The sequence below is a fragment of the Eschrichtius robustus genome, chromosome 19 (genome assembly GCF_028021215.1).
Source record: "Eschrichtius robustus isolate mEscRob2 chromosome 19, mEscRob2.pri, whole genome shotgun sequence".
Taxonomy (NCBI): domain Eukaryota; kingdom Metazoa; phylum Chordata; class Mammalia; order Artiodactyla; family Eschrichtiidae; genus Eschrichtius; species Eschrichtius robustus.
Window position 1 is genome coordinate 66588587 of NC_090842.1, and position 144179 is coordinate 66732765.

General features: G+C 44.1%; 7 protein-coding genes and 1 non-coding gene across 10 annotated transcripts in view; 5 read left to right on the plus strand and 3 right to left on the minus strand.

Moving 5' to 3' along the window:
- The first annotated feature begins 12200 nt into the window (after positions 1-12200).
- Positions 12201-15382, plus strand: LOC137753023 (leukocyte immunoglobulin-like receptor subfamily A member 6). 2 transcript variants are annotated; one of them, XM_068527980.1, is made up of 8 exons: positions 12201-12234; positions 12402-12437; positions 12622-12906; positions 13053-13355; positions 13581-13877; positions 14137-14439; positions 15054-15104; positions 15246-15382. In XM_068527980.1, exons 1-8 carry the CDS (start codon positions 12201-12203, stop codon positions 15380-15382), a joined length of 1446 nt encoding a protein of 481 aa, XP_068384081.1. The 2 variants fall into 2 exon arrangements, with proteins under 2 accessions (XP_068384081.1, XP_068384082.1); XM_068527981.1 differs by lacking the exon at positions 15054-15104.
- Positions 15383-27270: 11888 nt separating this feature from the next.
- On the plus strand, positions 27271-37769 carry FCAR (Fc alpha receptor). The gene is made up of 5 exons (XM_068527187.1): positions 27271-27304; positions 27906-27941; positions 32050-32334; positions 34532-34819; positions 37540-37769. The coding sequence occupies exons 1-5, from the start codon at positions 27271-27273 to the stop codon at positions 37767-37769; spliced, it is 873 nt and encodes a 290-aa protein (XP_068383288.1).
- A 2957-nt stretch (positions 37770-40726) lies between these two features.
- Positions 40727-91113, minus strand: NLRP7 (NLR family pyrin domain containing 7). The gene is made up of 7 exons (XM_068527885.1): positions 89669-91113; positions 88231-88401; positions 72149-72319; positions 68939-69109; positions 68462-68632; positions 66721-66888; positions 40727-40823 (listed from the first exon to the last, which is right to left on the minus strand). Exons 1-7 carry the CDS (start codon positions 91111-91113, stop codon positions 40727-40729), a joined length of 2394 nt encoding a protein of 797 aa, XP_068383986.1.
- Positions 44120-49309, plus strand: NCR1 (natural cytotoxicity triggering receptor 1). Its single transcript, XM_068528003.1, has 7 exons — positions 44120-44153; positions 44236-44271; positions 44448-44732; positions 46828-47106; positions 47372-47419; positions 48944-48991; positions 49119-49309. The coding sequence occupies exons 1-7, from the start codon at positions 44120-44122 to the stop codon at positions 49307-49309; spliced, it is 921 nt and encodes a 306-aa protein (XP_068384104.1).
- On the plus strand, positions 81105-81211 carry LOC137754015 (U6 spliceosomal RNA). Its single transcript, XR_011071695.1, has one exon. It is a non-coding gene; the product is annotated as a U6 spliceosomal RNA (small nuclear RNA).
- A 15309-nt stretch (positions 91114-106422) lies between the features above and the next one.
- On the plus strand, positions 106423-114054 carry LOC137752504 (NACHT, LRR and PYD domains-containing protein 2-like). Its single transcript, XM_068527188.1, is given in 6 exon segments — positions 106423-106564; positions 106567-106615; positions 106960-107130; positions 110421-110591; positions 110916-111086; positions 113946-114054. Coding segments are annotated over 6 exon segments (813 nt in total).
- A 1699-nt stretch (positions 114055-115753) lies between these two features.
- On the minus strand, positions 115754-136449 carry GP6 (glycoprotein VI platelet). The gene is made up of 9 exons (XM_068528042.1): positions 136273-136449; positions 129548-129633; positions 125956-125991; positions 125583-125840; positions 121505-121789; positions 119334-119387; positions 118081-118140; positions 116867-116917; positions 115754-115988 (listed from the first exon to the last, which is right to left on the minus strand). Exons 1-9 carry the CDS (start codon positions 136386-136388, stop codon positions 115768-115770), a joined length of 1167 nt encoding a protein of 388 aa, XP_068384143.1. The 5' UTR covers positions 136389-136449; the 3' UTR covers positions 115754-115767.
- The window catches only part of RDH13 (retinol dehydrogenase 13), a 28514-nt gene continuing 20458 nt past the window's right edge, over positions 136124-144179 (minus strand). The window contains exons 7-12 of one of the 2 annotated variants that reach the window (XR_011071361.1): positions 142258-142425; positions 141975-142010; positions 136795-136932; positions 136658-136700; positions 136531-136568; positions 136124-136236 (exon numbers count right to left, since the gene is read on the minus strand). The gene's annotated coding sequence lies outside the window, so the exon portion shown is untranslated. Of the gene's footprint in view, positions 136237-136262; positions 136326-136530; positions 136569-136657; positions 136701-136794; positions 136933-141974; positions 142011-142257; positions 142426-144179 lie in introns of those variants that run through there. The other variant, XR_011071360.1, reaches the window with a different exon arrangement.

Consider the following 144179-nt stretch of genomic DNA (forward strand, 5'->3'; position numbering starts at 1 on the left):
TTGAAGGTTCTGGGGGAGAATCCTTCCTGCCTCTTCCTAGTGACTGCTGGCCAAGGTACCTCCTCGTTTGTGGCAGTACAACTCCACGCTCTCCCCCAGCTCCACAGGGCTGACATCTCCTTGTGTATCTCTGTCGTCACCTGGCATTCCTCTCCATGTGCCTCTTCTCTTCATCAGATCAGAATGCCAAAATCACTGGGTGAGAAACCCCCACCCCCCATCTCAGTACGATCTTCTCTTCACTTGATGACTCGGCAAAGACCATTTCCAGAAAGTCACATTCACAGGATCTGGGGCTGATGATTTCAACACAGCAACTGAGGTGAAAAATAACAGCATCCGAAAGAAAAATATAGATAGGAATGAATTTATCAAAGGAGGCGCAATAGTTATACACTGTAGTTGTTTTTAATCTGATGAGGAAAATTTGAAAAGACCTAAATTAATGGCAAGACATCCCAGGATCACGGCTTGGAAGATTTATGTTGTAAAGATGACAGTACTCTCAAGGCAACCCCTATCAGAATCCCAAAGTCTATTTCTGCAGGAAAAAAGCCATTTCTCTGAACTCAAGGTAATTGCAAAAGACCCACAATAGCCAAGAAATCTTGAAAAACAAGAACAAGGTTGGACACCACACACTTCCTGATTTCAACACTTACTACAAAGTTCCAGTCATCAAAACTGTGGTGCTGGCATGAGAACAGATATATCGATGCTTGGAATAAAGGTGAAGGCCAACATATAAACCCATATATAGGATCAGCTGATGTCTCACAAGGGTGCCACGACTATTCAATGGGGAAGGAACAGTCTCTTCAACAAATGGACTTGGGAAAGCTGGATATCCACATGCAGAAGAATGAAGCTGGACCCTTACACACACCATATACAAAAATTAGCTCAAAATGGATCAGTTTAAGAGTTAAAATTATAAATCCCTTAGAGAAAAACATGAAGCAAATCATCATAATTTCGAACAATAGTTCCTTTGATATGACACTAAATGGACCCGAACAAAAGAAAAAAATAGATGAATAGAATTTCATCAAAATTTAAAGTGTGTGCCTCAAAAACCACTATCAAGAGTGTAAAAGACAACCTACAAAATTTGAAGAAATATTTGCACATCATCTATCTAATCAGAGGATAGTCTCCTGATCTGTAAAGATACCTTTAACTCGACAACAAGAAATGACCATATTTTTAAAAAATTGTCAAAGGCGTGCATAGACGTTTCTACACAAAGAAGAGATACAAATAGACAGCTAGCACATGAAAAGATGTTCAATTCATTAGTCATTAGGAAAATGAAAACAAAACCACAATGAGATACCACTCGATACCATCTAGATTGGCCAAAATTTGAAAAAAAATCAAGTGGTGTTGAGGATGTGGAGAAATCTGAACAAACATACATTGCTGATGGGAATGTGAAATGGTTCTGCCACTGTGGAAAGCAACTGGAAGTTCCTTAAAAAGTCAAACCAGAAATTCTACTTCTAGGTGGAGTTTCAATTATTCAAGGTTAATAAATTCTGAAGATCTGCTGTACCACTATGCACCTATCACTTACAATATCGTACTTTGCAGGGAAATGGGTAAGGAGTGTATATCTCGTGTTAAGTGCTCTTACCACGATGAAAACAAGAAAAGAAAAATAATTGCAAAAAAAAGGTATGCAAAGAAACTTCTACGCAAGCGTGTTCACAGAATTATTCAGAGTAGACACAAAGTGACAACAATCCAAAAGTCCATCACTGATAAACGGATAAACAACAACAACAACAAACTGTTTATTGTCTCCAAATGGGGTTTTACCCAAAGCACAGAGACACCGTCCACAGCATCAGATGAGGCTTACTGTCTGGGGGACAAGAGGTGGGGAGGAGCGGAAACGACTCAGAGGTCTGGATGCAGAGGAATGACCAGAGGTGCTGCTGTGGATAGAAGCAAGGAAGTCAGAGAGAGGAAGGGTTTGGGAGAAACAAAACCGCGTTCCCAGTGCAGGAGGGAGGTGGTGGTTCCTCTGTGTGTCACTGGACAGGATGAGAAGCATCTCCCCGAGCCTCCTTCTCCCCTGGCGTCATCGTTCTGTGACAGCCCCACCGGCTCCGCTAGACAAGCAAGGCAGACGGTGGAGGAGCCCTCAGTGCTTCACCCGCTTCCACCTCACGTACAATGAACCCATCCCACAGCCCTGGCCCCGAGCCCCGCGAATCCAGGACCCTGGTCCAGCACCACCGTCAAGCTCGGCGGCAGACTCAGGAGGACTGGCTAGTGCAACCCAGCACCTCCTTCCCGGCTCTTCCACCCCAGGGCCTCACTCCCAGCTGAGGAATTCGATTCTCATGGCCCCAACCTGATCTACTGCAGGACCCTCCCCTAAAAATAATTCTTCCGGGGCCTCCACCTGCCTTCAAGTAAATTCCAAGCATCTCCAGCTGACACTCCCTGAGGCTGATGCAGAAGGAGCTGACCTCTCAGGACCAGCAAAGCTAACTCCTACCTCAAAGCAAGCTCAGCCCACTTAACCACCGCCCCTCCCCAGACACACACACCTGCGTTATCACCACACCTGCGTCTCCTCAAGGGGTCATCTTTGAGCCGATTATGAAAACCAGAGACCCCTTTCCAAACCACCTGGAAGTCTTCCTGATTCATCCCACTCAACTGCGAAGGTATTCTGTTGTAGCATTTGTGGAAGGGTTACATGAGGAAACCTCATAAACCACGGAGGTACTGATCCACTCCTCACCTAGTGGTCACGCTGGTGCTGGGGCTGCATCACTATCACCGTCACAGCCCTGCTACAGCCCAGTCCCTGCAGAGTGGCGACCATCTCAGCACGGCTGTGTGTTCATACCTTCCTTTCCTGAAAGTCACCCTCCTGTCTTAAGGATAAAACCCAGGCACGCTTGCAGGGTGCACTGGACCCCGTGTGAGCAGGGCCCAGCACCCCCTGAACTCCAGTGCTCGGAATAGCTCCCCCTCTTCCCGGCCCAGGGTGCCGGCCCCTCACCACTCCTGCGCTAACCTCTATCAGCCCGGGTCTCTCCTTCTCCAGAAGGTCCCCACGCTCCCATCACAAGGCCGCTGGGCTTCCACCTGTCACTGTGCCTCACTGTTTTTCTCCTTCTGTACAACTGAACGAAACTAGACCCAAATTATTTATTGTCTAAATATGCGTATTGTCTGCTGTCATCATCAGAGCTCCATGAGTCCAGGGCAAGAATCGGCCACCTTCACCAATGAATCTCATGTCCGGATATAGTAACTGCTCAATACACATTGGAAGGAAGGAACACATTTTGCATTTTCAGCGTCTCGGGAAAGGGAACGGGCTTCTCCAAGGTCACACAGGTTCTATGAAAGGCAGAATCAGAAATGCAACCAAGCAGTGCGCTGGGCGGTGCCACGCATGTGTCTCTCGCTTCCACGGCGCTTGGACGGAACAGACGCAGGGGCGCCCCTTCCTCCAGACTCTGACCACCCTCCAAGCTCTTCTCCAGTCACAACCTTGAACCACCCACTCAGCTCTCCTCGGCCTCCGGGACCAGCCCACACCATTTTCTGAGCTTAGCTCCGTACTGCCGACCAACCATGAGCTCCCACATTCGTCACCATTACTCCGCCGGGTGCAGGCCGCCGTCACCCGCCTGGTAACGCGCATCTGCCGCTCTCCCACACCTACCCGTCTCTGCGCTTCTCTTTCCACCCGACGCAGCGGCTCGCGAGGGCGTGAGACATCGTTCCGCGAACTGGCCGAGGAGAAGCCGGAGGGCCCGAGCTCACCGGAGAAGGCAGAAGCAGCGCTGTGGCCGCGCCCGCTTCCAAGACGTGCCCAAGCCGTCCCAGCAGCAGTGGGTGAAGCCCAGGCCGCCACGGAAGCCGCCCGGCTGACGGAGAAGAACCCGCACCAGGCCCTGTGGCTCCGCAGGCCCGGGGTTCTCCCCGCGCAGACCCCACCTCTGGACTTCCTGGAGCCACTTCCTGGATGAGCAGGTGAAACTCATCCAGGAGATGGGCGACCACCTGACCAACCTCCGCAGGCTGCCCGGCCCCCAGGCTGCGCTGGGCGAGCGTCTCTCCCAAAGGCTCAGCCTCAAGCACCACTAGGAGCCCCCGGAGCCCAGCGGCCTGTGAGGAGCCCCTCTGGGGTCAGGGCTCCTCCCTGAAGCCTCTCTCTGCAGCCACTGGGCAGCTTGTTAACCACCCTGGAGCCCTCTCCAAGCCTTGGGCCAAAGGGAAACAGGAAAGCTTCCTGCAGCCAAAAAAAAAAAAAAAAAAGAATCGGAGCCCAAACTGGGCTGTTCCTAGGCCCCGCCCTGCAGCCTCAACTTTCTGTCCTGGCACGAGTGTCACTCTCTGTCCTTGGGTTTGGCCCGAGGCGAGGCAGAGTGCGTGGGGTCTGCTGAGACCCAGATGTGGTCTGGAAGGTCCCAGAGCCTGCTGTCTCCTGGGCCCCATCCTGCAGGGAGAGCAGCGTGAGGCCCTGGGGGGCTGTTCCTCTTTCTGAGCGGCTGCTATGAAGGGACCGGTAACGTGCAACACAGAGCCTGCACCTTGTCACCCCCCGTGCATCTGTCTGTCCTGCTGCCTCTGTGGACTCTGTAAGCCACCAGCACGGCTGGGGACCATGGGAGGCACAGCCACGACCCCGACCCTCACTGCCCTTCTCTGCCTCGGTGGGCTTTGGGGAAGGGAGGGGGAAGGGGCCCCTCTCCTCCCAGGTCTGAAGCTGAGAGACCCCAGGTCTAAGAAGGCTCAGGGGGGGTTAGAACTTGGTAGGGGAGGGGGGAAGTGCTCAGCCCCAGATCTGACCCCAGCGCTCAGGGCCCAGACCAGGCCTGGAGCATGTGTGTGTGCTGGGGGATGGGCGCTCACAGGGAACTCTCTCCCAGGGCTGTGCCCGGACCCATGGGAGCAGGTCCCGGCAGGTGAGCCCCCGCAAGACCTGCTTCAATCCCACAAGCCCCTGGTCATCTGGGGGGAGCACAGCAGGTCTGGGATGATGGTGGCCAGTCTGGAAGGGGTCTGGGGGTGACAGCTGGGGAAACTGAGGGGAGAAAGGCACCCCTGACACTTCGGGTCTGATTCCTTTCCAGGAATCCACCTGACACCCTCCATCTGGGCTGACCTAGGCCCCATGGTCACCAAGGGAAGCCCTGTGACCATCTGGTGTCCGGGGTCTCCGAGGGCAGATGTCTACAGTCTGTATAGAGAGAGGCCCTCTGGACTCTGGGAGGCTAAGGCCCCACGGGACTCCAGTAACAAGGCCAGTTTCCCCTTTGAATCCTCGAGCTCAAGCCCTGCAGGGCGGTATCAGTGTGTCTCTCGCAGCAGGAAAGACAGGTAGAGCGGAGTGACCCCCTGCCCCTGGTGGAGACAGGCGGGAGGGAGGACCCGGGTCCCCTCCCACTGCGGCGGCGTCCTCACAGGCAGAGGGAGCAGAGTGTGGGCGCAGGGGGCCGGACGTCTCCCCTCGCAGCCCACACCTGCGGTGAGCGGGGTGACGCTCCCCCTTTAACCCAGCCCCTCCCCCTCCCTCAGGGGTGCACAGAGCCCCCCCTCTCAGCCCAGCCACGCCCTGTGGTGGCCTCAGGAGGGAGCGTGTCCCTGGCACGCAGCTCACAGTCTGCAGCGGGCACTTTGCACCTGCTGAAGGAGGGAGGTGCTCACCCCCCCGACACAGGACATCGAGGACCCATGGGAGGGGACAGGCCGTGTGCCCTGTGGGGCCCGTGAACTCCTCCCGTGGGGGGACCTGCGGATGCTATGATTCTCCCAGCTCCCTCCGCATGTGTGGTCACACCCCAGTGACCCTCTGCATCGCCAGGTCACAGGTGAGGGCCCCCAGCCCCATCGTTTCCTGGACCCCTGACCTGAGCCTTGTGCCCAGTGAGCCCTGAGGTGATGGGGGTCAGTGATACTGCCCTCCTGGGGCAGAACCACTAGCGAGAGGCTTGGGAGGACCAGGGAGAGCTCTCACTGCAGCCCCAGTGAGCAGTGTGGGGTGAGCGTCCCCCTCGGTGCCACTGCCCCTCTCTGCAGGCGTGTACAGGGAGCCCTCCCTCTCAGCCCAGCCGGGACCTTCAGTGCCCTGGGGAGAGAACACGACCCTGCAGCGTGGCTCTGAGATCTGGTCCGATCCCCTCCATCTGTCCAAGGAGGGGTCACTCACTCCTCCCCAGAACCTTCGTCTGCAGGACACGGCTCCACCCTTTCAGGCCAGCTTCACCTTGAGTGCTGTGACCTCAGCCCACAGTGAGACCTACACGTGCTACAGCTCACTCAGCACCTCTCCCTCCCTGATGTCACAGCCCAGCGACCCCTGGAGCTCCTGCTCTCAGGTGAGGAGCCCCCTCCCCATATCCATTGAGGAGCCAGACCCTCGGCTCACAGCCCTGTCCCAGGAGGGCTCTGAGCTGGAGGAGGAGAAGAGAGACACAGGGACGCCAGCCACAGGTGGCCCCACCCCACGGAGGGACGGACAGTACAGGGGGAGCCCCTGTCCCTCTACTCCACTCACCCCACCCCAGGGTCCAGGCCGTGCTAGGTGTGTGCAGAAGGGAGGCGGGAGGGCGGAAGGTCGGAACTTTGAGGGAAGACACGGAGCTGAGAACAACATGAAGATGCAGACACGCCACACCCTCCCTCTGTCCGTGTTCCAGGCAGCACTGGGGCTGCAGACTCTCACCCACAGGCACGAGCGCCACGTCTGCTGGGTAACAGCGTCCTCTTAGCCTAGAGGAGACACCGTCTCCCCAGTCCTGGGCTGAGCTTCTGTTAGCCCTTCCCCACTAAACCTTTACAGAAGGGTCGCTTCCCACCGGACCTGGGGGTGGGAGTGGAGATGAAGGAAGGGGGCTTCATGTCTCAAGTATAACTGAGGTCACTGGTGCCTACTGGGTGGTCATAGTGAGGAGAAATGCATGAAGGGAAGATGCCCAGCTCAGAGAGGGGGAAAGAGCAGGTGCCCTCCTCGCCTCTGTCTGGGTGCTGATTTCTAGGAGCCCTTAGAGTCACCACGGCACCTATGGAATCAGCCCCACGATATGAAGGGCAGAGTGAAGGTGGCCTCTCATTTTCACGTCAAGGAGGTGGTGGGATTCACTGGAGAGCTACATGTAAGTCATCAAATTAGAACACTCCCTCACACCATATACAAAAAAGACTCAAAATGGTTTAAAGACCTAAATGTAAGACATGACACTATAGGGCTTCCCTGGTGGTGCAGTGGTTAAGAATCCACCTGCCAACGCAGGGGACATGGGTTCGAGCCCTGGTCCAGGAAGATCCCACATGCCACGGAGCAAGTAAGCCTGTGTGTCACAACTACTGAGCCTGCGCTCTAGAGCCCGCGAGCCACAACTACTGAGCCCGTGTGCCACAACTACTGAAGCCCACGCGCCTAGAGCCTGTGCTCCACAACAAGAGAAGCCACTGCAATGAGAAGCCCGCGCACCGCAACGAAGAGTAGCCCCCGCTCGCCGCAACTAGAGAAAGCCCGTGCACAGCAATGAAGACCCAGCATAGCCAAAAATAAATAAATTAAATAAGTTAATTTAAAAAAAAGATAACAGGTGTTGGCAAAACTGTGGAGAAAAGAGAACCCTATGCATTGTTGGTGGGAATGCAAATTGGTGCAGCCACTGTGGAAAACAGTATGCAGTTTCCTCAAAAAATTAAAAATAGAACTACCTACCATAACATCCAGCAATTCCACTTCCGGGTATATATCCAAAGCAGATGAAACCAGGACCTCAGAGAGATATCTGCACTCCTGTGTTCACTGCAGCATTATTCACATTAGCCAGGATATGGATACAACCTCAATGCCTATCGAAAGATGAAGAGATGAAGAAAATGTGAGATACGCGCACGTGCGCACACACACACACACACTGCAATATTATTCAGCCTTTAAAAAGAAGGGAATCCTTCCATTTGGGAAACGTGGATGAAGCTGGAGGACATTATGTGAAGTAAAATAAGCCAGACACAGAAAGACAAATACAGCCCGAGCGCACTTCCCTGGGGGATCTAAAATAGTCAGACTCATAGAAACACAGGAGAATGGTAGTTGCCAGAGGCTGGGAAAGGGGTCAGTGGGGAGATGCTGGTCACGGGGAACAACGTTACGCAGTCGAGTAACTTCTGGAGATGTGATGTACAGTGATGCGACTAGAGTTCACAATATTCCATTGTAGACTTGAAATTTGCTTACAGGATAGACCTTAAGTGTTCTCACCACACACACACTCACACACAAATGTTCAGTATGTGAGGTCATGGATATGTTAATTAGCTTAATTGTGGTGATTATTTCACAAGGTAAGTGTATATAAAAACATCAAGTGGGACTTCTCTGGTGGTCCGGTGGTTAAGAATCCACCTTCCAATGCTTGGGACGCAGGTTGGATCCCTGGTCAGGGAACTAAGATCCCACATGCCACGGGGCAACTAAGCCCACGAGCTGCAACTACCGAGACCGTGCACTCTGGAGCCTGCACACGCAACGAAAGATCCCGCCTGCCACAGCAAAGATCCTGCGTGCCACAACTAAGACCCAACACAGCCAAATAAATAAATGAATGAATGAATGAATGAATAAATGTTTTTAAAAAAAATAAAAACATTAAGTTGTACATCTTAAATATATACAATTTTTGTTACTTATATCTCAATAAAGCCGAAAATTTTTTCTTTCATTTAATTACACCAAGCACATTGGTAGTTATTCCATTTCTAATTTTAGGCAGTTACTCCCATGTTAACATATGTATTTACATTTTTATTTCTAAACAACTATGCATTCTCCTCCTCCATTAGAGAAGACAATGTTCTCATTGTACTTTACCTGAAATATGAGTGTATGTGCATGTGCACATCTGTATGTCTGTGTGCACACGTGTGGGTGCATCTGTGCGTGTGTGTACAAGTTGTGTTTGTTAATTTTTCGGTGCTTTTTTTCTCATATTACAGCTCACTTTCTCCATTACATCTCTTAGTATTCCTTTCACTGAGTGTGAAAATAGTAAAATATCTAAGAACTTGCGTCTCTGGAAATGCCTTCTTTCACTCTCATTCTCTCTTTATCAAGTTACTTGAAAACATTTCTTATTTCAAACTAAGTGTGTGATTCAGCTACGAGGAGAGGAACATACATGTGATGGGTAAGGGATCCATTCCCCGCAGAACCCTCCTTATCTCTCAGGAAGACGCAGCCTGACGTGGTGGGCTTAGCGGAATGGACACAGCTCCCACAGGTCAGACGTGGTGCCTGGAATCTCCTCGTATTTAGGGATTTACCCTCTGATGAGCCTTTCACTTTTGTCCCTTAAAAATAATTTGGGGCTTCCCTGGTGGCGCAGTGGTTGAGAGTCTGCCTGCCAATGCAGGGGACACGGGTTCGAGCCCTGGTCTGGGAAGATCCCACATGCCGCGGAGCAACTGGGCCCATGAGCCACAACTGCTGAGCCTGCGCGTCTGGAGGCTGTGCTCCGCAGCGAGAGAGGCCGCGATAGTGAGAGTCCCGCGCACCGCGATGAAGAGTGGCCCCCACTTGCCGCAACTAGAGAAAGCCCTCGCACAGAAACGAAGACCCAACACAGCCATAAATAAATAAGTAAATAAATTTTTTAAAAAATAAAATAAAAAATAATTTGGCTCAGTGTAAAATTCTTCCCAGTGAATTCCCTGAAGGGATTTCTCCAATATCTTCTGGCATCGCCTTTTGGTAGGGGGTAGTCTGGTCCCAATGAGCTTGTCATTCTCTTAATGGTAATTTGCATTTTCTACAGGAAGTAGTTTCAGGACATTTGTAGGGCCCCAGGACAGTCGTCCTTGATTTTTTTCAGTTGAAATTTACACAAAATAGAATTAACCATTTCGAAGTGTACAATTCAGTCTGAGATACTTTTTTTTTTAATTTAACCTTCATTTTCTTAATTGACCATGAAGGGTCAAGATACAGATGTCACTTTAAATACATGCATCCTAGCACTTAGCTGGCCTGTCCTCATCTCTGAAAAAGGTTCAGTTCTTTATTTCTTTGGCTGTTGTTGTATGTCATGACCTTTCCTTCTGACACTTACAACAGATATGACGTTCGTTGGCCCTCCTCATTCTATTCCCCAAGTATCTTGAATTTCCATTTCTGGTCTCTCTAACCTTCATTCTGGAACATTTCCTCAATACTGTATTCAGTTTCATAATGGGTCCCTCAGCTGTCTTGTCCTTGATGGGATGACATTTTTTAATGTGTTGATTCTACTGGATTTTTCACCTCTACCTTTTCTAACTCTTTTCAATAACTGCCAGTTCTTCTATAAAATAATCCATATGGCTGCCTCCCTTTCTTTTTCAGATATGTAAACACGCTTAATTTAAATCGACTGTCGTATTTTCCTACTGATTCTTTTTTTTTTCATATTTTTATTTCAGCAAAGTCACTCATTGTGTTGTTATACAATCAAGATATTCACATCAAGTATGTTCTATATTTTTTTTCACCTCTTTATTGGTTTCCTACTGACTCTATTTCCTTGCCTAGGACACCCCCATGCATCAGCAGACGGCTGTCGTAGCACTGTCATCATTACTGGGTCACTGTGATGTCCATTCCTGTTAAAGGCGCTCCCCTCACACCCCCGATCTTTCCTAGAAGGCTTCTCCCAGGGCTGTGCTGGGCGTCAGGCGACCAGGGGAGACCGCTGCAGCCGCTCCTGCCCCGGGCTCTCCACCGTCTCAGACTTAGCACCTGCTCACGGCTGTGCCCTCGGGGATGGTCCAATGGGACCCTCACACTCCCACGAGGGGACGCCCATGGCTGACAATCCTGGACTGAGTCTGTTTCATGCCACACAGGGGAGGTGGCTCAATGCTGACCACGGGCCTGGGGCAGGGAGCAGAGCCAACCCAGTGCCCGTCCAGAAACGCGGGGGAGGGGGGCCGCAGCTTCAGCCTTCACCTGGAGCCCTGACCCCTCCCCGCCTGTGAGGCCCTGGGTCCCTCTCTCTGTCCACACAGGTGGGAACCTCCTCCCTATGACCCCCTGGTGATCCCGGCCAGCGGGGGCCACTAAGCCTAGTTCCCTCGTCTTTGCTCTGGTTCCCTCTCCATTTGGGAAACTTTCTTTCTCTTTTTCTGCATGTGTCTGTGGGTACGTGTTTCAGAAATGTTCAAAATAGCATTTCTCAGTGTTAGGAGCAAGGAGGGCTCTTGGGTGGGCACCACAATCACCCACTTTGCTGTGGAGTCTGAGCCCAGGGTCCTTTCCTGTCCCACCCACTCCTGTTGTCACCTGCTCTGGAAATTAACAATGATGATCCTGCAATGAACCTGACACCACTGAGCTCACAGCCACTCCGAGGAGTGGGGCTCGTGACAACATGCAGAGAAGGAAACTCAGGCTCAGAAAGGGCACTGCCCTCAAGGTTACAAGAGCAGTGGGGACAGATTGAAATAGAGATGTTTTCCTTCAAAGTGAGACCTCTAACTCAAATCAACGTCCCCTAAGCTTCCAGGCAGGATAACAGGACGGGGAAGAGAGCCCTGTCCAAGGATCAAGGGCCACCAAGCAGGCAGGAACGACTCAGGGGCTTGTTCCCAAGAAGGTGGGGTGATCGCTGATGCACGAAAAAGGGAGAAGTCCCTGAAGGGGGCTGAGGTAGAAAGCAAACCCACACCCCGGGGCCAGGGGAGCAGGCATGTTTCCTTCCTTATTTCCCTGAACTTCTCCTCTGTGCTCATTGCCACGTTGACCCCCACGGAGCTGTAGGTAGATGTTAAACGTGCGTCTCTGCTGATCTGAGCTCTGCGGGGCAGCAGGAACCTGCATCCTCCCTAAAGCATCTCCAGGGCCTGGGTGACCCCTGTCCATGGTGAGGCCCCCACAGGGACGTGCTGATGGACGGGCTGAGGATGAAGGAGACCCCACGGCGAGGCTCTGAGAGGGAAGGACGCGCCCGGGTCACCCTCACCTGGAAGGGGCGTCTCAGGAAGACACCGGGTCTGTCATGGGAATGAGAGCCAGGCTGTCAAGGAGGGGCAGTTCCCCTTCCTGTGGGGCTGCTGACGTGACAGCCCCGTGATGGGGAGGACCAGCCTCCCAGTGGACACACCCTCGGGTCTCCGTCCTGAGGGCACCGTGGTGTCCTCCATCTGCACCGCCTGGACCACAGGGACGAGACGCCATGACCCCCAGCCTCACGGCCCTGCTCTGCCTCGGTGAGATGGAGGAGGGGGAGGGGAAGCCCTAGGCACGGAGGGACCCCCCCCCCCCCCGCCACAGCCAGGCTGCTCTGTCAGGAGACCCCAGGACTCAGGAGGCTCACGGGGAGGAGAGGCGCTGCTCAGGATTCAGGGCAAATCTCTCACAGGGGTCTCTCTTCCAGGGCTGCGTGTGGGCCTGAGGACCCACGTGCAGGCAGGTGAGTCTGTCCCCAGGTGTCCCAGCTCCCTCCTGCTCATGCGGACAAGGGGCCACCCCCAGGCAATGGGGATGGGGAACAGCAGTTCTGGGCTGAAGGAGGGGGAGTCTGGCAGGTTTGGGGCTGAGAGCTGGGGACCTGGGGATGAGGATGTCTTGTGACCCAGCCTCTGACGTCCTTCCAGGGACCCTCCCCAAACCCACCATCTGGGCTGAGCCAGGCTCTGTGATCCCCTGGGGGAGCCCCGTGACCATCTGGTGTCAGGGCACCCTGGGGGCCCGGGAGTTCCGTCTGAATAAAGAGGAAAGCTCAGGTCCCTGGTACAGACAGCCCCCACTGGAGCCCAGGGACAAGGGCAAGTTCTCCATCCCACACATGACATCGCCCGATGCAGGGAGATACCACTGTTATTATCTCAGCCCCACTGGCTGGTCAGAGCGCAGTGACCCCCTGGCGCTGGTGGTGACAGGTGAGAAGACACTCGGGGGTCCCGGCCTCAGGCTCTGCCCTCAGGAAGGGGGTCTGCTCTCAGGGGTGTGTCCCTCTCACAGCCCAGCCCTGGGGGAGGGAAGGGGGGTTGAGCCCCATTTCACAAGCTCCCTCCTTCTCTCCTAGGGGTCCACAACAAACCCACCCTCTCAGCCCTGCCGAGCCCTGTGGTGACCTCGGGAGGGACCGTGACCCTCCAGTGTAGCTCATGGCAGGGATTGGACGGGTTCATTCTGACTAAGGAAGGAGAACACAAGTCCTCCTGGACCCTGGATGCACAGCGAAGACCCAATGGGCAGACCCAGGCCCTGCTCTCTGTGGGTCCCGTGACCCCCAGCCACAGGTGGACGTTCAGATGTCACGGCTTTAACAGGGACACCCCCCAGGTGTGGTCGGCCCCCAGTGACCCCCTGGAGCTCCTGGTCCCAGGTGAGGAAGTCCCACCCTGGCCTCACGCACTTTGAGGCACGAGACAGATTATTAGATGCTTTTCTCCCAGGATTGTCCCAGATGAGAGGGTGGGGTGAGGGGGGAGTGGGGAGCACAGGACAGAGACACAGAGTGTGAGCGACAGTGAGGCCTGGGGACCAGGACGGGAGAAGGGGCTTCATGGGAGGAACCAGCCCCTACAGCCCAGGGCTGGTCTTCCCCCAGGTGTGTCTGGGAAGCCCTCCCTCCTGACCCCGCAGGGCCCTGTCGTGGCCTCTGGACAGAGCCTGACCCTCCAGTATCGCTCTGACGTTGGCTACGACAGATTCGCTCTGTCCCAGGAGGGGGGACAGGCCCTCCCCCAGCGCCCTGGCCGGCAGCCCCAGGCTGGGCTCTCGCAGGCCGACTTCCCCCTGGGCCCGGTGACCAGCACCCACGGGGGCCGGTACAGATGCTACGGTGGGCACAACCTCTCCTCCGAGTGGTCGGCCCCCAGTGACCCCCTGGACGTCCTGGTGGCAGGTGAGGAGCCAGCGGGTCGGTCAGGGACCCAGACTCTGCACAGGCCCTGCCGGGGGAGCCCCAGGTGGTGATGCTGGGACCAGGCGTGCGGGGTCCCCAGGGCGGGAGAGAGACAGAGAGAGACGGGGGTGGGCAGGGAGAGGGAGAGACTCAGAGAAAACAGAGACAGACAGCGATGAGGGGCCTCAGGGAGGCCCCGCTGAGTTGCAGTTCAGAACCAGGGGGGCGGGCAGCCCCTCACCCCCCTTCCTCTCTCTAGGATGGTTCCCTGACACGCCCTCCCTCTCGGTGCAGCCAGGCCCCGTGGTGGCCTCAGGAGAGAACGTGACCCTGCTGTGTCAGTCAGGGAGCAGGAGGGACACTTTCCTTCTGTCCAAGGAGGGGGCAGCCCGTCCCCCACTGCGTCTTAGATCAAAGTACCAAGATCGGCATTTCCAGGCCGAATTCTCCATGAGTCCTGTGACCTCAGCCCACGATGGCACCTACAGGTGCTACAGCTCACTCAGCAGTGACCCCTACCTGCTGTCACACGCCAGTGCCCCCCTGGAGCTCGTGGTCTCAGGTGAGGGGCCCCAGCCCTGTCCCTTCAGACTCAGTCAGCTCAGGGCTCTGTCCCCAGAAATGTCTGAGGTAGTAATGAATGAGGGGACACAGCGGGGCTCCAGAGAGGAGGACATTCAATGCCCCTGACTCCAAACTCTCATCACTGGATCCTGGGTCCTCAGCTGTTGAATCAGTGGGAACTCCCAGAAGTAGGAGAATAAGATTACAGGGTCTTCAATCTCAGACTGAACACAGGACACACAGCACTCAATTATTTCTGCATTAAGAGACCACTTTTCTCACTAATCCTGAGCACCAGGGGCACAGCCAACTCTGTTCCAAAGTGATTCAAAAGCAGGTTCTGAATTCAAAGAACACAGGGAGGCTGAGAGAACGCAATGAGGAGGGCAGAGGGGACCTGGCACATTAGAGGAAGGGTTCATTAAGGAACTGCGTAGGAGCTGTAATATGAGAACTGGGGGCATTGAGCACACAGAACCTGGGAGAAGGGTTCATTAAGGAACTGCGTAAAAGCTGTAATATGAGAACTGGGGGCATTGAGCACACAGAACCTGGGAGAAGGGTTCGTGTCTCCCCAGTTCCTCACTCACACCCTCACTTTATGACTCTCAGGAGCAGCTGATGCCATCCACCCATCACAAAACACGTCAGATCCCACGAGAGGCGAAATCACTCAGATATGGGGCTGGGCTCCGAGGGTCATGTCTTGTCAAGGGGAGGCGGGTTCCCTGGGTGGACACCCTGGATTCTGGGGTGATTCTGATCTGCTCTGACCTCTGTGACCTCTTTGTCCACAAATCCTAGCCTCACACCCCCAAGACTACACAGTGGAGAATCTCATCCGGATGGGCGTGGCTGGCTTGATCCTGCTGGGCCTCGGGATTCTGCTCTTTCAGGCTCAACACGGCCACGGAGGAACCCAAGATGCAGCCAGGAGCTGAACACAAGAGGGAACCATGCACCGTCCCGAGTGGTGGAGCCCTGGACATGACCTTCTGTGCCCAGGACGTTCTGGAAGAGAATCTGCAGCATGTGTTGTGTGAACTGTCTGACCAGGGAGGGAGAGACACGGTGTGGGTGCAGGAGAAGGTCTGGGAGTCCCTGTGGAGGCCTGGGCCTCGGTTAACCGTGGTGCCTTCCCTCCCCACCAGTGGTGACTCTCCCTGACTGCCCCGTCCCCTCTCACCCCTGTGCCGTGAGGTACATCCCACATGGCAGGTTTGGTCCTTACCTTTATACATATTCATGTTCTGTTTCACTTATCATGAAACACATGTTTCTTTATTTTTAATTTCCACATTCGCTACTGTGTGTCATTGACCCTTATTCGTTCATCCCAGAACACAGACTCTGTTTTAATAACTGAATAAATGGATGAAAACAGTCTCCAGTTTGGAACAGGTAAATCCAAAACTATTCCCTAAAACTTTTCCTGGACCTATCAATCTATTCTCTCCTCATGAGACAACACCTAGTACAGTTTCTCCAGAAACACGAGGTGTCTGAATGAGCACAATGGTATTTGAAGTGACAGCCAGTGGGTGTGCTGCTAAAATGGCTCTAAAAATGTATCACTTTTTCAAAAGCCCTAACTGTGGCAATCGTCTGTTTCTTTGGTGCAAATACTCTCTTTTTGGTCAACTTCAAGGTGCCAGTGGGAATGCAGTGTATGCAGAGCTGGAATGTGCAAGTGAGTATAAACCAGCTGCAGCACACTCACTGATGATCTCAGTGTACACATAGGTCATCTTCTATTTTAAAATTTAGGGCTCCCCTGGTGGTGCAGTGGTTAAGAATCCGCCTGCCAATGCAGGGGACACGGGTTTGAGCCCTGGTCCGGGAAGATCCCACATGCCACGGAGCAACTAAGTCCGTGCGCCACAACTACTGAGCCTGCACTCTTGAGCCTGCAAGCTACAACTACTGAGCCCACGTGCCACAACTACTGAAGTCCACACGCCTAGAGCCCGTGCTCCGCAACAAGAGAAGGCTCCGCAATGAGAAGCCCGCGCACCGCAACAAAGAGTAGCCCCCGCTCGCTGCAACTAGAGAAAGCCCAGGCACAGCAACAAAGACCCAACACAGCCAAAAAAAAAAAAAAAAAATTAATTAATTTAAAAAAAGAAAGTTTAAAATTTATGGTAATTTCCACCTCAATGTCATGCCACAGTGACAGTGAAAGCATGATGCCAAAATCCTATTACATCCACATTAAAGGTAAATAGAAAACAATGGCAATGTTAATTGTGGGAAAAAATATTGAGTGCCTAGAATCCCAATATGTAACTGGTGAGAGTTCAAAGTGTTAACAGTCAATGAGGAAGGTAGATAACAATTATCCATTAAAAGGAAGAGACACGCATCTCTAGCCCATTACTGTGTACCCTAGAGGAAAGTGTGTGCATATGCATATGATATGTTTGTAACAGAGAAGAACAAACCTGACTCCATATTGGACCTATTCCTTTAGCTCCAACCCTTGTGCTGTGTTGCTTGTGCTCAATCATGCACCTTTGCAAAAGAATGTTGCCTATAGCTTGAAATATACAGAATAGCCCATTCTCAAGGCTCTGACCTTTAAAGGTTTATCACTTCATACATACACAGAGATAAAAAGTTGCAGAACAGAGAGCAACCTTTTCTTGTTGGAGGTTTAAAGGAACATTATGACCAGAGCTACACGGACAGCTGCAAGAACAAAGGATTCCAGCATCAAAAAGTGTTCAACAACCAGCCACACCTCCTCCGCTTTGTGTGTGTGTGTGTGTGTGTGTGTGTGTGTGAGAAAGTGTGAATGCACAGGTGGGTATTTAATCTGTATTATTCTCTGTTCTCCCTGGAATTTTCTTCCCCATGGGACAAGGGCTACTTTACATTTAATAAACACTGTTTGACGCCCCCCCCCAAAAAAACCCATCTAACTCGGGTAAGAAGGTTCTTTGGGGCACTAGTCCGCCATCTTCTAGATCTGCTGGCTTTCTGAATAAAGTCACTATTCGTTGCCCCAGCACTTCATCTCTCTGTCCTATGGCAAGCAATATGAGCTTGGACACAGAGCACATTCATGAGAATAGTGGCAGAGGTGTCATTCATTTTAGACAAAAACCATAGACATCAATGTCACAATTAATATTTGTGGTTTAACAGAAGACATACAGATGGCATATGAAAAGATAATCAACACTGCTAACTAGTAGAGAAATGCAAATCAAAACTACAATGAGGTACCACCTCACACCGGTCAGAATGGCCATCATTAAAAAGTCTACAAACAATAGATGCTGAAGAGGGTGTGGAGAAAACGGAACCCTCTTACACTGTTGGTGGGAATGTAAATTGGTGCAGCCACTATGGGGAACAGTCTGGAGGTTCCTCAAAAAACTAAAAATAGAGTTGCCATGTAATCCAGCAATCCCACTCCTGGGCATATATCCAGACAAAGCTGTAATTCAAAAAGATACATGTACACCTATATTCATAGCAGCACTATATACAATAGTTAAGACATGGAAACAACCTAAATGTCCACTGACAGATGAATGGATAAAGGTGTCGTATGTGTGTGTATACATATACACACACACGCACACACACACATACACACAATGGAATACTACTCAGACATAAAAAACTGAAAAAGGGTGGGAAAGGGAGGATGGGAGGGAGGTTCAATAGGGAGGGGATATGGGGACGTGTGTATGCATATGGCTGATTCGTTTTGTTGTGCAACAGAAACTAACACAATAATTAGTGAAGCAATTATATTCCCATAAAGATCTATTTAAAAAACTGAAAGAAAAAAATGCCACTTGCAGCAATGTGGATGGACCTAGAGATTATCATACTAAGTGAAGTAAGACAGAAAGAGAAAGACAAATACCATATGATATCACTTACATGTGGAATCTAAAAAATGACACAAGGGACTTCCCTAGTGGTCCAGTGGCTAAGACTCCACGCACCCAATGCAGGGGGCCCAGGTCTGAACCCTGATCAGGGAACTAGATCCCACATGCTGCAACTAAGAGTTCACATGCCGCAACTAAAGATCCTGCATGCCGCAAAGAAGATCCCGCATGCGGTAGTGAAGATCCCATGTGCCACAACTAAGGCCAGGCGCAGCCAAATAAATAAATAAATACAACACAAATGAACATATCTATGAAACAGTAACAGACTCACAGACATAGAGAACAGACTTGCGGTTGCCAATGGGGAGGGAGGTATTGGGAGTTTGGGATTAGCAGATACAAACTATTTATATATAAGATGGATAAATGACAAGGTCCTACTGTATAGCACAAGGAACTATATTCAATATCCTGTGATAAACCATAATGGAAAAGAATATATATAGGTATAACTGAATCACTTTGCTGTACAGCAGAAATTGACATATTGTAAATCAACTATACTTCAGTAAAACTTTTTGTTAATTTTTAAAAATTTGTGGTTTATATATATGCAATGGAATATTATATGGCAGTAAAAATTCACAAACTGAAACTACAGACAGAATACAGATCAATTTTGAAACATGGTATTAAATAAATAAAAGAAAATTTTAAGAAGCATGACTGTAATATTATTCCATTACATACATAATGTTCAAGAGGAGACAAGATTTACTATTTAGGGAGGCATAACTAATCTTGACCCTATAGTAAAAGAAGGAAACGATTTCCATGTAATTCATTAGGGTGGTAATCTGTATGGTGATGCTGGAAGCTTTAGTTCAAGATGGAAGCCACAGGGTCTTCTGGAAAACTGGTAATTTCTCACTGAATTTCTTTCTTATTGCTTTATAATTAACATACAATATTATACTAGTTTCAGGTGTACAACATAGTGATTTGATATTTTCAAACAATATGAAATGATCACCACAATAAAACCAGTTACAATCTGTCACCACACAAAGTTGTTACAGTATTATTGACTATATTCCTTATGTGTACATTACATCCCCATGACTTATTTCTTTTACAGCTGGACGTTTGTACCTCTTAATCCCCTTTACATATTTCATCCTTCCCCCCTCCCACCCTCCCCTATGGCAACCACCAGTTTGTTCTCTGTACCTATGAGTCTGTTTCTGTTTTGTTTTGTTTGTTCTTTCATGTTTTTTATTTTTGCTTTTGTTGCCCTTGCCTAAGGAGACATATCCAAAAAAATACTGCTTTCTTCAACGCCTTATAGATTTAAGAACACAGTTTTTTCACCTCCTCGGTTAAATTTATTCCTAGGTATTTTATTCTTTTTGAAGTAATTTTAAACAGGATTGCTTTCTTGATATTCTTTCTGATAGTTCATTTTTAATGTATAGAAAAGCGGAAGATTTCTGTGTATTAATTTTGTATACTTTACTGCAACTTTACTGAATTCATTTATTAGTTTTAATAGGTTTTGGTGGAGTAATTAGAGTTTTCTATGTATAGTATCATGCCATCTGCAAATAGTTACTTCTTCATGTCCAGTTTAGATGCGTTTTATTTCTTTTCCTTGACTAATTGCTGTGGCTAGGACTTCTACTACTATGTTGAATAAAAATGGGGAAAGGGAGAATCTTCTCTTGTTCCTGATCTTAGAGGAAAAGATTTCAGCTCTTCACCATTCAGTATAATGTTACACTAAAGGACTTTACATCATGATCCAGTGAGATTCATTCCAAGGATGCAAGGATGGTTTAACACCCATAATCCAACCAATGTGATACAGCAGATTCACAAAATGAAGGACAAAAACTATACGATCATCTCAATAGATGTAGAAAAAAACATTTGACAAGATTCAACACCCATTTATGACAGAAACTCTCACTCAAGTGGGTATAGAAGGAACTTACTGCAACACAATATAGGCCATAATGACAAGCCCACAGGTAACGTCATACTCAATGGTGAAAAACTGAAAGCGAACCCTATAAAATCAGGAATAAGACAAGGATGCACACTCTCACCACTCTTCTTCAACATAGTATTGGAAGTCCTAGACAAAACAATTAGGCAAGACAATGAAATAAAAGCCATCCACATTTGACAGAAAGAAGTAAAACTGTCACTGTTTCTGGTTGACTTGATTTTATATATAGAAAACCCTAAAAACTCCAACAAAAAAACTATCAGAAATTATAAACAAATACAGTAAAGTTGCAGGATACAAAATCAATATACAAAAATCCGTTGCATTTTTATTCACTAAAAATGAGCTAGCAGAAAGAGAAATTAAGAAAACAATCCCATTTACAATTGCAATAAAAATAATAAAATACCTAGGAGTAAATTTAACTAAAGAGGTGAAAGACCTGTACATTGATAATTATGAGACATTGTTGAAAGAAATTGAAGACACAAATAAATGGCAAGCTATTCTGTGCTTATGTGTTGAAGAATATAACATTGTCAAAATGTCCATATTACCTAAAGCAATCTACAGATTCAGTGTAATCCCTATCAAAATCCCAAGCACATTTTCCACAGAAATAGGACAAAAAAAATTCTAAAATTCCCATGGAACCAGAAAAGACCACAAAGAGCCAAAGCAAGCTTAAGAAAAAAGAACAAAGCTGGAGGTATCACATTCCCTGATTTCAAACTATATCACAAACCATAGAAATCTAAACTGTATCATAGTGGCAGAAAATCAGATACATAGATCAAAGAACAGAATTGAGAGCCCAGAAATAAACTCACACATATATGAACAATTAATTTACAACAAAGGAGCAAAGAACATACACTAGAGAAGGGATAGCCTCTTCAGTAGATGGTGTTGGGGGACTTCCCTGGCGGTCCGGTGGTTAGGACCCCGCACTTCCAATGCAGGAGGCGCGGGTTCAATCCCCGGTCGGGGAACTAAGATCACACATGCCGCGTGGCATGGCCAAAAATAATAAATAAACAAACAAATAAATAAATAAATGGTGTTGGGAAAACTGGACAGCCACATGAAAAATAAAAATAAAAAGAGACCACTATCTCATACAACACACAAAAATCAACTCAAAATCCATTAAAGACTTGAATGTAAGGCTAGAAACGTTAAACTCTTAGAACAAAACAGAGTACGCTCTTTGACACTGATGTTAACAATATCTTTCTAAATCTGTCTCCTCAGGCAAGGAAACAAAGGCAAAAATAAACAAATGGGATTACATCAATCTAAAATCTTTTGCACGGTGAAGGAAACAATTGACAAAATGAAAAGACAACCTATGGAATGCGAAGCGAGAGTTTCCAATCACGTATCTGATAAGGGGTTAATGACAAAAATATACTTAAAAAACTCATACAACTCAACAACAAAAATACAAACAACCTGATTTTAAAATGAGCAGAGGAAGGGAATAGACAATGTTTCAAAGAAGACATACAGAAGGCCAATGGGCATGTTGAAAACATGCTCAACGTCACTAATTATTAGGGGAATGCAAGTCCAAACCACTATGAGACCTCGCCCCTGTTGGAATGGCTATTATCAAAAAGGCAAGAAATAAAAAGTGTTGGTGAGGATGTGGGGAAAAGCTATTCTTCATACACTGTTGGTGGGAATGTAAACCGGTGCCACCACTGTGGAAACCAGTATGGAGGCTCCTTGTAAAATTAAAAATAGAACTACCATATGCTCTAGGTATTCCACTTCTGGGTATTTATCGATGGAATAGAAAAAAACTGATTTGAAAAGATATATGCACCCCGGTGTTCATCACGGCATTATTTATGATAAACAAGACATGGAAACAACCTAAGTGCCCATCAATAGATGAATGGATAAAGAAGATATGATACATCAGGACTCCCCTGGTGGTGCAGTGGTTAAGAATCTGCCTGCCAATGCAGGAGACATCGGTCCGAGCCCTGGTCCAGGAGGGTCCCACATGCCGTGGAGCAACTAAGCCCGTGCGCCACAACTACTGAGCCTGCGCTCTAGAGCCCGCGAGCCACAACTACTGAGCCCGCACGCCCAGAGCCCGTGCTCCGCAACAAGAGAAGCCACCGCAATGAGAAGCCAGCGCACCACAATGAAGAGTAGCCCCCGCTCACCACAACTAGAGAAAGCCCGTGCGCAGCAACGAAGACCTAACGCAGCCAGAAATAAATAAATAATAAATAAATAAATTTATTATTGCGTTTTCATTTCCTGTAGGTTAAACTGTGATTTTTGCTGTTGAGACCCTTGATGGAACATCTTCCAGAGACCCATGGAACCCCTCCTTTCCTTCAACCTACAACCATCCCTCCTTCTCCCCTATATGCTCCTCAGTGCTGCGGAATCTGCTAACTTGCAGAAGAGGATGGTCTATAACAGAAGACGTAGGGTGGGATCCATGGGTTTGTACAGGATCCAGAGACAGTCAGTGTACGCCTGGGGTTGTATATGGGATGGTTTTTTGACTTAGTGGGGTAGACAGGCTGAGCAACCTCAGGCACACCACTACCTTTTTCTGGCTTTGGTGTCCCTGTCAAAGATGTGGGGATCTGGAAGAATCCCCCCAAAAGCCTTGACTCTCTTCCATTTGCAGATGTTGCCATTGTGGAACCAGAGCCCATGGAAGACCGAATGATGAACGGCGAGGTGAATCCTCCCAGCCCAAACCCTCACCATAACTTGAGCCCTTCCACGTATCCAATGCTCCTGCCTTCAGAGATCATGTCTCAGTACGTCATTCTTACCCTTCTCCTCTCAGGACCCTACAGCAGAAGACACACAGGATGTGACATATGCCCACATGAACCGCTGCACCCTCTCAGAGAGAATATTCACTCCCATTTCCCTGAGCCCTACGTCCTCCTCTGCTGAGTCCAGTATCTAAATGGAACTCAATGTAAACCAAGACCATGCTGAGACCTGACCTGGCCCCAGGCTCTGAGCACACAGAGTGTTACAAAGCAAGGACCTGGACCTCTTTTTAAAGGGGTGTCTCCATGGACATTCTTCCTTCTCCTCAAACCCAGCCCGCCTGCTCTGAAGCTAACAGTGGAGTCTCAAGACTTGTAGGATGGTCTTCAAAATCCCACAACCACTTAGTAATCTCCCAGCTATTCTAGGACTCTATTGTAACTATCCAGCCATTTCCGGAGATTTTATTGTACTCACCCGCACATACTGGATAGCAAATCATTATCATCCTTTTTCTGAAATTCCACTGAAGCAAATCTAGAAAATCTGCCAGTTGATACTTCAAACTATTCAGTTAAAACAACGACAGCAACAACAACTATTCTGTAAAATTTTACAAAGATGAAGTATAAAATGAACTTATTTACAAAACAGAAACAGACTCACAGAATTAGAGAACAAACTTATGGTTACCAGGGGGGCAGCGTTGAGGGAGGGATAGATTGGGACCTTGGGATTGACATGTACACACTGCTATATTTAAAATAAAACGCCTCAGAACCTTTTTTTTTTTTTTTTTTTTTTAGATTCCATACATATGTGTTAGCATACAGGGGCAGGACAGGAATAAAGATGCAGATGTAGAGAATGGACTTGACATGGGAAAGGGGAAGCTGGGACGAAGTGAGAGAGTGGCATGGACCAAATGTAAAACAGATAGCTAGTGGGAAGCAGCCGCATAGCACAGGGAGATCAGCTCGGTGCTTTGTGACCACCTAGAGGGGTGGGATAGGAGGAGTGGGAGGGAGACGCAAGAGGGAGATGGGGGTATATGGGGATATGAGGACAAGGCAATAACTCAAGTTCTCCAGCAGTTCCATGAGGGTAGGCGTTGCAGAGTACTACTGCTGCTGTCCTGCTTTCAGAAGAGGGGGAGAACCGTATACCATGCCCCTGAGATTCCAGCATGTTCTGTTGTAGGCTCCATCGTGTCATGTGTTTCTCGTGTGAGCTGACATCATTTCACTCAACGCAGGTTATTCTTCTATTCATTGTCTACTCTGTCTTGTTTTATGCAACTAATTTTACATTATCAACATCTAGTAAGAGTCCGCTAGTCGGCACTTGCTCAAAGTTCTGAGCAGATGTTTTTCTTGTAGGAGATGCCATGTCTCTGTGGCGCAGGAATCTCCATGGGGCATGGGTTCCCCTGGTTTGGAAAGGAGCCTTAGAGACGTGGGAAGGAGGAGGAACCTCTGAGCACAGGGAGGGGAAGGGGCTCCCCATTTTCCTCTCTAAGCTGGGCCTCCTTCTCCCCCAGGTGGTCAGGACAAGCCCTCCCTGTCAGCCTGGCCAAACCCCGTGGTTCCTCAAGGACAGCATGTGACTCTTCAGTAGACTCCCATCTCGGGTTTGACAGGTTCAGCCTGTACCAGGATGATGGAGCCCATGTCCCTGGGCTCCCAGACATACTATTTCAGAACAGCTTCCTCGTGGGCCCTGTGACCTCAGCACATGCAGGGACCTACAGATGTCATGGTTATTACAGTCACTTCCCCTGTGTGGTCAGCACCCAGCGAGCCCCTGGAGATTGTGGTCACAGGTCAGAGAGCTCTTGTCTGGAATGGCTACCCATTGAGCCAATCTTCCTAATCCCAAAGTTTTCTGGTGGAAGTGTCAGTCAGGGTCCAGTCAGAACAACAGGAAATGCACCAAGTATTTTAGATAAAAGAGTATTTAATACAGGAAATTGGGTGCTATAGTGGGCAGAATAATTGTACCCCATGATGTCCACGTCGTAATACTCCAAATCTATGAATGTGTCATGTTACATTCCAAGGGAAACGAAATTGGATATGGAACTAAGGTTGGTAAGCAGGTGACCTTGAGATGGGGAGAGTATCCTGGATTATTATCCAGGCGGGCTCAGTGTCATCACAAGGGTCCATATAAGAGAAGGAAGGAAGCAGGAGACTGAGCATCAGAGTAAGAGTGCGTAAGAAAGACTCCGCCAACCAGCGCTGGCTTTGAAGACAGACGACAGGGTCATGAAGCAAGGAGTTCGAGCTGCCTCTCAAAGCTGGAAAAGGCACAGGAACTGATTCTCCCCTAGAGCTCCAGAAGGAACACAGCCCTGCTGACACCTCGATTTTAACCCAGTGAAACCTGTGTCAGACTTCTGACTCCAAAACTACAAAATAATAGATTTGTGTTCTTTTCAGCCGCCATGTTTGTGGCAATTTCTTACAGCAGCAATAGGTAACCAATACCGGTATCCAGGTGAAGGATAAGTTAGGAAACCAAACAGGGGAAGTGAGACTACCCAGCAATAGGTAAGGGCAGGATGCTGGTGCCACCACTAGGCTGGAGTGACATAAGGAGGGGGCGGTGTTCACAGTGCCAGTCTCAGGGGTGCTGCATGGAAGCAGGGACCACGGAGAAGGCACGGACATGGCAGGAGATGAGCCCCTGCCCTGCCCCCCATCCACAGGTACAGGCTGGATGGACACTGAGAGGTGCTGTAGTCCCTGCCTTACTGCTTAATTTTTACCTCCTACCAGGGGTTCTGATTTGTCAAAAAGAACATGAGCCTGGGGGCTTCCCTGGGGGCTTCCCTGTGGGCTTCCCTGGTGGTGCAGTGGTTAGGAATCCGCCTGCCAATGTAGGGGATGCGGGTTCGAGCTCTGGTCCAGGAAGATACCACATGCCACGGAGCAACTACGTCCGTGAGCCACAGCTACTGAAGCCGTGCACCCAGAGCCCGTGCTCGGCAACAAGAGAAGCCACTGCAGTAAGAAGCCCGTGCACCGCAATGAAGAGTAGCCCCCGCTCACCGCAACTAGAGAAAGCCCGTGCACAGCAACAGAGACCCAACACAGCCAAAAATCAATAAATAAAATAAATTTATTTATTTTAAAAAAAGATAAATAATTTCTAAGGCTCCAATGTATAGCATGGTGAGTATAATTAACGATACTGTATTCTATACCTAAAAGTTGCTGAGAGAGTAGATCTAACCACAAAAAAAAAAAAAAAAAAGAAATGGCAATTATGTGAGGTGGTGGAGGCATTAGCTAATGCCACAGTGGACCTCATTTTGCGGCACCGAAGTGTATCAAATCAACATATTGTGCACCTAAACTTACACAATGTAATGTCAATTATATCTCCATAAAGTTGAAAAAAAGAATGATGTCTCGCAATGAAAATGAGACAGCCAGTAGAAAGTTTGATGTGAAATATTTGACTTCTCATACTTGAAGAACTAGTGATAGCCAGGTATCTGTAACCAAATTTATCTGTCTGTATATCTGTCTGTCCACCTGTCTATCTACCTACCTACCTACCTATCTACCTATCTATCTAATCTATATTCTCTATCAATCCATCATCTATCTATAGATTACAGGTTTAAATATAGATACAGATATAGATATAGGAGGTTCTTTCTTTAGAGATGGTGAATACCTCCTGAAAAAAAATTCCTCTGCATGCCGGCATGGAGATAATCCCAAGCATAAGAGTACACTGCCTGCCTGATTGAGCCCAAACTTGGTCCATGAATTCCGGGGAGGACATGTGGGTCCATAACAGCCAAGGCCACTTGCCTTTTGACTGATGGATCAATGAAGAAATCTCTCTGTCTGTATGGCACCCATCTAATATCCTGTCCCAAGCTCTTCCATTTTGATGTGGGATCTTGTCCAAAGAAGGATTTGAGCCCCATTAGACATTGGTTAAGGAAAACACTCACTTCTCATCTGAAACATAAACAGGAAGATTGATCTCCTCTTAGACACCACCCAAGAGCTCCCCAGGATGAAGTTCTTTTGGAAGGAACCATTCCTGTGGAGAAATAGATGTAGAAATTCTCTGATGAGGAACTCTGCTCTCATACTTCCTGTGGCTCTTACTGTCTCATGAGAATCTGTCATCTGCTGATGTGCACCAACAAGAGGCTGACTGGGGTGAGGCCGGCTGTGTCAGGACCATGGCCCCCAGAGACATCACCCTCTTCTGCCTCGGTGAGTTCTCAAATGCAAGTGGGTTAGAGGGAAAGATGGGGGGGAATCCCAAAATAGTCAAGGTCTCTCTTAACATGAGACTCAGTGATTTTAGGAGCTGCCGAGAAGATTCTTATCTCCTTAGTGGAGAGATGCTCTTTGCCCAGGTATCTGTAACTGCATCTGCCCAAGTCCCAACTCCATGCTAGCCTGTAAGGCTCCATGATCAAGTGGTAAAGTTGACCTTGTGGGGTTCATTCAACCCATGCCATGCTGTCTGGAGACCCATGATGGTTCCAGAGTTCCTACAGATGAGAGCCTCAGGGCTGGAATCTGGAGGATAAAACTAAAAGATGAGTCTTGTTTACTATTTCTGCTGTAGAAGAAAGAAATGTCACCTGCGGGACTTCCCTGGCAGTCCAGTGGTTAAGAATCCACGCTTCCACTGCAGGGGGTGTGGGTTCGATCCCTGGTCAGGGAAATGAGATCCCGCATGCCCCGTGGTGTGGCCAAAAAATAAAATCATTTTTAAAAAATGACAACTGTATGTCATTATGTTGGGTGATTTATAATAAAGACTGGAAATTCGCGGACTGAGTTTTCATGAATGTCTCTCTTCCAGTGCTCTGTCTTGGCCAGAAGATTCAGGCACAAGATGGTAAGTGTTCCCCTAAGTCTCCCCCAGCCCCCCTATATCCTCATGGCAGCTCCAGGATAGAAGAGCAGGAGAAATAGTCTAGAGCCCAGATGAATTCCAATTTTATTCTTTGCTCCAGCTGTCTCCGCTGTGCTTCCCTTGCATAACTTCTACCTCACTTTGGTATCTTGGGAATCCCTCAAACTCATCGCGTTCAGACCTGGATTTGGCCTTTGCCTCTGTTAGGCTGACTGTCCATCAGAGGTGTGCATCTTACTGAATGTTCACGACTGCACGGATGAGAAAGTCAGGAACCATCTTCCATTGTCCAACAGCCTCCCTATATCAAATGTACTTGCTTTCACAACCTAACTCTCCCCAGTTCTATCCACTTTGCTTCATTTAAAGGGACACTGCCTTAGAGAACTTTATGCAAGTAGCTTCAACTCTCAGAACCAATTTCTTTATCTATAGAAGAGAAATAAAAATAATAATGGAATCTATTTCATTGGATCATTGTGAGGCTTAATCGAGATAAACCATGTAAATAAAGTAAGTTGTGTATTTGGTAAGTGTGTTACCTGTGATGATGAGGATGAAGGTGATCATGGGGGGAAAAAAAAGGTATTTGGACTCTATATGAAGGCCCCACCCAGTCTCCACTTTCCTTGATTCATTACTTTTTTTTTTTTTTTGGCTGAGTTGGGTCTTTGTTGCTGCGCGCGGGCTTTCTCTAGTTGTGGTGAGCGGGGGCTACTCTTCATCGCGGTGCGCGGGCTTCTCATTGCCGTGGCTTCTCCTGTTGTGCAGCACGGGCTCTAGGCGCCTGGGCTTCAGTAGTTGTGGCACGTGAGCTCAGTAGTTGTGGCTCGCGAGCTCTAGAGCCCAGGCTCAGTAGTTGTGGCGCACGGGCTTTGTTGCTCCGCGGCATGTGGGATCTTCCCGGACCAGGGCTCAAACCCATGTCCCCTGCATTGACAGGCGGATTCCTAACCACTGCGCCACCAGGGAAGTCCTGATTCATTACTTTTTAACGCTAATTAATGATACAACATAAGGTTTTCTGAGAAGACGTACTTATTTTATTTACTCTCCTATCTTCCACAATGAGTAAGCAAAGTTCTATCTACAATGGATGCTTAAATTATACACAAAAATGTGACTTTGGGCTACAAAATAAAAATAACAAATAAAGGGACACTGCCTTAGTCCAACCCTCCTGCAGAATTTGCATATTCCTCTGTACTACTACAGTACCAAGCACTAAGCAGTACTAAATTGCTACTGTATATTCTGTCACCCCAACTACCTTGTCCTCCTAAGGGGTGTAACCCCTTGTCCATCCATGTCTTCTTTCTTCCAGTTCCTTCTAAAGACTGTAGCCTGGATTATTTGTGTCTTTAAAATACGAATATATTTACCTCCCTCTTACAGGTCCTCAGTAGTCAATCTTCAGATAAACCTACCCACTTGCCCAGGTCTCTCAAGCTCTGCCCACCTGGCTTGTGACCACCTGTCCAGCTCACCTTCCACTCTCCCTCTGACTCTCTCTGCTCCTCACCCGTGCTGACCTTAATCTAGCTTCTCCTTCACTCATTGCACCTTATTAACTCGGAGATGTCTCCCATTGTCCTTCTATCTATCTGCAATGCTCCAAAGCCTCCTATCCACGTTGCCTAGGCAATTCTTTTTTTTTTTTTTTAATTTAGGCTGCACCAGGTCTTAGTTGCAGCATTCTGACTTCTTAGTTGTGGCATGTGGGCTTCTTAGTTGCAGCATGCATGCAGGATCTAGTTCCCCGACCAGGGATCGAACCTGGGCCCCCTGCATTGGGAGCGCGGAGTCTTACCTACTGCGCCACCAGGGAAGTCCCTGCCTGGGCAATTCTTACTCATCCTCACATAGCAGCTGAACCCTCAAGTCTGTTATCAGATCTCCAAGTTCTACACCTTAAGAACTGCAAACCATATATCATGACCTACAATTGCATCCTTGTGTATTTTTTAAATTAATATCTGACTTTTTTCTACACCATCATTCTTAAAGGTAGGGGTCTGTTTAGGTCAGCATTTCTCAACCTCAGTACTATTGACATTTGAGACTGGATAATCCTGTTTTAGGGGCAGTCCTGTGAAGTATAGAATATTAAGCACCATCCTTGGCCTCTACCCGCTACATGCCAGTAGTATCTTCCACCACAACTGTGACAGCCAAAGATGTCTCCAGATATTGACAGATTGTCCCCTGGAAGGGAAAACTGTCTGTCTCCTGTTGAGCACCACCGGTTTAAGCCATGATAGTAGATAAACAATGTGCTGAGTTAATGGAGGTATCTCTCTGTTTATCTCCGAATAATAAATACATGGAGGTATTGGTGAGTGAACGATACTGAACTAAGGAAGTCCTGCAGGGCTCGTCTTGCTTCACAACAATCCTGCTGAGGACGGCAAGCTCCCTTGTTTCCCCCTTCACAGAGCTGCAGTTGAGCACATCACTATCAGGTCTAAAATAGAGGATACACCTTGACAAAGGGAACCAGCAGATTCTGAGCGTCCCTCCCCCTGTTTGCTAGTTTCTGTATAGGGGTTAAAGCCAAGGACAGAAGTCTTCAACATGCAAAATCACTCGCTTAAAGCCACTCCGTATGAATGCATTGGTGCCAAGAAGCTAACCAGCACCTTCGGGTCCCCCAAAACATTTCCAAATCCCGTTCCATCCTAAATGCCACTCCCGGAGCGGGAGTTTCCAAGTCCCAGCCTTCTTGCCCTCTCTCACAGAACTAATCGTCATATCCGTCAGACATTTGTTGGCTGTCCCCCACACTGCATTCTCTAACTGCTGCAGGAGACAGAGCTCTCCCCCATCTGCAGAGGAAAGAGCAGAGAAGCTGGAGTGAGATAGTCCTAGTTTCCAAACCAGATTGCACCACTCTTCAGTTTGTGGTCTTGAGCAATGGGCACGGTTTCTCCAAGCTTCAGCACCCTCACGTTAGAGTGAAGCACAGAACTGCATGTTCATAAGGATTACCACGGCGACCAAACACCAAGCAAACTGCTGGCAGACTAGCGGTTGCTAGGGGCTGCAGAGAGGGTAGGATTAATGTGTATGGGGTCTCCTTTGCGGGGCAATGAAAATGGAACTAGACAGAGGTGATGATTGCACGACGCTGTGAATGTACTAAACGCCACTGAATTGCATATGTTAAAAGTGGTTAATTTTACATTATGTAAATTTCACCTGAATAAAAAATATATATAAAAAGGAAGGAATTCAGTTCCTCAAAAAAATCCTTCAGTTCTTAAAAACTAAATATCCAATCCAGCAATTCCACTTGCATATATATAACAAAAGAAATTGAAAGCAGGGATTCTAGCAAGATATTTACACACCCATGTTCATAGCAACATCATTCACAGTAGCCAGAAGGTGGAAGCAACCCAAATAGCCATTGACATGAATGTATAAATAAAATGTGGTCTATACAAACAGTGGAATATTATTCAGTCATAAAAAGGAAAGATATTCTGACATGGGCTACAACATGGATGGATCTTGATGACACTACACGAAGTAAAATATGCCAGACACAGAAAGACAAATATTGTGTTATTCCACTGACACAAGGTACGTAGGATGGGGAAATTCATAGAGACAGAAGGTCAATTAGAAGTGACCAGGGCCTAAGGAAAGAGAGAGTGGAGAGTTGCTGCTTAATGGTTACAGGGTTTTTGTTTGAAATCATGAAAATGTCCTGAAAATAGATGGTCGTGATGGTTGCACGATATGGTGAGTGTGTGTAATTAATGCCACTGAGCTGTGCACTTAAAATTGGTTTACTGCTGCTTCCCACTAGCTATCTATTTTACATTTGGTGGTGTATATGTGTCGATGCTAGTCTCACTTCGCCCCAGCTTCCCCCTCCCTTGCCAAAAAAATGGTTTAAATAGTAAATTTTATGTTTATGTAACACATTTTATTTTACCACAATTAGAAAATACTAAAAAAATATTTTAAAGGCAGGAAATATAAGTCCATCACACCTTAATTTATTTGTTTCCCCCATAGTGAAAGAAAGAAGTACGGTTTCTCCATGGCAGGCCACCTGAGTCTGGGCTCTATTTTCTTCTAGGGAATCTTTCCAGTCCTACCATATCTGCCACGCCCGGTTCTCTGATTCCCTGGAATGAGTCTGTGAAGATCCTGTGCGGGGGAACTCCTGAGTCTTACCTGTACCAACTGGAGATCCTGGGAAACTCCACATACAAAGTGGTGGACAAGAAATTGGGATTTCAGAAGACAGCTGAGTTTGTCATTAAACACATGGATACAAATACTGCAGGACGTTATCAGTGCCGATACATGAAACAGCACCGCTGGTCAGTGCACAGTGAAGCCCTGGAGCTGGTGGTGACAGGTGAGGCCACGTCCACGGTCTCTGATCCTCAGGTCTTTTTCCTTTCTTATTTTTTCAGAGATGCTATTTTTAGAACAGTTTCAGATTTCCAGGGAAATGGAGGAGATACAACAGAGAGTTCCCATATACCCAGCACCCAGTTGCGAATATTTTCCTTTAGTATGATACACCCCTTACCATTAATGAACCAATATTGATACATTATAATGAGCCAAAGTTCATTGAGATTTCCTTAGTGTCTACCCAACATCCTTCTTCTATTCTGGGATCCCATCCCACAGTGCATTTAGTTGTCATGTCTCTTTAGTTTCCTCTTGGCTGTGGAAGTTTCTCAGACTTTCCTTGCCTTCGATGACCTCGACAGTTTTGAGGGGTGCTGCTCTGGTATTTTGCAGGATGCCCCACTATCGGAAGTTGTCTGATGTTTTACTCATGATAAGACAGGGGCTATGGATCACGGTGAAGACCACCAAGGCCCAGTGCCATTTTTAATCATATCACAGTAAGCGTACGTACTATACCAATGAATATGGCTGTTGATGTTGAGCTCACATGCCTGGCTGAGACAGTGTTTGTCAGGTTTCTCCACTGTAACATGACTCTTCCTCCCACCCTCCCTTTCCATCTGGAAGGAAATCACTACACGCAGCTCATACCTAAGGAGTGGGGAGCTACACTCCTGCTGCATGCATCCAGCCCTCAGTTTGAAGCTCTGTCCTCAGGGTGGCCTAACCCTGTGTTTCTAGAAGGTTGCACCCTGAATTTCCAGGTTCTTCTACCTATTCTTTTTTTTTTTTTTAAATGAGGAAACATTTTTTTTTAATTAATTAATTTATTTATGGCTGTGTTGGGTCTTCGTTTCTGTGCGAGGGCTTTCTCCGGTTGTGGCAAGCGGGGGCCACTCTTTATCGCGGTGCGCGGGCCTCTCACTATCGCGGCCTCTCTTGTTGCGGAGCACAGGCTCCAGACGCGCAGGCTCAGTAATTGTGGCTCACGGGCCCAGTTGCTCCGCGGCATGTGGGATCTTCCCAGACCAGGGCTCGAACCCGTGTCCCCTGCATTGGCAGGCAGATTCTCAACCACTGTGCCACCAGGGAAGCCCCCTACCTATTCTTTTTATACAAAGAATAAAAAGAATATCCTTCAGCCCCTGCCATAGCTCCTCAAACTCTCTGGATACCATTCCCTCTCTTCCCCAACATATGGCTTGTGATATTGTGACTTATAATAAGAAACATATATTTGGTCTTCATCCTCGTTCCTGGCACAGAGCTCCCCAAACCCTTGGGATTCCCTGAGCGATGAGCAATAAAGGTGTCTTCATTTTCATAAGAAATCCCTTTCAACCACACCTGAGTTTATGTTAATGAGGTGACTTTTGGAAAGCACCTAAGGATGGAGGCTGGTTGCCAGGGGAACTAACCAAGTCATGGGAGAGTTGCAACTTTCAGCCCCACCCACCTCTCACCTGACCTCCAGGGAGGGCAGAGAGGCTGGAGGTTGAATAAATCACCAATGGCCAATGACTTAATCAGTCTTGCCTGTGTAATGAAGCCCTATGCATCTCTTCCATCTGGCTGTTCCTGACACATGCTTTCATAATAAACCAGATATCTAGTAAGTAAACTGCTTTCCTGAGTTCTGTAAGCCACCCTAGCAAATAAATTGAACCCAAGAACTGGGTCCTGGGAACTTCTGATTTATAGCCATTGAGTCAGAAGCACAGGTGACAACCTAGATTTCTGATTGGCATCTGAAGTGGGGGCGGTCTTGTAGGACTGAGCTCTTAACCTGGAGCCCTAAACCTGGGGGATCTGCCGTTATTGCCAGGGGAGAGGGTCAGAATTGAGTTGACTTGTGGGATTCCCAGCTGGGGTCTCAGAATTGCTCGGCAGTGTGGGGAGAAACCCACACATTGCAACTGGGAACAGAATCGTGTGGCACTTCTGGCTTTAGAGACTAGCTCGCTATCTCTCGAAGATGGCATCTCATCTGCTTGTTTGCTCAGCTCTATCTACAGTAACTGGGGACAGAGTATAGATCCTGTAGTAGTGAAATGGGATGTTACCACCTCCCATTCCATTGCAGCAGGAAATGTCAGCTTCTTCGCTTCTCTTAGCATGGATCCAACATGAGTGGCGGGGATACAGGGGAATGACACAAAATCTTGCTAACAGCTCACTCTCTGCTCTTTTAGGCTTGTATGACAAACCCTCCCTCTCCACTGACGGGTGCCTTGTGGTGATGCCAGGAGAGAGTGTTTCCCTCCGGTGCAGTTCAGCACACATCTCGTTCAATGGATTTTCACTGAGCAAGGAGGGAAGGGCCGTTCTGTCACAGCACCAAAATGGGGGACGCTGGGGTGACTTCATTCTGGGTCCTGTGAACCTCAGCTTCTCAGGGATCTACACATGTTACAGTTGGTACAGTGGCAGCCCTTATGTATGGTCAGCCCCCAGTGACGCCCTGGAGCTTGTGGTCACAGGTAAGTGCACCCCCGCCCAGACGTATGTCCTCCTCCTCAGGGCTCTGGCTGGCTATCCAGGGCCTTGGCATCAGGCAGGAATACAAAGAGATGCACTGAGAAAGAACACTGGGGCAGCAGAGAGTCACTACTCAGAGGACCACGAAGAGAGAAGAAGCACTTCTCTATCCATTCTTCTGTGGATGGACATTTAGGTCGCTTCCATGTCTTGGCTATTGTAAAAGCACTGCAATGAACACCGGGGTGGGTGCATGTATCCTTTCGGACCATGTCTTTCTCCAGATATATGTCCAGGAGTGGGATTGAAGGATCATATGGTAGCTCTATTTTTAGTTTTTTAAGGAACCTCCATACTGTTCTCCACAGTGGCTGCACCAATTTACATTCCCACCAACAGTGTAGGAGGGTTCCCTTCTCTCCACAACCTCTCCAGCAGAAGATGTGGTATATATATACAATGGAATATTACTCAGCCATAAAAAAGAATGAAATAATGTTATTTGCAGCAACATGGATGGACCTAGAGATTGTCATACTGAGTGAAGTAAGTCAGACAGAGAAAGAGAAATATCGTATGATATCGCTTATATGCGGGATCTTTTTTTAAAAAAAATGACACAAATGAACTTATTTACGAAACAGAAACAGACTCACAGACTTAGAGAACGAACTTATGGTTACCAGGGGGGAAGGGTGGGGTGGGGGGATAGTTAGGGAGTTTGGGATTGACAGGTACACACTGCTATATTTAAAATGAATAACCAACAAGGACCTACTGTACAGCACAGAGAACTCTGCTCAATACTATGTAACAACCTAAATGGGAAAAGAATTTGAAAAAGAATAGATACATGTATATGTATAATTGAATCTCTTTGCTGTACACCTGAAACTAACACAACATTATTAATCGACTGTACTCCAAGATAAAATAAATATTTTAAAAAATGAGAGAGAGAGAAGAAGCACTTCTCACCCACATTACATTTGACTTTCACATCCTCTCCTTGAGTTCTCCAGTGTCCTTTGAAAACACAGGCCTGTTGAGAAAGGAGAGGCCAACGTTTGGAGTCACATTAAGAGGTGTTGTTGAGATAGGCGATGCCAGACACAACCTTTGACGAATCCACTTCCTTTTTCATATGCTTAGTTGCAGCTGAGAATCCTGAAACTAACCTATAATACTAGAATCCACTCGGAGTGGGTGACTGAGGAGGACTCTAAAAAAATTCTATCAAGGGACTTCCCTGGTGGTCCAGTGGTTAAGACTCGGTGCTTCCACTGCAGAGGGCACGGGTTCCATCCCTAGTCGGGAAACCAGATCCCACAAGCCGTGCTGTGCAGCCAAAAAAAAAAAAAAGCCTCTATCAAGAGCTTCATTTTTGGGAATTCACTAGTGGTCCAGTGGTTAAGACTCGGGGCTTTCACTGCCATGGGTCCAGGTTCCATCCCTGACTGGGTAACTAAGATCCTGCAAGCCATGCGGCATGGTCAAAAAAAAAAAAAAAAAAAAAAATTTCATTTTTATATTGTTTGCACGCATCACTCTGCTCAGAGGGAGAAAACAAAGAGTTATAGCAGAGTAATGCAGCTGCTGATTGCTGAGTGGGATGACCACATTTGTCTCTCTTATGTACCTTGTCCAGTCATTCTACAAGCTAAGCAAATATGATAGCCATGGCACTGTAAGATCATACAGACAGAATGGTCTTTTCAATGAATGTTGCAGGGACAATTGGGCAACAGTGGAGGAGGGGTGAATTTATTAGCCTTTTCCTTTAGAGTAGATAATCAATGTATCTTGTTTTAGAAATCACCTCCTATCCGACATCAAGGTGGTCCTCTTCTGTATTATCTTCCCAAACTTGAAACATTTTGCACTTTGCAATTAGGAATTCCAAATCCACTTGGAATTGATTTCTGTATTTTAACAGGAGAGAGTTACTAGGATTTCTGAGCATTGTAATTTCACAGTATTTTATTACATCCTTGAGAGGAATAGAGGCCCATGAAGTCCATAAAGCAAATGGAGAAATCTTTTTAAAGTTTCAGTGAAAAGAAATGTCTAGTGAAAGGTCACACAATAGTGGAGATAAATTTTCCCTAAGTTTTTGCGTTCTGTTTTTTTGTTTTGTTTTGTTTTTGTTTTTCGTTTTTTGTTTCTTCGGCGGCATGGCATGCGGGATCCTGGTTCCCTGAGCAGGGATCGAACCCGTGTCCCCTACAGTGGAAGCACAGAGTCTTACCCCCTGGATGGCCAGGGAAGTCCCAAATTTTCCCTAAGCTTATCTGAAATGTTTCTCCTACTTGCTTCCCAGATACCAGCCATCCTGTACCCTTTGTCATGTATGAGAAAGGAACATACATTGTTATGTGGGGTGAAGATGACATAGAGGAGAGACTTTCAGGCTCTGGATCCATGAAGATGTTGCAGGGATATGATTAGACAGTCAGTGACACTGCCACGTGAGGAGGGAATGAAAAGCAAACACAGCATGCCCATACTCACCTCCTCCCCCTTTTACACGACTCCCCAGGGAACCACACCCTTGGACCTACGTTTAATATGAAGTACGGTGCTCATGAATGCATGCACGTGTGGAGGAGGGGGTCCCAGTGAGACCACAAATAGGGAAATGAGCTCCCTTTCCAGGGCTCTTGGGATGGGACGGAAGGCAACGTGACCAATGATCGTTCATCTCTTCTAATTATGTCTCTAGATACCACAAACCAAGATAACACGACGGAGAACTTGATTCGAATGGGCATGGCAGGGCTGCCCCTGGTGGCTCTCTTGGCCATTCTGGCTGAAAATTGGCTTGGCCATCAGGTTCCACATGAGGAAGACCAGCAAGATTTGCGTGAACTGAGCTGCAGTAGACAGAAAACTCAGACAGAATGGACCTTTGGACTAACTCCAAAGGGTCACCAGGTAGACACCAGGCACTGAATACAAGAGCCAGCACTTGTGGAGTCCTGGAAAGCTACGTGGAGAACACAAGGGAGAACGAGGTACTAACAAGCTTGGATCCCTTTACAAATCAATCAAATGGTATTTTCTTATATGAATCTGATATATTTGCAGCCCACCCTGCTAGACTTTGGTAATAAAATTCTCAGTATAGGGACTTCGCTGGTGGTGTAGTGGATAAGACTCCACGCTCCCGATGCAGGGGGCCCAGGTTCAATCCCTGGTCAGGGAACTAGATCCCACATGCATCCCGCAACTAAGAGTTTGCATGCCACAGCTAAGGAGCCCGCCTGCCACAACTAAGGACCCCACGTGGTGCAACTAAGGAGCCAGCAAGCTGCAAGTAAGGAGCGCACCTGCTGCAACTAAGACCTGGTGCGACCAAATAAATATTTTTCAAAAAAATTATCAGTATAATCTTTGCTTAACTCTTCCTGTGATAAAAAAAATAATGCAAAGCATTCTCAATTCTCCTTGCTGACTGTTTTGCACCCCTCCTCCACAGAAGTTCTGGCTCATACATTCATTTTGTCTTGAACTTATCAGCAAAACCAAATACCGTTACATCCTCCTGATAGAAGACCTTAACACCTAGAATTCCATTAATTATGAATGCTAATAATTAATTATGAATACTGTCCACTCAACATAGCATATATTCCACGACATAACTGTGCTTCTAGCTTTCCCTACAGTTACATTTGTGTGTTAACACATGCTTTTCCGACTCTTAAGAAGACTCTCCTGTTCTTATGAAACTATCCCACTTCAAAATGTCTCATGCCTCCAACGCAAAGTAAACAGACTTGTGAAAGCAGCCGAACAAGCATCTCCTTTGGATCATCTCAGCACTTTAAGCTACTTAGTCTATCGATTCATCTTTCTGTAGTATGCATCATGAGGTCTAGAAAACATGAAGTATTGGATATATTTATTGAGATCATGAATAAATAAGTTAGTGACTGAGCCAGATAAACAAGGAAATGTTAGTGACTGAGCCAAATAAACAACAGGGAAGTGCCACAGTTGCAGAGGAGGACTAATGAGAGTCTTTATATCAGATCCAAATCGACCAGAGAAATGCAATGCAGTTTGTTTCCAAGAGAGGGAAAAGATTAGCTTCACATACGTGGTTTTGTCTATGGTAGGGCCTCGTTTGGAAAAGGGGTTCTGAGAATAAAAGGGTCCTGCACTCCTAGGAAAATGATTGACTTTTCTGTAGCCACGATGACAAGTAGCCACTAGAATGGGTTTATAACCCATCGTCAATGACCACTCACGTTGACCATTCCACCAATCAGACAGCTCCCTGCTTCTAAATGTCAGCCAATCAGAAACAGGTTCACTCCAGTAACCACACCGGTGAGAGACAGCCAATCAAAATAGACTCCCTTGAACAAACATGCTTTTACGGATAACGTTCAAACCAGAAGAGCCCCTGAAAATCCACATTTCCCAAAAACCCTGTATAGGGTCAGCGGTAGGCTCTGCTCAGAGACACTGTGTCTGGCCAGCATAACTCTCCCTTACTATAGTAATAATAAATTCGGCTTCGCCTTTTTATTTCAGACATTGAGTGGTGAGTGCATTAGCCTTTGACAGTTTATGTATTAGATTGATTTAAGTTAAGTATAAGCCCCTTGCTTAAGGGCAAGGTGTATGGCGGCTTATAATCCATGACTTTAAGGTTTTTTTAAAACATTTTTATCGGAGTATAGTTGATTTACAATGTTGTGCTAGTTTCTGCTGTACAGCAAAGTGAATCAGTTATACATATACAGATATCCACTCTTTTTTAGATTATTTTCCCAGATACATGACTTTCAGTTCTACGTTAGGCATTATGCTGGTCGTTTCATTTACATGAGCGAGCATACTGTAACGCTGTGAATTTTAATTGAATCAATTTTAATTCAATCAATCATGTGACAGTCATGTCACACGAGCAAACAGAGGCTCAGAAATGGTATGATTTGGATAATGATATGATTATGTGGATACAGAGTTTCAGTTTGGGAAGATGAAAAAATTCTAGAGATGGGTGGTGGTGATGATTGCATGATGATGTACATGTCCTAGTTGTCACTGAGCTGTACACTTAAAAATGGTAAAGGCGGTAAGTTTCATGTATGTGGAGGTTTTTTACCATAATAAAAAAAACTTTGAAAAATGGTTAAAATGGTAAATTTTGTGTTATGTATGTTTTGCCACAATTTTTTAAAAGTTCTTTGTGGTCTAGAAACTGAAAGTAGATTAGTGGTTGCCCAAAGCTGGGAGAGTGAGGGGGTATTCGGCAGTGAGTGCTAGTGGGTATTGGAGGGGTTTATTTTTTTTTGGGGGGGGGTGATTAAAAAGTTCTGAAATTAGATTATGATGATGGTTGAGCAACTCTGTGAATATAATAAAAACCACTGAATTCTACACTTTAAATGGTAAATTGTATAGTATGTAAATTATATCTCAATCAAGTTGAGTTTCTTCAAGTATCAAAAATGATTAAATTATTAGTAAGACCCTCAGTGGTTGAGTCATGACTTGAAATCCATCATCTCCAACAGGGCTTATAGTGTGCATACGGGGATAGTCCTAGGAGCACAGGTGTGAGCTTAAGGTGAAAACTGGGGCTGGACTAAATAGATACAGAGAAGTACCTGAGAAACCAGAGACAAACTTAGGGAGAATGGATGGCATGATTGCCCTTAGTATGTGGTGTCCAGGGAAGACACTCCAGGTTCAGAACATATTCCCCTAAGATGATCACCCAACCCCTCTAATGAGCTGGATAAAACATGGCATTTATTTAACTTATTTGTGCTTCAGTTCCTTATCTGGAAACGGTGGAGTAAATGCTATCAACTTCATCAGGTTATCATGAGAATTCAATGAATGAATGATGCCAGCCACTCAAAACAGTGCCTACACATAGGAAATGTTTTTCAAGTCTGGTTACCAGAAACCTTGCCTCTCAAGATGATTTTATCTTCAGATCTTTGCACACTGCTGGAATAAACTGTTCCACTCTGAGTTGGTGAGCTCCATAGCAGAAAATCGAGGAGGAAAGTATCATTACTATTATGTGATACGAGGGTAGCACTCGCCCCCATTTCCATACCAACTTCAAGAATTACTATAAATAACGAAGAGAGTGTGTCGTTGACCAAAAAATAGACAAATAGATCAATAGAATGGAATAGATAGCTCAAAAATAGACCCATATAAATATAGTCAACTGATTTTTCACAAAGGAACAAGAGCACTACAGTGGAGCAAAGATACTCTCTTCAACAAATGGGGCTGGAACAACCGGACATCCACATGCAAAAAAATGAATCTAGACACAGACCTTACACCCTTCACAAAAGTGAATTCAAAATGGATCACAGGGCTTCCCTGGTGGCACAGTGGTTGAGAATCTGCCTGCCAATGCAGGGGACACGGGTTCCAGCCCTGGTCTGGGAAGATCCCACATGCTGCGGAGCAACTAGGCCCGTGAGCCACAACTACTGAGCCTGCGCGTCTGGAGCCTGTGCTCCCAACAGGAGAGGCCACGACAGTGAGAGGCCCGTGCACCGTGATGAAGAGTGGCCCCCGCTTGCCGCAACTAGAGAAAGCCCTAGCACAGAAACGAAGCCCCAACACAGCCAAAAAATAATTAATTAATTAATTAATTTAAAAAAAAAAAAGGATCACAGATCTAAATGTAAAACGAAAACTACAAAACTCTTAGAAAAAAACATAGACAATCTTGGGTTTTGTGATGCCTTTTTAGACACAACACCAAAGACATGATCCATGAGAGGAAAAATTGATAAGCTGGGATTGATTAAAATTTAAAAATTCTACTCTGTGATAGACAGTATCAAGAGAAATGAAGCCACAGACCGGAAGAAAACATCTGTGAAAGAATGAAATTCGACCCTTTTTTACACCACACATGAAAGTTAACTTAAAATGGATTAAAGACTTAAACATAGGGACTTCCCTGGTGGCGCAGCGGTTAAGAATCCGCCTGCCAATGCAGGGTACACAGGTTCAAGCCCTGGTCAGGGAAGACCCCACATGCCACGGAGCAACTAAGCCCGTGGGCCACAACTACTGAGCCTGCGTGCCACAACTACTGAAGCCCATGCATCTAGAGCCCATGCTCCTCAACAAGAGAAGCCACTGCAATGAGAAGCCTGCGCCCCCGCTCGCCGCAACTAGAGAAAGCCCGCATGCAGTAACGAGACCCAATGCAGCCAAAAAATATATATATATAAATAAATAAATTTATTTTTTTAAAAAAAGACTTAAACATAAAACCCAAAACACTAACACTCCCAGTAGAAAACATAAGAAAAAATGTACCTCAACATTGATCTTGTCAATAATTTTTTTGGATATGACACCAAAAGCACAGGTAACAAAAGCAAAAATAAACAAGTGGGACTACATAAAACTAAAAAGATTCTGCACAGCAAAGGAAACCATCCACAGTGGGACACCACCAGCCCCAGGATCCCTGGGGTCCCACAAGAAGCCACCCTGGGACCTGGGCCCACCCACCAGTGGGTAAGCAACCACCACACGAGGCAGGGCCTGGCAGTCAAACAGGCGAGGGTCCACACCACCTACCGGTGCACCATAGATACAGGGCAGACGACACACAGATGGCCAACAGGCACATGAAAAGATGCTCAACATCTCTAATTATCAGAGAGATGCAAATCAAAACAACACTGAGATATCCCCTCACACCTGTCAGAATGGCCACCATCCAAAAGTCTACAAATAATAAATGCTGGAGAGGGTGGGGAGAAAAGGAAACCCTCCTACACTGTTGGTGGGAATGTAAATGGGTGCAGCCATTATGGAAAACAGTATGGGGGTTCCTCACAAAAGTAAAAATAGAACTACCATATGATCCAGCAACTCCACACCTGGGTATACATCCGGAACAAATGAAAGCACTAATTCAAAAAGATACATACATCCTAATGTTCATAGCAACACTATTTACAATAGTCAAGACACAGAAGCAACCCAAGTGTCCATCAACAGACGACTGGATTAGGAAGATGTGATATATGTGATAGATACAAACGCACACACACACAGACAGTGGAATATTACTCAGCCATAAAATAGAATGAAATTCTACCATTGGCAGCAACATAGATGAACCTAGAGAATATTATGCTTAGTGAAATAAGTCAGACAGAGAAAGACAAATATGATATGATATCACTTATATGTAGACTCTAAAAAATAATACAAATGAATGTATATGCAAAACAGAAACAGACTCACAGATATAGAAAATAAACTTGTGGTTACCAAACGGGAGAGGGAAGGGGGTCCGGACAAATAAAGGGTATGGGATTAAGAGATACAAACTAATATGTATAAAATAGATAAGCAACAAGAATACACTATATAGCACAGGGAATTACAGCCATTATCTTGTAATAATTTATAATGGAGGATAATCTGCAAAAATAGTGAATCACCGTGCTGTTCACCTGGAACAAATACAATACTGTTGGTCAACTATACTTCAATTAAGTAATTAATTAATTTAAAATTATTTAGACCCTTAAAAAAAGAACAATGGACACATTTTGCATTTAAAATATATTAAGTACTTAATATATTAATATTATACTACTTAATATTTTAATATTAATACTTATTTTAATAAGTACTTAATATTTTAAAGTACCTAATATTTTAATATTTAATTTCTGCTTTATAACAGACAATATTTTAATATTAAGTACTTAATATTTTAATATTTAATTTCTGCTTTGTAACAGACTAAAGGAATGTCATTATGTAACAAATAAAATATATTTTTGCTTAAAAATATTATTTACTGAAACATTATAACAACTCTTTGAAGAAGGCAGTATTATCATTCCATTCTGATGAAACCAGTTGACATCCAAGCATATGAATGTACACAGGGAAGCCAAAGTTAAACACCTATTTTTTTAATGATTCTAAGGCTTTTGCTCTGCACACTACCCTATGCCTTCCCTGAGCATAATGTCCATATTTCAAAATGTAGAAGTTGACCCACAAATGAGTTTCAGTTTGGGCAGACAACTCTCAGAGGTTCTGGTTAGAAACCACAGATACCATCAGATGTGTCCTGGGGACCGTTTCCTTTCCTTATACCCGATGGCCAGAGGTGGGGGGAGACCTTTGAATCTTCTCATAAAGAAGTCAGTGTGAAAGTCCCGTGGTGATTGGTGCTGGGCTTTACTCACCACATCCTGTGCATCTCCCTGGCCTGCTGGACTCAGTCTCCCCCCAGCTCTCCATATTAGCCAGGCAGAACCTGAGCTATGCCTTCTACACTTGCTGCCCTTCTCTTTCTTGGTGAGTTCTTGCATGGAAGAGAGATGGAATTCAGGGCTCTAGTGTGGATGGGGCAATATATCTCATTATTCCTGTTTTCCAGGGCTGTCTCTGAGCCAGAGGACCAGCACCCAGAAGCGTGAGTCCTTCCTTCAAAGCCCCAGAGTCTGGGTTGAGACTTAGTATCCACCTGAGAACAACTGGAAGAGAGGGCAGGGGCTCTGGCTTGCCAGGAGGGCTTGAGACCAGCAGCTGGGTGGAAAGTAGAGTGGGCAGGGGCTTTATCTGGAACTCCAGCCTCTGATTCCTTTCCAGAGACTCTCTCGAAACCTGTCATCTGGGCCAAACCCAGTTTCATGATTCCAAAAGGAACACTGGTGATCATCTGGTGTCAAGGAACTCACGAGGCCGTTGAGTACCAACTGCACTTTGAGGGAGGCCTTTCTGCCTTCAAGAGACCGGAGTCACCTGGAATGGTGAACAGAGTAAAGTTCCCCATCCCATCCATGACCTCACAGACTGCAGGGCAGTACAGGTGCTTCTATCGAAGTGGGGAGCTCTGGTCAGAGCCCAGTGACCCTCTGGATCTGGTGGTAACAGGTAACTGTCCCCCTGCATAGCTGTAGAGTCAGTTCCTCAGCCTGACTCCTGGGCAGGGTCATCACTTAGTCATCTCCTTTACTCTCTTCCAAGCCTCACTCAGATACTAGTATTTGTCTTGAGGGTAACGTAGAGGGTTGATTATTTCCTACAGGGATTACCTTTAGAGAATTGTCTCTATGTCGTAGAAGCAGATTTGTCTTAGGTTCTTCAGAAAAGAGGCTCTGAGATGGATATTTGTGCACAGAGGGGATTCCTGTGGAGGGTCCTCAAACACCACACCTGTGATGAGTGAGGGGGACAGGCCGGGCAGAAGGGGAAGTTGGTCTGTGGTGCAACTTCAACTGAGACCTCGGCCGAGCAAATGTGGGACTCTGGACCTGGGTGGCCTTTCAGAATAGTCTTGAAATGAGGCTAGAAGCTCTGTACCCGCCACTGTATCAAACAGCGATTGGCTGAGAACCACTCTTAGGGAGACTGCAGACAAATACCCTTGCTTTTGTGGTTCTTGTATTCTAGCAGAAGAGAGACCGTGAGTCAAAGTCAGGAAATTCAAATCAATTATATTGCATGTGAGGGCGAAATGGTGGTATGGAAAAAAGACAAAGTAAATGGGGTTAAGGTGACTGGCAGTCCGGGTAATCTTGGGTCAGATGGTTCCCTTCAGTGGAGGCATATGGTTCTCAAACTTAAGTAGATATCAGAAATCACCTGTAGGGCTTGTAGAAGCACAGACGACTTCAGTAAGCCCATGTTCATGGAAGTATTATTCATAATAGCCAAAAGGTAGAAACATCCTTTGCCTGTCAGTGAATGAATGGATGAAGAAAATGTGGCCCATCCATACAACTGAATATTATTCAGCCTTAAAAAGGAAGGAAATTCTAACACACGATACAACATGGATGAACTTGAGGACATTATATTGAGTGAAATAAACCAGTCATCAAAGGATCAATAAGTGTACGTTTCTGTCTACATGGGGTACTTAAAATACTCAAATTCAGAGGCAGAAAGTAGAATGGTGGTTGCCAGGGGCTGGGGAAAGGGGGAATGAAGAGTTAGTGTTTTATGTGTACAGAGTTTCAGTTATGCAAGATGAAAAGCGTTCCGGAGACTAATGGTGATAATGGTCGTACAACGATGTGGATGTACTTAATACCACAGAAATGTACAATTAAAAATACTTACGATGGTAGATTTATGCATATTTTACTATGACTAAAAGTGATAATAATGTTTTAAAAACACAGAGGGTTGCTCTTCTCCTAAGTTTCTGACGCAGTAGGTCTGGGATAGAGCCTGGCAATTTGCATTTCTAACAAGGTTCCCGACAATGCTGATGTTGTTTTGGTCCCAAGGACCAAAGGCTGAGGACCAATGATGTAGGGCAATTCCCAGAAAGAGATTCATCTTTTTTAAAATTAATTTTTCTTGTAGTATAGTTGCTTTATAATGTTGTGTTAGTTTCTGCCGTACAGCAAAGTGAATCAGCTATACGTATACATATATCCCCTCTTTTTTGGATTTCCTTCCCATTTGGGTCACCACAGAGCACTGAGTAGAGTTCCCTGTGCTCTACAGTAGGTTCTCATTAGTTATCTATTTCATACATAGTATCAACAGTGTATATATGTCAATCCCAATCTCCCAATTCATCCCAGCCACCATTGGTATCCATACATTTGTTCTCTACATCTGTGCCTCTGTTTCTGCTTTGCGAATAAGTTCATCTGTATCATTAGAAAGAGATTCATCTTAACACTCCTGGAAGCTAGGGGAGTAACTGTCTCAGTCGTGAAGGGAGAGATCAGGGAGGGTATGTCCATGACCGAGACACATCTAGGAAACAGAAGAGACCAAGATTCTGGGGAGCGATATCCCGGTCCTAAGGAGAAGAGGGATGGGGGATATAGGAAGCAGAATAAAGATGCTCTCTACCGGGACTTCCCTGGCGGTCCAGTGGTTAAGACTCCGCACTTCCAACGCAGGGGGCGTGGGTTCAATCCCTGGTCGGGGAACTAAGATCCCACGTGCCGCCTGGCCAAAAAAAAAGAAATTATGTTCTTTACCTACCAGCCACCTTCTCTCGCAGGACTGTACGACACACCCACCCTCTCAGTTCAACCCAGACCTGAGGTGACCTCAGGAGAGAACGTGACCTTCTGTTGCCGCCTAGAAACAGCAACAAGCACCTTCTTTCTGCTCAAGGAGGGAAGATCCAGCCGCCCACAGCGCAGATATGGGAATATCCAGGCGGAGTTCCCCATGGGCCCTGTGAGCACAGCTCACAGAGGCACATACAGATGTTTTGGCTCCTATAACAAACATACCTGGTCTTTCCCCAGTGAGCCTGTGAAGCTCCTGGTCGAAGGTGAGGACACCCCCTAATTTTACCCCATGTCCCTTCTGGATCCCTAACTGACCCCCAAATAATGATGAGACAGGCAGCAAAGAGGCAGGTGGGAAGACGCACAGAGGGTACTTTTCACCAGTGCCCTCATCCACGTCGATTTCCCAGAGGCCCAGCTGATAGCTCATGAGAAATATCGCCAGAGAGATGGCGGGCGGGGGGCGGAGTGTAGAGAACAAGTGGGAAGACCAGATCCCTTGATTTTTCTCCTTGTCTCCATTGCCAGGAGATGCCGGGGACACCACCTTTGCGCCCACAGAACACACCTCTTCCGGTGAGTAACACGTACTTCCAAACTTGGGGAAGGAGTCAAAGCCTCCCAGTGACACTAAAAACCTGGCATTCGTTCAAAACATCCCTTGAGTGCATAGCGTATGCCATGAACTACAGTTCTATCAGTCAACCAAAGATCCTTGCTTGTGTGGCACTCGTATTCTAGCAGGAGAAGGCAGACCATGCGTCAAAGTCAGGATACATAAATCAATGACAGAGCACACAAGGAGGAAACGATGGTGTGGAAAAAGACAATGTAGAACGAATGACATTAAGGTGATGGGGAAGAGGGCAGGTAGCAGCATTTAACAGAGTTGCCCATACTGGCCTCACAGAGAAGGAGGCTTCAAGCAAAGAGCTGAGGGACTTCCCTGGTGGTCCAGTGGTTAAGACTTCACCTTCCAATGCAGGGATGCGGGTTCGATCCCTGGCCGGGGAGCTAGGATCCCACCTGCCTCGTGGCCAAAAAACCAAAACATAAAACAGAAGCAATACTGTAACAAATTCAATAATGACTTAAAAAAAAAAAAAAAAGAAAGAAAGAAAAGAGCTGAAAGAGTTGAGGGCGTTAGTCCTTAGGCCTATGCCCTAAGGCAGAAAGATGGGCAGGGTGATAAAAAAACAGCCAGGAGGCTAGTGGACAGGAAATGATGTCACAGGGGGGATGGTAGGGGTGTGGCGGGCTGGGGCGGCTCATTTAGGACCTTGAAGAAGTCTGGTTAAGACTGAATGACATGGGCTTCCCTGGTGGCACAGTGGTTGAGAATCTGCCTGCCAACGCAGGGGACACGGGTTCGAGCCCTGGTCTGGGAAGATCTCACATGCCGCGGAGCAACTAGGCCCGTGAGCCACAACTACTGAGCCTGCGCGTCTGGAGCCTGTGCTCCGCAACAAGAGAGGCCGCGACAGTGAGAGGCTCGCACACCGCGATGAAGAGTGGCCCCCGCTCGCCACAACTAGAGAAAGCCCTCACGCAGAAACGAAGACCCAACACAGCCAAAAATAAATTAATTAATTTAAAAAAAAAAAGACTGAATGACGTGACTAGTGGGACAAAGAAGAAAGGATGGTGATTGACTTAGTGAGGAAACGGAGGCTCACACAGAAGATATGCCTGGAGACACACGCTTATTAGTCCTAGAGCTGAATTCTTCCTCTGGTTTGTCTTTTGTTTTCTTTTGTTTTGTTTTGTTTTGTTTTTAATTAATTTTTATCAGAGCATAGTTGCCTTACAATGTTGCGTTAGCTTCTACTGCACAGCAAAATGAATCAGCCATTCATATACATGTATCCCCTCCACTGAGGACACTACAGTGCATTAAGTAGAGCTCCCTGTGCTATACAGTATGTCTTTTCCCTCTTCCACTCCACCTGCCAGATGAAGCCACTGGGCCCTGGAGTGCGAGGGGTGGACCTAGAAAAGCTATAGAATGTCACGGAGTATATCCAAGGGTAGGAGAGCCTGGGATGGAAGAGGCCACATCATCTCGTTTCCTCACGTCTCCTCTTTCCTTATCCTCTGCAGGCCACTGGGACTCCTACATGTTAACCACAGAGACCCAGTTCCAGGAAGGTAAGCCAGCAGCGGGGGCTGTAGGCGCTAAAGCAGATAAGATCGGGAAAGGAGAGAGGAAGAGAGATGGGGTGAGGTGGTCTTGGTAGGTTCCTGTGAGCGATCACTCTTGTTCTTCTGACCCCAGATCCTGTCCTCTGGGATCACAATGCCCAGAATCTCCTTCGGATTGGCCTAGTTTTCCTGGTCCTGGTGGCCCTTGTGTGGCTCCTGGTTGAAGACTGGCTTTATAGGAAGAAGCCTCAAGACAGAGCCAGCAGGGCTTCAAGTCAGGAATGCAGGAGAAGGTTCAGAACACAAAGAGCCCTGGAGGAATGACCGAGAGATGCAGTGGCCATAGGTAAAGCTGCAAGCTGACCCTGACCTTGGGCTGTGGGAGCTCCGAGTTGAACCCGTGGAGGAGAGAGTCATCGCAGAAAACTAAGGGAGAACTGCATGGAGTTTGGCAGAGGGTTGGGGATGAAAGCGCTAAATTTCTTCTGTAGGCAAAACCCGCTGTCTCTTCTAGGTTCTAAGTACTGTTGCACTTGCTTCCTGAGAACCAAATTTTTAACCACTCTGGTCTTTCCTGGAAACATCTTTAACGGCGTGGCCGTGGGAATATCTCCTCCCTACTTTTGTCTTTATCACTATTTCTTCTTTGCTGTCTCTTGCACACGTCATTCAAAATATTTAGCCACCAGTACGGAACAGGTGCATTTATCAAATGGACCAAGAGCCAGAGAGGCAACAACCAGTGAATGCAGGTGCAGGCTTATAAACAAACAGCACATCTACACCAATGTGTCCTGGCTGGATGGCAGCTATGCCCCAATTCCCTCTATCCTATGCCCTTGCAGGATTTCTTCTTCTCCACTTCTTTATCCATACCTTGCCTTGTTCTTTGGGTCTCCTAGTAGATATCATCTCCTCCAAGATGATTTCCCAAATCCTCCAGCTTGACTTAAGATACTACTTTCATAGTCCCAAAGCACCTGTAACTCTCTACAACAGCATTTGAACCCTAATACTGCCTACGTATCCATTTTCCTGTATCGACTGTGAACTCATGTGAATTAAATTTATGTCAGGTGTAATGGCTGTGTTCATAGTTCCCACTACTCAGAGAGTTCTCAGGAAATATATGTCGAACAAATGGATATATAAATGGGGTCAGAGTGCCCCTTGGAACTTGAGACTCCTGAGAATGGTCCTTGAAATGCTGTCTGGGCATCACAAACGCTCTCCTTTTTGAGAGTTTCTACTTGGTCAACCCATTCATATACCCATTATGTGGGTCCCCACCTCCTCTCAATATTGTGACACCTCACACAGGTCAAATTCATTCTTAAATCTGCATTTTCTGTTAAATATCAGCGAATATTAATTCCAACCTCAAAGGGATAACATGAAGATCTGGAGATCAAGAATATCCAGAAACCAGCATACGCTCTGACATGTATAAGTTACTCAATGCATGGTAACCATTATTATTCCTGATACTAAGGGCAATTAAAAATCATACCAATTATTACCTCATTACTAGTGGCCCCAATACTGAATTTTCTTCTTTCTGGTCTTCATCTACCAGGTGTTCTAAGGTCCAAGACTTTCTAGTTAATACCCATTGATAGTCTTCTTCATCTCAAGATGAGATGGACTTGTTTGGGGTGGGTTCAGGACATTCCAAACTTTCCATATTCTAGTTTATGGCAAGAAACCTAGAGTCTCAAGGAAAAAATGGGTCAGGTAGAAATATTTTAGGGGTCAAGATATAAAGGCAGGGCTTGACCTGGGCAAAGGAGCCTCCTCAAGGCGATGGAGGGGTCTTTACCACCGTGGCCCTACTGTTGTCCTTAGCAGTCCAAGTTAAAATCTTCCAAAACTGGTCAATGGGTCAATGCCAGATGTTAAGTATTGCAATGCTCTTTCTGAAATATTGAACATGGCTTGTATTTCAGACTGCAAAATGAAGTATGGGGAGAAAGAAAGGAAGGAGAGAGGAAGGGAGGGGAGGAGGGTGGGGGTAAAGTACTGGCCAATTGTTTGTGATGACGATTTACTGGAAACACTCCAAAAACATTTTCATTTATTTCCCCATGATCAGAACTTAACAGCTTTCTGCACCTAGATGCAAGGGAGGTTGAGGATGTAGCCTTTATTCCAAATAGCTCTGTGGCAAGCTGAATATTGGCACTTCCATTACCAATGAAGTGAAAGGTAATACAGTAGAGTTGTAATAAGCAATTCCAGCCCTTGTTATAAGAGCCTACTATGTGTCAGGCACCGGTGAGAGTACAACACACCAAGGCAAACATTATCCCCACCATAACAGGATTTATTGTCCAGGAGTAGAGATCTTAAAGAAGTGAGAAAATAAATGTCTTGTGAGAGAGGAACTAGAGGATGCCCTTGGGCCCTCTTCCTGTGAAAGATTCCATTATATAGAGACATTGAGGGGGATGCAGGGGTGAGGAAAGGGGAAGATGGCAGCTGTCCGTACCAATGTATCCAAAGGCTCAGATGTAAGACAGAGGGTGAAAACACTCAATATAACTAGAGCTCTGATTGTGACAGAAAAGAGTAGCTGTGGATGACGCTGGGCAAATGCAGGAGACAGATCAAGCAAGGCCATGGAAGCCACATAAATAAATGCACATTTTATCCTTAACTAGAGAATGTGCGTATCTTTTGTTAGATACCCACCAGAAATATCCACTAGTTACATCACCTCCAGAGAGATCCCTACTTAACACGACTTTTATTTTGTAAGTGGTATCATTCTTTAAATAATTTTATTGCTTCTGTTGCTTGCTGGTAGTATAAAAATAAAATTGATTTTTTAATATGGAATGTGTCTTGCAAAGCTCACTTCTTAATCTTAACAGTTTTAGACTATTTAAGATTATTTTTAGATTCAAACATTTTTAGGATTTTTTTCTAAAATTCATTTCTTTTTTTTTTTTTACTGTCTTATTACCTGGCTAGAACCTCCAGTACATTAATCAATAGGAGTGGCGATAGCAGGTGCCCTTTTCTTAGTACCAATATTATGGGGAATATTTTTAATATCTTACCATTGAGTAAGCTAATTGCTATAATTTTTTTGTAGATACTCATTGTCCAAGTTAGAAAATTCCTTTGTATTCTTCTTTTGCTAAGTTTGTTTCCATTCAAAAATAAGAAGGAACATATCCAGTGAGATCAGTTAGGAGGCTCCTACATTATTCTAGGTGAAAGTTAATAACCACTCTGAGAAGGTAGACACCTTTGACATATTTCAGGCACAGAAGCCATACTTCACGTTATTGTTTAGAAATGATGGGCGGGCAGGTGGCAGGGTCAACAAGAACTCTGAGTTTGTTATGGTTACCAGAAGGTAAGGGAGAGAGGGATGAACTGGGAGCCTGGGATTGACACATACACACTACTGTACATAAAACAGATAACTAATAATAACTAATAAGGACCTACTTTATAACACAGGGAAATCTACTCAATGCTCTGTAATGACCTATACGGGAAAGGAATCTAAAAAGAGTGGATAAATGTATAACAGATTCACTTTGCTGTACACCTGAAACTAACACAACATTGTAAATCAACTGTACTCCAGGTAAAAAAAAAAAAAACAAACTCGGAAGTTTGTAAATTGGGCACCTGGGTGGACGAAGGGGACCTTTTTTGCCCTCATTCCCACCCACTGGTGTTGATATTGTGGATGAACCATGATAGGTGTGATAAGAAGAGGATACATTCAGAGCAACATCAAGAGACATCAGAGAGCCTCTGTTGTCCCAAACTGAAAAGTGTTTTTCTTTTAATTGAACTATAATTGATACAGAACATTGTGTAGGTTTAAGGTACACAATGTGTTGCTTTGAGACATTTATCTATTGTAAAAGGATTGCCATTGTAGCATTAGCTGACACCTCTATCACATCACATAATTGCCACTTCCTTTTGTGGTTGGAATAATTAAGACCTGCTCTCTTACCACGTTCGATGATGACTGTTGTCTGTAATCACTATACTGTGCGTTAGGTCTCCAGGACTTATTTGTCTACTAGTTGCAAGTTTGTACCCTTAAACATTAGCTCCCCATTTTCTCCACCCCCCAGCCTTTACACACCACCATTCTGCTCTCTGTTTCTACGAGTTTGCTTTTTTTTAGATTCCACATTTAAGTGATATCATACAGTATTTGTCTTTCTCTGACTTATTTCACTTAGCATAATGCCCTCAAGGTCCATCCTTGTTGTCATAAATGGCAAAATTTCCTTCCTTCTTTCTCATGGCTGAATCATATATATCTATATCCATACCTCTATCTATCTATCTATCTATCTATCTATCTATCTATCTATATATATATATATATTTTTTTTTTAAGCAGGCACACTCATCACTCCATCACAGCACTGGTCTAACCTATCTCTCTTTCTCAAGGTGCCCACACGTTTGGTGATCTGTTTCCGCAGGTTGATGCTACAGTATCCTGGTCTCATGGGTATTAGGAAAGGTGAGGTTTGAAGGCTGAGATGGCATCTCCTCTCCCTACCCCAGCCCTGCCTCTCTTCCTTCTGTGTTTACCCCCCAGTTCTTCCATCTTGCCCATTACAACACTAAGACTGGATCTCCAGTCTGCCTTCCCTGCCTGCTTCCGTCATCCCGTTTCATACAACAGGTGGACGGCACAATCAGGAGGTGGGGGAAAGGACCAAATTCGACCTCCATTAACACCTGTGTTCCTGAGGCAAGATATGTCCTTTCTATTTTCACCTTGCATTTGCTGAAAGGAGGGAACAATAGCTTCTTCTTAGTAATATATGAGTTCATGACATCATCCTAGGGGTTTATTTTTTTAAGATTTTTTTTTTGATGTGGACTATTTTTAAAGTCTTTATTGAATTTGTTACACTATTGCTTCTGTTTTGTGGTTTGGTTTTTCGGCCGCGAGGCATGTGGGATCTTAGCTCCCAGACCAGGGATCGAACCCGCACCCCCTGCATTGGAAGGCGAAGTCTTAACCACTGGACCGCCAGGGAAGTCCCCCATCCTAGGGATTTGTCAGTGCTCCACAGTTGTTACACCACCACCACCACTGGCACCAAAGTTTCCTAACTCTGAGCGAGGAACAGGAACTAAAGCTTCAGAACATGGATACGATTATTCGGAGAATGTCCATCCCCTTCTACTCTTCCTGGTCCATGGACGAGGCGACCAGTTGCCCTGAGATATTCCCCACATGGGCGGTCTTTGCTTTGCCCCTTCACACTTGTTCCTCAACCACTAGAAACTGGTTTCTCACCCCACACTTCCTCAGAAGCTGCTTTTGTCACAAACACTAATGAGTTTCCTGGAACTCCCAGTGGACGCTCCTCAGCCCTTATTTTGTTCTTCTGGTACTTGTATACGACCACTTCCTCTTTGAAATAGTCACTTCGATGGCTTTTTCTGACACCTCTCCCTACTCACTTCTGACTGTCCCTCCACCACCGAGTTTTCGGGCTCTCCAATGCCAGAGCTTTAAGGTTCTATGGTGGACCCACGTTTCTCTGAATGCAAGCCTGGTTGACTTCATTTAATGCCATGGTTTCAATTTCTCTACAATAGAGGCCCAAATCTGTTTCTCTTTTTTTTTTTTTTTTTAACATTTTTAAATTTTTTATTTATTTTATTTATTTGTTTTTGGCTGCGCTGGGTCTTCGTTGCTGTGCGCGGGCTTTCTCTAGTTGCGGTGAGTGGGGGCTACGCTTCATTGCGATGCGCGGGCTACTCATTGCAGTGGCTTCTCTTGTTGCAGAGCACGGGCTCTAGGTGCCCAGGCTTCAAGAGTTGTGGCTCGTGGGCTCTAGAGCGCAGGCTCAGTAGTTGTGGCACACGAGCTTAGTTGCTCCGCGGCAATGTGGGATCTTCCCAGACCAGGGCTTGAACCCGTGTCCCCTGCATTGGCAGACAGATTCTCAACCACCGCGCCACCAGGGAAGTCCTGTTTCTCTTCTAAATACAGTCACACTGGTGGGTTAGGGCTTCACCATGTGCATTTGGACACAATTCAGTGCACGGCAGGGACTGTCCTGCATTGCTTGGTGTCAGCGGCATCCCTGGCCTCTGCCCACTAGATGCCAGGACCACCCACCCACCCAATGTGTGACAACCAAAAGTCTCTCTGGACATTGCCGAATGTCTCCTTGAGGACGAAAGTAAGAGCCACCCAGATAAGAACCCCTGGCTTGTAAGGACATAAATAGGGTGATGGAAAAAAGGTGGGTGTGATGGGGGACGGACCTCCATGAGATCTGGTGGTCAGCTGGGTGAGGACGTGTTAACTGTGCTGAGAAGGGCGGCCACATCAAATACTGAAATGCCTCAAAAACGCTCACCCAGCAGACAGAGAGAACAGCAGGTGGAGGGCCCGAGGCAGGGAAGTAGCAAGACACCCAGCACGACTGCAACAGAGCGAGCAAGGGGAAAACCCACCTGAAAGGTGAGCAAAGAGGTCAGCAGGGCCAAATAAAGGACTTTTTGGTTAATCTTTTTCTTTGTAAAATATCTCGGTCTATTTATCTTCTCCAGCTTTGCTTCCTCTCTTCTCACTGACATGGAACCTATTGCCAGTCCTCTAAAAATAGGGGTGTCTTACCCCACGTGGAGTTTGGAGAATTGCCCCAGACTTGGAACCTTGCCTTCTTCCCCAAATTGAGTGGTCAGAGATGGTGGTTATTTGGGGGGCAAGAATCTTGTAAACCAGGGTTTCTCAACCCTGGCACTGTTGACTTTCGGGGCTAGATGATTCTTCGTTGTACGGGGTGGGGGAGGGGGCCGCAGTGTGCATTGCAGGACGTTTAGCATCTCTGGACTCTACCCACCAGGAGCACCACCTCCCCGAGTTGTAACAGCCCCAAGTGTCTCTTGACGTGGGGGTGAGGGGAGAGAAGAATCACCCCCATTTGAGAACTACTGGGCTGGAGAGAGATCCCGGAGTCTAGCCTGGGTCCCAGAACAGGAGCTGGGCATGCTCTGAGTGCGAGTCTGAATGCGACCCAAATGGATTGAGATTTAGGATGGGATGGGATGTCGGGCAGTGGATCTGCTGGAGACAACAGATCCCAGCCCAGCCCTGACCTAAACGTCCGTGTGAGTTTCGCTCACCCGTCATCGACTGTTCCATTGGGTCACTGAGCTCCGATCAGGGTCCTCTGCCTCCATAGAAAGAATGGTATTTCCCCGCTCTATCTGGATCCATCTCTTAGATGTGCGTTGGGTCTGTGCTCTGGACACTGGAGGTTTCTCTCTACCTTAAGTGTGAAGGTTTCCGCACCCCTCGCCCCCGGACCATGATGCAATGTTCCACTTCTGGAGGACCCAGGCACTTGGTGATCACAGACCTCTTGTTTGGAATCCAGGAATCGGAACTGCTGAAAGAGAAGGTCTGGCAACTAATCCTGGAAAGAAGTATCAAGCCCTGAGTCTCCCTGGATTCAGCTCTCCGTGCCATCCTTCCGACTGAGCCTTTTATAGAAGCGACTTTATAACCCCAAATCTGTCTTTCACAACCGCCTAGTGCAAAACAACAGCGTTACTTGTTTAGCGTTTAGCGTCACCTAAACTCCAGAAGAAGCTGAGGTTCCCATTAGCCAGTCATCAGGCAGCTGTGACTGCCTCTGGTTTACTGGTTTCTGACTTAACCTTGGTTGCCCCTCCCTTAACACTGATGCTGCACGAAGGGCAAAAAAGCCAAGGGAATCCCAGCCCCTGGAAAGCTAATCAACTCTTTCCCAGTGAGGAGTAGCATGGCGGTTTTGACCTCTACTTTTGCAGCTAATCCCGAGTGGACCTTGCATACCTCCGAGGTGCCTCAGAACACAGTTCTAAAGCAACAGGTAATGGAAACGGCCCAAAGTCCATCAGCAGGAGAATGAGTTTTGCTTGTCTCTACAGCAGAATGTGAAAGAGTAAACAAAGAGAGAGTGTGGGACGTCTCTGGCGGTCCAATGGTTAAGACTTCGCCTTCCAGTGCAGGGGGTGCGGGTTCGATCCCTGGTAGGGGAGCTAAGATCCCACATGCCTCGCAGCCAAAATACCAAAACATAAACAAAAGCAATATTACACCAAATTCAATAAAGACTTTAAAAATGGCCCACACCAAAAAAAAAAAAAAAAAAAAGAGCAAACAGAGTGAACTCAGCAATAAAAAAGAATGAACTACTGAAATACAGGCATACCTTGTTTGATTATGCTTTGCAGGGATTTTTTTTTTTTTTTTTTTTTTTTACAAATTAAAGGTTTGTGGCAACTCTGTCAAGCAGGTCTACCAGTGCCGTTTTTACAACAGTGTTTGCTCACTTTCTCTCTGTGTCACATTTTGGTCACATTTGCCTTATTTCAAACTTTTTTATTATTATTATGCTTTATTATTCTTATTATCATTATCCGTGATCAGTGATCCTTGATGTTACTAGTGTAATGGTTTTGGGGTACCAAAAACTACACCTATGTAAGAGAGAAAAACGATAAATGTTGTGTGCGTTCTGACTGCTAAAAAACCCCACAAGAGGTTAGATAAGTATCCCCTTGGGGGAAGGACTCGCCTTCCCATGCCTGGGTCTCCTGGCTCATACGCATGGCCTGGAAGAGAGCCCTGGTGAGACCAACCCCAAAGCCAAGAGTTCGCCTCCACTTCTACTGATAGGTGTCCCCCACCTTCTCTCTGGGACTCACCAAGGCTCAGCAGGATGGTGAGAGCAATAGCCATGATTCTGCAACCATTCAAGCCCTCTGGCCCCAGCAGAGCTGAGCCATGAAGGGACCGAGGCCGGGATGTTGAGGGAGGCCCTCCTGACACCACAAGGCTGAGGTTTTTAACACCTGCTCTCTCGAAGGAAGAGACACTACCCCTCCTAGGTCTTTACCCAGCTGGGGACCCGTGGGAGGGTGCAATATCCTGAAGACATCACATGCTGTCCATCTGCACTGGGGTTTTCAACCTCAGGGTGATGAGTGTTGTGTGTGCATTGTAGGATGTTTAGCAGCGCCCTTGGCCTCTGCCCACTAGAAGCTAGTAGCACAGCCGGTTATGACCCAGAAAGATCCAGAAGAGTCAAATCCGTAGAGACAAAGGAGATTAATGGGTACGGGGTTTCCTTTTGGGGTGATGAAAATGTCCTGGAACTAGATGGTGGTGATGGTGGCACAATGTTGTGAATATACTGAATGCTGCTGAATTGTATACTTGAAGACGATGAAAATGGTAACACTGATGTGATGTGTATCATGCCATGATTTTTTAAAAGTCTCCAGACATTGCCAGATTGGGGGCAAAATCATGCTCAGTGGAAGACCACTGTCTTATTCCATAGCAAGGAATGGCCAGACTGTAGACTTTCTCAATTTCAGCACTATTGAAACTTTGGGTGGGGTCATTTTTTGTTGTGGCAGGGGCTGTCCTGTGCATTGCAGGATGTTTAGCAACAGCCCTGGTCGCTACCCATTGAATGCCAGGAGCGCCCCCTAGTGGTAACAATAAAAATATCTGCAAACATTGTCCCTTGGGTGGCAAAAAAAATCCCTCCTACTGAGAACCACTGATCTACAGTGTCCTAACCTCTATGCTGCTTTACCCCCAAACTCCATAAGACTTTTAAAAAATTTCCAAAAATGGGAAGAAGACCTAAATAGACATTTCTCCAAAGAAGATATACAGATTGCCAACAAACACATGAAAGGATGCTCAACATCATTAATCATTAGAGAAATGCAAATCAAAACTACAATGAGATATCATCTCACACCGGTCAGAATGGCCATCATCAAAAAATCTACAAACAATAAATGCTGGAGAGGGTGTGGAGAAAAGGGAACACTCTTGCACTGTTGGTGGGAATGTAAATTGATACAGCCACTATGGAGAACAGTATGGAGGTTCCTTAAAAAACTAAAAATAGAACTACCATACGACCCAGCAATCCCACTACTGGGCATATACCCTGAGAAAACCATAGTTCAAAAAGAGTCATGTACCAAAATGTTCATTGCAGCTCTATTTACAATAGCCAGGACATGGAAGCAACCTAAGTGTCCATCATCGGATGAATGGATAAAGAAGATGTGGCACATATATACAATGGACTATTACTCAGCCATAAAAAGAAACGAAATTGAGATATCTGTAGTGAGGTGGATCGACCTAGAGTCTGTCATACAGAGTGAAGTAGGTCAGAAAGAGAAAAACAAATACCGTATGCTAACACATATATATGGAATCTAAGGAAAAAAAAAAAAAGGTCATGAAGAACCTAGGGGTAAGACGGGAATAAAGACACACACCTACTAGAGAATGGACTTGAGGATATGGGGAGGGGGAAGGGTAAGCTTTGACGAAGTGAGAGAGTGGCATGGACATATATACACTACCAAACGTAAAATAGCTAGCTAGTGGGAAGCAGCCGCATAGCACAGGGAGATCAGCTCGGTGCTTTGTGACCATCTACAGGGGTGGGATAGGGAGGGTGGGAGGGAGGGAGATGCAAGAGGGAAGAGATATGGGAACATATGTATAACTGATTCACTTTGTTATAAAGCAGAAACTAACACACCATTGTAAAGCAATTATACTCCAATAAAGATGTTAAAAAAAAATTTCTGCGCAAAGTGAGCTATAAGACAAGCCACAGGCTTTACAATCTGAAGAGTTTTGTTTTCAAGTCTTAATCTGCTTCTTAGACGCCATGTCATATAGGGGTAGGGGGGTCCTCTCCCTGTTTCCTTCTTTATAAATAGATAAAATAACATGATCTTTGGGGGGCAGGGGGGAATGAACTGCTGCAGAGTGTCAATCAGAATGTATTTAAAATTCTGGGAGGGTCTGGCCCAGACACTGTCAATCACAACCTCTCTCGACTATGTATCTTTTTTAAAACATTCATTTATTTATTTATTTATTTTGGTTGTGCTGGGTCTTCGTTGCAGCAGGCGGGCTCCTCAGTTGCAGCATGCGGACTTCTTAGTTGCGGGATCTAGTTCCCTGACCAGGGATTGATCCCGGACCCCCTGCATTGGGAGCACAGAGTCTTAACCACTATGCCACCAGGGAAGTCCCTGTATCTTTTTCAAAAAACAGAAATCCTACCCAAGAGCTTTGTACTCAAGGAGAACGCTGAATTTTGACTCACTCAGCCTCACCTCTAATAACGTGATCACTCCTGATCTATATTCAATTCCTCCATCGTCTATCCCCTTGCAATCCTTGCCTAACCATGTGCCACTAAACACTGGTATCCAAAAGCCTGATTTAAGTTAGTATCAGCTGAGTGTCACCCCCAATACCACAGCAGCCTTAAGCGTTTGAGCAGATTTATCTTAATAAGGGCCTGCTAAGGATGGCAATGCAAAACAGAGAAATTGGGTCCTTCCTGGTATCAACGAGCAACTAAGGTAAGCCATACTACCTCCATACTTGAGTTCATAGATCTATGTTAACTTGTGGTCTTTATCTTCTAGTTGATGGGTTGAAAGAACCAATGTGATGTTTAACCCACAAAAAATATGGCACAGAAGGAATAATGTGAAAGGGATATGGAAGGTAAAATGAGACATAGAAAATGGGAGACAATATATAAAGAGATAAAAGCCAAATTTTTTCCCAGAGCTCTGAATCCCTAGCATAAAAGAAAATAAAAAATAGGAAATAAAAAGAATATCCATACTTAAACATGTCAGTACTCAGAGACAAATCGAACAGAACATCTCAACAGCCAGAAAAAAGGGGTGATTGACTACAGAGAAATGCTACAAAGAAATGCCAATTTGACCAAGAGGAGATATTCCAACAGCAACAACGAAGGCTAAAACCTATGCAATAATATCTTCAAAATGTTGAGGGATAACACCTGTTAGCTTTCAAGTGTATACCACCTAAATTATTCAAGGTTTTGTTTTTGTTTTTTTTTTTTTTTTGCCCCCGGCTGCGTTTGGTCTTCGTGCTGCACACAGGCTTTCTCTAGTTGCAGCGAGCAGGGGCTACTCTTTGTTGCAGTGTGTGGGCTTCTCATTGCGGTGGCTTCTCTTGTTGCGGAGCACGGGCTCTAGGCGCGCGGGCTTCAGTAGTTGTGGCGCTCCGGCTCCGTAGTTGTGGCTCACCAGCTGTAGAGCGAAGGCTCAGTAGTTGTGGCACACGGCTTAGCTGCTCTGCGGCATCAGGGCTCGAACCCGTGTCCCCTGCATTGGCAGGCGGTCTTAACCACTGAGCCACCAGGGAAGTCCCAAGAATAAGGTTTTAAAAATACATTTCATCTCACCTAAAAATGTGAAATTTGGGGTTTTTATAGTTATCAGGTGAAAACTGTCAGGGAGAAAAGTTCACTGAAAACGTTATCCTAAATCCAAAACAAACTGTGTCGTTTAAGCTTTCAACCTAAATCACTAACTATAGGCCACTGTTGCTGTAACTGGGACTTTATGATAATGTCCCCTATCGATACAGACTCCGGTATCAGTATAGGACTACTTAAGGTAGTCTTATCACCTACCTCTTAAGTTTGGTGGAAAAATTAAGGAAGGAGCAATTACTCACTTTTGTCAGTGCCTAGAAATTAGCATCAAATGGTGATTTTATTTTTTAAAGTTCGAACTGGCCTTCCAGCCCTTTCTACGAGTTACCAGCAATAGGTATGGATTACATACACACAGAATCACTGAACACTTAAAGAGTGATGTGGTCAGATGTGTGCTTCTCAATAACAGGACAGTTCAGAACAGGAACTGGCAAACCATAACACATGGGCCAAATCTGGCCTGTTGCCTGTTTTTGTAAAGTTTCATTGGAATGCAGCCCCGCCCACTCACTTATGTGTTGTCTTTGGCTGTTTCACACTATAATGGCAGAGTTGAGTAGTTATGACAGACCATAGAGCCTGCAAAACCCAAAATATTGGGTTAGCCCAAAAAGTTTGTTTGGGTTTTTCCATAACATCTTATGGAAAGACCCACATGAACTTTCTGGCCAACCCAGTATTAGCTAGCTGGCCCTTTACAGAGAAAGCTTACCAACTCCTGGATTAGCATATCATAAAACTGATTTAAGAAAACCACAAGCCACACTGATCATGTAGGCTTATTGGGCAACTATTACATTAGGCCAAGAAATACTTGCACGAGGGCAGAAAAATAGAAGAAACCCACATAATCCTCTATGAACGTTGTAATATTTTTTCCTAGACTAAGTAAGCCAAGTATAAAGTTTACCCTAAGTGAGCTGTTGGGCATATTAATAAGTACAGCAACAAACAAAGTGCTTTGCTTTTTATTATCCTTGTGAGAGAAAATATTTTAACATCAAGTGGGTCTGTGACTTGTGCGGAATTTACCAGAAACCAGAGAGTGAAAAACCAGTGCTCAATTCTACATTTTGATCCAGTAATTAACATTTGACGTTCTGATCTTTATTAATGAGATGTCTTAGAGATATCAGATGGCCCCCTCTGGGGACGTGCGAGAGAGCTTTCTTCCATCAGGAAAGGAAGTTACAACACGAGGACCTAGTTGTTCTGGCATTATTGCATTCAATCGTCAAGTTTGGATTGCTTTCTTTCACATCCTTCAACAGCTTCTGGATTTCCATGGTAGATTTGTCTATCTTCAACCTGAGTGTCTTTAAGGGGCCATTCTTCTGTTTTAAAGCCTCAAGGAGCACCATTATTCCACTCTGCCCCAAGATGTTCTGGCCCAGGTCCAGAGTTTCCAGGCTCTGGTTGCTAATAAGAGCAGAGGCGAGATCCTGGCAACTGAAAGGGGTGATGGAACAGCCCCAGAGCCTGTTGAGAAAGTACAGAAACCCACTCATTTAAGCGAGTTCTTACGGAGAATCTACCATGTTGCCAGGCATACTCTTACTTGCTGAGGACCTAGCAGCTAAGAAATGAAAATTATTTTCTTCATGGAGCTTATTTTAGTGACATCAGGACACGTTATACTGAAGACGGGATAAAAGTATCAGAACAAAATAAACAGGATTAGGATTAATAGGACAGAGAAGGATTAAGTAGATTTGTGATGGTCGGTGAATTGCACATTGCAAAGATGATGAGGGGAAAAAAGTAAAATACAGAGTGAACCATTATGATATTTGGGGGAAGGAAGCCAGTGTAGCTGAAATGCCAAGCTAGCAGGAAAGTAGAAAGAGTGGCTCATATCTATAGGATCCCGGAGAATCTTGTAGGCTATTATAAAACCTTCAGATTTTATCCACAGTGATACGAGGAGCTTTTGAGTCTTCTGAAAGACAAGTGCTGTGGCCTGGCTTGCGAGTTGAAAGACACCTCGGGCGTGATGGGTTGAGAACCAATGCTGGGAAATCAAGAACCGAAATGTGCAGACTACATTCACAGATAATGCAATAAATCCAGATGACATACTGAGTGAAGTCAGTCAGACAGACAGAGACAAATATCTTTATATGATATCGCTTATACGTGGACTCCAAAGAAACGGTACAAATGAACCTATTTACAAAACAGAAATTGAGTCACAGATGTAGAAAGTAAACTTGTGGTTACCAGAGGGGAAAGGGGTCGGGGAGGGATAAATTGGGAGATCGAGATTGACACATACACCCCACTATATATAAAACAGATAACTAATAAGAACCTACTGAATAGCACAGGGAACTCTATTCAATACTCTGTAATGACCTATATGGGAAGAGAATCTAAAAAAGAGTGGATATATGTATATGCGTAACTGACTCACTTTGCTGTACGCCTGAAACTAACACAACATTGTAAATCAACTCTACTCCAATAAAAAATTTAAAAATCCCTATGACAGCTGGTCACCCAGATGAAGCATTAGTGGCATGGGTGGTGGGGTGGTAGATGGTCATCTCGTAGGTACCTGGAAAGAGGTGCCTCAAGATAGTTTGAAGGTGAGGTGTGAAATGATGAAAGGAACAAAAAAGCAGAAGCCTGAGAGTCAGTGAACAGAATAGGATTGTTTTCTCTCAGACGTTACAGCAAGTTGAGTTATTTAAGCTAGTAATGCATTATGTTACCACGGCCTCCATTCCTGATCTCCTTTTCCCAGAGCTCCTTCTTGACTAAAAGATGTCTTTGCCGGTGGAGGACAGAGGGAGACACTCTTTGGGGTAGACACAGCTCATGCCAGCTTATACATACCCTAGTTAGCCAACTCAAGCCAGAATGACCCCTCAGCCACATGCCCTTGACCACTGTACCATCTGCACATCCATCTATATGTGGAGTCTCTAACCATCCTTGTGCCGCCCCAGGCACTATGGTAGCCACTGGGGATACAGAAAATTGATTCAATTTCTCTCTAAATAAAATTAACAAGTAAACGGATGAACAAAACATGGTATATCCATACAACGGGATATTATTTAGCCATATAAGGAATGACATGCTTACACCTGCTACAATGTGGATAAACCTTGAAAATGTTATGCTAGCTGAAAGAAGCCCGACACAAAAAGCCACATATGAAATATACAGAATAAGTCAATCTTTAGAACAGAAAACACATTTGTGGTTGCCAGGAGTGGAAGGGAATGGAGAGTGACTGCTTCGTGGGAATAGAGTTCTCCACTGGGGATGATGAGAAAGTTCTAGAACTGGACAGTGGCAGTGGTTACACAAGTATTTTCAGTGCCACTGAGTTGTTTACTGAGTGTACAGTGGTTCATTTACGTCGTGTGAATTTCCCCCTCCATAAAAATAAGTGTTTAAAAAATGTATAGTTCTGGTGATTGGGCAGGACAATACTAGAGTCAATTTATTATTTGTTATAGAGAACAGATCATGCTGCAATAGGATAGTCAGAAGACCTCTGAACTATCAAAACTAGTTTGTTCTCCCCCAAAATAACTAAGGTGAGGAGTATTGGCAGACAGCCCTGCAAACTCCAGGGTCTGTATGCGCTAGTCAAAAAAAAAAAGAAAGAAAACCCCAAGAAATACAAATGAACTTATTGACAAAACAGAAATAGACTCAGACATAGAAAACAAATTTATGGTTACCAAAGTAGAAAGGTGGGGGGGAGGGATAAATTACGAGTTGGGGATTAAAATATACACGGTACTATATGTAATATAGATAACCCACAAGGATCTACTGTATAGCACAGGGAAGTATACTCAGTATCTTATAATAACCTACAATGGAAAAGAATCCAAAACAGAATATATATATAAAACTGAATCACTTTGCTGTACACCTGAAACACAAGATTGTAAATCAACTATATTCAATAAAAATTTTTTTAAAACACTAAGGACAAAGACCTTGCAGTGGGAGAAAGAATTGGGTGGGTTCTGGGAACTGAGAGGCTAGTTGAGTGATGTACACCAAGGTGGGCAGAAAAGCCTGAGATGAAGTTCGACAGACAGGAAGGGGGTCCCTCATAGACAATGGTCTGAGACTTGGTAGCAAATATGGATTCACATGCTTGTTATATAAAAATGTGTACAATGAGGCTGATGAGTTTACAAAGTAATTCACCAAATGCATTAATTGTGCTGTTATCAGGATGGGTCATAGAGAAGACTTGCCCATTCTGTAAGGGAAGAGTTAAATGTCCTAAGTCACAGCTAATTAATATCAGATGGGATCTGAACGAACTTCTGATGTCAAAGCCCCTGTTCAATGCCTTCGCTATGGTTCTGGGCTCATGTTCAGTGATCCAGAGAGATTAATTCCCATCTGTGGATACCATGGATTTTCCTCTCCAACTTCTACTTCAGAGGAGCTCAGACTTGACTCAGTATTGGAATCAACCAGAATATCCTTAAAAATTCTGATACCTGGCTCTACTTCCTCCAAGGTTGAGTTCATCTGGGGGAAGCATGACCATCAAGAATTTTAAGTTCCCCAGGTACAGCCAAGATGCCAGGATAGTAAACAAAACCACCGTATAGCCTAGTGTGCTCTCTGCTCAAGGCTGAGGAAGTCTTTACATTTATATAACCCAGATTCTCTTTCCATTAGGGTTCTGGTTGCAAAGTAGGTTGCATCAATGAGACACCTTTGACAGACTTGGAAGAGAGAAGTGATTCAAAGCTCGCCATCCTGTTGGGGCCACTACATATCCTGAGGGTAGTATCCATCTACAGTTCCCTGGGTATTGAACTGGGGAAGGCCCACTGTGCCCTGATCACTGGATCCCACCAGAAGCAGTGTGATCCTGAAGTCTACTTCACTGGAGGCTATTCCCACTTCAAACCACTCCCTCTGAGGCTTCCCTGGTGGCGCAGTGGTTGAGAATCTGCCTGCCAATGCAGGGGACACGGGTTCGAGCTCTGGTCTGGGAAGATCCCACATGCCACGGAGCAGCTGGGCCCGTGAGCCACAACTACTGAGCCTGCGCGTCTGGAGCCTGTGCTCCGCAACAAGAGAGGCCATGATAGTGAGAGGCCCGCGCATCGCGATGAAGAATGGTCCCCGCTTGCCACAACTAGAGAAAGCCCTCGCACAGAAACGAAGACCCAACACAGCCATAAATAAATAAAACAAATAATTAAAAAAAGAAGAATTTCTTAAAAAAAAAAAAAAAAAAAAAAACCCACTCCCTCTGGCCCTCTGATCAACTTCGTAAACACCCAGTTACCTGTATTCAATTTCTGCCGGGGTTTGCTCCTAAAACTGGACAAAGAGTGATACTATTGCAGTTTGTATTCCAAAATCTCTGAAAGATTTAATTATTTCCAAAACATCTTTAAAATGAAGAAAGCAACTTACCCTAGACATTTCAGGTTACAATTTGGGTTCTTCAAAGCTTCAGAGAGAAAGCGCAATCCAGTGGCTATGGGGTTGAAACCCAGGTCCAAGTGTGTTAGGCTGGAGTCTCCTTGGAGAAGCTTTGAGATGTATTTGCAGCCATGTCTGTTTATGTTGCAATGACACAACCTACAAGTATAGTCATATGAAGAGAAGTCTGTTATCCCTCTGTGACACACATCCTGTGAAATGGCTGTTACTTCCAGCATCACTTATATGCTACCTTGAGCCATATGCTTTCAGGTAGGCTACAGAAAAACATAAAACACATGGAATTATGATTACATTATGTCTACCCTGCCTAGATGGTAGAGTGTTAAACTGGCCTCTGTCTGCCACCTTTTATTATGGAGAAACAGACACGCATCTCCTAAGATACAGGTTTTCCTAGCATGATAGCATATCACATAGGTGAAGGGCTCTGGATTCAGACAGACCTGAGACTGAATCTGAGGCCTCACTTATTTTCTGCACGGTTAGGTCATTGGGATTCCATTCTCCCTGTCTTATGTTTTATTTCAAGTCCTGTATTTAATTGTCTCAGCATAACTGTGGTACATCAAAAGCACAGCATTCCTGATATGAGTGGCTATGTCTCTAATTTAAAACACTGCCGACTCCTCCAAGCTTAGACTCCTACAAATCCTCCTGACCACAGAGAAGGATGTTCCCATGGTACAGTTAGGCAGGTGGACCTGCAATCGTCCCTAAAAAGCCTTGTGCCCCAAGTACGGCATAATAGCGACAGAGGCTGTAGAGCCTGAAGTGACATGACAAAGCGCAGCTGGATGACAACTGGACCAAAAGATGCCATGCTTTGTATGACGTGAGACCTTACAACCATACTTGAATCTAGGGCGCCTGGGGAGGGGAGCTAAAACAAAATCTAAAATTAAGTTTTGACAGCCTACAAACTGGACGTTTGGTCAAACGTTGCCTTTATGTATTTAAGGTAATGATCATTGATACCTCAGTTTATAGAGGGAGCTTCATACCCACTACACAGATGTGACCATAGGCAAACTAAGAGGCTAAACTTTGGTTTTCTAATTAGCTAATTGGCAAAACTGAAACAAAGGTAACTATTGCTTGTGGTTGTAAGGATTAAAAAGTCTAGTAAAATTTAGTAGAGTACCTGATACACAATAAGTGCTTATACGCATCAGATGTTTGTTGTTGTTTAGATGCCTAAATCAACCCTGTAAAACAGAGCAGTCTGTGTAGTGGCATCATACAGGAAATTTTATATTCTTCTAATGAATACCGTTGAAGCAGAAATACGACCTTCTCCTTTTCTCTCTCTGCCACTATAAATTGAATACCTGGTTTCCTTTCCAGTCTTGAACCCTAATATATAACTCAATCCACTCCCATTTGCTGGAAGATGTCATGTGAATTTTCAGAATATACACAGAACTTCGGACCTGAGAGCCAGTTGCTTATCTCAAATTCTCAGAATAGGAAGAGGCTGGAAGGTCAACCTTACTCCTAAAGACATGCAAACATTAACATCTGTTTCTAACTGTTCTTTCCCTAATTTCCACCAGGATCTTGCTGGTTTCATTCAAGTGGAATTATTAAGTACTCTTGTTTCTGTCCTACTTGAATCCAGGTGTGTGAATGTACATATAATACACACACATGTACACACAATACACACACACGCACACACACACACACACACAAGCCAGCAGGGACTTACACCAAGGTCTGTAGTTGACATTCGGGGTAACTCAAGCCCTCACACAAAATTTTCACCCCGCCAACGCCAAGGTTGTTTTTGCCCAAGCACAGGTGGGTCAGCCTCTGGTTGACAATCAAAGCAGAAGACAGCTCCTTACAACAGGCTTCCGTAAGGTGACAGTTTTCCAACCTGCAAAAGCACCACGTAAGTGGTAAGACATTTCCAAAGTCCAAACTTCCCAGCTGACAGCCCTTAATGCAAGTCCCCACCCTCTCTATCCTGTGCTAGTGATCAAAGCCTGAAGGACCAGAAATGAGAGAAGGGCAAGCAAAAATGCATGCATCACCCACCTGGGACCGAAATGGGTACCAGGTGTCTCCATCAGTAAGAGGTCCCATAGGGTTTGCCCTGTAAGTCTGGTCTTACCATCGCTCTTCTCTATGTGGCCCCAGACCTAAAACGAAGATGTTCCACCGGAAGAGAGGTGAGACTTACGACAATTTCTGCAGGAAACACATTGGGTGTCTCAGAGTCGAACACAGCAACTTGACACCCTCATCCGGAAACTCACTGGCTGTGAGATCCAGGCATTTCAGGGACTGGTTGATTTTGAGGGCCGAGGAGAAATCAGCCCACCGCTGAGGGGTGTCAGAACAAGAACCCAACCTGCGGGATAAATGGGGGAAAGTCATTCTTCTGGGAGGACAAAGAGACCCTGTCAGCTAATTATGCTTGGAGACTGTATCCTTGATTCTCGTGTCATTCTACTCCAACATGCGTCAAACCCTGGCCTGAACTATAAGAGAACTGATCTCCTTTGCTTCTTCAAGTATCTCCGTGGCCATCTGATCATCACCCAGCCTCACCTCTAAGAGGGAAAAAAAAAATCAGTAATGCAATTCTGTGTGAAGTTTCACCAACATGGCCGGCTATTTCTCAAACCCCACTTTTCATATCACTTTCCCTGACCTGAGTCTATCCTAATCCCACTTAAATTTAAATGTGATTCTATTGAAAAAAAAAATTTGATGCCTGGGGACTTCCCTGGTGGTCCACTGGTTAAGACCTTGCCTTCCAATGCAGATGGTGTGGGTTCGATCCCTGGTCGGGGAGCTAAGGTCCCACATGCCTCAGGGCCAAGAAACCAAAACATAAAACAGAAGCAATATTGTAACAAATTCAATGAAGACTTTTAAAATGGTCCACATCGACTTGAGGATATGGGGAGGAGGAAGGGTAAGAGGTGACAAAGTGACAGAGTGGCATGGACATATATACACTACCAAACGTAAAATAGATAGCTAGTGGGAAGCAACCACACAGCACAGGGAGATCAGCTCTGTGCTTTGTGACCACCTAGAGGGGTGGGATAGGGAGGGTGGGAGGGAGGGAGATGCAAGAGGGAAGAGATATGGGAACTTATGTATAGGTATAACTGATTCACTTTGTTATAAAGCAGAAACTAACACACCATTGTAAAGCAATTATACTCCAATAAAGATGTTTAAAAAAAATAAAATAAAATAAAATGGTCCATACCAAAAAAAAATCTTTTAAAAAAAATTGATGCCTGAAACTCAAAAAGTTCAATTTCATAAGTTATTAGGGAATATGCTAATTAAAACAAGGAGATACAATTTGACACTTAGGCAGCCAGGTCCAAACTTTGAGTTTGTGTTGCAAGAACAAGAATAACTTCAAACTCCTTCTGTTGATGGAAATAGGAATGTGGTGCAGCTATTTTAGAGAACATTGAGGCAATCCATTATACTGGGACGGAAACTCAGCTGCTCTTGTAGACACAAATCAGAGTACAGGACTCCAGGACAAGTTTGTTTGAATAATGGCTCTGCCCCTAATGTTCAAAATATTCACAAGTTAGTTAAACTTTTTAATATTCTTTTTTCCCTTCATCTGTTCTATGGGGAGAGATGATACTTTGCCATGCAAACAAAGGATATAATAAGTAAAGGATATAATCAATCCATCTGCCTATTAGAATGTATGTCATAAGCAAAACTGGAGTTCTTAAAATCAGTACCTTTCTTCCCTCAAAGCTTAACCTATAATAAGGACGTTGTAAGTTTACGTAATTTGAATACAAGGTGGAATGTAAAGTGTCTCAAATCAATGAGCAAAAAGCAGATTCTGAAGCATTTTCAGAACTCTAATGAAAAACTGATGAACTCATAAAAGTGCTAACAAAAGATCAAGATGAAAAAAAAAATTAATTACATGGGACTGAGTGAACTGATGAGGATGAGTATAATTTTTGTGACTTTCTGTCTGAATTAAAAAAAAATCCCACAAGGACTCAGAGGCAAAGAATATACAAATCAATTTTCACTGCAAAGTAAAGGAGCTGTTACAGTGGAGGATTACTGGACTGAATGTCAATATTTTGACATAGTATGAGTGTGTTTCGTGTTTGGTAATTGCAATCATTGTTGCTTTTGTTGTGGTCATCCATGTACAATGCTTGGTGTCAGTCTATTTATCTATTGTAAAAATAAAATACAGTGTGTGTGGCGTGGGGGGGGAAAGACTTAAAGTTCCAACTCATCATGCCTTATGTTCAGGATAGCAATAAACAGTGACATCTTGAAAAAAAAAAACCAGATTCTGCACCAGCCATTTGTCATTCTGCAGCCTCAGTATATCCACGTAGAAATGTCATTTACCACAACTTCAGAGTAAACATTTACTTTTATACTATGTCAGCTAGTAAACATCTTCACCATAAACTATGAAGTATAATTTCCTCAAAAATTTATAAAATTACATTCATTCAAAATGAATGTTTTCTATATATTTGAGATTTTATAAAACACACAAACACTAAATCTAAGTCTGTAATCTGATATTTTTAATATCATGCTTAAAACATGTACTTTCAATTGTTATTTCACTACCCACATTTCTCAAGACTCTTTTGCGTCAACTCTACTTGTTTGAATAAAAATCTAAAGAAACAAACAAACAAAAACACACTTCAGAGTAATAGATGTTTTTTCTAATTTAATGAAAGACAGCACCATCAGAAATCATCCATAATGGTAAGAGCTGCCAATTGTGCCCGGTGCCTATGCAAAGCAGTTCACATCCCATGTTTCATTCAATCCTCAAAACCCCATCTCATGGATGAGGGAACAGCTCAAAATCATATAGGTCATAAATGTCAAAGCAAGGTTCCCAAATCCAAAAACCTGTGTCACTAGCCAGTACCTCACGTTGCTACTCAACTAAGTGGCGGGGGGGGGGGTGGAATGGTACCCTAACGATGGGTGATGATAATCAGAGCACTCATTACGAGATCTCATTGAGGATAAGGGAATCCGTCAAACCAGTGAGCTACCAGGAACCAGAAGACTTGATGTTTCTACAGCATCACTGAGTGACCAGTTAAGGCTGATGGCTACTCTGAATCACAACAGGTAGGTAACATGCAACCTGAGATGCCATGTCCCTAAGCTAGAAGATGACACAAAACTCTGAGTGTTTCCTTGCATTCAGGACTCATTATTCAATGCAGAAGGCTAGCTGGCTGGGGAAAGACTATAGGCTGACATGCCATCCATATTCTATGTGAGAATATGTTCCCCTGTTTAACATGGTACCCAGTCAGAGCGGCCACCCTCTTCTTTCTTGTTCACAGAGCTCACAGCATCCTTTCCATGCTGAGAACAGCAATGACAGGAGACCTACCTCAGATACTGCAGATTACATCTTGGATGTTTCAGGATCTCACACAACAGCAGCAACAGCATCTCGTCACTGTGGACACTGCCTTCCAGGACCAGGTGTGTCAGCGTCTTCTTACCAATGAGAGCCAGACAGAAGTCCCGGTAAGCATCGGCAGGGGAGACGTTCTTAATCCTAGGGAAAATAAAAAGAAGGGATTCATTCCATCTTGAGTGCTGTAGATGGTCGGTGCTGAGAACACATAGTGGGATGAGAAGTCACAAGTCAAGACAGGGATGGGGGGCTTCCCTGGTGGCGCAGTGGTTGAGAATCCGCCTGCCAATGCAGGGGACACGGGTTCAAGCCCTGATCTGGGAAGATCCCACATGCCATGGAGCAGCTGGGCCCGTGAGCCACGATTACTGAGCCTGCGCGTCTGGAGCCTGGGCTCCGCAACAAGAGAGGTCACGATAGTGAGAGGCCCGTGCACCGCGATGAAGAGTGGCCCCCGCTTGCCACAACTGGAGAAAGCCCTCGCACAGAAACAAAGACCCAACACAGCCATTAATTGATTGATTAATTAATTAATTAATTAATTTTTTAAAAAAAGACAGGGATGGGGAGCTGGTCTGGTAAGCTGAATTGAAGGACGAGTCAACCGAGTGATAGCTGGATAGAGAAGGACAGACTACTAACAGATGTAGTATATGGTGATGGGAAGGAAGATGGAAGAGCTGGTCTGGTAAGCTGAATTGAAGGATGAGTCAACCGAGCGATAGCTGGATAGAGGAGGACAGACTACTAACAGATGTAGTATATGGTGATGGAAGGAAGATGGAATTGGATGGCAAAGGGCTTGATACACCCTTGTCTTTGCTCACGCTGATCTTCAGAGAAAATATCCCCATCCTTATTTTTTGTATTGGGGTGACACATTTTGCTCCCCTACAAAATGTCTCTTTGACGTGAATATTATTTCACGCTGAAAACAATCAAGGCTGAAAATACTCTGGAAGAGACTCTGACCTTCCCCCTAACTTCTTGAATAATTTAGATAGAGGGACTGTTACAGGAATAGAGCTATCATCAGAGATCTCTGCAAAGAATATGGGCTAGGTGTGGTAGGGTAAGCTCTTAGAGATCAGAGCACACTCTGTGTCCAATTTTCTCTGCAAGACCCAGCAAACATTTGTTTAGCAAACATTTGCTTTTCCATCCACATGCGAATTGCCTTCCTTCCCTTTGAAGTCTCAAATAACTACCCCCAACATCCTCGATCATCTTTAGTTGAAGGTAGTATTTAATGTGAAGATTTCAGCCATTGGGGTAGTTACTCAATTTTTCTGGGTCTCTCCCATGTATACATGCTATAAATGTTTGATTTTCTCCTGTTAATCTGTCTCATGTCAAATTCACTTTTACACCAGCCAGAACATAGAAGTATAGAGAAAATTTTCTTCCTCTCAGACAATATTTTATGCTTTATTTCTTTCAACGTTCAGTTCACATACAACTTTCCCTCCTCCTCAATGCCTGACTTTTTCCAGTAAGAATAAATCACTTCCTACTTTATCCCCATGTAGTCATTTGCATTTCCACAAAGCAGTTTTCATTTAGGCTACAGTAAGTTGTGGTTTATAAGTCAGCAAATAAATTACAGACTCCTTGAAAGTAAGTACCGTTAAGAGTTGTTTGGGAGAGAATTGGCAAGATGGCAGAAGAGTAAGACGCGGAGATCACCTTCCTTCCCACAGATACAGTAGAAATACATCTACACGTGGAACTGCTCCTACAGAACACACACTGAACGCTGGCAGAAGATCTCAGACCTCCCAAAAGGCAAGAAACTCCCCACGTACTTGGGTAGGGCAAAAGAAAAAAGAAATAACAGAGACAAAAGAATAGGGACGGGACCTGCACCAGTGGGAGGGAGCCGTGAAGGAGGAAAGGTCTCCACACACTAGGAAGCCCCTTCACGGGCGGAGACTGCGGGTGGCGGAGGGGGTAGCTTCGAGGCCGCGGAGGAGAGCGCAGCCACAGGGGTGCGGAGGGCAAAGCGGAGAGATTCCCGCACAGAGGCTCGGCGCCAAGCAGCACTCAGCAGCCCGAGAGGCTTGTCTGCTCACCCGCGGGGGCGGGCGGGGGCTGGGAGCCGAGGCTCGGGCTTCAGTGCTAGCCGGGAGGGAGTCCGGGAAAAAGTCTGCAGCTGCCGAAGAGGCAAGAGACTTTTTCTTGCCTCTTTGTTTCGCGGCGCGCAAGGAGAGGGGATTCAGAGCGCCGCCTAAATGAACTCCAGAGACGGGCGCGAGCCGCGGCGATCAGCGCGGACCCCAGAGACGGGCAGGAGACGCTAAGGCTGCTGCTGCCGCCACCAAGAAGCCCGTGTGCGAGCCCAGGTCACTCTCCACACCGCCCCTCCCGGGAGCCGGTGCAGCCCGCCAATGCCAGGCTCCCGTGATCCGGGGACAACTTCCCCGGGAGAACGCACGGCGCGCCTCGGGCTGCTGCAACGTCACGACGCCTCTGACACCGCAGGCTCGCCCCGCCTCCTCCGTACCGCTCCCTCCCCCCGGCCAGAGTGACCCGGAGCCCCCGAAGCAGCTGCTCCTTTAACCCCGTCCTGTCTGAGCGAAGAAGAGACGCCCTCAGGCGACCTACACGCAGAGGCGGGTCCAAATCCAAAGCTGAACCCCGGCAGCTGTGTGAACAAAGAAGAGAAAGGGAAGTCTCTCCCAGCAGCCTCAGAAGCAGCGGATTAAAGCTCCACAAACAACTTGATGTACCTGCATCTGTGGAATACCTGACTAGACAACGAATCATCCCAAATTCAGGAGGTGGACTTTGGGAGCAGGATATATTAATTTTTCCCCTTTTCCTTTTTTTGTGAGTGTATATATGTAAGCTTCTGGGGGAGATTTTGTCTGTATAGCTTTGCTTTCACCATTAGTCCTAGGGTTAGGTCCGTCCGTTTTTTGGGGGTTTTTTTCTCTTTTTTTAACTTAAAAAATTTTTTTTCCTATTAAATGTTTTCTTACTAATTTTTTCCTTATTTTCTATTTTTAGAAATTAAAATTTTTTAATAAGTTTTTTCATATTTTTTATTTTTAAAAATTAAAAATTTTTTTTCTTAATTTTTTTCTTATTTTTTATTATAAAAAATTAATAAATCTATTTCTAAAAATTAAAAAAATTTTTCTTAATAAATTTATTCTTAATTTTTTTTCTTATTTTTTATTACAATAGTTTTATTTTATTTTATTTTATCCTCTTTCTTTCTTTCTTTCTATTTTTTTCTCCCTTTTATTCTGAGCCGTGTGGAGCCGTGTGGCTCTTGGTGCTCCAGCCAGGCATCAGGGCTGTGCTTCTGAGGTGGGAGAGCCAACTTCAGAACACTGGTCCACAAGAGACCTCCCAGCTCCACGTAATACCAAACGGCGAAAATCTCTCAGAGATCTCCATCTCAACATCAAGACCCAGCTTCATTCAACGACCAGCAAGCTACAGTGCTGGACACCCTATGCCAAACAACTAGTAAGACAGGACCACAGCCCCATCCATTAGCAGAGAGGCTGCCTAAAATCATAATAAAGCCACAGACACCCCAAAACACACCACCAGACGTGGACGTGCCCACCAGAAAGACAAGATCCAACCTCATTCACCAGAACACAGGCACTAGTCCCCTCCACCAGGAAGCCTACACAACCCACTGAACAAACCTTAGCCACTGGGGACAGATACCAAAAACAACGGGAACTACGAACCTGCAGCCTGTGAAAAGGAGACCCCAAACACAGTAAGTTAAGCAAAATGAGAAGACAGAGAAACACACAGCAGGTGAAGGAGCAGGGTCAAAACACACCAGACTTAACAAATGAAGAGGAAATAGGCAGTCTACCTGAAAAAGAATTCAGAATAATGATAGTAAAGATGATCCAAAATCTTGGAAATAGAATAGACAAAATGCAAGAAACATTTAACAAGGACGTAGAAGAACTAAAGAGGAACCAAGCAGCAATGAAAAACACAATAAATGAAATTAAAAATACTCTAGACGGGATCAATAGCAGAATAACTGAGGCAGAAGAACGGATAAGTGACCTGGAAGATAAAATAGTGGAAATAACTACTGCAGAGCAGAAGAAAGAAAAAAGAATGAAAAGAACTGAGGACAGTCTCAGAGACCTCTGGGACAACATTAAACGCACCAACATTAGAATTATAGGGGTCCCGGAAGAAGAAGAGAAAAAGAAAGGGACTGAGAAAATATTTGAAGAGATTATAGTTGAAAACTTCCCTAATATGGGAAAGGAAATAGTTAATCAAGTCCTGGAAGCACAGAGAGTCCCATACAGGATAAATCCAAGGAGAAACACGCCAAGACACATATTAATCAAACTATCAAAAATTAAATATAAAGAAAACATATTAAAAGCAGCAAGGGAAAAACAACAAATAACACACAAGGGAATCCCCATAAGGTTAACAGCTGATCTTTCAGCAGAAACTCTGCAAGCCAGAAAAGAGTGGCAGGATATACTTAAAGTCATAAAGGAGAAAAACCTACAACCAAGGTTACTCTACCCAGCAAGGATCTCATTCAGATTTGATGGAGAAATTAAAACCTTTACAGACAAGCAAAAGCTGAGAGAGTTCAGCACCACCAAACCAGCTTTACAACAAATGCTAAAGGAAATTCTCTAGGCAAGAAACACAAGAGAAGGAAAACACCTACAATAACAAACCCAAAACATTTAAGAAAATGGGAATAGGAACATACATATCAATAATTACCTTAAATGTAAATGGATTAAATGCTCCCACCAAAAGACACAGACTGGCTGAATGGATACAAAAACAAGACCCATATATATGCTGTCTACAAGAGACCCACTTCAGACCTAGAGACACATACAGACTGAAAGTGAGGGGATGGAAAAAGATATTCCATGCAAATGGAAATCAAAAGAAAGCTGGAGTAGCAATTCTCATATCAGACAAAATAGACTTTAAAATAAAGACTATTACAAGAGACAAAGAAGGACACTATATAATGATCAAGGGATCAATCCAAGAGGAAGGTATAACAATTGTAAATATTTATGCACCCAACATAGGAGCACCTCAATACATAAGGCAAATGTTAACAGCCATAAAAGGGGAAATCGACAGTAACACAATCATAGTAGGGGACTTTAACACCCCACTTTCACCAATGGACAGATCATCCAAAATGAAAATAAATAAGGAAACACAAGCTTTAAATGATACATTAAACAAGATGGACTTAATTGATATTTATAGGACATTCCACCCAAAAACAACAGAATACACATTTTTCTCAAGTGCTCATGGAACATTCTCCAGGATAGATCATATCTTGGGTCACAAATCAAGCCTTGGTAAATTTAAGAAAATTGAAATCGTATCAAGTATCTTTTCCGACCACAACGCTATGAGACTAGATATCAATTACAGGAAAAGATCTGTAAAAAATACAAACACATGGAGGCTACACAATACACTACTTAATAACGAAGTGATCACTGAAGAAATCAAAGGGGAAATCAAAAAATACCTAGAAACAAATGACAATGGAGACACGACGACCCAAAACCTATGGGATGCAGCAAAAGCAGTTCTAAGAGGGAAGTTTATAGCAATACAAGCCTACATCAAGAAACAGGAAACATCTCGAATAAACAACCTAACCTTGCACCTAAAGCAATTAGAGAAAGAAGAGCAAAAAAACCCCAAAGCTAGCAGAAGGAAAGAAATCATAAAGATCAGATCAGAAATAAATGAAAAAGAAATGAAGGAAACAATAGCAAAAATCAATGAAACTAAAAGCTGGTTCCTCGAGAAGATAAACAAAATTGATAAACCATTAGCCAGACTCATCAAGAGAAAAAGGGAGAAGACTCAAATCAATAGAATTAGAAATGAAAAAGGAGCAGTAACCACTGACACTGCAGAAATACAAACGATCATGAGAGAGTACTACAAGCAACTCTATGCCAATAAAATGGACAACCTGGAAGAAATGGACAGATTCTTAGAAATGCACAACCTGCCGAGACTGAACCAGGAAGAAATAGAAAATATGAACAGACCAATCACAAGGACTGAAATTGAAACTCTGATTAAAAATCTTCCAACAAACAAAAGCCCAGGACCAGATGGCTTCACAGGCGAATTCTATCAAACATTTAGAGAAGAGCTAACACCTATCCTTCTCAAACTCTTCCAAAATATTGCAGAGGGAGGAACACTCCCCAACTCATTCTACGAGGCCACCATCACCCTGATACCAAAACCAGACAAAGATGTCACAAAGAAAGAAAACTACAGGCCAATATCACTGATGAACATAGATGCAAAAATCCTCAACAAAATACTAGCAAACAGAATCCAACAGCACATTAAAAGGATTATACACCATGATCAAGTGGGGTTTATTCCAGGAATGCAAGGATTCTTCAATATACGCAAATCAATCAACGTGATACATCATATTAACAAATTGAAGGCGAAAAACCATATGACCATCTCAATAGATGCAGAGAAAGCTTTCGACAAAATTCAACACCTATTTATGATAAAAACCCTCCTGAAAGTAGGCATAGAGGGATCTTTCCTCAACATAATAAAGGCCATATATGACAAACCCACAGCCAACATTGTCCTCAATGGTGAAAAACTGAAACCATTTCCACTAAGATCAGGAACAAGACAAGGTTGCCCACTCTCACCACTATTATTCAACATAGTTTTGGAAGTGTTAGCCACAGCAATCAGAGAAGAAAAAGAAATAAAAGGAATCCAAATCGGAAAAGAAGAAGTAAAGCTGTCACTGTTTGCAGATGACATGATACTATACACAGAGAATCCTAAAGATGCTACCAGAAAACTACTAGAGCTAATCAATGAATTTGGTAAAGTAGCAGGATACAAAATTAATGCACAGAAATCTCTTGCATTCCTATACACTAATGATGAAACATCTGGAAGTGAAATTAAGAAAACACTCCCGTTTACCATTGCAACAAAAAGAATAAAATATCTAGGAATAAACCTACCCAAGGAGACAAAAGACCTGTATGCAGAAAATTATAGGACACTGATGAAAGAAATTAAAGATGATACAAATAGATGGAGAGATATACCGTATTCTTGGATTGGAAGAATCAACATTGTGAAAATGACTCTACTACCCAAAGCAATCTACAGATTCAATGCAATCCCTATCAAACTACCACAGGCATTTTTCACAGAACTAGAACAAAAAATTTCACAATTTGTATGGAGACACAAAAGACCCCGAATAGCCAAAGCAATCTTGAGAACGAAAAATGGAGCTGGAGGAATCAGGCTCCCTGACTTCAGACTATATGACAAAGCTACAGTAATCAAGACAGTTTGGTACTGGCACAAAAACAGAAATATAGATCAATGGAACAGGATAGAAAGCCCAGAGATAAACCCACACACATATGGTCACCTTATCTTCGATAAAGGAGGCAAGCATATACAGTGGAGAAAAGACAGCCTCTTCAATAAGTGGTGCTGGGAAAATTGGACAGATACATGTTAAAGTATGAAATTAGAACACTCCCTAACACCGTACACAAAAATAAACTCAAAATGGATTAAAGACCTAAGTGTAAGGCCAGACACTATCAAACTCTTAGAGGAAAACATAGGCAGAACACTCTATGACATAAATCACAGCAAGATCCTTTTTGACCCAGCCCCTAGAGAAATGGAAATAAAAACACAAATAAACAAATGGGACCTAATGAAACTTAAAAGCTTTTGCACAGCAAAGGAAACCATAAACAAGACCAAAAGACAACCCTCAGAATGGGAGAAAATATTTGCAAATGAAGCAACTGACAAAGGATTAATCTCCAAGATTTACAAGCAGCTCATGCAGCTCAATAACAAAAAAACAAACAACCCAATCCAAAAATGGGCAGAAGACCTAAATAGACATTTCTCCAAAGAAGATATACAGATGGGCAACAGACACATGAAAGAATGCTCAACATCCTTAATCATGAGAGAAATGCAAATCAAAACTACAATGAGGTATCATCTCACACCGGTCAGAATGGCCATCATCAAAAAATCTACAAACAATAAATGCTGGAGAGGGTGTGGAGAAAAGGGAACACTCTTGCACTGTTGGTGGGAATGTAAATTGATACAGCCACTATGGAGAACAGTATGGAGGTTCCTTAAAAAACTAAAAATAGAACTACCATACGACCCAGCAATCCCACTACTGGGCATATACCCTGAGAAAACCATAGTTCAAAAAGAGTCATGTACCAAAATGTTCATTGCAGCTCTATTTACAATAGCCAGGACATGGAAGCAACCTAAGTGTCCATCATCTGACGAATGGATAAAGAAGATGTGGCACATATATACAATGGAATATTACTCAGCCATAAAAAGAAATGAAATGGAAGTATTTGTAATGAGGTGGATGGAGTTAGAGTCTGTCATACAGAGTGAAGTAAGTCAGAAAGAGAAAAACAAATACAGTATGCTAACACATATATATGGAATCTAAGGAAAAAAAAAAAAAAAGGTCATGAAGAACCTAGTGGCAAGACGGGAATAAAGACACAGACCTACTAGAGAATGGACTTGAGGATATGGGGAGGGGGAGGGGTGAGATGTGACAGGGTGAGAGAGTGTCATGGACATATATACACTACCAAATGTAAAATAGATAGCTAGTGGGAAGCCGCCGCATAGCACAGGGAGATGAGCTTGCTGCTTTGTGACCACCTAGAGGGGTGGGATGGGGAGGGTGGGAGGGAGGGAGATGCAGGAGGGAAGAGATATGGGAACGTATGTGTATGTATGGCTGATTCACTTTGTTATGAAGCAAAAACTAACACACCATTCATTGTAAAGCAATTATACTCCAATTAAAAAAAAATTAAAAAAAAAAAAGAGTTGTTTGGTGTTCACTTCAGTAGTACATATACTAAAATTGGAATGATACAGAGAAGATTAGCATAACCCCGGTGCAAGGATGACAAGCAAATTTGTGAAGCATTCCATATTTTTCATAAAAACCAAACAGAGAACACAAGTATAATACAAAAGAAAATCAAACCACAAAAGGAAAGACAAAAAGGAAAAGGAAAGACAAAAAGGAAAAGGAAGGGACAAAGAAGAAATACAAAATCAATGGGAAAACAAGGTTTAAAATGGCAATAAATACAAATCTATCTATAATTACCTTAAGTGTCAAGGGACTAAATGTTCCAATCAAAAACACAGAGTGGGGGCTTCCCTGGTAGCTCAGTGGTTAAGAATTCGCCTGCCAATGCAGGGGACATGGGTTCGAGCCCTGGTCCGGGAGGATCCCACATGCCGCGGAGCAACTAAGCCCATGCGCCACAACTACTGAGCCTGTGCTCTACAGCCCGTGAGCCACAACTACTGAGCCCACGTGCCACAACTACTGAAGCCCACACGCCTAGAGCCCACGCTCCACAACAAGAGAAGCCACCGCAATGAGAAGCCCGCGCACCATAAGGAAGTGTAGCCCCCGCTCGCCGCAACTAGACAAAGCCCGCACGCAGCAACAAAGACCCAACGCAGCCAAAAATAAATTAATTTTTTTAAAAAAAGATAACTATCCTTTTAAAAAAAAAACACAGAGTGGCAAATTGGATAAAAACAAGAGCCTACAATACGCTGCCTATAAGAGACCCACTTAAGGGCAAAGGACATACAAGGATTCGAAGTGAGGGGATGGAAAAAGATATTTCATGCAAACAGAAATGACAAGAAAGCAAGGGTAGCAATACTCAGACAAAACAGACTTTAAAACAAAGGCTATAAAGAAAGATAAAGGACACTATATAATGATAAAAGGATCATTACAAGAAAAAAATATTATACTCGCCAACATATATGTACCCAATATAGGAGTGCCCAAATACATAAAACAAATAGTAACAGACATAAAGGGAGAAATTAATGGGAATACAATAACAGTAGGAGACTTTAACATCACAATGACATCAATGGACAGATTTTCTAGACAGAGAATCAATAAAGCAACAGAGATCCTAAATGATACAATAGAAGAGTTAGACTTAATTGATATTTTCAGGACATTACATCCCCCTCCCCAATAAAACAGAATACACATTCTTTTCAAGTGCACATGGAACAGTCTCTAGGATTGACCACATACTAGGGCACAAAAGAAGCCAACACATTTAAGAGTATAGAAATTATTTCAAGCATCTTTTCTGACCACAACGTCATGAAAGTAGAAACCAATAACAGAAAAAGAAACAAGAAAAAACAATTACATGAAGAATAAACAAGTTGCTACTAAAAAAACCAATTGGTCAATGATGAAATCAAAGAAGAAATTTTAAAATACCTGAGACAAATGACAATGAAAACAACCCTGCAAAATCTATGGGATGCAGCAAAAGCAGTTCTTAGAGGGAAGTTCATAGTGATACAGGCCTTCAAGAAACAAGATAAATCTAAAATAAACAACCTAACCCACCACCTAAAAGAATTAGAAAAGAGAACAAAACCTAACCTAAAATCAGCAGAAGGAAGGAAATAAAGATCAGAGAGGAATAAATAAAATAGAGATTAAAAAATAGAAAAAAAAAATCAATAAAACCAAGAGCTGGTTCTCTGAAGGAGTAAACAACATTGACAAACCTCTGGCCAGGCTTACCAAGAAGAAAAGAGAAGACCCAAATAAACAAAAGAAATGAAAGATGAGAAATCACAACTGATACTGCAGAAATACAAAAAAACCATAAGAGAATGCTATGAACAATTATATGCCAAAAAATTTGATAACCTAGAAGAAATGGACAAGTTTCTAGAAACATACAGCCCACCAAAACTAAATCAAAAAGAAATAGATAATTTGAACAAACTGATCACTAGAAGTGAAATAGAATCTGTAATTTTAAAAACTCCCTACAAACACAAGTCCATGACCATATGGCTTCACAGGTGAATTCTACCAAACTAACGAAGAAGAACTTATACCAATCCTTCTCAAACTCTTCCAAAAGAATGAAGAGGGAGGAACACTCCTAAAGACATTCTATGAAGCCACAATCACCCTGATACCAAAACCAGACAAAGACACCACCAAAAAAAAGAAAATTACAGGCCAATATCTTTGATGAATATGGATGCAAACATTCTCAAAATATTAGCAAACCAAATCCAACAACACATAAAAAAGGTCATACACCACAACCAAGTTAAATTCATCCCAGGGTCACAAGGATCATTCAACATATGCAAAATCAATGTGATACTCCACATCAACAAAAGAAAAGACAAAAAACACATGATCATCTCAATAGATGCAGAAAAAGCATTTGATAAAATTCAACACCCATTCATGATAAAAACTTACAAAAGTGGGCATAGAGGGAACATCTCAACATAATAAAAGCTATTTATGACAAACCCACAGTCAATATAACACTCAATGGTGAAAAGCTGAAAGGCTTTCCACTAAAATCTGAAACAAGAAAAGGATGCCCACTCTCACTTCTATTCAACATAGTATTGGGAGTCTTAGCCACAGAAATCAGACAAGAAAAAGAAATAAAAGGAATCCAAATTGGAAGGGAAGAGGTAAAATTGTCATCCTACATGAGGATGACATACTATATATTAAAAAAACCCTAAAGACTCCACACAAAAACCACTAGAACTGATCAACAAATTCAGCAAGGTAGCATGATACAAGATTAACGTACAGAAATCGGTTGCATTTTTTACACTAACAATGAAATGTAAACAAATGTAAACAAACAATCCCTTTTTAAATCACAATTAAAAAGTAAAATACTTAGAAATAAACCTCACCAAGGAGGTGAAAGACATATATGCTGAGATCTACAAAACATTAATAAAGGAAATTGAAGATGATTCAAAGAAATGGAAAGATATCCCATGCTCTTGGATTTGAAGAATTAATATAGCTAAATTGGCCATACTACCCAAAGCAATGTACAGATTCAATGCGATCACTATCAAATTATCCATGACATTTTTCACAGAATTAGAACAAATAATCCTAAAATTTATGCAGAACCACAAAAGACCCAGAATTGCCAGAGCAATCCTGAGGAAAAAGAAAAATCAGGAGGCATAACCCTCCCAGACTTCAGACAATACTACAAAGCTACAGTAATCAAAATAGCATGGTACGGGCACAAAAAACATACAAATAGATCACTGGAACAGAAAAGAGAGCCCAGAAATAAACCCATATACCTATGGTCAATCTTCAACAAAGGAGGCAAGAATATACAATGGGAAAAAGTCTCTTCAGCAAATGGTGTTGGAAAAATTCGACAGCTGCATGCAAACCAATGAAGTTAGAACACACCCACACACCATACACAAAAAAACTCAAAATGGTTTAAAGACATGAACATAAGACATGACACCATAAAACTCTTAGAAGAGAACATAGGCAAAACATACTGACATAAATCATACCAACGTTTTCTTAGGTCAGTCTCCCAAGGCAATAGAAATAAAAGCAAAAATAAACAAATGAGACCTAATCAAACTTACAAGCTTTTGCACAGCAAAGGAAACTGTAAACAAAATGAAAAGACAACCTACAGAATGGGAGAAAATATTTGCAAACAACAAGGGCTTCATTTCCAAAATACACAAACAACTCATACATCTCAATAAACAACAACAACAGAAACAACCCAATTGAAAAATGGACAGAAGACCTAAATAGACATTTGTGCAAAGAAGCCATACAGATGGCCAATAGGCACATGAAAAGATGCTCATCATTGCTAATTATTAGAGAAATGCAAATCAAAGCTATCATGAGGTACCACTTCACACCGGTCAGAATGGCCGTCATTAAAAAGTCTACAAATAACAAATGCTGGAGGAGGTGTGGAAAAAAGGGAACCCTCCTACACTGTTGGTGGGAATGTAAATTGGTGCAGCCACTATGGAAAACAGTATGGAAGGTCCTTAAAAAACTAAAAATAGAGTTACCACATGACGCAGCAATCCCACTCCTGGGCATATATCCAGACAAAACTATAGTTCAAAAAGATACACGCACCCCTATGTTCATAGCAGCACTATTTACAATAGCCAAGACAAGGAAACAACCTAAATATCCATTGACAGATGAATGGGTAAAGAACTTGTGGTATATATACAATGGAATACTACTCAGCCATAAAAAAGAATGAAATAATGCCATTTGCAGCCACATGGATGGACCTAGAGATTATTATACTAAGTGAAGTAAACCAAGCAGAGAAAGACAAATACCATATGATACCACTTACATGTGGAATCTAAAATATGACACAAACGAACATATCTACAAAACAGAAACAGACTTGGAGACATAGAGAACAGACTCGTGGTTGCCAAGGAGAAGGGGCGGTAGGAGAGGGAAGAATTGGGAGTTTGGGATTAGCAGATGCAAACTATTTATATATAGGATAGATAAACAACAAGGTCCTACTGTATAGCACAGGGAACCATATTCAATATCCTGTAATAAACCATAATGGAAAAGAATATGAAAAAGAATATATATGTATAACTGAATCACTTTGTTGTACAGAAGAAATTAACACAACATTGTAAGTCAACTATACAATAAAAATTTTTTTTTAAAAAGCGTTGTTTGTTTTTTATTTTCCTGTCATCTAGCATGACTGTAGGATTTTAAATGGGATTTGAATAAATCCTAAGTGGAGTATAATTTTCTCTAATCAAACTCTGGGCTTCAAGAAACATTTCAGTGTTTAAAAAAGATTTTCCCAGCACCTAACTGTGCCACCTTCTTGAGAATAAGACTCTATGAACCTCATGCTATACAATAATGAAGCTAGCTCATAAGTTTTCCTGTGTAGATAGTAGGAAATAACTGGGGAAAGGACTTTTGTCAGGGCCTCTTTTTAAAGCATGCTTAATCCACCCTAATTTGAGGGGGAAAAAAAAATCAACACCTGGATTACTGCCTCTTCCACTACAATCTTATTTCAGATCTTCATTTTCGTTTTTGTTTTTAGAGCTTCTTAACCTGGTTTTTCTTCTTTATTATAAATTTATTTATTATTTATTTATTATTTATTTATTTATGGCTACGTTGGGTCTTCATTGTTGCGCACAGGCTTTCTCTAGTTGCAGCGAGCGGGGGCTACTCTTCATTGAGGTGCGCGGGCTTCTCACTGCGGTGGCTTCTCTTGCTGTAGAGCATGGGCTCTAGGCCCGCTGGCTCAGTAGTTGTGGCACACGGGCTTAGTTGCTCTGTGGCATGTGGGATCTTCCCGGACCAGGGATTGAACCCATGTCACCTGCATTGGCAGGAAGATTCTTAACCACTGCGGCACCAGGAAAGTCCTCTTAATCTGTTTTTATCTAGTACCTCCAAACCTGGCAATTCACCCCCCACACACACTATGAAATACTTTTCTCCATAAACAGGCATTTGGTCTTATAACCCTCAATGGTTCACTTTTAGATAATGAACATTCCCTGTGGCTCATTCAGAAGAAGTTCAAAATTAAATTTCAGCACAGAGAGAGCCAGAATAAGGGAGGTGCTACTGTTCAAAGCTCCTGCCTAAAGGGTCCTAAACTCTTAGTAGAACAAATTAAATGTACCTCCTAGTTTTTATTCTCTCATGTACACCTTATAAAACCAGAACAATGTAAACTTTTCAAAGTCATACAGAAGAAACTGCCACCTTTGCTGGCACCAACCTACGTTAGAGTTTTGTGGCCTTGTACACACAAGTCCTATGGCATTCTGAGATGAACCAGGTACATGTCACCTGACATCAGCAGGTACAGTCAGCTGACGTTTGGCATAGCTATTTGTCCAAGTAAATAACACAACCTTTTCAGTGGCTTAATTAAGGCTTCTAAGGTATGTTGGTTTGCGGGAAGTTTCAATGTATCTGCATAATTTTAAACATAACTTATAAAGTTTATCCCCTGAATATGTGCTGTGTTTTCCTTTTGGTTTTTTTTTCCTTTGGGGAGTGGGGGACTCGACAGCTACATGTAAAAGAAAGAAACCAGACCACTTCCTCACACCATATACAAGAATAAACTCAAAATGGATTAAAGATTTAAACTTAAGATCTGAAACCATAAAACTCCAAGAAGAAAACACGCAGTACTCTTTGACGTTGCTCTTAGAAATATTTTTTTGGATCTGTATATTCATACAAGGAAACCAAAACAAAAAACAAATGGGACGACAAACTGAAAAGCTTTTGCAAAGTGAAGGAAAACCAACAAAACAAAAAGGCAATCTACTGAATAGGAGAAGATATTTGCAAAACAATATTATCCAGTAAGGGGTTAATATCCCAAATAGAGAACTCGTACAGATTAATATCAAAAAATAAACAATCCAATTAAAAATGGGTGGAGGATCTAAATAGGCATTGTTGGGAAGGAAACATACAGATAGCCAACAGATAATCACATGAAAATTATGCTCAGCATCGCTAATTGGGGAAATGTCCATCAAAACCGCAATGAGATATCACTTCACCTGACAGAATGGCTATCATCAAAAAGAACATGTGTTGGTTTAGAAAGATGTGCTAATAATCACCTGCCCAGGTGACCCACGTCTTAAGTTGCTTCTGCCCCAACCTACTCTACTCAGACTAATTTCTCAATCCCATCCCACACATTAGTCATAAGTGCACCATTGCTTCATCAACACATTCTTACTCACATATTTGAAACTTTCCTCTCTGGAATATTTCCCCAATTCCCACCCAGTTCTCCTTCTAACATGCATGTGGCTATATTTTCTATAGGCTGAGTTTTGAACACGCCCCACAGCAGATGTATGGGAACATCCAAACTCCCAGCCAAATTTCATAAAAATGACTCAACATAATACGATTCTCCAACTAGACACTTTTAAGGATAACAACCATTTCATTTCTTTGCATTCTGAGCACCTGGCTGGTCAGAGCCTGGTTGGGCATTCCAATACTGCTCCCACATTTAAAACACCTGGGGATCACCACTGCAAGATCAGCTGCTACTTACACGACTTTCTGGAGATGACAGGTGACATGGGTTATCTGCTCACAAAGAATCCTCACTGAGGAGTGACTCAGAAAGCTTTCCCTCACATCCAGAAAGTTCAGGTTCTTGTTTGAACTGAACACAGAGCAGAGATCTGCCCAGAGATGAAGAGAATGATGGTCGTGCTGTGACCTAGGAGGAAGGCATTGACAAGAGCACCTATGAAAAGCACGTACAGGAAAAGCAACAAGAATTGGTAGGCTGCACAGCAAAGGAAAGCATCAACAAAATAAACATGAACCTACTAAATGGGAGGAAATGCTTGCATACTGTATGTCTGATAAGGGGTTAGTATCTCAAATATATAAAGAACTCATACAACTCAACTCAACAGAAAAGAAAAACTATTGTAACACGTGGGCTGAGGACCTGAATAGACATTTTTCCAAAGATGACATACAAATGGACAACAGGGACATGAAAAATATTCAACATCACTAATCATCATGGAAACACAAATCAAAACCACAGTGAGATACCATCACACCTGTAAGAATGACTATCATCGAAGACAAGTAACGGACTTCCCTGGTGGCGCAGTGGTTAAGAATCCACCTGACAATGCAAGAGACATGGGTTCAAGCCCTGGTCCGGGAAGATCCCACATGCCGCGGAGCAACTAAGCCAGCACACCACAACAAGAGAAGCCACCACAATGAGAAGCCCGCACACTGCAACGAAGAGTAGCCCCCACTCTCCACAACTAGAGAAAGCCCGCACGCACCAACGAAGACCCAATGCAGCCAAAAATAAATAAATAAATTTATGTATTTATTTATTTAAAAAAAAAGTGGTGAGCTGATCAAAAGGTACAAACACCCAGTTATAAAATAACTAAATCCTGGGGTGTAATGTACAGCATGGTGGCTATGTATTAAAAAAAATTTTTTTGAAAGAATTGGCAGGGAGGGAAGTTATATGAAATGTCTAGAGCGTCCTGAGCCCATTTGCCACACGGAAACTATAATACTATAATACTACAGTATTATACTATAGTATTATAGTATACTATACTATCGTATTATACTATACTATAGTATTATAGTATACTATAGTATTATAGTATACTATACTATAGTATTATAGTATACTATACTATAGTATTATAATATACTACAGTATTATAGTATATATAATATATAGTGGTATACTATAAAACTATAATACTAAAACAAAGTAAGGTTCCAAAGCCCCCATTCCTGATCTGAACATCATGTTTCCCAACTTTAATGGCTAGTTGGCAGGAAGAAATTTCAGCCAGACATTCCAGAGAATTCTGACCCTAAGCCATAGGGAGTAGTAGTGACTCTGTCCTCTTCCTAAAAGAGTGTGGGCTGAGGCTGAAGATGGGAAGACTAGTAACATTAAAAAATATACATATTTTTAAATGGGTTCTTACCTCTCAACCTGAGCATCTGATTTCCACATGGTATCATTCTCCAGGAATATCCTCTTTCCTACCTGCAGTGAAATTTTCTGCAAGTTTTGACAGTGTTTAAGGCAGAAAGAAGACTGCATCATTTCAAATGTATTTGTCAAGTGGATAGAAATCTCCGTGACGGGGGCCATTGTATCCTCCACAAGCTCCTCCTCCTGAGATTCATAAAGACAATACAAAACCTCCTTCGTGTCCATGGTTGAGAAGGGTTTCTTCCCACGGGGCACTGATCTGCATTTCAGTAACTGCTGCTTGATCTCCATCGATACTAGACAGCCAAAAGTCGTCTCCAGCTCCATGGCCCTTTCTTCGTTGGAGAGGCCAAATATGAAGTAGCCCACCTGGGTCAGGCTGGGGTTCTTCAGTCTTCCTTCCTTGGACAGCAGCTTCTGCAAATCCCCAATGTGGCACCTGTGGCCACCCACGTCCTCCTCCTCCTCCTCAGTCTCCAAGACATAGAACACGGCGGCAAGAAACTGCTGGACGCTGAGGTGGATGAAAGAGTAGCAGCCCTCGCAGTCTTTGCTCTTCTGGAGAATATTCTTGTCCAGGAAAGGACAGAGGGCAGACTCCTTTACCCCAAGTCTCCTGAGGTCTTCTCCATCAAACACAGATGTCTGTGTCCATATGCCCTCAGCAGCCAAGAGGCACACAGACTTCAGCGGAGCTTGGAGACAATCACGGGGGCAGCTGCTGCGAGCTGCTGTGAATTGGCTGCAGAGGAAACGCAGGAACAGGGACGTGGTGGTCAGGCAGGTCGAGGCAGGGTCTTCCCCCTTCTCCATCTGCCGTTTCAGACACGTGCAGACAAGCCAGCACACAGCAGGCGCTGAGCCCATGCGGAACAGAGCTGCGTTCTTCTTCATCAAGTCAAAAGCTCGCAGGGCTTGAGTCTCCTCTTCAAAGTGCTTCAAGAAATATGCCTTTCTGTCCAGCTCCAAGAACCCCTCGATCTCTATGAAGAGTGGCTGTTCAACCAAGAGCCGGAGCTCCCTCAGGGCGCCCGGTCGGGTGGTGATCACTAAAGTGGACTTGGGTAACATTTTTCTCTTCAGCAAACTCCCTAGGAGGACGGGCACTGGCCTCTGCTTCCTCCAGTCGCCACATATGTCATGGATGAGCGCCCCCGAGGGGACTCTCAGCTCATCAAAGCCGTCGACGATGAACAGGATTTTCCGTGCTTGCGTGAGGATCCCCGGAATGGCATCCTGCAAATCCGGCCCGTTCGCAGATATCAGCTCTGCAAAAGTGCACGTCCCCTTGTGGTTGAGGTCCTTGCAGCTGAGATAGAAGGCGGAACTGGATGTCTTTGCCTGGTCGTCCTGTGTCCATTCCAGCAGCAGCTGTTTTGCCACCGTGGTTTTCCCGACGCCGGCAGGACCATGCAGCACCACTGTAAGTGGCATTGACTGTATGGACGTCTGGGGCTTCAAGTATGATATCAACTTTGGGCTTCTCTGGGTAATGTTGCTGTGGAAACCACCATCATCTCCTGGCCAAAGTGTATTCTTCCAGATAGAAAATTTCTCCATCGTGTTTCTCTCTCTCCTCTTCACCTATATTGATATGTAATGGGAGAGAATTGGGGTGGCAGTGATTACATTCAGCTGGAAAATTCATATTGTAAAGGACCAGTGTCAGGGAGGAAGTAATGTTCCTCCGCCCTTCTGGGTTCTTCTGGCTGGTCTAAGAATTAAATTGACATGAGATGGATTAACAAGAGGAAAAAAAACAAAATTTTAATAACATATACATGACAGACACCCAGGAAAACTGAATTACTCACCAAAATGGCTGAAACCCTCACCTTCAATACCATCTCAGCTAAACAAAAGAAGATGTTGAGGGTAATGGTTTGGGACTTCAAAGGGGAGGAAGCAAATACACTTGGAAATGGAAAAGCAAATATTTGGTAGACACGTGTTTGCTGGGCCGGCAGGAACAATGGGACCCAGAGTGCACTCTGATCTCCAGGTCCTGCTGAGTTTCCCCACCACCCTTAGCCCGTGTTCTTTGCAGACATCTCTGGTGATAGCTCTGTTCTGGGAACAGGGTCTCTATCTAAAGTCTTAAGATGGTTAAGAGGAAGTCAAAGTTTCTTCCTGAGTAGTTTGGGCCTTGATCGTTTTTCAGCTTGAAATAATCTGCATGCCAAAGAGACATTTTGGGGTGGTTAAGTTTTGCTCCCCTACACCAGAAATGAGGAACCAAGAAGAGGAAAATTACCACGCACACGACCAAACACCAAAGCTACGACTATAAGACAGTAGATTCCTGGTGGTCCAGTGGTCAAGACTCCGTGCTTCCAATGCAGGGGGTGTGGGTTCGATCCCTGATAGGGGAACTCAAGATCCTGCATGCTGCATGGCCAAAAAAAAAAAAAAAAAAGGCAGTAGTTCCCCACCTGCGTTTTCTAACCCCCAAGTCTCCTTTTGCCTCTCCCAATGATACCTAGCAGGGTCCCGTGGGACTCCTGGGCACCAAGCCTTTGTGTACCCCATTTCTTGATTACAGGAAATAGCCTTCATTCAGCCTCCATGACCTTCCCTGAGCTCCAAGCAGATTCAAGCAGTTGTTAATTAGGGGGAAGGAGGGGATGCGAGACCAGGGAGAAACAAATAGTCAAGAGAAACATTTGTGCAGCCTTGGGGCAAGGTCCTGGTTCCCCATCAATGAATACATACAACAATATCTTTGAGCTGTTTTGCAGATACTGAAACCCCCTCCAGGTGGGACAAGTTAACAGTTAATGATGATATGCTGCCCAAAAGCAGGTACACCCCAGACCAGTTGTAAGTTGAAGGTTGATGACGCCGACTTCCACTTACCTCACCACCAACCAATCAGAAGCAATGTCCATGAGCTGATCATGGCCTCTTTGAACCATCACTATGAAACCTCTCACTACGCTCTCCAAGGGGGCGGGGCGGGGGGGCACAGTTTTGAGGGCATGAGCCCGCTGTGGCCCCCTTTGCCTGGCAAAGCAATAAAGCTGTTCTTTTCTGCTTCACTCAAAACTCTGTCTCCGAGATTTAATTCGGTATCGGGGTAGAGGCCAGATTCGGCTGCACCAGCTTTGAGTTATCTATTCTTTGTACTGTGAACACTTCGTTAAACCCACATGGACGAAAGCTCGACCCACAGGGCTATTTGTGCTTCCTAGATTAGACATTATGGCAGATAAAGAGAACTTTAAGTATTCCTGAGTCTACTTTATTTTTATTATGGTAAAATACACAACAATTTTAACCACTTTAATGTGTATGATTCAGTGGCATTGAAAACATTTTCAGAGCTATGCAACCCCAACACCACTATTCAGTTCGAAGACTTTCATCGCCCCAAACAGATACCCCATATGCATCAAGCATTCATTCCCCATTTCCCCCTTCCCCAGTCCCTGGCCATCAATAACCTGCATTCTGTCTTGGTGGATTTATCTATTTGGTATATTTCACACACGTGGAATTATAAAATGTGGCTTTTTGTGTCTGGCTTCCTTCACTTAGCATAATATGTGAGTTTCACAGAGATTCTACTATTAAGTCTGTATTGTCTTCTTGGCTCATCCATCTTAAACTGTGATGTCAAAAGTAAACCCGGGGTTTCCCTGGTGGCGCAGTGGTTGAGAATCTGCCTGCCAATGCAGGGGACACTAAAATATAAGACTGGACACTATAAAACTCTTAGAGGAAAACATAGGAAGAACACTCTTTTGACATAAATCACAGCAAGATCTTTTTTGATCCACCTCCTAGAGTAATGGAAATAAAAACAAAAATAAACAAGTGGGACCTAATGAAACTTCAAAGCTTTTGCACAGCAAAGGAAACCATAAACAAGACGAAAAGACAACCCTCAGAATGGGAGAAAGTATTTGCAAACGAATCAACGGACAAAGGATTAATCTCCAAAATATATAAACAGCTCATTTAGCTCAATATTAAAGAAACAAACACCCCAATCCAAAAATGGGCAGAAGACCTAAATAGACATTTCTCCAAAGAAGACATACAGACGGCCACGAAGCACATGAAAAGCTGCTCAACATCACTAATTATTAGAGAAATGCAAATCAAAACTACAATGAGGTATCACCTCACTCCTGTTAGAATGGGCATCATCAGAAAATCTACAAACAACAAATGCTGGAGAGGGTGTGGAGAAAAGGGAACCCTCTTGCACTGTTGGTGGGAATGTAAATTGATACAGCCACTATGGAGAACAATATGGAGGTTCCTTAAAAAACTAAAAACAGAATTACCATATGACCCAGCAATCCCACTACTGGGCATATACCCAGAGAAAACCGTAATTCAAAAAGACACATGCACCCGAATGTTCATTGCAGCACTATTTACAATAGCCAGGTCATGGAAGCAACCTAAATGCCCATCAACAGACGAATGGATAAAGAAGTTGTGGTACATATATACAATGGAATATTACTTAGCCATAAAAAGGAACGAAATTGAGTCATTTGTTGAGAAGTGGATGGATCTAGAGACTGTCATACAGAGTGAAGTAAGTCAGAAAGAGAAAAACAAATATCGTATATTAACGCATACATGTGGAACCTAGAAAAATGGTACAGATGAGCCAGTTTGCAGGGCAGAAGTTGAGACACAGATGTAGAGAATGGACATATGGACACCAAGGGGGGAAAACTGCAGTGGGGTGGGATGGTAGTGTGCTGAATTGGGCGATTGGGATTGACATGTATACACTGATGTGTATAAAATTGATGCCTAATAAGAACCTGCAGTATAAAACAACAAACAAAACAACTAATACTAAACTTTCATTGGGTTATTTGTATGGAAATATGTTAATATAAATGTTTCAGACATTACATGAAATTTCTAAAAATCTTATATTTGTATTTGTATGGAAATATGTATGGAAATATGTTAATATAAAGGTTTCAGACATTATATGAAATTTCTAAAAATCTTATATTTGTATTTGTATGGAAATATGTATGGAAATATGTTAATATAAATGTTTCAGACATTACATGAAATTTCTAAAAATCTTATATGTTCTGGTATAATGTTATAAGTAATAATCCTAGTTATTACTTTAAAATGTATATCTCAGAAATAACTAATTTTCTTGTCAACTGCATTATTATGAACTTTCATCAAATCTTTAACCGTGGTCATTTTTAAGTCTTTTGTCATTTACAGACAGTTCTGGGTGTACTCTGATGCTTTTGCAAATATGTTCCTATAAAAGGCTTTCATCTTCAAGAAATTCATGGAAAAGACTCTGACAAGTACAGGTTTCTGGTAACTGACTGTACTGCTGAACTGAATGAATAAGCATTTTCAGAACTCTAATGAAAAACTGATGAACTCATAAAAGTGCTAACAAAAGATCAAGATGAAAAAAAAAATTAATTACATGGGACTGAGTGAACTGATGAGGATGAGTATAATTTTTGTGACTTTCTGTCTGAATTAAAAAAAAAATCCCACAAGGACTCAGAGGCAAAGAATATACAAATCAATTTTCACTGCAAAGTAAAGGAGCTGTTACAGTGGAGGATTACTGGACTGAATGTCAATATTATGACATAGTATGAGTGTGTTTCATGTTTGGTAATTGCAATCATTGTTGCTTTTGTTGTGGTCATCCATGTACAATGCTTGGTGTCAGTCTACTTATCTCTTGTAAAAATAAAATACAGTGTGTGTGTGTGAGAAAAAAAAAAAAAAAGTAAACCCGGGGTTTCCCTGGTGGTGCAGTGGTTGAGAATCCGCCTGCCAATGCAGGGGACACGGGTTCGAGCCCTGGTCTGGGAAGATCCCACATGCCGCGGAGCAACTAGGCCCGTGAGTCACAACTACTGAGCCTGCGCGTCTGGAGCCTGTGCTCTGCAACGGGAGAGGCCACGACAGTAAGAGGCCCGCGCACCACAATGAAGAGTGGTCCCCGCTTGCCGCAGCTAGAGAAAGCCCTCGCACAGAAACGAAGACCCAACACAGCCAAAAAATAAATAAATAAAATTTTTTTTAAAAAAGCCACGATATTTTAAAAAAAAAAGTAAACCCGAAGAATACACACGCTATTAGAAGTGACTGAATTGATCAGGTCTATGTGCTGGGGGGAAGAGTTACATACATATACACCAAATACCTAAGAATAAGTCTAGGATCATGCATCCAATCTCTCTCCTGAGAGCCACAAGTTTGTAAAAAAAAAAAAAAAAAAAAATGTTGGGGTTAGGACTCCATGTTTTCACTGCCAAGGGCCTGTGTTCAATCCCTGGTCAGGGAACTTAAGACCCCACAAGCTGTGCCGTGTGGCACACCCAAAAAAAAAAAAAAGAAAGAAAGAAAAGAAATCATCAGTAAATGGAGAAATAACATTCATGAGTTGGAAGGCTCTGTATTATAGTATCAGTTCTTTCCAAATTGTTCTACAGCTTCCATTGTAGGGGAGCAAAACTTGGTACCCCAAAACGTCTCTTGAGCATGTGCATTATCTTGAGCTGAAAACAATGGAGGCCCAAAAGACTCAGGAAGAAACTTTGACTTTCCCCCTAACTTCCTAAAAAATTTTAGACAGAGGGTCTCTTCTTGGAATAGAGCTACCACCAGAGGTACGTGAAAAGAACACAAGCTAAGTGTGGCAGGGGAAACTCAGCAGAGCCTGGAGACCAGAGTCCACTCTATGTTCCTGCCTGGCCCAGCAAACACTTGTTTACCAAACATTTGCTTTTCCGCCTTCATGTGAATTGCCTTTCTCCCCTTTGAAGTCCCAAACCGCTACCCACAACGTCCTCTTTTGTCTTGAGAAATGGAATATTTCCTGCCACATCAGTAAACAAAGGATGTCACAGTCATCAGCGATTATAGCCACCAGCCACCAGTGAGCTGGTGAGCCCTGAGGGAACTCAGGAAGGAAACAAAGAATACCTGCCATCTAGCAGCCATCAGACTGCAGCCACTCCCCACCGTGAGCCCCGAGGGAACTCAGGATGAGAAAACACAGGATACTGGCCCCAGATAGCCGAGGTGCCTATCAAAGGAATGGTTTCAGTGAGCCCAGACTCTTGCATCTTCCCATACATAGAAAAGTGCTAAGTGCCTTAACTCCAGATATCTGGTTGTCTTTTATTAACGGTAACCTTTTGTTCCTACCACCTGCCCTTTGTTGCAAAACTCCTATATTTCCTAGCTCCCCCCTCGCCGCCTCAGAGCAGTTTTCTCAGGGTTACTTGAGACCCTGACTCCCAGGCTTGAAGTCCTCAGCATATCCCCCAAATATAACATAACTCTCAACTTTTAGGTGGTGAAAATATTTTTTTAGTCGACAGTCTTTAGCTGAAGATGGTACTTATGGTAAGGGTTTTGGCCATTTTGGCCAGTTACACAGTCTCCCTGACTCTCTCCCATTTATACATATGGTATTAAACAACTGTCCGATTTTTTTCTTGTTAATCAGTCTCATGTCAATTCTTAGGCCAGCCAGAAGAACCTAGAAGGGTAGAGGAACATTTCTTCCTCCCTGACATATTAAAATAAGATAAAACTCAATGGAAAGAAATCAAAAGATTTGGAAAAGGCACTTCAAAAAAGGAACAGCCAAATGGCCAATAAGCATATTGAAAGACCTTCAACCTCATTAGACTTCAGAGAAATGCAAATTAAGAACCTGATGAACAGAAAAAACGACACCCCCATCAGAATGGTTAAAATTAAAGACGGGCACAAGCACTTCACACAATGAAGAACAACTCTTACATGGTGGTACGAGTTAAACTGAGAAAACAGGGACTTCCCTGGTGGCCCAGTGGTTGAGAATCCGCCTGCCAATGCAGGGGACACGAGTTGGAGCCCTGGTCCGGGAAGATCCCACGTGCTGCAGAGCAACTAAGCCCGCGCGCCACAACTACTGAGCCTGTGCTCTAGAGCCCATGAGCCACAACTACTGAGCCTGCGCTTTAGAGCCCGAGCTCTGCAACAAGAGAAGTCACCACAATGAGAAGCCCACGCGCCGCAACGAAGAGTGGACCCCGCTCGCCGCGACTCGAGAAAGCCCGCGCGCAGCAACGAAGACCCAACGCAGCCAAAAATAAATAAATAGATAAATTTAAATTGAAAACACCACTGCCAAACTTGCGGGTGGTTTTCACTACAGCTAACTAAGCACATGTGCTCTATGACACAGCAATTTTACCTCCGATTAGAAACCCCACGATAATGCTTCGGTCTGCAAAAGATGCATGCACATCTGTTCACAGAACCTTTATTCTTCATGTCCCCAAACTGTAGTTGTAAAAGAAACCATACAACAAGAACTCTAATTGAGTTGATTCAATGCATATCAAGTTCAAAACAAGCAAAACTAACCTATGGTGGTAGCAGTCAGAATAGCGGTTGCCTTTCCCAGACAGCTCAGAGAGAAGAGTAAACATCCACTGGAAAAGTTGTCTATTGATCTGGTTAGTGATTACATGGGAGTGTGATTATATACATGAACATACACTGATGTAATCGCCAATCAAGTATGATTAGCTAACTATGATAGTAAATAGGTACAACTAGAGATTATATTTATACATATACAGACAAATGCACACACGAAAAAATGTTTCAAAAAATCAAGAGGAAGTTATCGTAGCTTTTTAACTTAGAAGTGACATAATAAAAGTAAAAGACAAAATATGACTGCATAAGATGTTCACTTTATAAACATACCCCCTTTATCTGGATAATCTCCTTTACATTTTCTGTAATCTCTGTCTTTCTAAGGAGCCACTATGATAGTCAACATCTGAGTATTTACCATGTACAGGAACTATTATAAGCTCTTCTACATATCATATTGTTTTCTTGCAACCACCTTATTGGGTAAATTCTATTATCTATGCTTCACATGATGAATCTGAGGCTTAGGGAAGTGGTTCTCAAAGTATGGCCCGCAGACCACAGCATATCTGGGAACTCATGAAAATGCAGATTCTTAAGCCCTATCCCCAGCCCTACAAAATCAAACACTCTGGAGATGGGCCCAGAAAACCGTGTTTTAACAAAGCTTCCAGGTGATTATGATAAATGCTAGTTTTAGGATCACGGGCATAGGGAAACAAAGGCCCAAGTTCTCACATTTGCTCGAGTCGAAGCGAAGATTATATCCAGGAGTTTAACTCAAGAACCTGTGCCCTCAATCACTGACACTTCCTCAATGGAACAAAAAGCAAATTAATAAACAACAATCCTCACATCCTCGGGCATTAAGTGGGCAACACCGGGGAAGATTCACAAGCTGAAAAACACTGTTAAGTAAGTACGTGGGGATCGAGTGGCCTGGGGACACACGGGCATGATGGGGACGTGGGGACACACAGAGCTCTTCTTAGAAACCTGACAGGGAGAGTGAAAGCCTACATTTCAGGTTTAAGAGCCCACAGGTGAAGGGAGGGGTGAAGGTCCTTGACAAGCATACCAACGTGCGGGGGACACGAAGGCTGATGGAATTTTGGATCAGACGGTGAGGAGGAAATAGGCTTGCGTCTGAAGACAGAACACACAGGGCAGCACAGTATGAATGAAGCAGGCCATTAAAATAGGCAGAAAGTCACCATCTCGTTCTAGCCTGAGTGCTGCTTACAGATCAATAATTCGGTTCTCACGTAACTGAAGGACGACCAGTTAGGATTGCAGGTAACACCACGAACTGCTCATTTACTCAACGAGGCAGCCCAGTACAGCAAAGCCGCATTAGAGCCACGTGGGAAAACAAGGAAGGTAAACACCCAAGACTAAATGGTGCACAGAGGTAGTTAGCTCTCCGGACCACCCAGGAGACAGAGCACGATTCCTTGAAGGAGATATTGGGGGAGAACCCGAATGAAGTCAGAGAAGGAAACAGAAGAGGAATTCCTGGTCTCGTACAAATGGGTAAAGATGAGCATCTACATTTGAGAACCCCCAGAGTGGAGACGGACATAAACCTCTGGCTTCCTACACTAATCCTGCTCAAGTGACAGGATAAGTCATTTAATTCTAGTTCCCACTGCTAAGCCTGTTTGGCCAAGAGCCACACCTGAAACCACGCGATCCCAGGAATATAGTGGCTCCTTCCCTGAGTGAATATGTCTTGTGATTACAGCAGCAGAGACACTCACGCTTAGGTCATTCTCTCTGCGCTTACCATCGTGAAAGCGGATTGTTCCCACCCAGAATGAATGGGTGACGGGAAAAGGGGGGAGCCCGCGACTTGGGTATATTCATAGGCAGATAAAAGCAGGACTTGAGAGGTAGCCTTGAAAAATGAATAACGAAATGAGTTGATGGAGCCAAATGGACTACAGGTGAATAGCTTTACCCTTAGCAGAAAGCAGTTCTTTGATTTGTTTCGGGGTTAATTTTTCTTTTTGTTTTTTTTTTTTTTTCGGCCGTGACACGGAGCACGTGGGATCTTAGCTCCCAAACCAGGGATGGAACCCGTGCCCCCTGCAGTGGAAGCTCAGAACCTTAACCACTGGACGCCAGGGAAGCCCCAAGCAGTTCTTTATTTGAAATAGGTACAAGCAACGTAAGGGTGAAGACCAGTGCGGATAAACTTAGGACCTGAGCTGGAACAAGCGTGAAAGGCTCCGCTGTGACAGCAAAATAAAAGCAAAGGCAGGGCTTCCCTGGTGGCGCAGTGGTTGAGAGTCTGCCTGTCAATGCAGGGGACACGGGTTCGAGCCCTGGTCTGGGAAGATCCCACATGCCGCGGAGCAACTAGGCCCGTGAGCCACAACTACTGAGCCTGCGCGTCTGGAGCCCGTGCCCCGCAGCAAGAGAGGCCGCGATAGTGAGAGGCCCGCGCACCGTGATGAAGAGTGGCCCCCACTCGCCGCAACTAGAGAAAGCCCTCGCGCAGAAACGAAGACCCAACACAGCCAAAAATAAATAAATAAAATACTACTATTATTTTAAAACACTAAAATAAAATAAAAGCAAAGGCACTTGCTGAAAGAAAGCGATATGTTGCCACCTGGAGCTACAGAATTGCTCAGGACTCTGCATCTAATTAGCAGCAGTCGTTCCCCTGGATGCTCTGCCACCACAAGCATTTGGGGGGGGAAAAAAATACAAATTTATCAATTCATGACCACGTCGCTGTCCCTCACCCTTCATGACAGTGACACTTGCATCCGTCTTTTGAGATCAAGGAGGGATACCATCCCAAATTATAGATGAAATACTGAGGCTCAGACACAGTAGTCCTCTGCTCGCAATTACAGTGGGAATGCAAAGATACCGCAGGTGGGCCTGAGGGATCTCTTTGGGGTGATGGAAACGTCCTGAAATTGCGTTATAGATATGGTTGCACAACTCTGTTGTAAGTTTGCTAAAAGCCACTGTACACTTAAAACGGGTGGATTCTGCAAGATGGAAATCATACCTTAAAGAAACACTTAAAAATAGCATTGGAAGAAAAAAATTACACATGAAACCATTGGCAGCTGTTCCCCCCACTCCAAATCTCGTCTCCTCCTGATAAAGAGAGAGCTCAACTTGAGGGCTGAAAAAACCTTCTCAAAGTCTCACGCCAGCCATTCAAGCTCGCAACATTCTGTGCTAGAGACTCTACCAATATTTGCCACTGACTTACGAGATCAGACAGAGAAACAGAGTAGGTACTCACCTCCCTTCGGCTACGACTCAGTTGCAACCTGTGGGTTATTTCACGCAAAGCAAAACCTCCAACAAGGGAAATTCTTCTACCAGCCCGCACTCTGTGATTGGCCCACGGGACCTGGGGGGAGGGCAGGACTTCCTGCCCAGGGTGAAATGGCCCTCCTTATAATGATCAACCGGTGGTTCTCAATCTTTAAAATGAGACTCACATTGAAATTACCCAGGTCCTATCCTTGGTCATCCTACTTGAATTGGTCTGGGGTGGGCTTTAAGGAGCCAGGAGCCTTCAAAAACCCCCCAGGTGATTCTGCTACTGACCAGGGTTCTTGGCCTTCCCCAATCAATAGAAATTGATCAGAGGCCAGAGAAGAAATTCACGCAAGGTTTTATTGGGGCACTTGCTGCAGCAGGGGGGAGAGAGAACAAACATCACGTTCCCTTGCTGGCTTGCTCCCCAAGGCAGGGGGAGGGGGGAGCTCTCTCCTTATATGGGGAGAGGGTAGGGGTGTGTCCAGGGTGTCGGGCTGGAGCGGGGGCTTAGGTGGTCTGCCCACCCCTGAGGTGGTGTTTTGTGCAGGGGGCATGCTCAGTACCCTGCTTTTGCTCCCAACCCCCCGCTTTTGTTCCGGGCTCTTCAAAATTGTCAGTTGCGTTTTTTGGTCTCTTTGTATCTTTTAGTCCAGAATTTGCCCCACCTGTAGGCAGGCACGCAGTTATTTTTAGTCCCATGTAGTTTCTTTGTATTTTATTGCTGGAGGAGTCCAGGCGCAAGCATTGCAGCAAAGGGTCCCAGCTCCCAGCCCGTCTCAATTCTTGTATTTTTTTTAATTTTTAAAAATTGCTGTTTACTGTGTTTCATTTATTTATTTTTAATTTTTGGCCGCACCACGCAGCATGTGGGATCTTAGTTCCCCGACCAGGGATCGAACCCACGCCCCTGCATTAGAAGGCGGATTCTTAACCACTGCACCACCAGGGCATTCCCCAGCCTGTCTCAATTCTAATGTGCAGTCTCTCTCCCAGACCAACTAGGTCAGGTTTTTCAAGCTTGGCACCTAGCAATATTTTGAGATGGATGATTCTCTGTTATGGGGAGCTGTCCTGTGCATGGTAGGATGTTTAGCAACATCCTTGGTCTCTACCCACTAGATGCCAGTAGCACCATCCAGTTCTGACAACCAAAACTGTCTCCGAACTTTGTCAAGTGTCCGCTGGGGAACAAAAATCACCCCTGGTTGAGAACCACTGACACAGGTGCAATTAGTTGACTCCATCATACCAAGGATATTGAAATGCATCCATATTCTATGTTAACTAAAGTGTATCTGTCACAACGGTCAAGTTCATTTGTCCTACAGTTGATGGTATTTGTTACTGTTGACATTTAAGCGTGCATCCATGTCACTTATTTTGTATCAATTCTTATAGGTATTAATTTTAACTCATTTTGCCTCTTTGAGAGCCAATGTTTTTCAAGGAAAAAAAATTGAAAACCTGAGCACTCTCCAGGCTCTATGACTGGAAAATAGCCTGTGGCTAAATAACAATATTCAATTATCTTGTAATAACCTATAATGGAATATAATCAGAAAAAAATAACTGAATCACTATGCTGTGCACCTGAAACTAACAATATTGTAAATCAACTCTACTTCAATTTTTTAAAACCATAAAATTTAGTGATAACGTGTCACGTACATTCTAAGCCCATTGCATGTATTACCTCATTCAATCCTCAAACAATAATATGAGGCAGGTATTGCTATTATCATAACTGTTTTTAAACCTGAGGCAGAGAGTGTGAAAGGCAGTCAAAATCTAGAGCACATACTCTTTTTTTTTTCTTTTAATACATTTATTTATTTTATTTATTTACTTTTGGCTGTGTTGGGTCTTTGTTGCTGCACACAGGCTTTCTCTAGTTGCCGCGAGTGGGAGCTACTCTCTGTTGAGGTGCGCGGGCTTCTCACTGCGGTGGCTTCTCTTGTTGCAGACCACGGGCTCTAGGCACGTGGGCTTCAGTAGTTGCAGCACGTGGGCTCAGTAGTTGTGGCTCACGGGCTCTAGAGCACAGGCTCAGTAGTTGCAGCGCATGGGGCTTAGTTGCTCTGCAGCATGTGGGATCCTCCCAGACCAGGAATCGAAAACTGTGTCCCCTGTATTGGCAGGCGGATTCTCAACCACTGTGCCACCAGGGAAGCCCTAGAGCACATACTCTTAACCAGGGGTCAGCAAACTTTTTCTGCAGAGCCAGATAGTAAATACTTTCAATTTTGCAGGAAATATACTATCCGTAGCAACTACTCAATTCTGCCATTGCAGAAAGAAAGCAGCCACAGACAATATATAGCGAATGGGCTGTGTTCCAATAAAACTTTATTGACAAAAACAAGTGGTGGGCCAGATTCGGCCACTGGCCACAGGTTGCTGGTCCTTGCTGTTGTCCGTTATTCTCAACTTTCTATTTTAAATTGGAGAAATAGAGGGAAAGGGTGAGGGAGAGAGATGGGGAGAGGAAAGGAGTTAAAGGAATAAAGAAGACAGAAATGAGAATTAAATAATGTCAAGGACATTCTCCATGTCACAGTAGGTTCTCTACATAATTAAACATGTGAAATCTCCACCACACATCTGTGAAAAGGACAATATTTCAAATATACGATTGAGAATTGAAGTTCAAAGACATTGCAGAGCTTGACAAAAGTCTCAGAACTATCAGGGCAGATAAACCCAGATCAGAAAGATATTAAAACCTCTTTCCAATAAAATTCTTCTCTAACAGTAGAAGGAGGTCATATCCTCCCAATGCTGCACACCAGGATTCATCAGACATTAGGGGGATCTTGTAGCCTCGGCTCATATATAAGTGACAGATATAGCTGTGTGATTTTGATCCAATGTTTATTATAGTTATTCTCAGTGAGACATTTGGTCTGATACACCTGTGATAGCTAGAAGTGGGAGTTACTGAGGGAGATTTTAAATTTCTGATTTTATTTCTTTGGTTTCCCTAGAAATATTTACATTTTGCTTTATTACATGAGTCTGCTTTTTTCCAGCTTTATTGTGATATAATTGACAAATAGAAATTTTATATATTTAAGGTATACAGTGTGATATTTTGATATACATTTACATTGTGAAATGATCACCACCATCAAGCTAACACATCACACCTAACACACATAGTGTGTGTGTGTGTGTGTGTGTGTGTGTAAGAAGTGTTTTCTATTTTGCCCTGATTTGCTGAAATTGAAAGATCTTTGGCCAGAGACAGTCTGGATATTTTTACTCAAAACATAGGAGAAAAACCTTGTAACTGTTGTCAACTTTTCTTTCTGTCTCCCTTGAAAATAAAGTGTGTAATATTATGTTTGCCCTTATCCATCAGCCTAAGCAAATGGGAATTGAAATCACATCTTGCTATGTGTCAACTTACTATTTATAAAAAGTACCTGGCACTTTGATGCTTCTATACACACACATACAACACAAACCCCGAAAATATACTTCTCCTTCACTCTGTAAAAAGTCACATCTCTCATCCTCTTTTCAAAACTCACACTCATACTACAGAAATATTGAAATGGGGCTTCCCTGTAGCAGACTGGGTACCGCCAGTCTGCTCCACTGGAGCCCTGCCTACTCCTTCCTTGGTATCTCCTGAGATTCAACCATTCCCGCAGCAGAGACTGGCCTCTTGATATCCATGGGTCGCTGGGCAGAGACCAGACATACGGTTCTTGGTTGAAGACACCGTAGCATCTGTAGCTCTCTGCCTGTGTGGAAGAGACCTGATTCAAGGGGAAGATGGCCTGGTAGCCTTTGTCCTCGGGGGTGGAGCTTTGGTTCTGGGTGATGTGATCTCCATCTTCTTTGGTGAGAAGAAATGCTTCAAACTTGATTTTGGTGAAACACTGCAACTTTACATTCTCCCCTGGAGTCACCACAGTGCCAGCCATGCTGGAGAGGGAGGGTTTCTCATAAACGCCGGAGAAAGAAGGAAGTTTGGTGATAAAGGGAAGGGCCACGTACGCACCGTCCCCTTTTGTTCCCTGGGAGCAGACGTGGCTTTGGCTTCTCTCCCCTCCTCGCCCCACCCTGAGGAAATCTGTCTCGGCATCATCCCTGAGTGCTTCCTAAGGATGGAGGCTTGGTCCTCCGTGCTGCAAATCCCCACAGCCCGGTTCTTCCCTCCACAGAGGGGTCAGTTCTGGCTCTGCTGCCTCTGTGTCTCACTCACCGGTCATCACCAGCTGCAGGGGGTCACTGAACTGGGACCAGTGGTCTCCACTCTGATAGGAACAGTGGTACAGCCCTGCCTTGTCTGCTGTCATCTCTAGACAGGTAGATTACAAAGGGAGGGGGTTTACATTTAATTTTTACAAAAACCATGGTAGTTTGGATTATTGTCCCAAATTATTGGGACTTCCCTGGCTGTCCAGTGGTTACGGCTCTGTGCTTCCACCGCAGGGGGCACGGGTTCGATCCCTGGTGGGGGAACTAAGATCCTGCATGTCACAACTAAGACCCGGTGCAGCCAAATAAATAAATATTTTTTAAAAACAAACAAAAAGACCTTACCCCAAAGGCCGTGATGGTCTTTACATAATGTTCCCATGAAGTTTCATTTGCTCATGATAAAGAATACGTATTTCCAGGGGGAGAATAGGGGTACCATGTTGCATAATATGCTTGACTGGCTGGATTTCTAAATGAGTCGTTCTCGATGTGTGGTCTCCAAACCAGCAGCAGTGTCACCCGGGAGCTTGTTAAAATCCAAATTCCTGGGTCTCGCCCAGATCTTCTGAGTCCCATTCTGGTTATATGGCTTAAGAATTTGTTCTAACACATCTTCTCCATGACAGACACCTTAAAACATAGATCACTGGGCTCTACATGCAGCTTTCCTGAGCATTTGCATTTCTAGATGGCTGCCAGAGGATGCTATGCAACTGGTCCAGGGACCACACTTTGACAACCACTCCTCCCCAGAATCTGGTCCAGGGTTAACATAATGGAGTGAGAGACAAAACTGCAGACAATTATGTATCTGCTGTTTGGTTCCTGTGAATGACTTGTTACCATTTCTCCTGCGGGCTGGTATCTCGTTCTGCCACCACTCAGCAATGGGCTGATCTCTCCTGCCGCCTCAAAATCAATTAGTCCCTCACATGCTTGAACCTCACGGCAAATGAGCTCCTGGATGAGGGTGCCGGGTGCTGTCCATGACTCTGAGACACCCAGCGTGCTTCCTACAGAGGTCGTCCTAAGTCTCTCCTCTCTCTCCATGGAGCATTTTTGTGGTAGATCTAGGGCCACATAGAGAAGAGCAATGCTAACACCTGGCTTCTCTGGGTGACCAGGATGGGACCTCCCACCGATGTAGACGCCTGGTTCCCATTTCTGGTCCCAGGCAAATGGCTCAGGCATCTCATCCTTCTCTCATTCCTGTTCCTTTACGACCACGGTCAGTAGCACACCGTCCAGAGAGGGTGGAGAGTTAACAAGAAGGGGTGTAGCCAAGGACGCTAGTCTTTGAAGACAGCCAAGAAAGGTGGGTTTTGGAAACGTTTTCACCATCTTACTATTTGTGGGGTGCTTTGGAAGGTTGGAAAACTGTCACCTTACAGAAGCCTGTTGCAAGGATCTGTCTTCTGCTTTGATTGTCAACCAGAGGCTGACACACCTGTGCTTGGCAAAGAACGCTCTTGGAGATCGTGGGGTGAAACTTCTGTGTGAGGGCCTGAGTTACCCTGAATGTCAACTACAAGCCCTGGTGTTAAGTCCGTGCTGGCTCTGTATGTGCGTGTGTGTCCTGTATGTACATACACACATCACATACTGGATTCAAATCGGACAGTTTCAAGCATTTAATTCCTCTGAATACCCAAAGTATGATGCTGATGGTCAGCTCTGGGGAGATCTGGGGAGAAGGTTATAGAAAGAATTACAAGAAGTGGTGTCAATATTCCGTAGGGACTTGGGAGGTGTAGCTGGTTTCCAGGTTTGATTTACTTTTTTTAATGCGTGTTCTTAAAACTATGTAACATAAATGCTATCTGCAATTGGGTGTAGGTGGAGTTATTTGCCAACAAGCTCGGTATAATCCTCCTGTTAATACTAAAATCATAAGACTATTTTTCAGAAAGGAATGGGGCTGCAGTGATTGTTTCTTTTCTTAAAAATTTATTTATTTTATTTATTTTTATTTTTGGCTGTGTTGGGTCTTCGTTGCTGTGTGCGGGCTTCCTCTAGTTGCGGGAGCGGGGGCTACTTTTCATTGCGGTGCGCGGGCTTCTCATTGCGGTGGCTTCTCTTGTTGCGGAGCACAGGCCCTAGGCACGCAGGCTTCAGTAGATGTGGCACGCGGGCTCAGTAGTTGTGGCTCGTGGGCTCTAGAGCGCAGGCTCAGTAGTTGTGGCGCACGGGCTTAGTTGCTCCGCGGCATATGGGATCCTCCTGGACCAGGCTCAAATCTGCGTCCCTGCACTGGCAGGCGGATTCTTAACCACTGTGCCACCAGGGGAGCCCTGCAGTGCTTGTTTCTATTCAGCATTAACATCTCTGGTGTTCTTGCTCTCTACAAAATTGCCTCTGACAGTAACTGTTAGCTTTTCCTACAAACTAGTTTTAATCTAAGATGCGCCTTAAGGCACCCAGTATCTGAAAACTACTCACTCACTTAAAATTCCATGAAGTGTTTAGTTCTTGGTTGGAGAGAGGTAAAAGGAAAGAATTTTTCCCCACTATCTAAGCTCCCCAACACTAAAATAATATACAGTTCCATAGCTACTCACCCACTAGCCCTATATTCAAATCAAATTCTGTGAGAAGTTGCTGGCATCCAAAGAGAAAAACAAAATACTGATGGTCAACACTTATTAAGCACCTAAGATGTGCTAAGAACTTGCCAGAGGTTATTTCATTTAATCCTCTCAGGCGTATAAAATAAATATTCATCTCTCCCAGGTCGACGATAAGGAAACTGAAACCTAGACATTAAACCTCATCAAGTTTGCATACCTGTAGAAGGTATGAATCTCAGGAAATACAGGTCAAGTCCTCTTCTTTTTAAACATCAGCTCAGTTTTTTTGATCCATGCCCGCATCTTGCTAAGCTGTCAAAACTGAATTTGTCAGTCTTGCCCGGGCCTTCCTGCATGACCCCATAGTCATGGAAGTTCCTATAAACATACAAATTACGAAGCCATCGGGGTGTATGTTGGCTCCTTGCCGTTCATATGGGTCAGCTCAGAACTGTTGTCCACTCCTATCGTCCGTCCAGGTTCTGTGGCTCTTAGCTTGGGAACAGGGGTATTAAGGTTGCCTGTGGTCCCACATTCCTGCATGTATCACATGACCATTATTCCCTGGGGTCCAGCCATGTGACAGGTTGCCTTTGTGGAAGCCAAAGCCTACACAATCATTAAACTGTAAAGGCAGCTGTGTTGGTATTCCATTGCTGCTGTAACAGATTACCACAAACTTAGTGGCTTCACCCAATTTCATGGTTTTGTATTAGAGGACCAATATGCATGGCACTGGGATAAAACCAAGGTGTCAGTAGTGCTGTGTTCTTTTCTGGAGATTCTAGGAAGGAATCCATTTCCTTGCTCACTTAGATTGTTGGCAGAATTTGGTTCTTTGTGGTTGTAGGACTGAGGTCCCTGTATCCTTGCTGGCTGCAAGTTGAGAGCCAGCCTCCTCTTCTAAAGGCCACTGAATTTCTTGATACATGGCCCTCTTCCTCCATCTTCAAAGCCAGCAACAATGGGTTGAGTCCTCATACCACACTTCTCTTCACTTCTGCCTAAGATTAGATTCAGCCCCTCTGTATAAGCCAGGGTAATCTCACCATCTCAAGATCCTTAGTCTAAGGTCATCTGCAAGGTTCCCCTTGCCATGTAAGGTAACACATTCAGGTTCTGGGGATTAGGGCACAGGCATCTTTGAGGGCCATTATTCTGTCTATGGCAACAGCCAATCATAACTTTGATCATCTCTGTTCTTCTGCTAATATCATTAAGTTCAGGACTCTAATAGTAAAGCAGGAGACAGTAAAAAAAAAAAAAAAAAAAAAAAAGTTAAGGGAATTCCCTGGCAGTCCAGTGCTTGGGACTCCACGCTTTCACTGCCGAGGGCACAGGTTCGATCCCTGGTCGGGGAACTAAGATTCCACAAGCCGTGCAGTGCAGCCCAAAAAAAAAAAAAAAAAGTTAGGGTGAAATACCACTGATATTCTGTGTAATTGAATAATTGATATCTAAGATCTAGTACCAGGTACATCCAGAACAAGTGCCCACCACCTCTGACATTCTACCATTCTAGTAACTGGATTTAGGAAGTATAATTGGTCACCTTCCCCTAGTAGAAGGTGGCAGGCCAAGGCAAGACTGACATTCTCTGCCCCACGGTGGGGGCAGAAACAATACATACCACCTGTATCAGTTTTCTACTGCTTCTGTAACAAATTATCAAAAACTAAGAAGCTGAAAATAAACTCATCTTAAAGTGCTAGAGATCAGAAGTTCAAAATGGGTCCCCCTGGGCTAAAACCAAGGTGTGGGCAGGGCTGTGGTCCTTCCAGAGGCTCCAGGGGAGGATCCATCTCCTTACCTGTTCCAGCCTCTAGAGGCTGCCTGCATCCCACGGCTTGTGGCCCCTGCCTCCATCTTCAAAGCCAGCAGGGTGGTGTACTCAAATGTCCTTCTGTCTCCCTCACCACATCTCTCCCTGCTGGCTTTGACTGTCCTGGCTCAACCTCCTTGTAAGGAACCTTGTGATGACATTGGGCCCACATGGATAATCTCCTCATCTCCAGAGCCTTACAAGATCACACCTGCAAAGTCCCCTTACCTGCAATGTAACGTAGTCACAGGGACCAGGAATTAGAACGTAGACATCTTGGCGGGGGTATTACTCTGTCTGTGACACCACATATGATTCCATTCCCATGCCTCCACTGTCTTCAAGCTTGTCTAAAACCCATGGCTTGAGGTGGACAGTCATGGTTTTGGTGCATCTCTTCAGTGGAAAAAAAGTTTTTCCTTCACGTGATTGATTTCTAGGCTATGGTGTTGCAACATAACCAGCGATGGCTGCATTCATCTCTCAATGCTCCTTCAACAAAATTCAAGCCTTACACACTTGGATCTGGGACTGAATCACATAGGAATCACTGGACTGAAGTTTCTGTGTGAAGCTTTGAAGAAACCACTGTGTAAACTAAGGTGTCTATGGTAAGTTATGGTTTTTTTGAACTTCAATCTGTATATGCAATGAACTATCAATGTAGCAGACCCCTCCAGGTCTATCATAAAGGACTGGAATAAATTCAATGGAGTATTTTAAAAAGTCTACTAGGATGGCATTTTTCACACACACACACACACACACACACACACACACAATTTAATCTCAAAATTCATAGTAAACCACAAAAGACCCCAAATAGCCAGATCGACCCTGACAAAGAACAACACCCAAGTGTGCGCCTGGCATATAAGATGGCATCAACAAGCATTGGTTGAATGAATGAATGAATTTGTGTGTTTTGCCTGTAGGTTGTGGGGATGTGCCATCTCTCCTTTCAGTTGTGCAGAACTCTTGTCTGCCCTTAGAAGCAATCAGAGCCTGGTCACTGTGGACCTGGGCCAGAATTCCTTGGGGTATAATGGAGTAAAGATGCCGTGTGACGCCTTGAAACTTCCAAGTTACCCCCTCCAGACACTCAGGCATGATCCTACTACTCCCCAGTGTTTGCTCCATGATCGTAGGTTTTGGGGCAGCACAAGCTACAGGAATTTGCTGTAGGCATCTAGGACTAACACTCAACTTTCCTCTACTGATGTCCGGTCACGAGATAATTCTCCTAAAGGTTCCTTCGATTGTTTTGCCAGGGAAGATGAGTCAAAGGAGACCAACACTTGATCTGGAAACCAAGGAGGTGGACTTAGGGCTTTAGAGCAGCCAGCCACTGTCTCATTAGGGAAACCAACTTGCAGCTGTTATACGGTGTTTTGGAAAGAGTTTGCTTGCAGGCTGCGTGGGTTACAGAGGTCTAGTGGGTCAATGGCAGCGTTTGAAGCATGTTCTCTGGAGTGAGTCTGCTATCTAATGAGAGTAATCTGTGATCGTAGAAGCTATCACCAATTGGCTGTCTTCTACTTGCTCGCTGGAGCAAGTTGTTGTTGAGTTCTGTTGTTTACTTGCTACCCTGGCAACAAAGAACCATAAAACTCTTCCTAAGAGTGTGGGAGCTTTTTAAAATCCTCAAGGGAGGGACTTCCCTGGCGGTCCAGTGGTTAAGACACCGCCCTTCCACTGCAGGGGACACGGGTTCCATCCCCGGTCAGGGAACTAAGATCCCGCACGCTGCGCGGCGCGGCCAAAAAATAGAAAAAAAAAAAAATCCTCAAGGGAGTTCCCTGGTGGCCTAGTGGTTACGATTCTGGTCTTTCACTGCCGTGGCCCAGGTTCAATCCCTGGTTGGGTAACTGAGATCCCGCAAGCCGTGTGGCGTCGCAAAAAACAAAACAAAACAAAATAAAATCCTCAAATGCAACATAGACAATTGATGGCTTTAAATGATCGTTAATTATGTAGAAGAAACATTGTATATTTACTTAACATGATTTCAGAGCCCAAGGTACCATGCTAGTCAAAAGAAGGAATGTGTGTACACTAAAGGTCTTTTTTTCTAGCCCCTTTCTTGTGGATTAGCCCTCTCACTTTAGATAACGTTGGTGAATTTCAATCAGGATGTAAAGCCCTCACAAAGACAACATCGGAGCTGTTTCATTAGACCAGCTGATCAGACATTCTTTCCCGGTCTTTGAATCTCAAGATGAATGCTTCAAGGTGGAGGCTTCTTCCTGAATCACAGATCCTAGAAAGGCACAAATGCCCTGGGCCTGCCCTTTTAGAAGTCGGTTTTTAGTTCCCTAATTCTACCCCATATTCTGATAAGCCCTTTTAAGTCAACTATAGTCATTTTCTCTTGCTTGAGGCCAAAGAACCCCACCATCACACCTCATTCTAAGAGCAACACATTTATGTCTTCCAATCTGGTTCTTCACACCCCATTTCTGATTCCCTCAACACTTTTGACCAGACCCAGTTCTACTGTGAGAACCAGTTTTGTTTTTCTACCACAGGCTATGACCAACCTCTGACAATCATGAATAAACACAATTATGTTTGACCTTAAAGGGTCATGTTTAAAATATTTTGAAGCTAGTTGGCCCATATTTTAGCCAATGTTATATTGATTGCTGACAAGGTATCTGCTCAAGCTAGCTTAAGGTTGACTGGGTGTATTGAGTTTGGGAGTTGGAGGAGTTCTTCCAGCTTTACTGAGATATAATTAACAAATTAAAATTGTATATATTTAAGGTATGCAATGTAACGTTTTGATATGTGTATACATTTTGAAACAATCACCAGGGACTTCCCTGGTGGCACAGTGGTTAAGAATCCGCCTGCCAATGCAGGGGACACGGGTTCGAGCCCTGGTCCTGGAAGATCCAACATGCCATGGAACAACTAAGCCCGTGTGCCACAACTTTGAGCCTGTGCTCTAGAGCCCACGAGCCACAACTATTCAGCCTGTGCACCACAACTACTGAAGCCCGCACTCCTAGAGCCCGTGCTCCACAACAAGAGAAGCCACCACAATGAGAAGCCTGCGCACCGCAACGAAGAGTAGCCCCCCGTCGCTGCAACTAGAGAAAGCCCGCACGCAGCAACGAAGGCCCAACACAGCCAAAAATAAATAAATAAATTTTTTTTTAAAAAGATCTACTCTCTTAGCAAATTTCAGGTATATAATACACTATTATTCACTATAGTCACCATGCTGTACATTAGATCTCCAAAACTTACTCCTCTTTTAACGGAAGATTTGTTGCATGGAAGTACTGTGAATCTCAAACAACAAAACAGATATTGATTCATATGCCAGCAAAACCAAGACTATAATGCCAATAAGAAACATGGCAGCCAATATCTTTGGTCTCCTGTTTTTATACGTATTTTTACTTTAATTATTCTCTCCCCCTTCTCACTCCCCATTTCCACATACACATGGCTGAATATGGTTACCAAAAGGTGAATCCAAGAAATGAGACTGCCTCTCATCACAGGTCAAATACAGGGTGGTAGTTATCGAGTATCTTCTAACGAAGGGGGATAAAAAGCTAATAACACTGACTTGATTCAAGTGTGTATTCCTCATCCTGGATCTACCATGTAGGAGAAGTTGTCCAAGTGAGTTATGGACTAGGTAGGTATTACAGGTACATCACAGATGTACTCATCAACTCCACCTCCAGTGCCAAGTATGATATGACCATCACCCAAGATCATCCAAGCTTCCAAAGCTGCAGAGTGGCTTTATACCATTACGATGTTAACCTGATAGCATCATTTTTCCCTACAAATTGATATGGAACTCTACTTTGCAGCATGTAATAACCAGGAAAGATGGCCCTTGCTCTGCACATTCCTAAATCATGAGATTTGCAGGCACTTGGGCATTTGGAATGACTCTCCTTGAAGCAACAAGAAATTTCCCCTCCCTTTTTACCTCCTAGGTTGAAGACAGATGAATCTGATGCTCGCATCCAGAAGCTGCTGAAAGGAATGAAGGAAAGCAACCCACGACTGACTACTGAGAGTGATGGTCGAGATCCAAAAAAATAACAGACCTTCTTCTCATGCTTTCATTTTCTGAATCCCCCAGGAGTCATTCATTCTCCAATAAAGTCCTGGATCAATCGTCAAGGTGATGGTGAACTTCCTAGGATCCTTCTCAGTGATGTTAGTTGCTGAGCCAGATGTTATTTTAGCCGTGGTTGTACCTCCGGTTTACATAAAACATACACACATCACTTAACCCTGCTGTGGATGAAATGTCTATATCTCAAGTATATCAAGAGAAATATAGGTGAAAGCATTCATGGATAAAAGTCTTATTTAGTAATGGATTCTGACCAAACTTAGAGAAAAGATACATTATTTGGGGGGAATTTAGCCTAGCAGGGGGAATGGGAAAGAAATGTTTGTGATCACACTGATTTGCCTGCCTTGCCTTGCTGCCCGGTTCCTGCCAATCTTCATCATGGCCCCTGGGGAAAGTTACCTACCAAAGTCAGGGTCTGAGGTTCTCTCTTATAGGAGCTGGAACCTCAAATGTGTACAAGAGTCATATTCATGGAAGAGCCAGACTTTGGATTTCATCTAAAGACTGTGAGTGTCAGCAACCGAGCGGCTTCAATTTAGCAGGAGGGGGCAGCCCCCAACGGGTGCTGGAGTCTGGCAACAGGGAAGGGAAGGAATTCCTGATGTATCTCACCTAATTCCCTAGGACAAGTGACCCCATACAGAGATGGATGGATGTCAAGGAGAAGGGTTTTTTTTTTTCTTTTTATTGAGGTGAAATTCATGTAACATAAAATTTACCATTTTAAAAGTGAACAATTCAGTGCATTTAGTATAGTCACCTTGTCGCGAAGCAACCACCTCTATCTAATTCCAAAACATTTTCATCACTGCGAAAGTTTTTTAAAAACATACTGATTATGTAATTACTCCCATTCCTTCCCCCCCTCAACCCCTGTCAACCACCACTCTGTTTTCTATCTCTATGGATTTACATATTCTAGCCTTTAGCACAAACTTAGTTAGGATTTTGGACTTTTTCTCTAATATAAAGGCGAGCCACTGGCATGTTGGTTATAATTATATTCATGTTGGTTATATTATATTCTAAGGGGAAAGAACAGAATGCCCCAAAGCCTGAAAGAACCAGGCACATCTCGAGAAACAAAAGGAGATTTTTCAGACTACAGCTTAAGATAGGGCTAGAGCAAGGGTTAGGTTTGGGGATAATCAGAAAAAAAAAGCACAGAACTGATTCACTTTGCTGCACACCGGAAACTAACACAACATTGTACATCAACTATACTCCTGTTAAGAAAAAAAAAAAAAGCACGGGGTGGGCACGGGGGAAACGTGGGAGAGTTTTGTGCAAAGGATAGAACAGGTCAGCTGTGAGAGGTGGGAATATTAGAAGTCAATCTGGAACTCATATTAGGGAAGGTTGAAGAAGGAGGTAAGTGTGATGGCCCAATTAAGGTGCCACAAGGTCCACAATGAGCAAGATATCAGTGAGGAGACTATGGCATCCACTAGATTCCTTCCATCCCAAACAAAGAGAGTCCTAGGACATACAGCCAAATAGACACTGACTCAACAACTCCTTGATGGGGCACCCAGAAGAACACCCCCCGCCCTCCTTTTCCACAGCTGTCGGCTCTATCCTTTCACTCTCACACTCCACACTAAGTCCCCTCCCCACTCCCATGACCTATCTCTTAGATACAACCAAGCCTTGGGACTCTAATGATGGTAGCCTCAGTTATGATCATCTGGTCGACCCCCATCCTGACAACTATGTGACTTCTGGGTCTGAGGGAGGGGTGGGAGCGGCCTGTGGCCCACTCTGGCCCGGTGCATCAGGGGTTTCTTGCGGCTGTGCCAATCTTCTGCCAGAAGCCCCACCAGAAGTACTAGAATCACAGCCCCCAGGCATATCCGGACCAGATTGCTCTTAGTGTAATACTGGAAGGCAAGACCTGGAGGAACGAGAGAGACAGGAGCAGATGATAAAAAGCCCATCTCCACAGGGGGCCCAAGTTCGATCCCCAGTCAGGGAACTAAGATCCCACATGCTGCGGGGCAACTAAGCCCGCGCGCGTCACAACTACAGAGCCCACACGCCCTGGAGCCCGAGCGACACAACTAGAGAGAGAAACCCCGCACGCCACAACTAGAGAGAAGCCCTCGCATCACAATGAAAGAACCCGCATGCCTCAACAAAGACCCCGAGTGCTGCAGCTAAGACCTGACGCAACCAAAAAAAAAAAAGAAAGAAAGAAAATAAATAAGTAAATAATCAAGTGTTAAAGAAAGATCCCACATGCCGCACGGTGCAGCCAAACAAACAAACAAACAAACAAAAAAGCCCATCTCCAGGACCCACATACATATCGGGTTTCTCATAGCCGTATGCCTCATCTGAGACTCTATTACTCCCGGCTAGCTAGGATGCCGATCTCCTTCCTGGAGGGTTCCTTTCCTCCTCACCAAGGGTTAGGATTAGATAAGCCCAATTGTCTAAGTATCTTCCATACACCCCCTCACAGGCCTCTGGTTCAGCCTCACCCCACACACAGACACTACCTGGTTATTTGGCTAATTGTAGACCGTTAGAAGGGGTGGGGAGAGAGATGAAATTTATCTTTCTTTCTCTGACCTTTTAGAAGGTCACCTTCACACCTGATCCCTGCCCAGTTCGGAGCGCCACACACTAATAGCCCCCCTCCACTTCATACTTTACACACCAGAGCCCAAGATCACAGAGCTGCAGCTTCTGTGTAGGGAAAGCAGCCAGCTTTGGGTAAAGACGTGGGACGGGGAAAGGAAGCTGGTCCAGAGAAGGACACTTGCTCACCAGTTGGAGGGTCTGACTCCTTTGGAAGGATGGTGGTATTCCTAGAAGTTTCTGGGAATCAAAAAGGATACGTGTAAACGGGTGGAACCATCTCTCCTACCCCCGTTTCTACCGCTATCCTGAACACATGCACTTGGGAGCTGGAATTCCAGGGTTCTAAGAAGAGCATGAACTGTAGAGTCAGGGTGTTCCAATTTGAAGCCCAGACCCATCACTTATTAGATGCAGGGTCTCGGGCAAATGACGTCACACGTACGAGTCAGTTTTCCTATCTGTCCTGAGAGCGACTGGGAACCCAGAAGGGTTTTGAACAGAGGGTGAGGAGGAATCTCATCAGGGTCTTAGAAAGACCCTGCTGGCATCAGGAACCTAAAAAAAGCTAGAGTTGTGTGGACGCAGTGGCGATATCTAACCTGTCCTCTGGGGATCTGTCAAAGGTTTTCCGTCTTGGGGGAAATGGAGACTTTTTCCTGGGGAAGCCAAGGGCAAAGAGAATGGCAGCAAAAAGGAAGCATATTTGCATTGGATTGGAGGAATAAGAAAAATGTACTGTGTCCAGGTAACTATGATCTATGTGGGGCTGAAGCACGGGCTCTGCCTGGAAGCAGTGGGAACACGATTACACACATGGATCAGAGCCGAGTCAGAAGAGCAGTGTGTAGGGATGAGCAATGGTCTTCCCATGATAGCCTTGGTGCCGCCATCTTGGAAACAGCCACATTACCCAGAAAGCTCTTCTGCCCCCAAGCTCAGAGCCCATCTCCATCCCATCCTCATCTTCAAACCAAGGACTTTTCCTGGGAAGAATCAGGTGGTTTTGAGAAGCAGATTAAAAGCCTACAGCCTGACACAGACGTAGAGAACAAATGTATGGATGCCAAGGTGGGAAGGGGGGGGGTGGGATGAATTGGGAGAGGGGGATTGACATATATACACTGTTGATACTATGTATAAAATAGATAACTAATGAGAACCTACTGTAGAGCACAGGGAACTCTACTCAATGCTCTGTGGTGACCTAAATGGGAAGGAAATCCAAAAAAGAGGGGCTTATATGTATATGTATAGCTGATTCACTTTTCAGTACAGTAGAAACACAACATTGTAAAATTTTTAAAAATTAAAAAAAAAAAAAAAAAGCCTACAGCCTGAGACGAGGGAAGGGAGCCCAATCCTCCTCCTTTCTGCTGAGCTCTGGGCGCCTGGCTACTCACCAGCGGCGGAAACTTCGTTCACGAGTGACTGGTTCAGTTTCTTGGAGGCTTCTGAGAATTCTAAGCAAGAGGATTATAAGGAATTGGGTAACGTCAGGTTTGCCCAGTAAGTCCATACTCTCCATACCCCTTCTGAGATATCCAGTCTCCCTGGAACCCATTTCTCTAACACACACTGCCCAGACACAGAGGAAAGACAAACTCAAAAAGCCCAAACTATACTGCCTTCTACTTCTGAGTGGCTTAATAAGAAATGAGGTGTCAGGTGTCATTCTGAGATGTCACAGCCTAGCGTACTATTTCTTTCTTTTTTTTTTTTAATTTATTTTATTTATTTATGTTTGGCTGCACTGGGTCTTTGTTGCTATGCGCGGGCTTTCTCTAGCTGCGGCGAGCGGGGACTACCCTTCGTTGCGGTGCGCAGGCTTCTCGTTGCGGTGGCTTCTCTTGTTGTGGAGCACGGGCTCTAGAGCGCAGGCTCAGTAGTTGTGGCTCGCGGGCTTCAGTAGTTGTGGCACGCGGGCTCAGTAGTTGTGGCTCGCGGGCTCTAGAGCGCAGGCTCAGTAGTTGTGGCGCACGGGCTTAGTGGCTCCGCGGCATGCGGGATCTTCCCGGACCAGGGCTCGAACCCACGTTCCCTGCATTGGCAGGTGGATTCTTAACCACTCCGCCACCGGGGAAGACCTAGCGTACTATTTCTTAAGACACAGGCTGACATCCGTACCGCCAGAAGCAGCTGAGATGCCATGAAACTTGGGAAGACCATGGCTCACACGAAAGGTAGTGCGGTGGTTCTCAAAGTAGCATCCCCTGGGAACTTGAAAATTATTGGACCTCACCCCAGACCCTCTGAATCAGAAACGCTAGGGGTCTAGGAATCTGTCCTTTATAAGCTCTCCAGGTGATTCTCAAGCCCACTACAGTTTCAGAACCACTGATCAATGGAATCGGAGACTCAGAACTGGAGCCCAGGGATCTACAACTTTACAAGCCACTCTGCTTATTCTTCTACAGGTTAGACATCATAAACCAACCCCGAAAGGCTGGAGAGAGGTGGGGATGTGGGACAGGATCGTCATATCTATACATTTATTATACCTTCTTTACAAGCAGAAATAAGGAATTTTTAAAATAAAGCAAATCTGTGAAAGAGGCAAATGAAATAAACTGAGAAATCTAGACAAAGAGGAGAAAGAAAAGGGGGTCCATGTGCCTTATACCACGGAAACCAGGGTGAATCCTCCGGAACTTACCTGTTACAGAGGAAGGTGGTTCTGTGGACAACCAGCTGGGGGTAAAAGAGGTCCCTGAGAAATCAGAAAAAGAAAAGAGAGAGAATTCTGTGCTCTGTTAGGTATGGATCCTGAGCAAACCCAGTTTCCTCACCTGGAAAATAAAAATAAAGACGCTTCCATCATTGGACTGTCATGGGTGTTAAATAGCATTTGAAAGGCACACCTAGCACATTCTGGGGCTGATTAATGACACTCCCTGTAGCTGCCTTCCCTGTTTTTCGAACCTCAGTGCTTTCCTTTCTTCTGGAGCTCTGTGACCTGCTGTCTTACTTACCTGCCTTCCCTGGGAACAAACCGGGCTCTTGCCTCCTGGGAAGCAGATGAGGAGACAGAAACTATGGGATACATCTGGGGAAAGACAGGCATCCCATGTGGGGAGAAAAGGGAACTGCCTAAGGAATAAAACACAGCCCCGCTTTCCTTTCCCACCACCCTTGCTGCTTGCTTGTGGATTTTTTTTTTTTTTTTTTTTACCTAGACAAATCACAAGGCATTATTCATAGTATTAAAATTTCTTTTTCTTGGGAATTCCCTGGTGGTCCAGAGGTTAGGACTCCGTGCTTTCACTGCTGAGGGTGTGGGTTCAATCCCTGGTTGGGGAACTAAGATCCCGCAAGCTGCACAGCATGACCAAAAAATTTTTTAAAAATAAATAAAATTTATTTTTCTTAGTGTGTATACCCAGAATAATGGCCTCCCAAATATGACAGTATCCTAATCCCCAGAACCAGTGACTACGGTACCTTACATGGCAAAAGGGACTTTGCAGATATGATTAAGAATCTTGGGCTGATTCGCAGCAACATGGATGGATCTAGAGATTGTCATGCTGAGTGAAGTAAGTCGGACAGAGAAAGACAAATATCACATGATATCGTTCATATTTGGAATCTTAAAAAAAGGGTACAAATGAACTTATTTACAAAACAGAAATAGAGCCACAGATATAGAACACAAACTTATGGTTACCAGGGGGAAAGCGGGGGAGGGATAAATTGGGAGATTGGGATTGATGCATACACCCTACTATGTATAAAATAGACAACTAATAAGGACCTACTGTATAGCACAGGGAACTCTGCTCAATACTCTGTAATGTATGGGAAAAGAATCTTAAAAAGAGTGGATATACGTATATGTATAACGGAATCTCTTTGCTATACACCTGAAACTAACACAACATTGTTAATCAACTATACTCCAATATAAAATTTAAAAAAAAATTTTTAAATAAAAATAAGGGACTTCCCTGGTGGTCCAGTGGTTAAGACTCCACACTCCCAATGCAGGGGGTGCAGATTCGATCCCTGCTCGGAGAACTAAGATCCCACATGCTGCATGGCCTGGCCTAAAAATTAATTAATTAATTAATAAAATAAAGTAGGGAATTCCCTGGTGGTCCAGGGGTCCGTGCTTCCACTGCAGGGGGCACAGGTTTGATCCCTGGTCGGGGAACTAAAGCTCCCGCATGCCACGCGGTGCGGCCAAAAAAGAAAGAATAAATAAATAAAATTTTTAAAAGTAAAAATAAAATAAATGCAAAGACTGCATATATGTATATGTATAACTGATTCACTTCGCCGTACACCTGAAACTCACACAACATTGTAAATCAACTATACTTCAATAAAAATTTTTTAAAATCTTGGGCTGGGGAGATTACCCTGGACTACCTGGGTGGGTCCAATCACAAGGGTCCTTAAAAGCGTAAGAGAGGCAGGAAGGAGGAAGAGTCAGAGATAGATTAGAAGACGCTATGATGCTGACTTTGATGATGAAGCAATGGACCATGGAAGCCAAGAGATGTAGGCACCTCTAGAAGCTGGAAAAGGCACCAGAAACCTCCCCTTGAGCCTCCAGAAAGAAGGCTGGCTGACACCTTTGTTTTATCCCCGCAGGACCCCTTTTTGACTTCTGACCTCCAGAACCGTAAGGTAATAAATTTGTGATATTTTAAACCAGTGAATTCACGGTGATTTGTTCCAGCAGCACTCAGACACTCATACACCCTCCAAAGCCTCTGTCTTCTCCTGCCCTCCCACTTTCTTCATGCCTATTGCTCCCTCCCCTTGGAGCTTCCACCAGGGCCTGTGAAGGCTGGGGGAAAAGGTTTGGTCTGCACCCCTAACCTGTGACCACGAGCTCCAGGGGGTCGCTGGGGGCCGACCACAGGTATGGAGATCTGCTGGAAAAGCTGTAGCATCGGTAGGTCCCGCTGTGGGCAGCAGTCACCGTGGTGATGGGAAAATCAGCCTGGTACCACCTTTCAGGTGTCTCGAAGGGCCCAGTGTCCCCCTCCTTGTACAGAGCAAATTGGTCAAAACTATACTGGCTCTGACACCGTAGAGTTACGTCCACTCCTGGGGCCACTGCCGTGCTGGGCTGGGCTGAGAGCGAGGGCTTGGTGAAAACTCCTGGGAGAGAAGAAAACTCTGGTATTAAAGATGGTGGCCCCTGTGGAAAACAGTACGGAGGTTCCTTAGAAAACTAAAAATAGAATTACCATATGATCCTGCAATCCCACGCCTGGGCATATATCCGGACAAAACTCTAATTCAAAAAGATACATGCACCCCTATGTTCATAGCAGCATTATTCACAATAGCCAAAGCATGGAAACAACCTAAATGTCCATCAACAGATGAATGGATAAAGAAGACGTGGTACATATATACAATGGAGTACTACTCAGCCATAAAAAGGGATGAAATAATGCCATTTGCAGCAACCTGGATGCAACTAGAGATTATCATAATAAGTCAAGTAAGTCAGAAAGAGAAAGACAAATACCATATGATATCACTTATACGTGGAATCTAAAATATGACACAAATGAACATATCTATGAAACAAAAACAGACTCACAGACATAGAGAACAGACTGGTGGTTGCCAAGGGGGAGGGGGCTAGGGGAGGGATGGAGTAGGAGGCTGGGGTTAGCAGGTGTAAGCTTTTCTATACAGAACGGATAAACAACAAGGTCCTACTGTATAGCACAGGGAACTGTATTCAATATCCTATGATAAACCATAATGGAAAAGAATATTTAAAAAAAAAGAATGTGTATAAATATATATATATATATATAAAACTGAATCACTTTGCTGTACAGCAGAAATTAATACAACATTGTAAACCAACTATACTGCAATTTAAAAAATATTAAAACTGAAAATAAATAAATAAATAAAGATGGTGGCCAGTGTCTCAGCTGTGGGGATGGGAAGGTTCCCCCACCTCTTTACAGGCTAGGGAACTTTCCAGCTGTATCCGGCCTAGAGAAGCTACTCTTCCCACCACCAGCTCACAAAGTGGTTAAGGGAGCATGACAGAAGTGACATCACAGTACCCAGGCTCAAATCCTGGTTTTGCAGGTTAGGGGCTGGACAAATCTCCCCCTATATCTGTGCCTCCGTGTCCTCTACTATAAAACGGGAATGATTGGATGAGACAATATGTATTAAGCACTTAACAGAATACGGAATGCATAGCAAGCATCCAAAATATAATGGTAGTAACAAACTAGCTTAACCTGATAATTACACGGTAAGCTTGTATTACAGTATACAATAGTTATATTGTAAACATATTAGAGTGCCAGATTCCAGGTGCTGTTCCAAGACCATGCCATATATCAGTTCACTGAATCCTCACAAAGACCTATGCATTCATCCCTATAAATATTCCCAGTTTATACATGAAACTAAAATACACAATGCTGAATCACTTGTCCGAGGTCACAAGATAGTAAGTGGCAGAGCTGAAGTTTGCAATCACGGAGGTTGGCTCCAGGCTGTCTGCTCCTAAAGGTGAACCTATCCTACTATGTAATTTGATATTATTATTATCATCATAGAGCATCACAAGTCACGCCTGGAAAGCCATACTCACAACAGCCAAAGTTGCCTGTTAACTATGGCTCATTTATTCATTCAGCAATTTTTTCCTCTGAGCAACTATTATGTATTAGTCTCTAGAAATAAAAATCCCATCAGGAAGAAAGAATAGCCTATAACTAATAGATAAGTAGGGCTTCCCTGGTGGCGCAGTGGTTAAGAATCTGCCTGCCAATGCAGGAGACATGGGTTCCAGCCCTGGTCCGGGAAGATCCCACATGCCACGGAGCAACTAAGCCTCTGCACCACAACTACTGAGCCTGCGCTCTAGAGCCCGCGAGCCACAACTACTGAGCCCACGAGCCACAACTACTGAAGGCCATGCGCCTAGAGCCCGTGCTCCGCCACAAGAGAAGCCAACGCAGTGAAAAGCCCAGGCACCGCAACGAAGAGTAGACCCTGCTCACGGCAACTAGAGAGCCCGTGCGCAGCAACGATAGACCCAACACAGCCAAAAATAAATAAATTAAAATAAATTAAGAAAAAAATAGATAAGTAAATGTGTGGCATACCAGGTAATGATGAATGCCATTTTAAATCGAGATGGAATTTTAAGTAGGGTGGTGAGGGAAATACTTAATGAGAAGATAGTATTTGATGGGGGACTTCCCTGGCAGTGCAGTGGTTAAGACTCTGAGCTTCCACTGCGGGGGGGCACGGGTTCGATCCCTGGTGGGGGAGCTAAGATCCCCCATGCTGCGTGGTGAGGCCAATAAATAAACAAATAAATAAGCTATCTTCTTTTAAAGATAAAAAATAAAATTTAAAAAAGAGTATTTGAGTCAGCCCCCAAGGCACACTGGTGGACCACTGTACCTCAGGTAGTCAGGAGTTAGGGTGAGGCAAGCTAGGCACTCTCTTCGGATGAAAAAAAACCAAAACCTTCAGTAATCAAGATAAATATAATTTTAATGCAAATTTTTAAGTAAAAATGAATGCAAACACATTTACAGGGAACAAAATATCAAGATTTTAAACAAAGACAGAATCCAACTGTGCCCAGGGGAGCCATGCTGAAGTCTGAAACATGAACCTACCCTGCTGTATAACTTGATATTATTATCATCACAGAGCATCCCAACCCACGCCTGGCACGCAGTACACAACACTGAAAGTTGCCTGATAATTGGAGGCAAAAGGCTCAAAACGCTTTTATGGCTTTTTATGGTTCATTTTTTCCACGCTATGAACATAGCTGAAAAAATCTTGAAAAGTTTAAAAGTTGATTACTAAAACTCACAACATTATTTTAAGTTTAAATATTTTATTTATACAAAAAATAAACAGAATTCATTATCATTTTACTCTCCTGGCTTTCATGGAAGCAAACTCAATATTTTTTGAAGCCACTTCAGAAAATAATCATTTAAAAGCGCATTAGTGGGCTTCCCTGGTGGCACAGTGGTTAAGAATCCGCCTGCCAATGCAGGGTCACGGGTTCGAGCCCTGGTCCGGGAAGATCCCACATGCTGCGGAGCAACTAAGCCTGTGCGCCACAACTACTGAGCCTGCGCTCTAGAGCCCGTGAGCCACAACTACTGAGCCCACGTGCCACAACTACTGAAGCCCACGTGCCTAGAGCCCGTGCTCCACAACAGGAGAAGCCACCGCAATGAGAAGCCCGCGCACCGCAAGGAAGAGTAGCCCCCGCTCGCCGCAACTAGAGAAAGCCCACACGCAGCAACGAAGACGCAACGCAGCCAAAAATAAATAAATAAGTAAAAATTAAAAAAAAAAAGCATTAGCTAGAAAAGGATAAGCTGAGAACATTTTATTCCATCAAAAAATAAAAATAAAAAGGCATAGGGGACTTCCCTGGTGGCGCAGTGGTTGAGAATCTGCCTGCCAATGCAGGGGACACGGGTTCGAGCCCTAGTCAGGGAACTAAGCTCCCGCACGCCACACAGGGCAGCCAATAAAGAAATAATTTTTTTTTTTCAATGCATAAATGTGGCTAGAGGGGTACGCATTTGTCCTCTTGTGTCAGGTTTGGATGTGGCTTGGAATGGCATTCCTGGAATTTGTCTTTACTTAAAATTGTGTACATCGTGGATGATTTTGCATTGATTTGGGTTTGTTTGGTTTTTTAAAGATATTGCATTAACGTATTACTTATGTTGATTACTGAGTTTTTTGGCACCTAAATTTAGCACTTAAAGCCAATGCCTCGCTTGCCCCACCCTAATTCCAGCGCCTCTGGGACTTTGGATTTACGGTCATCTTAACCCCCACTGTCACCCTCTCTGAGCCCAGAACTGAGGACCACGCAGCCCTGCGGCTACAAGTCCAGCCACACCCCACGCCCAGTTACCAGTAGCAACCAGCTCCAGCTGGTTGCTGGGGGGAGACCAGCTGGTCCCGCTCTGATAGGAGCAGCGGTAGCGTCCGACGAAGCGTTGTTCCATGGCCGAGATGGAGAGCTCCGCCTGGTCCAAATACTTCCGGGATATCAGTTCCTCCAGGCGGTACAAGTCCGCGCCTGGAGGGCCCTGGCAGCTGATGGTCACCGGCTTCCCCAGGGGCACAAGGGAGCTGGGCCGGGCCTGGAGGGAGGGCTTGGGCAGTGGGCCTGGAAGGGAAGCAGAGCCTAGCAGAGGTCAGTTTCCAACAGAGCCTCCTCCTGGGCTCTCCCACCCCCTCCTGCCCTCTCGCTGGCTGAACCCAGAAGAGGGATCTGCACTCACCTTTCTGAGCCTGTATCACCTGCCCCAGACACAGCCCTGAGGAGAGAAGCAAAGGGTCAATCACCAGGACCTCAGCATGAATCCACACTTCCTGCGTACTGGGCACCGGGATGAGAAACTTGCATGCATTGGCTTTCTTTTTTTCTTTATTTTTTTAATTTTTATTTTATGTTGGGGGTATAGTTGATTAACAACGTGTTAGTTTCAGGTATTCGCTTTCTTTTGTAGTAATTTTGTTTCAAAGATACACATGCATGTAATTGAAGTGAAAGAAGCCAGCCATAAAAGGCCATGATTGTATGATTCCATTTGTATGAAACATCCAGAATGGATCAATCTGTCCAGAGACAGTAGATGGGGAGCGGGGCGGGGTGGGGGGGGGGGAGGAGGGGGGGTGGCGGGTACGGGGGGGGGGATTGGGGAGTGATTGTAACGGGTATGAGATTTCCTTTTGGAGTGGTGAAAAGGCCTTGGAACTAGATAGACGTGTTGGTTGCACAACATTGTGAGTGGACTACATGTCATTAGTGGTAAATTTTATGTGAAGTGTATTATTTTACCACAATTTTTAAAAAGCTGAACAGGGACTCCTTGCCGCACCCCCAGCTCCCTGCAGTATACTTCCCCATTCACGCAGCTGGAAAGAGAAGGGAGCTGTGTGCCAGAAGGGGGTCTCACTTTTTTCCAGTTTCATAGAGATGTAATTGACATATAACATGGTGTACGTGTAACAGTGTTGATTTGATACATTTTTCTGTCCCAGGATGGTTACCACCATAGTACTAGCTGACACCTCTATCTGGACACATAGTTGCTATTTCTTGTCAGTGGTGAGAACATTGAAGATCTAGTCTCTTAGCAACTTTCAAGTATATATTACAGTATTATCAGCTATAATCACCATGCCATATATTAGATCATGATGTGGTGTCTTGCATTAAATCATAAGTCAAGAGCTCTCAGGGTGCATTAATACTGGATTTCTCCCTATTTCATGCTTTTGGGTTAAATCAACATTCTCCCTATTTTGTGCTTTGGGGTTAAGTCATTATTATGACTGTGCAAATATTATTCACACCTGAGCATTATAATGCACCTATATACTTTTTTTCTATTTATTTTCCCTAGGATCAAAAATTGTATGGTTTATTTCCATCCACATAGTGTTCCTTGAACATATATCTAATTCTTTCCACAATTTTCAATAGCCTTTCCATGTAACTTTACACATCTATCAAACTGCATAATCTATAAATTCCACTTTTTCCCTTTGAGGTGCCTTCCCCCCGTTTTCTCTTCTATCTGAACTAATTCTTCTCTAGGTTGAACAACTGCCCTTTTTCTCTCAAGCTAAGACTCTTTTTTTTTTTTTTTAACCGTTTTGCTGAGTTAGTAGCATTATCAGTTTAAGTCTCACTACGGTTGCCAGACTTAGCAAATAAAAACATGGGACTCCCAGTGAAATTTGAATTTCAGGTAAACAACAAATAATATACAGCATATATTGCATAGTAGTTCCCATGAGGTCCACGATCAGGTAGATTCAAACACTAGCAGCATATTTTCGTGGTAAAGAATGTGGATTTGGTGCAAACATTCCTTAGTTTGTATTCGAGCCATAGCTGTGCGACCTTAAACAAGTTACTTCATCCTTCCGGGCCTCAGTTTTCTCACCTGTAAAATGGGAATAATAGTAGGTCCTACTTCATCAGGCTGTTATGGGGATTAAATGAGTAAGTGTCTGTTTAAAAACATAGAATAATGTAACTGTAAGTGCTACATGAGTGTCTTTAAAGAATGAATAAATGAATAAGTGAATGAGAGACAGTTTGTGTTTATGGTATACACTCTTATCCCCAATTAACACCAACTGTTTCCTTCCTTCTTAGCCGCTTGGAGCTTCTGTCCTTTTAGCGATAAAGTTCTTTTGAAGAAATAAGGAAATAATGCACACACGTGCCCAGAATAAAGCTTGATAAGGAGAAGGCAGTAAAAACGCATCTGAGCCCACGCCCAGTCCTGTTAAGGGGGACTCTTACTCCAGCCTTATTGAGGTTAATTGACAAATAGAAATCTTATATATCTAAGGTTTACAGCATGATGACTTGTGAAATAATTACCACAATCAAGCTAATTAACACATCCATCACCTCACGTAATTATCTTTTTTTTTTTTTTTTTGGTGAGAAATTTAAATGTACTCTCTTAGCAAGTTTCAAGTATATGCTACAGTATTATTAGCTATGATCATCATTCTATAATTTGGATCCCCAGAAGTTCTTCATCTTATAACTGGAAGTTTGTACCCTTTGACCAACATCTACCTCCCCATTTCCCCCACCCCCATGCCCCAGCCCCTGGCATCTACCAATCTACTCTCTGCTTTTGTGGGTTTTTGAGATTCCACGTATAAGTAAGATCCTGCAGTATTTGTTTTTCTCTCTCTGGATTATATCACTCAGCATAGTACCCTCAAGGTCCGGCCACATTGTCACAAATGGCAGAACTGTTTGCACCAGTACCATGAGGGATACTGACAAGCTAAATCTATAATCTAGCCCTGATACCAAATCCACATTAAACAAAATTAAAAATTAAAACACAACAAGGACCAACTGTATAGCACAGGGAACTCTCCTCAATACTCTGTAATGGCCTGTATGTGAAAACAACCTAAAAAAAGGTAGATATATTTATATGTATGGCTGATTCACTTTGCTGTACGCCTGAAACTAACACAACATTGTAAATCAACTATACTCCAATAAAAATTAACAACAACAAAAAAAAGCGAAGAGCCAAGGAAATGTTTAAATACTGTTGAATAATATTCAGCTATTTAAAAGAATAAATTAAGAACTATACATGTCTACTGCTATGTGTCAAAAAGTAAGCTGCAGAATAATGTGTACCATATGTTCTTATTTTTATAGGAAAAAACTCTACGTATGTGTACACATTTGTACTAAAAAATTAAGATAAATGTAGAAGGATAAACTAGTATTGGTTACTGTTGGTGAGTTAAGGGGGGCTTAGAACAGAATTTATTGTTGTTTTATGTGTCCTCTTACAACTTGTAAAAAGAAGCATAAACTTTTATAAAGAATCTAATAACAGTTTAATAAAAAAAACCCCACACAACAAGGACCTACTCTATAGCACAGGGAACTATACTCAATATTTTGTAATAACCTATAAGAAACAGAATCTGAAAAAGAACATATATATGTATATATCTGAGTCACTGTGCTGTACACCTGAAACTAACACCACGTTGTGAATCAACTATATTTTAATTAATTAATTAATTAATTAATTAAAATTAAACCAGCATGGAGTAGTGGGAACGTTGCAGCCAACACTGGGAGACCTGTATTTATTTTTTGACTCAGCCATGAATACACTAGAGTAATTCAGACAAACACCATCTCCCTGGGGTCCCAGTTTTCCCACCCAACAAATAAATGAGGTGACCCTTGGTCACCTCCTGCCCTGAAAATTTCCTCTTGCCTCTTGTACTGATGCAATTTTTTAAAAATTCTTTGTCTCATAGCCCACTGCCTATCCCTCAGCATTTTGCAGGTTGACTCACCAAGACAGAAGGCAGCCATGGATGCAGACATGGTTCCTCGGCCTGTCCTGAGCTGTATAGCCCAGGAGGGAAGCCCTGCGTGCGGGCTGGAGCAGAGATACAGGAATGTGATGGGAATAAAGAATGCTCTCCTCCCTTCCCCCATCAGCCTGGCTTCTCCTAATTGAGACTCATCAAGCCGGAGGCGTCCCCTCAGTAGAATGACTTTGCACACAAGCCCCAAGGAGCCTGGCTTATCTCCCGTCACCAGCCCAGTGTCCCAGCAGGTCTGCCTAGTGAGGCATCATCTGCGTTCTGATACTCCCAGAAGCTCCCTGGCATTCATTAGGGACATGCAAGTCAAAACCACAATGAGATATCACTTCACACCCACGAGGATGGCTCCATCAAAAAGACAGATATTAACAAATGTTGGTGAGGAAATGGAGAAGCTGGAGTCCTCATGCTTTGATGGTAGGTGTATAAAATGGTGCCTCCGCTGTGGAAAACATTTCCTCAAAACGTGAAGCAGTGAATGATTCAGCAACTCCACTTCTGGGTATATACCCAAAAGAATCGACAGCAGGAACTTGAACAGATATTTGTATACCCGTGTTCACAGCAGCATTATTCACAATCGCCAAAACATGGAAACAACTCAAATGTCCGCTGATGGAAGGATAAATAAACTGTGGTGTATACATACCACAGTGGAATATTGTTCAGCCTTTAAAAGGAATGAAATTCTGACACAGGCTACGACCTGGATGAACCTTGAAGTCATTAGGCTAAGTGCAATAATCCAGACCCAAAAGACCACACATTATATGATTCCGTTTATATGAAATATCCAGAATAGGCAAATTCATAGAGACAGAAAGTACTTTGGAAGTTATTAGGGGCTGCGGGAAGGGAGAATGGGAAGTTATTGCACCATTTTAGATCTCTACCGGGGTAAAATGCATGGAAACTTTGATAAGTGTTTTGAACAAGGTGCTGACACAGAGTAGTACTATCTGACAGATCTCTGTAATAGAATGGTTTCAGGGAACTTCTCTTTGGAGTGGTGATGTTTGAGGTTATGCCTGATGGTAAGAAATATTCATAGAGGAAAGGCAGCACATTCAGCCTGCCCTAAAGTCTTGATGAAATAAAGAGCTTCGCATTTTCATGTAACCAGAAAATGACTGGTGTAGCTGGCCTTAAGTGAGCAGAAAGCTAAGACTGAAGAGATTATAGGGGTCAGATCAGGATGGCCCAACTTTAGCAGGTGATTCTTTTCCTTTTAATTATCTTTTATTTCTGTTAGTTGAAGGATAGTTAATTTACAATGTTGTATTAGTTTCACTTGTACACACAGCAATTGTTATACATACATATACATGTATGTGTATTCTTACATGTATAAATACATGTATGTATATATATATATGTAGGTATGTATATTCTTTTTCAGATTCTTTTCCCTTATAGGTTATTACAAGATATTGAGTATAGTTCCCTGTGCTATACAGTAGATCCTTGCTGTTTACCTACTTTATATATAAGTAGTGTGTATCTATTAATCCCAAACTCTTAATTTATCTCCCCACCACCACCCGCTACCCCCTCTGGTAACCATAAGTTTGTTTTCTCTGTCTGTGAGTCTATTTCCGTTTTGTAAATGAGTTCATTTGCACCAGGTGACTCTGCTGGAGTAGGGGAGGTCTGTCCGTTAGCCTTCCTGGTCTCCATCCACTAGACGTCACTAGCACTATGCCCCCTCCAGTTGTGACAACCAAAAACGTCTCCAGACATTGCCGGATGTCCCCTGGGGGAAGCAAAATCACCCCCAGTTGAGAACCGTTGGGTTCCATCATTCAGGGACTTAGAGGGCAAGATAAACTTGGATGCACAAATATCTCTTTATAATACTGCTCACTTTTCAAGCATTCCCTCATTTGATCCTCACGCAAGCTTGAAAAACGGGTTCTGTTTTAGTCCCACTCTGGTGAGAGAACTTGAGCTTAGAAGAAAATGTGCTTTTCTAGATGAAGCTTGGGTGCTGGGAGCCAAATAAATCATTTTCCTCTGGTCTAGCACATGTTCACATGGATCTAGGCAGAGTCTCTCCCTTGTTTGCTCTATGTATGCCCTTTAGTTCTCATTCCTTTTCTCCATCTCCAAGGGACAACTCTACAATATCTCATGTGAATTAGTTCATTTCTGCAAAACGTGATTTCGTACCGTGCAAAACGTATACTGTATTGTAAATTGTGCAATGCTGTGGAAGTCATTCGTCTTTCCATTGCCCAAAGAGATTTCACAGTCCGTTCACAGATCTGTAGAATATTGATTTGCTTCCAACACATTTATCCCTCCACTGTCCCAGTAACAGGCAGCCACATCATATCCAAATATCTCCAAGATAAACAATTCTGAGCTAAATATCATTCTACATGTGCCTCTGCGGACATATGTGAAATGTCCTTAAAATATGCACCCGACAGCAAATGCCAGCTCTTAAGCGTATCTTTCATTTACTTACTGCCAAACTGAACTCTGCATTCGCTGCACCAGTTTCTTCCCCCCCAACAGTGCAAGAGGATCCCCATACCTCCCCAATACCCCCAGCATGTGGGGTTACCCAGTTTGGGACTGACAGGTACACACTGCTTTATTTAAAATGGATAACCAACAAGGACCTAGTGTACCGCACAGGGAACTCTGCACACTGACTCTGTTAACAACCTAAATGGGAAAAGAATTTGAAAAAGAACAGATGCATGTCTATGTGTAACTGAATCACTTTGCTGTACGCCTGAAACTAACACAACGTTGTTAATCAACTGTACTCCAATATAAAATAAAAAGTTTAAAAAAATGTGGGATTACCCAGCCTTCTAATCTTTGCCAGTCCGATGGTATATTAGCTTGCTAGGGCTGCCGTAACAAAGTATCACAAACTGGGTTGCTTAAACAATAGAAATTTGTGTCATGGTTCTGGAATGTAGAAGTCTGAGGTCAAGATACTGGCAGATTTCCTCCTGAGAACTGCGGCGTGGAGGTCAGGGCAGAGTGGGGGAGACTTGGTGCGTGCCTCCCTCCTAGCTTCTAGCAACTTGTTGGCAATCTTTGGTGTCCCTTGTCTTATATTTTTAAATTTTTATCTTTTTATTAATTTTTAAGGGAAGTATAGTTGATTGAAGATGTGTTTCTGGTATACAGCAAAATGACTCAGTTATACATATATACATTCTTTTTTTTATATATTAATTTATTTATTTTTGGCTGCGTTGGGTCTTCGTTGCTGCGCGCACGCTCTCTCTAGTTGCGGCGAGCGGGGGCTACTCTTCGTTGCGGTGCGTGTGTTTCTCACTGCGGTGGCTTCTCTTGTTGCGGAGCACGGGCTCTAGGCGCACGGGCTTCGGTAGTTGTGGTGCTCGGGCTCAGCAGTTGGGGCTCTCGGGCTCTGGAGCGCAGGCTCAGTAGTTGTGGTGCACAGGCTTAGTTGCTCCGCGGCATGTGGGACCTTCCTGGACCAGGGATCGAACCTACGTCCCCTGCCCTGGCAGGCGGATTCTAAACTACTGCGCCACCAGGGAAGTCCCTCGTATATATATTCTTTTTCATGTTCTTTTCCATTATGGATTATTACAGGATATTGAAGAGAATAATTTTTAAATGTGTACACGATCATTCAGCTAGTGGGTGCAGAAGAGAATTTGAACCCTAATTAGCCCATCTATTCTAGACTCTTGAGCTCTTACTACTATCCTCTCCCACCAAGTGTCACTCCCCAACATCGTCCACATTATTTTTCTCCCCGGGTCTATTTCCATCAATCAACACACATTCTCAGTTCCCCTCTATTTCTTCTACTCTCCACTCCAAACCACTTGGCTGTATTTCACTGACCCCACCATTAACTTTCTTCTCTACTTCCTCTCATCAAAACTTATTGAATTATTTTTAATACCAACTCCAATTCCTCTCCTGTCATTCACATCTCTTTTTGATTGTGTTCTATTTATTTTTTTAACATCTTTATTGGAATATAATTGCTTTACAATGGTGTGTTAGTTTCTGCTTTACAACAGAGTGAATCAGCTATACATATACATATGTTCCCATATCTCCTCCCTCTCGTGTCTCCCTCCCTCCCACCCTCCCTATCCCACCCCTCTAGGTGGTCACAAAGCACCGAGCTGATCTCCCTGTGCTATGCAGCTGCTTCCCACTAGCTATCTATTTTACATTTGGTAGTGTATATATGTCATTGCCACTCTCTCACTTTGTCCCAGCTTACCCTTCCCCCTCCCCATGTCCTCAAGTCCATTCTCTACGTCTGCGTCTTTATTCCTGTCCTGCCCCTAGGTTCTTCAGAACCTTTTTTTTTTTTTTTTAGATTCCATATATATGTTTTAGCATATGGTATTTTTCTCTTTCTGACTTATTTCACTCTGTATGACAGACTCTAGGTCCATCCACCTCACTACAAATAACTCCATTTCATTTCTTTTTATGGCTGAGTAATATTCCATTGTATATATGTGCCACATCTTCTTTATCCATTCATCCGATGATGGACACTTAGGTTGCTTCCATGTCCTGGCTATTGTAAATAGAGCTGCAATGAACATTGTGGTACATGACTCTTTTTGAATTATAGTTTTCTCAGGGTATATGCCCAGTAGTGGGATTGCTGGGTCGTATGGTAGTTCTATTTTTAGTTTTTAAAGGAACCTCCATACTGTTCTCCATAGTGGCTGTATCAATTTACATTCCCACCAACAGTGCAAGAGGGTTCCCTTTTCTCCACACCCTCTCCAGCATTTATTGTTTGTAGATTTTTTGATGATGGCCATTCTGACTGGTGTGAGGTGATACCTCACTGTAGTTTTGATTTGCATTTCTCTAATGATTAGTGATGTTGAGCATCCTTTCATGTGTTTGTTGGCAATCTGTATATCTTCTTTGGAGGAATGTCTATTTAGGTCTTCTGCCCATTTTTGGATTGGGTTGTTTGTTTTTTTGATATTGAGCTGCATGAGCTGCTTGTAAATTTTGGAGATTAATCCTTTGTCAGTTGCTTCATTTGCAAATATTTTCTCCCATTCTGAGGGTTGTCTTTTTGTCTTGTTTATGTTTTCCTTTGCTGTGCAAAAGCTTTTAAGTTTGTGTTCTATTTATTTTAATTGCATAACTAAAGGGGGAAGTTCACCAAAACTAGCGGAAAACCATAAACCCCCGGCCTAAACACCCTCTGCATCATTCCCTTCCCCAAGAGTAACCCTTCTGTAGTTGAATTATTGCAATTTGGTTCCTTTACAAAGAACATTTCCTTGTTCATTTTTTGCTGCTCCGAAGGCTTCAGCTCTCAGAAACTCCTAGAACGTTAGACTGAAACGCCATTAGGAACTGCCTCCTTGCCCCATTTTTTTGTCACGTGGCATGCGGGATCTTAGCTCCCTGAGCAGGGATCCAACCCGTGCCCCCTGCAGTGGAAGCACCAAGTCTTAACCACTGGACCGCCAGAAAAGGCCCTCCTCCTTGCCCAGTTTGACTCTTATTTCTTTTAATAAATTTACTTATTTTATTTATTTATTTATTTTTGGCTGCGTTGGGTCTTTGTTTCTGCACACGAGCTTTCTCTAGTTGTGGCGAGTCGGGGGGCTACCCTTCCTTGCGGTGCGTGGGCTTCTCATTGCGGTGGCTTCTCTTGTTGCGGAGCACAGGCTCTAGGCACGTGCGCTTCAGTAGTTGTGGCACGTGGGCTCAGTGGTTGCGGCTCACAGGCTCTAGAGCGCAGGCTCAGTACTTGTGACGCACGGGCATAGTTACTCCACGGCACGTGGGATCTTCCCGGACCAGGGCTCGAACCCGTGTCCCCTGCATTGGCAGGAGGATTCTTAACCACTGCCCCACCGGGGAAGCCCAACTCTTACTTCTTGGCTTCTCCTTGTATTTGGTACCAGTGAGTTCTCCTTAAACATGCTTGGACAATTGTTCCTGCTCAGTGGCCCAGCTCACCCCTAATGCCTGCTCCCTCTCTGCTTTCTAAGGGCCAGATCGTGTGATTTGCCTCTCTCAGTAGACCATGAGTTCCTTAAGACCAGAAGCTATGCCAAGTGAAGGGTAAAGTGGAGTTTTTGTCCTATCTTTGCAATTGTTCTCTTTGACATTGATTTGAAATAAAAACCAATATGCAAAATAGAAGGAAAAAAAAAAAGACCAGAAGCTATATCTTACTAATATGTATATCGTCAGCACAGGTCCAAAGAAAGAGTCAACTTCTGTGAACATCTGTTAAATAAGCAAATGAGTGGGTAAATACACAAGGCACCAGGAATCCGTTGAGAGATATGTGATGCGTCCCAGAACTTCTTTATGGTTGACAAGGCTTCTCTATTCTTGAGTCTTTGCAGGGGCTCCAAGATGATGAGTGGCGTGGGTACATAAGTAGGACAACTCATGAAGCCCCATTTTCCTTAAGGGGCACTTGAACCCTGGAGTCCACACAGCCAGGTCCGGCTCTGCTCTCTGGACAAGGTGAAGGTGGCATGCACACAGGGCTATTTTGAGGAATCCTCAGTGGTGCAGGATGGGACTAAATCCCCGCTCCCTGTAAGGGGGTCCCGGTGTAGCTGAGCAGAAGACTCAGAAGACTCCGGTGGGTCTTCCTCTGTGTGGACCTGCCAGCATGAAGATCCAAAGTGAGGGGAGAACACCTGGGGGAGGGAGCAGGGGAAGGAGGATAGACTCACATGCATGTCCATTTGTCTGTCCTCCTCAGGCGGGATATCCTCTGAGACATCACCTGCCAGAAAAGAGGAGAGGATAGGCTTCCAGGAAGAGCCTTCAGATTATCCAGTCCTGCCATCTATATTTCAGAGACGGATGACTGAAATCGGGGAAGGGCAGTGACATCACACCCAGTGAGGTTTGCCCCAACCTTCTCGGCTTCTTCTAGGATGCCTTCTATCTTCCCCACCCTGGCTACCCCTACTTCTCACTCCTCTTACGTTGATTTTCTTCCTGGAAGTCCATGTCTGGGCTGGAGCTAAGGGAAAGGAGAGAGACGCATTAAGGTAGGCCTGAGAAATGAGACAGACACAGCATTTTCTATTGGGAGACTCCAAATTTTCCTACCTGTCATCATTCACTTGGCTCTTGGTCTCATCCTCAGTGGCTTCTACAGAGAGTCAGTGATCAGAATCCTGGCAGGGGGCCCACAAAGCCCCTCCCCACACTCCTCCCAGGTTAACCCTTCCCCCTCCAGGACGTACTGTTTTTGGCTCGACACCAGCACCGGCAGAGGAGAAAGATAAGGAGGAAGAGGAAAGGTAGAAGGCTGATGACTGAAGTCACAGTCACAGTGGGAAGGTATTCATCTCCAGGAGGATTTAGGTAGACTTCAGGTAGATCTAGGAATTAGTAAACAGTAAAGATCTGTTATTTATCTCCTCTTGGATTAATTCATCCATTCAATAAATATTTATTGTGTGTCTTCCATATACGAGGCAAGTTATTGGATGTTTTGGAAACTGTAGTGAACCTACCCAATAACAGAGTCTAGACATGTGAACCAATACACAGAAGTTGTTACTCTTATTATATGATAAAACTATCTACCCTGCATTATAAGAGAGATTTCTTTGGGAGATGATCCCTGAAGGATAAGAAACACATAGATCTCTGAAGTGCAAGAAGAACTGCCTTCCAGGAAGAAGGAACAACATATGCAAACTCAGAGGTGAGAAGGAGTTTTGTGTGACCCACTCACAGAAAGGACAAATGGTACATAATGTGAAAAATGGCTCTTGGTAAAGATAGAAAGGTCAGGAGATATCAGCAAAGGTCCAAAACATTGGAAGCTGAGGAGAAGAGTCTGGATTTAAGTCTAAATGTAATAATGACCCACAAAGGGATTAACAAGCAGTGAGCTTGTAATTTTTTAAATTACTATATTTCTGGTGTGATAAATGGATTTAAGGGGCCAGGTGGAAAAGTGGAGGGACAATTAGGGAACATGCTACAGGCAGCTACATGACAAATGATCATGTAATGACAATGTGGTGGTGATGAAAGAAACAAGGGAATGGATTTGAGGAGTTTTTGAGTATAGAAATGATGAGCTTTGAGATTTAGAGATGGAGCAGATGGGCATTGAGAGCAAAAGAGGGGCATCATATATCATTCTCAATGAATTGATCATTGGAGAGGATGGGTGGCATCTATTGAGAGGGGAAGACCAATATAAGGAGGAGGTTCTGAGATTTGTTGAGAGTTCTGCCGAGATTCTCATTAGGTGTCTGAGTAGATGTCAAAGATTCCATTGGATAAGAAATTCACAGGAGCATTTTTGACTGGAGTGAGTGATAACTTTGATAGCCATCAGCAGATACTGGACAACTGAAGCAGATCATCTTTAATCTACCCATTTTAATCCAATGTTAGTCTTCCCTGTCAACTTAAGAACAAATATCATTGCCTGGCATTATAAAAACTCTCGGCAAAGTGGGCATAGAGGGAACATATATACTCCAACATAAAGACCATATAAGACAAACCTACAGCCAACATCATACTCAACAGTGAAAAGCCAAAAGCATTTACTCTGAAATCAGAAATAAAGACCCAGATGTCCATTCTCACCACTTTTATTCACATAGTATTGGAAGTCCTAGACACAGCAATCAGACAAGAAAAATAAGCAAAAGTCATTTGAATTGTAAAGGAGAAGTGAAGCTCCCTGTTTGCAGTTGACATGATACTATATATAAAAGAAATCCTAGACACCACCAAACTAATACTAGAGCTCATCAATGAATTCGGTAAAGTTGTAGGATGTAAAATTAATATACAGAAATCTGTTGCATTTCTATACACTAACAACAAAATATCAGAAAGAGAAATTAAGGAAACAATCCCATTTACCATTACATCAAAAAGAATAAAATACCTAGGAATAAACCTACCTAAGGAGATAAAAGACCTGTAGTCAGAAAACTATAAGACACTGATGAAAGAAATTGAAGATGACACAAACAGAGAGAAAGATACACCATGTTTATGGATTGGAAAAATTAACACTGTTAAAATAGCCATACTACCTAAGGCAATCCACAGATTCAATGCAATCCCTATTAAAATACCAATGGCATTTTTCACAGAACTAGAACAAATAATTTTAAAATTCTTATGAAAACACAAAAGACCTCAAATAGTCAAAACAATCTTGAGAAAGAAGAATAGAGCTGGATTTATCACACTCCCCACTTCGGTCTATACTACAAAGCTACAATAATCAAAACAGTATGGTACTGGCATAAAAACAGACATATAGATCAATGGAACAGGATAGAAAGCCCAGAAATAAACCCACTTAATCTGCAACAAAGAAGGCAAGAATATACAATGAAGAAAAGACAGTCTTTTCAATAAGTGGTGCTGGGAAAACCAGGCAGCTACATGTAAAAGAATGAAGTTACAACATTCTCTAACACCATATACAAAAATAAACTCCAAATGGATTAAAGACCTACATGTAAGCTTGGAAACCATAAAATTCCTAGAATAAAATATAGGCAGAACACTCTGACATAAATTGTAGCAATATTTTTTTAAGCTATCTCCCTAAAGCAAAGGGAAAAAAAGCAAAAATAAACAAATAGGACTTAATTAAACGTAAAAGCTTTTGCACAGCAAAAGAAAACATTGACAAAATGAAAAGACAGGGATTTCCCTGGTGGTCCAGTGGTTAAGAATCTGCCTTCCAATGCAGGGGACTTGGGTTCCATCCCTGGTCGGGGAATTAAGATCCCGCATGCCACGGGGCAACTAAGCCCTCACACCGCAACTACTGAGTCCGCGCACCACAACTAGAGAGCCCGCATGCCACAACTACAGAGCCCATGCGCTCTGGAGCCCGTGCACCACAACTACACAGTCCACGTGTTCTGGAGCCCACGCACCACAACTAGAGAGAAGCCTGCGTGCCACATCGAAGAGCCTGTGGGCCACAACAAGAGATCCCACGTGCCGCAACTAAGACCCGATGCAGCCAAAAATAAATAAATAAATAAAGGTTTTTAAAAAATGAAAACACAACCTACTGAATAGGAGAAAATATTTGCAAATGATATGACCAACAAGGGGTTAGTACCTAAAATATGTAAACAGCTTATACAAAGCACCAGCAAAAAAACCCAAACAATCTGATTTAAAATGAGCAGAAGAACTGAATAGACATTTTTCCAAAGAAGACACACAGATGGCCAACAGGCACATGAAAGGATGCTCAATATCATTAATCATCAGAGAAATGCAAATTAAAACCACAACGAGGGACTTCCCTGGTGGCGCAGTGGTTAAGAATCCGCCTGCTAATGCAGGGGACATGGGTTTGAGCCCTGGTCCGGGAAGATCCCACATGCCGCGGAGCAACTAAGCCTGTGCACCACAACTACTGAGCCTGCGCTCTAGAGCCCGCGAGCCACAGCTACTGAAACCCACGTGCCTAGAGCCTGTGCTCCGCAACAAGAGAAGCCACTGCAATGAGAAGCCCGCGCACAGCAACAAAGAGAAGCCCTCGCTTGCCGCACGTAGAGAAAGCCCACACACAGCAGTGAAGACCCAATGCAGCCAAAAATAAATAAATTAATTAATTAATTTTAAAAAAAACCCCACAACGAGACATTCTCTCACACCAACCGGTATGGCTATCATCAAAAATACCACAAATAACAAGTGTTGGCAAGGATGTGGAGAAAAGGGAGCCCTCATACACTGTTGGTGGGAATGTAAATTGGAGCAGCCACTATGGAAAACAGTATGGAGACTTCTCAAAAAAACTAAAAATAGAACTACCACTCCTGGGTATACATTCAAAGAAAAATGAAAACACAAATTCTAAAAGATACATGCACCCCAATGTTCATAGCAATACTATTTACAATAGCCAAGACATAGAAGCAATCCTAATTGTCCATCAGTAAATGAATAGATAAAGAAGATGTGAGATATAGGTATACACAATGGCATATTAGTCATTAAAAAAAATCTTGCCATTTGTGACAACATGGGTGGATCTAGAGGGTATTCTGCTAAGTGAAATAAGTCAGAGAAAAGACAAATACTATACGCTCTCACTTATATGTGGAATCTAAAGAACAAAACAAACAAAATGAAAATAGAGTCACAGACCCAGAGAAAAATAAACAGGTGGCTGCCAAAATAAGTGAAGGGGTTTAAGAAGTACAAACCTTAAGTTATCTAATAAATAAATTACAGGGATGAAATATACAGCATAGGGAATGTGGTCAATAATAATGTAATAATAACTTTATATGGGAACAGATGGTTACTAGACTTATTGTGGTGATCATTTCATAATGTATATAAATGTCAAATCATTATGTGGCACACCTGAAATTAATATAATATTGTACTTCAATTATACTTTAATTAATTTATTAAAAACCTATGCCAAACACATACTACAATGTCAAGGTCACATCCAGGGCTCAATATATCTGGAATATGAAAAAATTAACTTACCTCTTGGTGGAGTTAATAAGATTAAAATGAGATCATATATACAAAAGCTGAGAATAGCCCTTGGCAATGGGAAAACCTCAATAAATGTTATCTCGCAATTGTTAACATTACGCAATGACCCCTAATCTGAGCAAAACGTTGTTATCTGAGCTTGACATGCATTGTATCTTAACTGATGCAACACCATTCTTCTTTTTTTTTTTTTTTGACCATGCCCCATGGCTTGTGGGATCTTAGTTCCCCAACCAGGGATTGAACCCGGGCCATGGCAGTGAAATTGCCAAGTCCTAACCACTGGACCCCCAGGGAACTCCCGTTATTTCGTTTTAGAAAGAAGGAACTTGGGACCCAAATGCAGGAAACTGCTTGCAAAATGTCCCAGAACCAGTAAGTGTTGAGGTCTTCATTTTACTGCACGTCTGTCTCCTGAGCAAGAGTACCTTCCCTGTGAACAAACCTTCCATAGATGAGGGAGACGGAAGCAGTTGAGGTGATGGCAAATGGAAAGGACACACAACACACCCAATGAGTGATGGTCCCATACCCACAGGGGGATCTGGTGCCCGTACAAATGTCCCCAGTTCTCTGTGTCTGCGTTGGGAATGTCGACCTCAACTGTGTTCCCTTTCTGCATTATTTGAAAACCTGGGCATTCCCTTTCTGACTCATCTGTGCTGATAGGGAATAGCGGGGGATCAGGGAGCTTTCTAGAGAAGGGGAGAGGTTTTCCACCAAAGATTGGCATAATGGTGAAGAATTAAAACACAGAAAATAAATAATACGACGAGTGGATGAAGAGATGGTGCAGGTTAAAGGCTGGGATTCTTTCAAGGCTACTCAAGCTCATCCCTCAGTCCGCTCAGCCCAATTCAGAGTTCTCTAGGCAGAAAAGGGAGAAAACACTCACCCGTTTGTGCCCGAATCCTTTGATCCCAGCAAAACACTAAAATAGAGAAAGACTTGGTAAGAGATGTCTCCCAATAATACAGCGAGTCCCAAACACCTGAGCTCAGGGCACCACATCTAGACCAAACTGAAGAAAAGTGGCCCTGTGGGTGATCTCTCTATAAGTCACTGGCCCCAGGACCTCCTAAAGAAAGAGTCCCACAAGAGGAACCCAGGTTATAAACCTCTTATCTGCATCCTCTTCCCTCACCAGCCTCCCACACAACTTCCCTTGCCCCACTCACCAAGTCCAAGCAGAAAAATGACCCCCAGGGACATGGCAGTGCCTGAGCCCACAGCTCCACACCGTGCAGCACAGCCAACTGGGCAGCAAATCTTCGCAGCACGACACACCCGTGGATGGAACAGCCTGGGGCTTTAAACCCCTTGCCGAAGAGTGACAACATCCCCTGCTAAACAAAAAGGGGAACCGCTCCTTGTGCAAGACTGAGGCTTTGCCTCTCAACCCTCCACCATATCACCCCGCTGGACATGAGTTACTCTGTGGGTTTCCTGCTGTGATCTTACAGCCACAAAGACGTGGGAGATTTGTGCCATGCTCTCCACAATGATCTGTTTATCCACCATAGAAGAACTGAAGGAAGCTTTACTCACCCCTCAAAAAAGGAGGTGAAATGTAGTTCGAAAAGACTGAATCTAATATATGAAACTATTAGGGATGGTGTTGCAGACCTAAATCAAACTAGAGAATTTGGTGGAGAGCAATGTGGGCCCAGGGAACATGCCTGGAAGACCAGTTCTTTTGTAGGATATGGATTCTCTGTAGTAATAGTGGGTATGAAAAGATTCAACTAAGAGTACATTTTTCCTGAATGGCTGCATTCCAAGGGTTATGTCCTGACCAAAAATCTCTGATGGGGGCATTAACATCAACTCACTAGAAATGAGTGTTTTAATTTGCTTGGGATGATCAATGACCTTCGTTTAATCTGAGAAATATGTAAATTCCTGAGTAGTTGATGTCTTATATAAACTTCTTTTTTTTAATTAATTAATTAATTTCTTTATTTTTGGCTGTGTTGGGTCTTCGTTGCCGCACGCAGGCTTTCTCTAGTTGCGGTGAGTGGGGGCTACTCTTCATTGCGGCGCGCGGGCTTCTCTTGTTGCGGAGCATGGGCTCTAGGTACACGGGCTTCAGTAGTTGTGGCACGCAGACTCAGTAGTTGTGGTGCACGGGCTTAGTTGCTCCACGGCATGTGGGATCTTCCCGGACCAGGGCTCAAACCCGGGTCCCCTGCCTTGGCAGGCGGATTCTTAACCACTGAGCCACCAGGGAAGTCCGGAACATCTTTTCTTACCCCTAGCATAGCAAGTAATTTTTCAAGTATTGAGGTATAATTGCTATGCAAATAAATTTTTACATATTTTATGTATACATCTTGATGGATTTGGACATATAGCAGGTAATTTTTTTTTAATGAATCCTGGACATCATGTATGAAAATGTGAATATCTTGTGACCTTCTTCCTCCATAGAATATATCATTTTCATTTGTCAGGAAATTATAGTAGGAGAATATTCCTGTTATTACATGTAATACTGAAATGAATTGCTTTGGGCATTTAGATATATAGATTCTACCAAATATTTGATCGTTGTTGATGGCTTATGGTCAATGCCAGTCCCGCCTTATTTTCAGATGTGTACACAGTTGGACTACCACTCTTTGCCCAGCTGTACCCTGTGGTGACTTTAGGAGAAACTGCGACCCTATACTGTAATTCAGGATCTACGTATGATCTTTTTGCTCTGACCAAACAACACGGTGAAGGTGACTTCATGAACTATATCAAGCAGAGCTATAATAGATCCCACATCTCCCCAGTGACAGCAGCCCATACTGGGATCTACAGGTGTATGGCTCGTACAAGACCTTCCCCTATAAATGGAAAAGCTCCAGTAAACCACTGAAGCTCATAGTCATAGGTAAGGAACCTACGGCTCGGACACACTCTCCATCCCTGGGAACTCCCTGGGCCCCTAAACGGACTTGCTCAGGCTGTGGGAGAAGCCAAGGCAGCTCCCTGCAGTGGGATGTTATCCACCTATGATCTTCCCAGCCCCCTTCTCAGACTGGGCCACCTCCATGTTGGTGTGTGACATAAAAGGGCAAGTGGAAAACCAGATTCACTGCTTGTATCCAGT

Coding starts and splice junctions, on each gene's coding strand:
- LOC137753023 (XM_068527980.1), top strand. CDS start 12,201: ATGACCCCCAGCCTCACGGCCCTGCTCTGCCTCG. Junction 12,438..12,621: donor GAGGACCCACGTGCAGGCAG/GTGAGTCTGTCC, acceptor ACGTCCTTCCAG/GGACCCTCCCCAAACCCACC. Junction 15,105..15,245: donor CACGTCAGATCCCACGAGAG/GCGAAATCACTC, acceptor CACAAATCCTAG/CCTCACACCCCCAAGACTAC.
- FCAR (XM_068527187.1), top strand. CDS start 27,271: ATGGCCCCCAGAGACATCACCCTCTTCTGCCTCG. Junction 27,942..32,049: donor GAAGATTCAGGCACAAGATG/GTAAGTGTTCCC, acceptor ATTTTCTTCTAG/GGAATCTTTCCAGTCCTACC. Junction 34,820..37,539: donor CCTGGAGCTTGTGGTCACAG/GTAAGTGCACCC, acceptor TTATGTCTCTAG/ATACCACAAACCAAGATAAC.
- NCR1 (XM_068528003.1), top strand. CDS start 44,120: ATGCCTTCTACACTTGCTGCCCTTCTCTTTCTTG. Junction 44,733..46,827: donor TCTGGATCTGGTGGTAACAG/GTAACTGTCCCC, acceptor CTTCTCTCGCAG/GACTGTACGACACACCCACC. Junction 48,992..49,118: donor AGAGACCCAGTTCCAGGAAG/GTAAGCCAGCAG, acceptor TTCTGACCCCAG/ATCCTGTCCTCTGGGATCAC.
- NLRP7 (XM_068527885.1), bottom strand. CDS start 91,113: ATGCCACTTACAGTGGTGCTGCATGGTCCTGCCGGCGTCGGGAAAACC. Junction 69,110..72,148: donor TGTAATCTGCAGTATCTGAG/GTAGGTCTCCTG, acceptor TTTATCCCGCAG/GTTGGGTTCTTGTTCTGACA. Junction 66,889..68,461: donor TGTCAACTACAGACCTTGGT/GTAAGTCCCTGC, acceptor CTATACTTGTAG/GTTGTGTCATTGCAACATAA.
- GP6 (XM_068528042.1), bottom strand. CDS start 136,388: ATGGCAGGACTGGATAATCTGAAGGCTCTTCCTGGAAGCCTATCCTCT. Junction 125,841..125,955: donor GGTGATACAGGCTCAGAAAG/GTGAGTGCAGAT, acceptor CTTCCCTTCCAG/GCCCACTGCCCAAGCCCTCC. Junction 115,989..116,866: donor GGAGTCAGACCCTCCAACTG/GTGAGCAAGTGT, acceptor TCGTTCCTCCAG/GTCTTGCCTTCCAGTATTAC.